A 144,179-nucleotide genomic window follows, 5' to 3' on the forward strand; every position below is an offset into this window, starting at 1 on the left:
AATTGAACACGTTATTTGCAATAAGCTAGGGTATTGTCTAGACTGTTTATCTTTGTCTTCTCTCTCTATACAAAGTGTACGACATTTGAAACGATCGCAGATAGCCATCAGACCTGTTTACTGTCCTTTATTGTGCACTCTGGAAAAACGTGTAACAGAAGCCGATTAAAAATCTCCTGAGCATCACTGTAACACGTAGTCATAAGCTTATATTAATTCTGTATCCAAACCCGGTTTTTTAATATTGAAAAAAGTATAATATTTTATAAAATCGTACGAACATTACCATGAACAATACGACAATAAGAAGCTGCAAGATTTTGTTGAAAAAACATCTAGAATTGGTTAGCCATACTGGTTATCCCATTGTGAAGAAAAGTTTAACTGATACAACCCACTCTAAGATCAATAGTTAATAATGGTCGATATTATACTGATCTAGAAAAACTCATTTAAGTCTGTCTTATTTGAATAAATAATTTGAATAACTTCGAAGCTTCATTAACATTGTTGTGTCTCTTCCTAGTGACATCAGTTGAGGCAGACATATTTCTTCCCGAACTGTCTTCGTGGTAAGCATCGTTTTCCAATGACGTTCTGAAGAAGGAAAATCTAATAGGTTTAATTGCAAAGTAGAGTCTGACATTTTCAATATTAACAGATACACCAATTTTGATACTTTCTCTGTTGTATGTATTTAATTATCAGACCTGAAAATGCTATTGTGGCGAGTATTGATCCGTTTGATGTCTGTCTGTGTCAGACTCATTACAGAACGAAAAACACACAAGAAAGTTTAAATGTTTCTATACCAGCCATGATATTCGACACAGTCTTTTCTTTCGGTTTAGATTGAAGGGCTGATATCTCCCACGAATAGTATCGTCTTTCAACTAGGGGTTATGTAGACCAATGCCACAAAACAACTGACAATTGTCAAGGACTCACAATTTGATTACCCACAAGATAGATCAGAATAAAGAACAAGTCATTTGTTAACAACTGCCAAAAATAAAAACGTAGAACACCTATGACAAAAATGGACAAGACATGTACTCTATCGGTGTCCTGGAACCTGTCCATGTGTAGGACAGAAGGAGACGCCTGAGGACAACATTTCTTGTGGATTCACCATATTGTAGCCATGAAATGGCCCTGCTTCTAACGTGGGCGCTTGACGATGTACGCTGTTGTATGTAGAACATATTGTGAGGCGTTAATACTGCCTGTAACTTTTTTAAAGGACACGTTACCACAAGCTGCTTTGGAAGTCTGTCTTCCACATGCACCAGTTTGTTGTGTTTTGGACGTTTCAATCAAACATGGTGCTTGTGTGTCTTTTAGCAACATTTCATTTCACTCAGAGATGAATCAGTTGCTTCAGTGCAAGTTCCAACATGCCGTTTAACGCACATTTAAAGTGCGTTTAAAGTACATTTTAGAATGTTCCTATACTTTTGGTTTGTTGTGTAGTCCCATTTGTACAGCACTTTTCACATATCTATGCACGCTCAAAGCGCTTTACCTAGGAGTCTAGAGTCAAAGATAATTGTTGAACAGTGCAAGAACCAGCAATCCGTTTAAAGCACATCCGTTTAAAGCACATATAAAGCACGTTTAAAGTACGTTTAAATGCCCATTAACCACACAAAGAGTTGCATTTAATTTAGGGTATACATTAGCTCACAGCCTTTAAGTTTATATATGACTGTCAACTTTTGGAATGGTCCCATGATTTTTGTTTGTTGTGTTGATGTTATGTCATGTTGACATTATCCTCACTGACAATGACGCAGTCATTGATGAAGATGACATGGCTTTGTCAGGACTTCGTCAGTTTCTCCAAAGTTTCCCCAATGAAAACGGAGATGTTGAAAATGCAGATCACTTCATTGACATCGACAACGATGCACAAACCAGCCCTTCGCTGTCATCGCATAAGATTGTATCTATGGTCACAAGTGCCGACAACGACCCAGACGATTCTAACGATGTGCCAGAACCAACAACTCCCCCTACTGTCAGCCAAATGAGAGCCTATATGGACTCTATGACAAATTATTTCGAGTGTGTTGGAGATGACAAAAACTTGGAGACAATGGTCAGTATGCGTGCGTCTTTCAAGGCACTCTTCAAGCCGACTGGTTAATGGAGATTTCTTCAGCACAAGTGAGTGTCTGAGTTGTGTTTGGTATGTGTAATACTATGTATAATCTATTCAGACATTGCATTGATTGATTGATATGTTAATATTCAAGTTGTTGTGTCTACAAACTGTAATAAAGTCATTTGATACATGTATACGTTCGTATGTTCTTGTCTCAGTATGTCAAAGGGAAGTAACTCTACTGAAGTGGTGTTTGTTTCAGTAGTCCGTACGTTTTACTATCCGAACGTTTTTGATGAAAAACAGAAGTGTCCGGATTAACGCGGCCTGTCTGTACTTCCATTTGTATAACGCTTATCTGAAGCGCTTTACCAAGGAGTCTAGAGTCAAAGATAATTGTTGAACAGGTAGATCTTCAGGAGTTTTTCAAGAAGTATGAGCAAGTTCTATTTCACAGTTGCTGTAACACTGAAAGATCTGCCTTCAAATGTTTTCAGCTGAAATTGGGGAATGTCAATGCTTTGAACTGGACCGGAGACATCTAGCTTGGTGGTACTGTGTCAGGAGCTCACATAGATAATCAGGAGCACTGACACAGGATACACATTTTATGATGGGTGAACAGAGGCTCTTTTAACAAACTCACTTACCTAAGGTTAGACCTTATGTGTATTTTGTGCTTCGTTGTAGGGCAGGGGTTCCTTTCATGAAGCAGCTTTTACTTAGGTCGACCTTAACTCCCATTCTGTAACATTGCACTAATGTTACCTTAGTGACTTGGGTTCACCTTAGTGCTCTGTGAAAGGAACCGCAGATTGTTAAAGATGGCTTGTGTAATACAACAATGGAATACAATCCCATATCAAAGGACGACATACGCGATACAAGAATGGACAGTACACACCCCAGGATACAAGTCAGAACAAAGAACAGACCACAAGATAGAACATAGAAGGGAACGCAAGACAAATGACACCAAAATGGAGATTTCCGCCTCGTGAGTTTAGTGGGATCGCTGGGGCTTATTTAGTGTGGTTTAAGTTTAATGTTTAGGTCTATGTTTATGCATTATGTTGATACATTAACTTAACACTTGTGGCAGGAATCTTGAGATCAGCGAGACGCAACCAACTCTAAAACACCTTAGCACGACATTATCACGAACATGGCTTTATGTATCACTATTTGAAAGAGGTAACACAAGATGATAGCGGAAAAGTAAGCGGGCCCGTCCTATTCGGCTGTGCCTGTCCCAAACACATGCATGGGAATGTAAATATCTCAGTATTAATGTATCTCTGCATCGGGTACAGAAAGCATAAACGTATATCTTGTCATGAGTAAAGGATGCAAGATTTGTAAATAGTGTGAGATAGACAAAAGTTTGAAGGGAAAAGGAAAGTAAACCGACTGATTCGGGTCCTGTCTTGAGCGTCGTTCCGTCTCGTCCGATAAATATTCCGTCATGAAATGTCGCGTTGTCGCATTGTCATGTTTGTAGTAAATACCTCAAAATATACGGTATAGTGATTATTTTAACAAATCGTGGCAAAAATGTCGAGTTGTCGCATTATCGCCGTTTTTTATTAGTTGCTGAGTTTTACATGTTAATAAACATGATCAATAATTGTCAATATTATTGTCAATACCAATATCGTTATAGTTAATTACTGACAGTTTTGATGAGGTTTAATATAAATGAATAGGTACATGTTAGATACTAAACGGGACTAAAATATCAATCGATACAGGTACATGTGCATCGCTTATCTGAGAAATTGATCGATAGATTGTGAATCATGGTATCTCCTCGATTAAATGAATACCTTGCTAATTTATCGAGCTCCTTAAGCGTAGTTTCATTGAAACAGATATCAAGTGAGTGAGTGAGTGAGTCAGTATGGGTTTCTGGCTCTCCGAGGGTATACCGCAGTGAATTCATCGTTTTAATAGTAAGTGAGTTTAGTTTTACGCCGCACTCATCAGGATTCCACCTATACGGCTGTGGTCTGTAAATGATGGAGTATGGACAATCCAGTGATCGACACCACGAGTATCGATAGATAGTCGTTTATTACGACTAGTATGGGTCACTGAAGGTCAGTTTTAACTCGGATCGCCACAGGTCTTATCATTTGGTATATCAGAATGATAACAGTCCACTTGTTCGGCACACATTATTACAGTCAAAGCACTTTGCTAACCTGGCTGTTCGGCCAAATGGACCCACGATTTCTATGTCGTGCTGGAGGGTTAACTCATATTAATATTCTACCTGGTATCCATCCACTGCTGGCTGAAAAAAGGGCACATTTCGAACAAATTAACTTAACCAGAGAGACATCATATACATCGTATTGCATCAGCTGGACCGTCCCCAGAAACTCTCCAGGAGCCAGACTGTCAAACATACTCACCCGAATATTTCACATGAAGTTTTAACACCGCCTTGAACAATAATTCAGCTGTTCAACCTGGCAGCTTGATATTGGAGAAATATCCTAAGCGATGATGGGATTCGAACACATAGTCATGGTTTTCGATCCGCCATGATATTCATTATGTCGCATTGTCGCGCATGTGAAGACTTTCTTCACACAAGTTAGATGAGGCGACAATGTGACAAGGCAACATATTTTGACCTTCAACTTGTCGTTATGTCGGTCGCTCCTTTGATGAATAAAAAATATTATTCAAAGCACAACAATGCGACAAACCGCCACAATGTCGCGTTGCTGCATTGTCGAAGAGTCATTTTGCCCCTTTTTGCTTGTTTTGTGAGGGCGACAATGAGACAATCCTACAAGGTTCCTTCAATGATTCCATGAAGGGGGTTAAACCACAATCAAATAAAGATTTACCTTTGTGTGGTAAGATTGAACAATTTCATTTGGCGATATAATTTGGGGTATCTTAGTGGTTAAAGCGTTCGTCACAACAAAGGCCCTGGTTCGAATCCCCACACAGGTTCAATGTGGGAAGCACAGTTCTGGTGTCCTCCGCCGTGATATTGCTGGACTATTGGTAAAACCGATATTAAACCATACTCACTCACACATTCACACACTCACTTGCACTATTAAGTGGTTCAGAACATTCAACAACCACGACATGATCAAACGGTGTTGGAGTTTCAGACAAATATTGTGAAAGTTAGTTTTTCATATACATACATAGCAGTGTTTTGTTTTCAAAGTGGTGACTGGTGACTAATATGCGCTTGATGAACAGAGTGATTGAATGGATCTGTGTAACGACACGTTCATTTCTTCATCTTGCCTCATATGAAAATATAAATATTTGAAGTGCTGAAAGGTTAGAGATCGCACCTTCTTGTTACGCTTAAACATATTACTGGCACGTCCACTTGTTGCTTATTGGTCGATTATTTACGGTTGGACGCGCAACTCAATTGGTAGCAAGGGGAAATTTGATTCAAGTCACTCTATACCATCGTTGTTTGTCTGGGAACTTTAAGTTTATGACGTATATGAATATCGAAGCTCGTGATTTCTCTTATTACACAAAGACACTGTCTCATTGCTACACGATACTTCTAATCACTGCGTCTAGATCTAGACTGGAAAGGGCTCTCGGTAGTGGAATACACGTATAGTGAAGTAACTTGAACCTCTCCACAACCAAATCCAAATTTAACAGGCAGTCCAGTGAAAGGTAAAATTTGAAAGACAGATGTGTATGTTTGTTGCATAACGTCATGCTCAAAAATATTCCAGCAAAATTACCGTGGCCAGTGAATAACGAATTCTAAGCAAGACAATCACCTGATCGTCATTGTGAGAGAGTCTTTGTTCTTTTGTTTTTTACCGCCACCTTCAGTAATATTCTAGCTCAAGGGCTACGTCTGTAAAGAAAATCCAGACTAGACGGACAATCCAGTGATCAACAACAAGAGCATCGATCTACACATTTGGGATACGGTGACGTGTCCTTGGAGGGATTTCATATTCAAACAAGAACGATAAATCTATTTCTGTGTAATGATAATCGTTACAAACACACCACACAAAGGCACTAGCGCATTCTTGTTCATCGAAAATAACCTGAAGTAAACCTGCCAACGACGATGATGATTTTTAGCATCAAAACACATTTAACGTATTTCCTTCACAGCCCTTCACGTCGTATCTCAAATGTACATATCTAATTTCAGAATCATATATGTCATCTTTTCCGTAAAATGGCAACTGTAATACAAATGTAGTCTAATACGTCCAAGTACATGAACAAATCTGTCACTAAAAATCAAACATTATCTCATAGATTTAATGCATACATTTTCCATAGATCATATTTGTCAGAATGTATTTTTAATGAACAGAACTTCTCTGAAGTAGATAAATCATTTACCATCAGAATTTCCGGAGTTACGTTAGGGTTCGGGATAGTGGGATGGTATATTATGTGCCTTTGTCTACTTATGCATGTTCGTATATGAAACAAAGACAAATGAAACTCAATACCATTATTCCGAACTCTGGTATTTCATTTTTCCCTCATAAACATTACTAATGATTTTTTAATATGATAGGTTCGAAGGTTTATCGAGGGAAAATGAATAACCCATAAAATGTTTGATAGGAAATCTGTTATTGTTGTAATAATTGTATCTGGCTGGAATCGAAAAACCACCTACACAACCTAAGGGTATGTAACGTGAAGACACACACACACATACACACACACACACACACACACACACACACACACAGAGAGAGAGAGAGAGAGAGACAGACAGAGACACACAGACACACACAGACACACAGACACACAGACACAGATATATACATATAATCGTCTACTTCATAGCATGGCTTCTGTACAATTGAATATTCGCAAGGTTTCAATGTAAGTAGTTTCGATCTTTAGCAATATTTTGAAAATAAAGAAATAAAGGGCATATTTAATTAATTATTGTCAAAAATGTAATCACCAATTCATAAGTGACAATAATATCATATAGTGTGATAAATCAAGTCTCCTATTAACCATACATGTCCTGTGAAAGCCAGGGTTAGAACTGATCTTGAGCTACGAATACATATCACGTCATGTTATCCCAGTTGTGTAGATCGATGTCAATGTCGGTCGCTGAATTGTCTTTCCTAGACCCGATTATATTTGGAATATTGCTGAGTGCAAACCAACTAACACACATTAACGCTTTACTGACTGTTGTGTCGATAAAACAATGTCTGGAAGCAAATGAAGGATAAAACGAGCATTAAAGAAGTTCAGTGTGTAATTGTCCCCTTTGAAAGGTGTTTCTGTCATATCATTGGGGACATCTTCAAGAGAGATTTAGAATATTTATAATAAGTACACTTACCGTTATCTTGTAAATATGATTGCCATGACTGGTATGAATTTTCAGATAATCTTTGCATAAATAATTCCATAAAGACTTTAGGATCACCAATCTCCTGATTTGTCCAGGCAAATCCAAATATCATTGGCGACGTTCGGGTAGTCCTTCACGCCAAGGCCCGGGTTCGACTCCCAACATGGCAAACGGACAGACAGACAGACAGTTTACTCAGTAACAGGTTTCTAAAAGTTTTCTTCATATATTTATTCCTGATGCTACAGTATGCTTCACACATGAAATACATGTCATTCATCTTAATGGTCAATTAATAAAAGACCATTAGATTTACAATATAGACAGGACCTTTCATAATAGTTAATATCAGAATATCTACCCCTTTCCACGGCTAGTCTAAACTTGCAACACCTGAATCAACAAATATACTTTTTGATAATGAGGAATCTCATTATTTTTCTACAGTTAAGAGAGATTTAGAATGTTCATAATAAGTACACTTACTGTTATCTTGTAAACATGACTGCCATGACTGGTATGAATTTTCAGATAATCTTTGCATAAATAATTCCATAAAGACTTTAGGATCACCAATCTCCTGATTTGGCCAGGCAAACCAAAAAGCAAATTGGAAAAGAATTTTTTTTTCATTCTAGATGCCCATGTAGTGCGCCCTACATTGTCTAAGGGCAGTTAACATAACATTGTTTAGGCAATCTATAATCATGCATTATGTTACTGCAATGTAAACTGTAGAGGTATTTACCACATTCACCTAAGGTCATAATGTTGCATGTGGACCTTCCAACTTTTAACACATATTTACAAAACTTGATAGGAACAGTTTCAACTGTACAACAATAGTGAGTGAGTGAGTTTAGTTTTACGCCACTTTTAGCAACATTCCAGCCATATCACGGCGGGAGACAACAGGAAATGGGATTCGCACATTGTAACCCATGTGGGGAATCCAACCCGGGGTCTCGGCATAACGAGAGAATACTTTAACCATTAGGCTACCCGACAGCCCCGATGATCTGTATCTGAGACTGGCACATTTAGACAGACGTTTATCCTAATCACAACGCTTGACATCATCATTGCAGGGTCTTTGGTGCCTACTTAGACAAGCATATCATTGTCGGGATTGGCCAGCTCGTCACTAGACCACCATCCTGTCTAACGAGCTGCACACTGCCCTCTCAAGACGCCCTGTCCTCTGAAGGAAACCGGCAATGCTCTTACTAAAGAGTGAAGCAATCTTTATTTGACGACCGTCCAGACACGTAGACGACGGTGATAGTCTGCAATTGCATTACGTTGACCACTTACTCTGAATTATTACGGTTGTAAATTTGGACTGTCAATTGCGTGGCGAATGACGATGGACCTTGGCTCATTAGGCATTCCCTTACACAATGCTGTTTCCTGCTGGTTTAACAGTTGCACATAGTATGACGGATTACCTATAAAAGTGGTAATTCTGAACAGGCTTTAAGCAGTATACATCGTCATTAAATGGGATTATTGCACTTGAACGTAAACTTGTGGACTGTATTTTGAGTTCAAGTACTTGAAGGGTGGTGCATTTACCAAGTTCGTTCAGGTATCTTTTCCGATACAGCCAGGAATCAACACCCCAGAGGGTATCATATTGTCAAAAGCATTCAAACCATAGTTTGAATGTTCATCATTTATTGGAATGCTCTTCAGAAGAAATTTGGAAATGTTCTTGTTTTAGCCCCGGGGGTATATATATGGTGTGTATTTGGAAGAAGAACAGGCCATGCAGTATATAGAAAAAATCAGAAGGGCGAACTCAGTCTTGTCTTAAAGAGACGTTAAAAGAAGATACTTATTGTTACCTCGATACTTGTCAGTACAGCATTAAACAAGGACTGGTTGAGTTTGTTTACAGCACCGTACAGTTGCAATACTGCTGAAACAAATGTCACAAACTAAAATCTGGTTTGACATTAATAATGCACCTTACTTTCCAGCACTGATGTTGGCATAGACATCCCACCTTATTTGTGGTCTGACAGGTTCTCCTGGGGTATCCAATGTAGACTGTGGCATAGCATTCAGTGCGCTAGGGACTATATAAAGAACACCCACACAGACGTACACGCACGGACGCGCAATAGGCTCAAATCTAGCAAGCCACTTAACACCTCATCTCAGAGCAATACAATCGCCCTCGCTTGCCATTGAAATAACGTTATGGTTTATCTTGATTAACAAGAGTGATAAAATATACGCTGCTAACAAAGTAGCAAACACCAAACAAATAAATATGATAGACTTTGACCCTTTGCAGATAGACGTCAAAGCTCAGTATCAACACTATAACTCAATACCATAAATATCGGCTGCCTCTCTTCTCTCTTACAAGCTTTCATCATCGTTCCAACAGTCGCAGAGCATGTTCCGCTGAGGTAGGCTTTGTTTGCCGGTCATGATTATGTCTGTATGATGTCATAGACTTACTTAATATCAGTGTTCCAACATAAATAATACATCCTGCTACTGCGGTCCCAAGTCTTGGGACCCGTGAAGATTCGGGTCAGAATTTGTCTTCAGTAGTCGTGAGGCGACTAACGGAGGATCGGGTGGCCAGGCTCGCTGAACTTGGTTGACACGCCATCGTGTCCCAGTTGCGTAGATCGATGCCCATGTTGTTCATCACTGGAGTGTCTGATCCAGAGTCGATTGTTTACAGACCGCCGTGATATAGCTTGAATACTGCTTTGTGTCAGTCTCTAATTGTCGCCATAACTAATGGTCCTCACACGCTCTTCCAAAGACAAACGTGGCACCGCTACCGCTTTTCTGTAGATGGCAAAGCAAATGGTTTTCTAACCCTATTTATTTCAAGGCGTGATTTTTGTCCTAAACACATGTTTTATAATTTTGGTGGAATTCACGTTATCCACGAACGTTTCGCAGTAACGTTTGGTCAAGACAGCGTTGAAGTGTTTATGCAATTGTAGATAGGAAACATTTCACGAACTAAGTGGATTAAAACAATTAATCTTTGCAAAATGAAACGTTTTCTTGCAGTCAGTATAGATGCGCAGATTCCGGACACATTTCATAAAACATTACATATCACACCTGTTCAAGAATTCCAGGAACTAATGACAGCTGATTCCAAAGACAAACAGTTTTCAAAAGTTGAGAAGATGCAGCTGCGACTCTGTTAGACTTGGACATGTGGGTGTTTTCCTTTGGTACACAGAAATCTGTTGATCTTAATTCGAGTAATTTAACATGTATATTTATACATTACACAGAGGGCATACCAGGATGATCCCTTTACAAATACCTTTCTATAGAAAAAACACTGTGAGCAGGTGTTCAGTCCGGTAAAAGACGTCTAGCTGGAATATGTGTCTTGAAGAACTCATGTAGTCGAGCGATGCAGAAATAGCATTGGCATGTCAAATAGAATTTATGGTTTACAATATAAGCGGCAAAAGCATAAGAAATCATATGAAATCTCCCCTAACATCAGAGTTGCTGGTACCATCCTGACTATATCATGAATGTGTTTTTGTTTCAGCTGTATTGCAGCTATGCGAGGTTGGTTGTAAACAATCGAGATCAAGCATACATTGGTACGACGAAGGAGCATGTGTTCATAAATCACTATGAAATGGTAATGACACCAGGTGTTCGCGAAAAGGTATCCTGACCCACCGGTGGCACTCGTCATAAACATACGCTAGTCATGTGTTCACCCAAAATAATACGAGAAATTTTGGAATAAGTCAAAATTGGGGAGGGGTTGCATCGGACATCTGTTTTGTCACTGATGCATCAAATTTGGATATGTCCTCTACAAGTCTACCACAAAACGTATTGAGAGCTTTACTGAGGACCTGGTTGTTTTAATATCAATCGAACAACTTCTGAGCAAGACTGGTAATGTGATGAAGTACATATTGGATGAAAAGGAGAAACCACATGTTACACAGAACCGAACATACCTGCCTGTATAGATACGGACATTCACGTGGGTGATTCTGGAACCACAGAGCTACATTCATACCGACCCTGACATGGGCGATCCTGGATCAACATAGCTGCATCTATACGGACATTCACGTGGGTGATTCTGGACCTACAGAGCTACATTCATACCGACCCTGACATGGGCGAGTCTGGATCAACATAGCTGCATCTATAGCTATACGGACATTGACGTGGGCGATTCTGGAACTAGAGCTATATCTATACGGACATTGACGTGGGCGATTATGGGACTAAAGAGCTATATCTATATGGACATTGACGTGGGCGATTCTTGAACTAAAGAGCTATATCCACACGGACATTGACGTGGGCGATTCTTGAACTAAAGAGCTATATCCACAGGGACATTGACGTGGGCGATTCTTGAACTAAAGAGCTATATCTACACGGACATTGACGTGGGCGATTCTTGAACTAAAGAGCTATATCCACAGGGACATTGACGTGGGCGATTCTTGAACTAAAGAGCTATATCTACACGGACATTGACGTGGGCGATTCTGGAACTAAAGAGCTATATCCACAGGGACATTGACGTGGGCGATTCTGGAACTAAAGAGCTATATCTACACGGACATTGACGTGGGTGATTCTGGAATTAAAGAGCTATATCCACAGGGACATTGACGTGGGCGATTCTTGAACTAAAGAGCTATATCCACAGGGACATTGACGTGGGCGATTCTTGAACTAAAGAGCTATATCTACACGGACATTGACGTGGGTGATTCTGGAATTAAAGAGCTATATCCACAGGGACATTGACGTGGGCGATTCTGGAACTAAAGAGCTATATCCACAGGGACATTGACGTGGGCGATTCTTGAACTAAAGAGCTATATCTACACGGACATTGACGTGGGCGATTCTGGAACTAAAGAGCTATATCCACAGGGACATTGACGTGGGCGATTCTGGAACTAAAGAGCTATATCTACACGGACATTGACGTGGGTGATTCTGGAATTAAAGAGCTATATCCACAGGGACATTGACGTGGGCGATTCTTGAACTAAAGAGCTATATCCACAGGGACATTGACGTGGGCGATTCTTGAACTAAAGAGCTATATCTACACGGACATTGACGTGGGCGATTCTGGAACTAAAGAGCTATATCCACAGGGACATTGACGTGGGCGATTCTGGAACTAAAGAGCTATATCCACAGGGACATTGACGTGGGCGATTCTTGAACTAAAGAGCTATATCTACACGGACATTGACGTGGGCGATTCTGGAACTAAAGAGCTATATCCACAGGGACATTGACGTGGGCGATTCTGGAACTAAAGAGCTATATCTACACGGACATTGACGTGGGTGATTCTGGAATTAAAGAGCTATATCCACAGGGACATTGACGTGGGCGATTCTTGAACTAAAGAGCTATATCCACAGGGACATTGACGTGGGCGATTCTTGAACTAAAGAGCTATATCTACACGGACATTGACGTGGGTGATTCTGGAATTAAAGAGCTATATCCACAGGGACATTGACGTGGGCGATTCTTGAACTAAAGAGCTATATCCACAGGGACATTGACGTGGGCGATTCTTGAACTAAAGAGCTATATCTACACGGACATTGACGTGGGCGATTCTGGAACTAAAGAGCTATATCCACAGGGACATTGACGTGGGCGATTCTGGAACTAAAGAGCTATATCCACAGGGACATTGACGTGGGTGATTCTGGAATTAAAGAGCTATATCCACAGGGACATTGACGTGGGCGATTCTTGAACTAAAGAGCTATATCTACACGAACATTGACGTGGGTGATTCTGGAATTAAAGAGCTATATCCACAGGGACATTGACGTGGGCGATTCTGGAACTAAAGAGCTATATCCACAGGGACATTGACGTGGGCGATTCTTGAACTAAAGAGCTATATCTACACGGACATTGACGTGGGCGATTCTGGAACTAAAGAGCTATATCCACAGGGACATTGACGTGGGCGATTCTGGAACTAAAGAGCTATATCCACAGGGACATTGACGTGGGTGATTCTGGAATTAAAGAGCTATATCCACAGGGACATTGACGTGGGCGATTCTTGAACTAAAGAGCTATATCTACACGAACATTGACGTGGGTGATTCTGGAATTAAAGAGCTATATCCACAGGGACATTGACGTGGGCGATTCTGGAACTAAAGAGCTATATCCACAGGGACATTGACGTGGGCGATTCTTGAACTAAAGAGCTATATCCACACGGACATTGACGGGTTGACAGCACTCTCTCAGGGCGTTTTTCTTGTCAGCCTCTAACCAGAGATTCTATCACGTCTGCAAAAATTCTGCAGCAAGATTTATCACATGCAAGCGAAGCTCAGTTCATAGCATTCCAGTTCTTGAATTTTTCCATTGGTTCCTACATATGTGACAGCGAGCAACTAGACAAATAGTTACAAGGCGCTATAAACATGAATTATTACTAAAATTTTACATTTATGCTGGCACCCCTCTAAGTACCCCAAGGAGGTCGTGGGTCGTCAAATCCAGCCAGCCGACAACATGAATGGCCACAAAGCCCACTTGACGTCATCAAGCACCAGACGTTTAACGTATATTGTAGCAGAGGTGGTGGTATACGCTAGTTATGTATCCTGTCATTGACATTCGACTCTGAAAATGCAATTTTACATGTGTGAGAACAACAGTTACTGTCCGAAACTCTGGAATATATGCTTTTTCGTACCTCAGTTCAGTTCGAGGAACTGTAATGTCCATATGACATGATTGCCGTTTTCAGTTCTATGATTCTATAATATTTTAATATTTCCAATACATTTTACTTCATTTCTAATGCATTTTAATAGTTTGTTTATTGTATAATTGTTGTAAAGGCCGCCGACGCCGCCGCATGGCAGAAGCACAACCGTACGGAGTCGGCCAGCACACCTTACTTGTCCGACTAGACTGGTTGGTCTCTGGCCTAGGGCATTTAAGTAAATAACTGAGACTGCTTGTTCTCTGGCCTTGGGCATTTAGTCATATAATCGAAACTTGTTCTCTGGCCTTGAGCATGTAATCGAATAATCGAGACCTTCTGTTTTCTGGCCTTTGGGTGTAAGTTATATAATCGAGACTGCTTGTTCTCCGACCTTGGGCATTCAGGTAGGTACTTGAGATTGCTTGTTCCCTGTCCTTGGATATTAGTCACGTAAGCAAGGGCTTAGGTGGATAATCGAGGCTGCTTGTTCTCTGTCCTTGGACATTTAGTCACATAACTTAGATCATTTAGGTGGAAAATCGAGACTGCTTGTTCTCTGACTTTGAACATTTAGGTGGATAAATCAGACTTCTAAAGCTTGTGCTCTGACCTAGGGTATTTTAGTGGACAATCGAGACCTCTTGTTCTATGGTCTTGGCGGTTATATAATTTACATACAGAGGAAATTTGTTTAGACTCTTTTTCTACTCGATGTAATCTCCAACGTATCAGTGTAGCAGACTAATTATCAGGGATATGATACCGTCGACCCGATTTTCTTAATCTAGAAAGGTCATTACGACAAGATACTTGTATATATAACAATATGAGATGACAAAGAAGTGTCAAATTGTAAAAGTTATAGAAAACTTTAAAACACTATTTATAGATAAGCCATTGTGTTACTTGGTTGAACTACTGACATGCTCAAGTACAGCAGAACGATTCAAGGTCACTATTTCACTGATCACCTTACCTGCGTCACATGAGAAGATGAGCTTTGGGCAAATGCCTATCAAATCATTTCTCCTACATTTGGTATTGTTTTAATCAAAGCCAAGGCATGCGTAGAAAAGAACTGAAATGTCAAGATTCAGTTTAACAAGAAGTCATCAATATCCCCCGCAATGCCAAAATACTCTTCATGAATATGTCAATTAGGTATGACTATCTCAAATGGTTTGGCGTGCATTTGGCAGTGAGTGCGTCAGTTTAGGTTTGTGCCACACTCAGAAATATTCCAGCTATATGGTAGCGGTCTGTAAATAGTAGAATATGGACCAGATAATCATGTGATCAACAGCATGAGCATCGATGAACAAAATCGGCATTTGCCAACCAAGTCAGTAACTATATTTCAAAGTGGAAGGAGGGCACTTACAGAAGTTTTGAAAGGCATTTAGAAGCTGCACTAACCGGAATGCATGAGATGTATAATGATTATAAAACTTCTTTTTCTTTTCTTTACACGACGTTTCAGAGCTAATTCTTGATCATTTCTCTGGTGAATGCTGAGCCATTTTCGTAAAGAGTCCAGATATTTCTTCTTGCAAAAACTCCTTTATATCTCCACAAGATCTTTCGCCGTTAAACGGTCTCTTCGGGGCACACTTGCACAAAACAACCTTATCGCTACAGTTATTGTAAATCCTTAAGATCGCGATCTTAGGCTTCGGCTATAATCGCCATCCACTTGAACAACACGATTGCAGGTTAAGATCATTGTAAGTTACAACCAAAGGAGCTAAGATCATTGTAGTCTTTAACAAAATGGCGTTCAATTTAGTGTCAGTTTCAAGCAAATAGTTAGCTTTACGTTTAGAGATTGCTTTTATAATGCATAAGTGCATGTGATTCGCCTTGACACTTCAAGAACACGTAGAATGCAACGTCGATTTAACGTCAGAAATATCGTTATTTGCGGTAGTGAACAACAGCATATGGATTCGATATCATAAAGTACGATTCTCACCCGATTCAGTGTTGGAACACGTATGAATACCATACCTTTTGATAATCCAGGAAATGATAGTAACGAAAGACGACTGCATGGAATGACCAATGACCGTGACCTTGTCAGTAACTCAAGGGCAGCTAATCTTAGTTTTTAGATCGGAGTGGTTTTCCTTGGCATATACTGTCGTTGCCGTAAAATCTGCCATACCCAAATAACAATTTACGTCATGCCGTGATATCGCGAACTCCACATATGTTTCTTTTCGGTCATATTCGTGTCAGTGATTTTTGTCTTAGTTTATCATCTCCAGTTTCTCCAATATAATGTTCACCACATCCCGCACATGTTAAAACATATATAACATTTTTGCTGTGGCAGTTCATGTTGTTGTTGATAGTAAATAGTTTGTCTTCACAAAATGTAAATTTGAAGTCTTCGGTTATGATTCAATAAGTTCCACATCGAGGTGTGTGACATTTATTACACTGGCGGTATTTGTATTTTGTGAATATTTAGATGGACACAGGATTTGTTTTAGATTTTTAGTCTGCCCAGTGCTACGTATAAACAATAGTCTTCATTGGATCACTTTAATACGAAATTGGAAGATTCGTTTCTGTAATGGTCATAATTGTGCAGTTATTAGGGTTGTGAGTACAAACAATTGGAATAATGTCTATATATATCCACCATTGTTTCGAATGTGGACACAAGAAATGTGAGATTACAAGAATTGAAGACACATCTTCAACTACAGGCATATCAACGTGGGGTAGTTGAAACTTCTGTTCACAAAGCAGCAAAAATTCAAAGAGAGACCTTGGAAAACAAAAGAAACACATACAGAGATGGACATTTTTCAATTTGTTTGTTCTTACAACTCATATAACTGTACAATTATGCATATGATTATTAAAGGAGATGTGCATTGACATAGATAATCAGTTGTGGTCATCTGGCATCACACTTCGAAATTGGATTTTCATCGTAGGCTCAAAGAAGGTGTAACTTTCGACAATGTTAGTGTAAAACTGTTTAGCATTTTCTTAAGCAGATTTCTTTGCTCAAACCACAATTTGATGAGTGAGTGCGGTAGATAAACAGTTTATTTAGGTCTTGCCTAGAAGGATCACGTTTGCCCTCTTTGTATCATACCTATTGTGGACAATGAATATCACTTTTGTCTGGAAATGGAAGTTAAGAAATGATATTCTCTCTAAATATTATCACACATATGCATGTGAAGTGAAATAACTCAATTGTTTACGTCAAAGAATACATATGTAGTAAATTGTGTGGCAAAATACCTATGTTTGGCCATGAAAAAATGAAATACATTTCTTTTTCAGCGGACATAGGAACGTGACGTACACTGCCCCATGGCACTCGTTACATCTGAACATGTCCATGTGAGTTTTAGTTTACCATGTGTGATGAAATACACGATTGAGATTTGACAAATCGCGAGCCAACAAAAACTAGCAAATATTCAAGATAACATTTTGCCTATGAGGTTATCAACTATAATTAAACATACGATATTGATGTGAGTGGTGGACTGGTGAGACATGTATGAGTTTATATACGAGTAGATATTTCCCTGAAGCTAAAACGATTTGCCTGTTACCCTCGATTTTGTCGATTATCTGCAGAAAAAGATTCCATTTCGGAAGGTTGGTTAAACAGCACTGAAAATGATGTCATAGCGAATAGTGTTGGGAACTGGTTGAAATCTCACCACTGATGATTGCTTCATTACCAACGAACAGTCATTGAAAAAAGTTGGTTAGCGTCATTTCTCAGATTTTCCTGACCAGGTTGTTCTTGCAGATATGTATAAAAATCAGCACCCTGATACTTTAAAGTGATGACTAACACATCACGAACGTACACTCCCTGGAGTCTTCAAGAAATATTCAGTCATGACTTTTCAGTTAATGAAGTGAGTTTTTTTTAAAGAAATAGGTTTTCAGACCCTGACAACTTTGACGACATGTTCCATCGTCAAGTATTTCAAAGACTGAAACAATTGTTTCGATTTTGAGAAAATTCGATTGATTGGTTGTTTGTCTGGTACACTTCGACCAATCTTCGATTATTACAATCCATAGGGACACCGTTAACAGCAGGAAGAGGAGCTGGGTGTGCAAGGTCACTGTAGTGTTGGTGTTGGTGTTGGTGTTGGTGTTGGTGTTGGTGTTGGTGTTGGTGTTGGTGTTGGTGTTGGTATTGGTGGTGGTGTGTGTGTGTGTGTGTGCGTTTGTGTGTGTGAGCCTGTGTGTGCGTGTGCGTACGCGTATGTGTATGCGCGTGCACGTGCGTGTGTGTGCCCCCTGTGTGATGTAGAGTGAATGAGTGAGTTTATTTTTTAATCTTTTAGCAATATTTCAGGCTGGTGGGGACTACAGAAATGGGCTCCACACATTGCACCCATGTGAAGAATCAAACCCGGGTATTCGGCGTGAGGAGCGAACCCTTTAACCATTAGGCTACCCCGAGCCGCCCCTTGGGTTGTTAAACCTTTACTACGTTTTTAAACCGCGGTGTATGGGTATGGCGCTGACAATCCAAGAGACAATACTGAAGGGATAATGATTCAGTGACATGATTCACAACTTTACAGTACTATTAATACTCACTTTGTACTCGCTTGATAAGGAAAGCACACCTAATTAATGGTGTACTTTACAGTATCATTAATACTTACTTTGTACTCGTTCGATAAGGAAAACACACCTAATTAACGATGTACTTTACAGTACCATTAATATTTTGCACTCGCTCGATGAGGAAGGCATACCTAATTAATGATGTACTTTACAGTACCATCAATACTTTACACTCGCTTGATGAGGAAAACACACCTAATTAATGATGCGCTTTACAGTACTATTACTACATTGTACCCGCTTGATAAGGAAAGCACACCTAATTCATGATGTACTTTGCGTGTCATGATGTGGCACGGCCGCGTTTCACTGCTTTCTTTAGTGGATGTGTCACGTCCGTGATGTTTTGACAATGGGTTTTAGTTGTCCTGTTACTATAGTTACCGCGTCAACGTGAATGATGTGTCTAGGTGTTTTACGATCCTTAGGGCCAGATGATGACAAAGCGTTATCAATAACATCTTTGCAACGTTGTTCACCAGCGCTCACGAACGTTTGTGAAAACATCACTTTAATGTTTTCACGGTATTCTTACGGTAGCCAAATAGATAAAGCGTTCGGTCGTCACGCTGAAGACTCGGGTATTGGGTACAATGCGTGAAACCCATTTCTAGTGACCACCGCCGTGATATTGTTCGAAAAGTGCTAAAAGCGGCGTAAAACCACACTCACTCAACCCTGATTTCTGGAAAAAACAATAACCTGTGCGCGTGGTCACGGCGGCATTGAAATCTATGTCGAAACGTCGCCTTTACAGAATAAAGAATATCCATAAAAAGTGCCCTCATTCTTCATCTCCCAACCTTCTAGAATGTCAATGAAAGGAGCCTTACGTAAAGGTTATTTGCACGTTGCTGACGTCAGAAACGTAGACGGTATTTGTGTTCGTAAAATGCACTGCACTGTACGTTGCATCACCTGAAAGTGTAGCTAGCTCTAGCGTTTCTGAAGCTAAAGTAACAAAATGACTACAAGGATTTCTTAAATGAAATGGTTACGGCCACAAAACAAAGTAATATGACGGACAAAAGATAGTATAGACTTATCTCGCACAAAACTTTATACCACATGTCAAGAACGTAATATAGGCCAAACAAACTAACATGCGATTTAATTAAAATTCGATCTTTCATAGGGATACCTCACACCCTCATGATGAACCGTCTGCAGGAGGTAATGTCGCGTGAAATGTCCACCCATCAGTCAGCCTTCAGGTATTATATATTCTCAACGAGTGAGTAGATAATCCTAAACAGCATATCTAATGTCTGTATCTAAAACTGACGCAAACGGGCAATTACGACTGGATGAAAATGAAATCCGTCTTGTTGAAACTTCACATCCAGGGTTATGTGTTCGCGGTTGTGTAATATGCTATGATTCGCAGTACAGACTTGCATACGACGACAGGCATATAAGACCTGGAAACAGTGATCTTGTGTTCGAATACAGGCGTCCCTTGATATTATAATATACTCTTCAAAATAAAGTAGGGGATAATGAACTTTCAATTTGGATAGGAAGTGTAAACATTAACAATCGCAGTAGCCCAATACACGTGCATGGGGTCCCATTCCTGATTTTGACGGGGTTTTTTTCAAGAAGGTCGAGAAATCACTTAGAACATTAATTTTGACACTCTTCTTGCATCAAACATTTGTTAGTGCTTGTTCCTAGTCCTTTGTTTTAAAATGAAAATCGTATACATGCAAATTACATGCCATACACCAATCATCTTTCAAAAGCGACTACATTCCAAATAACTATGGTTGAAAGGAAGTGCAAATGGTGATGCGCTCTCAGAACATTCAGTAATATCATATCAACATTGATTGACTCCGATAAATTTCCTAATTATTTTTTTAATCGTAAATAAAAAATTGAAGATCCCGGCTTTTTTTTTGAAGAGTATACTTCTTTGTTTGTCAACGCCGTGTTCGTGGTCATTTCACAGCAGCATAGAGAGCTTTACCTGGAATAGTTTTTGTTACGGCCAAAATGTATTTATTTGCAAACATAGGGAAGGTTCTTAACAGAATAACACAATTATATTTTTACATGTGTTCAAATTATTGCGAACATTGTCAATGCGTTCCCCGGCCGAAAACATTCTTCGAAATCCGTCATACAATGTCAAGCGGACTCAATGCATTGACATTGAATAGTGTTTCTTTTTAGTTTAAATTTTACCACAATCAATCATGGTTGTATACTTTCTTTCGCCCGACAGTCTACCTAGGGAAAATCATAAAAGAGCCATGTATGATTGTAGATCTGAGTATTTTGATCCGAAATAGGAGCAATGTCGGTGAAACGAGTGCCCTGGCATGAATCGGTCTAGTCGTCCAGACTGCATGTAACAGTATTAATATGGCGATAAATATACCACGCCGATATTCAGGAACAAATCCCGATCAAAGGATGCGAGGGTCTAGACTGAAACTGATTACCATTTATTTCCAAGCAGATGGGTTTCCAACATCGTTTAAATTCAAAAGAGATGTATTCTCTTTGACGTCGTGCTGACAACGGGTGAAGATTTGCGACAACTGCAAGTGACAGAGTGAAGAACTGCTTGACACAGCTTTGAAATTACACGTTTCACGTCATGTCTACCGTGTTTATGAGAGCGGAGGCGGTAAGGGTAGCCTTGACGTACCTTAGAGTGTTCGCTCGTCACGCCTGAGACCAGGGATTGCTCCCCAAATGGGTGCAATTAAACCAACGCCTATTCTCTGAATATCTAGTTTTGATCAGAGGGGCGTGTATCACTTAGACGTGTTAGACATATGACATATAGGTGTATGTTTAGAACCTACCCTAGTACTATATATAGTGCTGGGTACGGTCTATACGCCTTTATGCCTTTCTAACACTGTTTCTAAGAGATACACGCCCCTGTGGTTTTGATAGTAACAAATGACATTTATATTGAAAATGAGCTCTGTGATGTGTGATCCTGAAGGAAATATCAATGTTTCCTTTAAGGCTTTAACATTGCAGAGTGGGCCACTCGGAAGGGAAAATAATGCCGTGCTCGGACTGTGAGAGAGACTATGCTAACATGTGTCAAACCGATTTCTGGTGACACGATATTGTTGGAATCTTACTAAAAGCGACGTAAAACAAAACTAAAAATTTGTTTATAGTACCACAAATATATTGTAATAATTGCAGATCACTTTACAGAATTTCATTAATCGTAGACCTGTGACGGTAAGGGGTTAGAATACTGATCTTCAGTAACCCATGCTTGTCGTAAGAGGCAACAAACGGGATCGGGTGGCCAGACTCTCTTTTTTGGTTGACACACTTCCTAACCCAGTTGTGTAGATCGATGGTGATGCTGTTGATCAATGGATTGCCTTTACAGACCGCCGCCATATAGTTGGCGTAAAACTCAACTCACTCACTCATTGATCATTAGGTCATTTTTACGAGCAGTGTAAGTTGTTCACTGGTCACGAGGGGGTAGGGTGGCGAAGCATGGGTTGATGATGTATCCCCGATGTATGTTTATGTTCCCTGAGGCCCGAGGGACCATTGAACAACGTACTTATCTTTCCGAACACCTCGATGTTAATTTTAAACAGTTTGAAGCATGGGTATCGCGGATCGCACACTTCAGCCAACCTGTGTGAATAAACGATTCGAATCTTGCATGTTGCTGTTTTACCCACAGGTATTGTCTTAGTAAAGCCGTCGCGATGTAATGCCCCTTCTTGAAATTCACAGGGACTACATTTGAATGTTTTGTCAAAATCTATTCATTGTAATGCGTGACAAATCTTTCCGTAGCCATCGCTAGATTTTGCAGACGACACGAGAAAAATAGATTTAGAGTTATCTCCCTTCCATACATTTGCTTTTGCAAAACATCAGTAATGTCAGGGCATCGTGTGTGATTCATTGTTATTCGAGATTAAGAAGTACTACCACGAAGTACCGAATGGGTTGCCATTGGCAGCGGGGTAGATTGCAATGTACCTCGCTTGTAAGCGGGGTTCTTTGAACATAATCGAAGAGCGCTTAACCAATCAGAAAACGACATTTATGTGTGAGGTAAAATAACAACCCATATCCACACATGCCCCTTCCCGCTCCTCGGCTAAAGGAGACTGTACTGAAGGTGTACTATACAGGCGTTTTGTTTTTGTACACTGGATAAAAGCGTATTTTGGGTTCCTCGGTCATGAAATAAGTGACAATACTCTTACATACATCTCTATTTGTGAAGTTCTTCGTGTGCTGCCATAAGGAGGTACTGAGGTGAATGTCGTCAACATCCTTTCCTTCGGGAAAGCGTGGTTTTGTTACTTGTCGACAAAGCTGCTTTTGTCCCTGTATTCTCTCGCCGAATGCAGCGTTGACAACAAAAAATCTGTTTTTCTACGTTGCAATATTCCAGCAATGTCTCATAAATTCCTGTAACAATTACCAACGACGTTTTCATGACATATTTTACCACCGCTTCGGTGGATAACAGTCAAGTATCGTTTCCAGCAAAGACTGTCGATGTAAATCCGTGACAGATAAGATGGGGGTGTTTACGACTCTCTTGTTGAACGACTTATCACCCAAGGACATGAACGTCGTGGGGACAGAAGCCGGCAAAACGGTCCAATTCGAATTACGATGACCTGGCCAAATGTGTATCGCTTCCACGTTCCTTCTGGTCTCGTTCGGCCGGAGGCTTTACATGAGTATTTTATGGCCTCACACTTAAGTTCCGACCTGGAACAGTTCAGTCTGGCATGACTCCCAGCAATGATAGGAACACACTGGGGGACTGAAATGAATTATCCTTCAGTCCTGATTGGAAATGGGGGCATATGCCCCTACACATTTCACACAGTGAAATGAACAAACACTAGTTGTGGAGGGCAGGATGGGTGAAGGGCACCTAGCACTTCAGACCGGCCCTTCACTAAAACATATGGTGTCTCCTAATTGGCAAGGGCCTTAGTCAAGTGTACTAAAATTCACCTGGTAGGGAATAGGTACCCATTATATAATATTGTCAGTTAAATTCTGGCATCTCAAAGGTGGTTTGGAGTATGTAGGTTTAGTTTTACAACACTTTTAGCAACAATCTATCAAGATGATGGTGGGGACAACAGAAATGGTCTTGGTATACATATAGGGGAAAGCGAAACAGGGTCTCTGGGGTGACTTATGCCACAGTCAGCAGCAATATATGTTATACCAATCTGCAAAATATGACCCTTGTCAGCTGAATATAAGTATATAATTATGGGCACAGCTATTTCTGTATAAAGAATAAGCCATACATTATAAATGACACATTTTATTCATGAAGTAAAATGAGTTAACATGAAATGAGCATGATATATGATCATTACTGATACATCTCTAAACTCTAAACCAGAAAATGTTCATGACAAATATAGTCATACTGTCTATTAAAACAGAAAAGACAAAGAAATTGAAATGTTTATCTAATGTACTGTACAATTTCTTCACAATATTAAAACCTTGTAGTGGAAATATGGACTGAATCTGATATAAAACCAAGTGTTCACTTATCCCCAGACAGCTGAAATCATTCAGAATTGTGAAATTTTAGTATGGACGTCGGGGTCTTGAAGGAATGGGTCCCTGTCTGGGTGGTGTGATTGCAATGTCCAGAAAATCGCCAATTTGAAATTTCTTTGATGCAAGTGTTACTGTGTCATCTGCAGATTTTCTCCCTGAACATGTGGTGCCAATTTCTCGCAGGCGATGTGTTGGGGACCGAGGATCTGGGTAGACGATGGCAAAGTCAAAGAAAGTTCCTTTCCTTCTGGCATCAGGGTTGACCTCCTTCACGAGACTGGTCAGCTCCTTCAGTGTGGCGTCCATCCTGCAACAATGGTGGTTCACATTTCTAGAAGTAGCAATTAGGTCTACAGTCTAGGAGAGTGTGTGTCTGTGAGATGGATACATGTATCTAAATGTGGGTGTGTGTGGCTCACTGTCAGTGTGACTATCCATCTGGGTCAGATGGCTGTGTGTGCCTGTGCCTGTCTGCATGTTCCATTGACATTGACAATCTCACACCTTCCTATCAGAAGATGACGTTCTTAGCTCAGTAAACATTGGAGCGAGACAGATTCTGCATAAATGACTGATATAATTACTAAGTGCATACAATTTAGTTAAAACTACTGATCAGTATTTCAGTGTACCAGATGTGGTGATTGGTTGGTTGTTGTTTTATGCCGCACTCAGCAATATTCCAGCTCTATGGAGGAGGTCTATAAATAATCAAGTCTGGACCAGAAAATCCAGTGATCAACAGCATAACCATCGATCTACATAACTGGGCAGGGGTTAAAAAATCCTGACACCCGGGACAAGTCAGTTTTCATATTGGGCAATCAAATAATGATATCTTACTTGTCCATGGACTACTAGATAACTTCCACTTATGGTTTAAAACTGCAAATAAACTTGGATTTCATATTTGCTCATAATGTGGCTATTACATTTTGCAATAATAATAATGTAGAGTTAACATTCTTTGAAATTTATCACTCTTCAATAAACAGTCCAGTAAATATTAACATCAAACATTGTGTCATAAAATCGGGGCAATTGGACAATTAGTCAGGACAAGTCTTTGAAGGGCATTTAGAAGTGAAATGCATAAGAATGAAGATTTTATGGATATCAACTTCTTTATATGAGAACACAACGTTTCGGAGTTAATGCTTACTCCTTCATCAGGTGATAGAGAATGGGGTACAGAGCTATATTTATATGTACAGGTAAAACAATAACAAAGTAACAAGTGGAATGACTTAACGAAAGCTGGAAGCCAGTATAAACAAGCGCTGATTGGAAACCGACATGTAAACATGTCCATCAACCCTCATGCACTCATGTACATCATCCTTAATCCCCAATCATGTGTTATGTAAACATCATCCACCATTGGCTTCCATCCTTTTCCCCCATCATGTACATCGTCCTTACCCCCCTACCTGTGTTATGTAAACATATCCCATCATCTGTAATGTATTACCATTGGCTTCTATCATTGTTATCATAACTGTCGGTTTCCTATCAGTGCTTGTTTATACTGGCTTCCAGCTTTCGTTAAGTCATTCCACTTGTTACTTTGTTATTGTTTTACCTGTACATATAAATATAGCTCTGTACCCCATTCTCTATCACCTGATGAAGGAGTAAGCATTAACTCCGAAATGTTGTGTTCTCATATAAAGAAGTTGATATCCAAAAAATCTTCATTCTTAGTCAGGACAAGTTACTTTCTTGAAGTCACTTGCCCTGTGGCTTTCAAAAATATTTGAACCCCTGCTGGGATATGACGACATGTGTCAGCCAAGTCAGCAAACCTTACCACCCGATCCCGTCAGTTGCCTCTGACATCAAGCATAGTCGCCTTTTATGGCAAGCACGGGTTGCTGAAGGCCTGTTCTACTGCGGGACCTTCATGGGTCTGCAATCATGGAAGTTCATAGTTACTGATAGGACCACAGGCTTAGCCACAGGCAAACTGTAGGTCAAATGGGTTGTGTAGCATAGAGAAAATTACCAGTCTTCTCACATGGGAGCAAAGCAAGCAAAGGCTGGCTTTCCTCGCTTTGGTTCGAAACGCATTTTTCATGTCAAAATAAAAGATCGCCATCATTAAAGGTATACACCCAGTTCTTCACTGTGTTGTGCTCTCGCATTTCCAACCCCATGTTGAACAATTACTCACATTAACTATGTTGTATTCAACATTTTAAGCTCAACTCATGGTATATCAGACCTTTCTTCACCTCCATTCCCCCTTCCAGCCTCCGGTTCAACAGAGGGAAGGAACAGGAGGGATATTATTCCATATGGAATACTTACAGTTACCTCCCCTGCTTTATTTGCCCATTATGCCAGAAGTGTTTTTATGTAGAATAAATGTTACGAAAATTCTAACAATAGCAACAACAGATAAGACAAACTCCAACAGGTTCATGATAAAATTAAGCAATATGGTATTTCTTTTTAATTTTTGCTTATTTTTGTTCCATCACTTCGTTCAACTGGAAGTTGGCAGGGGTAATGGAGGCAAAGAATGATCTGAGTACTACAAGTGGCGCTTAAAATTTTGAACAAAACATTTAATGTGAGTAATTATTTAACATGGGGTAGGAAATCTGACAGCACAACCAAATAAGGAAATGGGGGTGTACCTTTGATGGTGGCGATATTTTATTTTGACATGATACATATTTTTTGATCGACAGCGAGGAAAGTATGTTGCCAACCTTTGCTCGCTTCGCTTGCATATCAGAAGACTGGTCATATTTTCTATGCTGCGCAACTCCATTTGTGCTACAGTTTGTCTGTGCTTAAGCCTACAATCTAGAAGGTGTGAAATGCCTGTGACATGTTCACATGTGGCTAAATGTGTGTATTTATGGAAAGACTCCACTGGTCTAGCTCTGTGTGAACTTGTCTGTTTGTGTCTCTGCCTGAGTGCCTGTGCATAACTGCATGTTTCATTGCATGCACATCCATGAGTGAAATTACAGGTGGTGACTGACTTGACACCAGCAGTCTTGCACCTTTCTACCAGAAAAAAAGTCCTCAGTTCAAAAGGGTTGAGTGAGTGGGTTCTGCTCCATGCCAGTTTCAGCAATTACCCAGCAATATCATGACAAAGGGCAACAGAAATTGGCTTCACACATTGTAGTGTACCCATGAGGGGAAGCGGACATGGACCTTTAAAGTGGACGCTTTAACCACTAGGCTATCCCACCGCCCCCAACTGTAGTAATAAATCTACAAATTACTGAGTGTATACATGTACAGTTTAGTTTAAAACTGCTATGCACAGTATTTCAGTGTACCAGTGTACGGGGGCAAGTCAAAGCTCATGCAGGCAGTGTGCAAAATAACCACTGTCCCACAAGCTTGAGGCTGGTAAAATTCCATTCAGGCCAGAAAATCTCTAGCCTCTAACCTAACTGGTTTGTGAATTTTTAGGAGTCCACCTGAAAATACATTACTCTCTCTGATTTGTTAAGTTATGATACACTTTAAAATCATGCAAGATGGCCTGATAATAATGCATGTCCTACTGGCACATAATGATCAAACACGTGCCTACATTCAAATTTGGTGCCATTGAACGGTTTTGTGGGGTGGTAACGTTTGGGCATAACTTGCCCAAACAGCTAGCAAAATCTGGAAAATATTTCACACACCTGATGCAGGTCTTAGACACTTAAAACTACAGTGACATCAAAGAGGTCAGAAGGATTGAATAAAATCTCATAAACAAAATTAAAAAACAAAATATTTGGTGTTAATCGTCAATCAAGTCCAATGTGTTCTGAATGCCAAAAAACATCTGGAAACAGAGGCAATGTTTCGTAACTTTTGGGAGAATAAGTATTTTGTTTCAACTGTGTCCGTCTACTTAAGGTTGTTTAAGGCATGTTCTAATATGAACAGGCTAGCTATTCTCGAAACGTTCGTAGCCCTACGAACTTCTTAAGTCCATTCTTAACACATTGGCTACAATCAAAGTTAAGAATTCTTAGGGCTACGAACATTTTGAGAATAAGGGCCCAGGCTAGCTATTCTCGAAACGTTTGTAGCCCTACGAACTTCTTAAGCCCATTCTTAACACATTGGGTACGATCAAAGTTAAGAATTCTTAGGGCTACGAACATTTTGAGAATAAGGGCCCAGGCTAGCTATTCTCGAAACGTTCGTAGCCCTACGAACTTCTTAAGCCCATTCTTAACACATTGGCTATGATCAAAGTTAAGAATTCTTGGGCTATGAACATTTCAAGAATAAGGGCCCAGGCTAGCTCTCTCGAAATGTTTGTTGCACCCTTCGAACTTCTTAAGCCCATTCTTAACACATTGGCTACGATCAAAGTTAAGAATTCTTGGGCTACGAACATTTCGAGAATAAGGGCCCAGGATCATGAGGATAGCTACTCTCGAAACGTCCGTAGCCCTTCCAACTTCTTAAGCCCATTCTTAACACATTGGCTACGATCAAAGTTAGGGCTACGAACATTTCGAGAATAAGGGCAAAGATGTTTATCAAAACCAGGTCTTTGGCATGATGTGTAACTGCTTTAATCATCTGGTTATCCCTACTTCAGCAAACTGGCACTGTAGACAATACCTCCAACTCTAAGAGCAAGCATCCTGCTTTTAATTAACTACAAAATTCTACTTGTGATCTCAAGCTTTCTAAAACAATTCTATTTAGAAATGAGGAACTTTACAATCTGGAACAAGAACTGTTTCTTTAATAATATGCTTGTCACTGGAAATCTGGTACTGGAAGTAAGCTGGTCCCCTGGCTAGCATATCACAAGCTGGTGCATGCTGAGGGAGCCAGGAAACAGTTTAGTACAGGAAGTATAGATGCTACATAGAGAAGTGGTCATCAATATCCATGTGCAATGTAGAAATGTTGTGGTTTTGTTAGTGAATTGTTCGTCTCCTCACTTAGCAATATTTAAGCCATATGGCAGTGGTCTGTTACTAACAGACCAGACAAACCTGTGGGTGATAACATGAGCATCGACCTATACAACTGTTAACTGTTATCTATACAGTCTGACCATCTGATCCCATTAATTGCCTCCAACTAGCGTATGGGTATGGAACTTTGCCCAGTAGGAACTGTGTCCATCACAATTTCTACACAGAAGGAAATTTAACCACAATAATCAATATCCTTTTCAGATATCAAAACAAATTACTCTTTGATTTCTCTCACATATAGAGAAAAAAAGTCTTTCGGTTAAGCAAAAATTTATATCATGGGGAAAGCTCCTCCATGTAAAAGGTTGTGGTGGGCAGAGTTCCAGTGGGTAAAGTTCTCTGATTTGGTCTGTTGAAGAGCAAATCTTGACCAGATCTTCATGGTTACAAGTGACTGAGTTAAGGACGCCAAGATAAGAACTGCTTATACTGCTTGGTAATTCTCTATTGCATGCCTAATTCATTACTGCCTGCCTAACTTATGACAACACAAACATATTTTTGACACACCAGTATTGAAAATGGGTTGAGAAACCTCAATATCACTGAACACAAGTTAAAGGGGCACTGATGCGGAGCAATTTCCGTGGACTGGTGTAAACGTTTGTTATTGTTTTTCTCCCGTGAGTACCCGGATGATATCCCAGAATTCGTGACTGGTTCGTGACCTCTGCTGCGCATTCCGTAAGCGCAACTGATAGTTTAATTATAGACAGATCAACTTAGGTGAAGTCATTTTTACTTCATTACAAATGTATTATGAAAACAAATGAAACACTTTGAAGGTTAATCATCTGCCAGTGGTAGAAATGGTAAAAAACTATTAGGGCGGAAAAATAACGAAGCCAATGTACGTCTCTATATTTTGTCTCATAACACTAATTAGTTTATTGTCATATTTGTATGATTCTGAAAATTAATAAAAGAACACACGACCTGCTTATACTCATAGTAAATTTCTAACATAACAGCAACATTTATACATTGTCAATGTGGATCCTATTTCACACACATACGCGATCTAGTGTGTGTTTTCTGTCATACAGATTCTGCTGAATGCTACAACAAATAAATTAAAACAAATTGCAAATAATGAATGTAAAACAGACTAATTTTATAGCAACAATGTCAGGCTACTACCTTGTTCAGGAATGCATCCATCAATATCCACATAAAAGAAATCGTATTCCATTCATCTGCAGCTGGTAAATAATCATGCTCTGTGTCGCGTGTCTTACAACTGTCTAGTTTGCGAAAAAGTAACACATCGTTTCACGTCTTTCGTTGGTGAAAACCAGATAAACCTCTCATTGGTCTCCCAAGATAGCACACCTGGCAACTAATTGTATGATGTCCACTATTCTAAGTAATTTAGTTAACCAATAATGAACAATCAATCAATGAGCGCAAGGGTGGTTAATTCTTTGAAGGGAGGATGTTGTTTTTGCACTCACTCTTTACGACAGGGTGTAGTCATCTACACACACTGCCTTTTGACAAATCCGCTAGGAGATAAAAGTAATTAATCAATCAGTGTGTTATCGGTTAATCCTTTGATCGATGTTTGTTTTTGCAACTCAGCTGATAAACCCTCTTGCATCACTTACATGCACATATTACATAACATACAATACATTTGCAATTACAGACCTTAATTTATAATGTTGAGTATTTACTCCAGACAGGAGAAATGCCACATGGGAACCTTTGTTGAGTAACCGAAGTGGTGTTACTACTAATTATATCTGTTATAAATTCGTTAATTGACCATCCAGAGAAGGATGACAAATAACACGTGTAGGTTCAAACGCGAGTTACAGCAAGGAAGATGTAATCTCTGTGTCGCATGCAGCCTGAAAACACTTATGGGCCGAAACTGTTTTGCAGATACCAACGGAATTTCGTTAAATAAGGAATACACACAGGTATTTGCTGTGTACTTGGGTAAATAGGTGAAATAAGGGGTTTTTACGTAAGAAAATTTTCAGATTTCTCTACCAAAGGCAAAGTCATCGTTTTTTGTTTACGAATTCAAATAAATCAACCGTGTGTTTTTGTTATCATAAATAATAAACCATTGTAGCTACCATAGCTACCAAAATTGACGTATGATATTTGCTATCACAGCTGAACCAACACTCAAAACTACCTATATGTAAAGCTTTGCAATCTTCCATACTGAAACAAATGGCTTGCTACGTGCCTGTAGACATCATATTTTCATGTAACATGATCAAATATCGATGTGAAAAACACAGAAATAGGATCAAATTGGATCAGTAACTATACCATCCAAGCATCCGAAAAGAACTACACTGCTGGGATATTTGGTTACGATCAGACAAGGAATACCATGGATATTTTTAAACAAATGGCATATGATGGGCATCCGGCCTCCTGACTGTTTAGGCGAAGAAATTGTGCTAATATGGACAGGAGCCCAGTTCCTTTGTCCGTCACGGTCGAAGGAGCGGGCGCTGACCAATTTGCGGTTTGGTTTCGTAATTAGACCGTTGACGAGAAACATTATTCGCTCCGCATCAGTGCCCCTTTAATGTCTTGATTCTACATAATGACTGCCCATGACTGTGAACATACCATGTGTAGATCTGCAGCTCGTTGGTTGGTGTGTTGCCACGGGAGAATTCACTGAGAGGATGATGCCGTCCAGTGCTGCAGAAGACTCTCAAGAGGAGGGGACATGTCTGGAATGAGAGCATTTCAATTCCTTACATTGGGAACAGGACATTTTGCAATAGTTGTTCAGAATAATTTACAAATGTAGAAAAATCAGGGGACATAAAATATTCTTTGGATACTCCTGAAGCTTTTCCTGTTGAAAAGAGGCAAAAGAATGTCACTAACTTTCCCCCAAAATGATCACACATTGAAACTCAGCTGGGGAGCTGTTAAGAGTCTTGTGCGTATACTGGAAATGACATGTACCATACATTACAGTATGGGTCATACTCATAGATAAACTCAGGTCCTAACTTGCCCCTTAAAATCTGTATCTAAACGGTATGTTCCATAAATTAAATTCTTAACCTGCTTTACCATATTTTTATCATTATTACACTATCCCCTCTGATGTCTTGATGGAATTTCCATACTGAAGTTGACTCCTAAAGACATGTCCATGACTCCATCTCAGAACACAAGGGAGTCATGATTACTCCTGAATTTTCATGTCTAGGGCAAACACTGTATACACACCTCAAATCTACTTAAAGTGAATACTGTATTTATACTGACGTGACAGATAATACACAAACAGTTCACAGACGTGCTGGCTAGTGGCCAGTTATCGCTAACACCTGGCTGTAGTGCTTGAGCAGACTGCTTGATTTTAACTCTAATAGCCTATCGCTATTGTGATGTGCTTGTGTGTGAAATACTACTGAAGTACAAGTCAAGCGGTCGTGCAAGCACTATAGACAGGTGTTGGTGATAACTGGTACATGATGATAACTGGTTGCTAGACGGTAACATAATGACCATGATAACTTCGGTAACAAAGAAAATAGACCCCATGTTACTACATGTTCACAACGACATTAACTTACAACCTTTTGATGGTATTTTAGTCAGCATAAAATAAAAGCATAGACACTGTAACTACCTGTGCAAAATTTCTGAAAACTCAAATTGCTGAATTTCTTAATAGTTTTCTCGCTAGTCCGTAGATCGGTTACACATAACCTGTGGCTGTGCATCCCTGTAGCAGTCAGTAAAATATCTTATTTCTTTGGAGTATGATTGTTGTTTGATAAACTGATTAAAACACAAAAGAATATGGCTCAAATGTATAATTAGTAAAATGCACTTCTCGAAAGACTTGTGATCAACGACGTGGACTTCACAGACTCTTCTATGAAGCCATATTATTGTTCCTATTTTAAACTACTTTATACCTATCATCTCCACAGTTGAACGAAAACTGGACATAATCCACCGTGTGGTGTCAATGCTTACGCCTACAAAATATCGTGGCATGAGATAACTAAAAATAAAGGTACTTTTTCTCGGTCTATCGGTTTCTCTGGCTCTTTGTTGTCCTCCACGACGAGGGATTCAACGGTTGCGTTAGATCTCATGCCTTCGCCAAACCGAAATGCCATATTGTCGAAGGGAAGTAACTCAAATGAAACATTTAGAACACACTCACAGGATCTTTGTTACACGAAGCGAAGGTTAAAATTCAACCAATCGGCGAACTGTGACGTATAGGCCCGATATGTTCCGAAGGTAGCGAGGCGGTGTAAAGCACATTCTCCACCTATGGGAAATGGATATTATGAGATGTAAGTTGCAGTGAATGAAACGATTGATGCTGTGTATGTTTTATGGATCGTTTGTCAAGCAACGCGTGAAATTTTCAGGCAGTTTGCGATACTCACAACTAAGTACTGTTGTCAAATCAAACGTATTGACCACTGACGCGAAAGCAAATTGGTCGTAATTTTCTCGGTGATTCCATGATCGTTACGGGATGCTCTCGCAAGATAAAAATTATTTTGCCTGCTTCGTGTTTTACGCTGCACGAGCAAAATTCCAGCGAAATAGCGATTTGAAACAGAACGCGTTTGGACTAGACCACCTATTCATGCATGATCTAGTGACTGGCGCTCTATATGTGCGTCTGTCAACTCAGTACAGTATGACGACCTGAAGTGCTCAACAATTTCACAGAACGAACCTGGTGGCCTTTTACGAGATCAATGGCTGCTGAAGATCAGTTCCAAACGGGATCTTCACATTTCAATGGTATGATTCGCCTAGCAGATAAAGAATGGAATGCACATATTTCTTATTTACATAAGGGACGGATTGTTTGGAGGTTTGCTCGAGGCATTGTAATATTTCAAATAATTTGATGGGGAAAACATTCCAGACCAGTTTAAATTTAAGGATCGCAAAGGCATGTTTAAAGTAAAGACTAGATCTAGATGCTACTAGATGCCAGTAAAGACTAGATCTAGATAGATAGGGCTTTGAATAATAAGACTTGCACATTTTCCAACGTATGAACTATAAGAATTTAAATGATAATTTCTGAAAATATCCAAACCACATTGTGCATTTAACAGACTGCACGACGTTCAACCACATCTAGACTTGCCCCTTAAAACCACAGGGGCTTGTATTGCTGAACATGATACGTCCTGGGGCCAACAAGCCTACACTGATATCCATACACATACACATATAAAGAAGGTGTATGGATATCAGTGTACGCTTGTTGGACCCAGGACGTATTATTTTCAGCAATACAAGCGCCTGTGCTTAAAACCACATATAACTACATCAGTTGGGTTAGTATGTATTCAGTACAGTTAGCCACTAAAACGTGAGCTCCAGTGGTGGAGTGTAACGAAATACACTGAGACTAAGTTTACTGAGACCAGGGAGAAACTCTCTATATAGGCTCCCTGCTGAGACTGGAGAGCGAGCTTCTTCCGCAAAGACTGCGTCAGGACAATCGGCTATTTTTTGTTGATATTGATACGGATGTCTCAAAGTGATATCTGATATCATATTGAATACAGAGCCCCTACTCTATGTGATGGCATTCAGAATACATACACCCAGCTTCAAAACTTGCAGGAATGACCGGACATGGAGGATCTTATTTCACGGGCGACAGTGTCCCCGATCACCGGTAACATTTCTCGTGGTCATTTTTCGATAAAATAGGTAATTTTCATTGGAAATAATTTGTCTGTGTTTTGTATGCATGGCGGGTCGCATATAATCAGGTACAAACTGTTAAAATATCGCAGTAATTACTCGAGTTGGGCCGTACATGAACGACTAAAAGTTAAAACACCAACACTGATGGCTGGGAGTTGTGGCGTGCTCCTGTAATCTAGCTACTTGGAGGCCTGGTGTGGGGACGGTTTGAGGGCGGGGGTTCTGTCCTCAGGCGTGCTATGTCGATCGGGTGTCCGCACTAAGCCCGGCATCAATATGGTGACATCGGAGGAGTCTGATATCACCAGGTTGTCTAAGGAGGGACGCATCGGCCCAGGGCAGAAATGCAGCAGGCAAAAGTCCCCGTGTCGCGCAGTAGTGGGATCGCACCCGTGAATAGGCGTCTGTGGATAGCCCGTCCAATAAAGTTGGACTCATACCTTTTTGATTTTTATTTTGGACGTACGTTCTTTGAAACATTGAAAACGAACATTTTTATCATGTATATTAAATATACGACATTATTATAAATTTCTTTCAACGTATTTGTAACTATTTTTGTAAGCAGTGAGTATAAACACCGCATGAAATAGACCAAAGCTGTATTTGATCGGGGAAATATATAATATTTTCGAAACAATATTTTAGATGCAGATCTGATCTTTATTACTTAAACGGAACCTTTATATGTGTGTTTGTGCTTCAAATACTGACAAAATGAACTGACTGCTAATTTAAGTATACATAAAATTTGTTTTGACAAATATTGTTCTGGAATATGTCTTTATACGGGATATTTTCGGCATTATGCCCCTAAATTCAAACGCAAAACATGTCTGTTTACACAGAATTGGATGCATTGACTATTTATTTGAATCACCTCGAAATATCAATTAATCACGATCTAAACATTTTGTGTTGTTGATTAGAGCTTTGTTACGTCTTAGCAGAAACCATATATGGTCTCGGATCTTAGTATTTTCCCTGGAAATACTCTCGAGGTCCTCGCTACATTCCTCGAGTTTTCTATCTGTATTGCATGTATTGTTGAATTTTGTAACCTATACCTGCATATAGTTTCCCCACAGTACTTGATGAATCGGTTTTTGAAAGGAAGATTGATTGCTGAGCTATGTAACGTCTGATTAACCAATCAGAAACGACAACTTTCGAAAACTAAGGTAGATTTAATGTATTCAAGGAAACTTAGTTCAAACGTCTTTAGAAAATGGACATGACTTTCGTCTTATGCCACTTTTAGCAATATACCAGCAATATCGCGGCAGGGGACACCAGAAATGTTCTTCGCACATCGTACCCATGTGGGAGTTCGAACCCGTATCTTCGGCGTGACGAACGAACGCTTTAATCACTAGAATACCCCACCGCTCCAGGAAATTAAGGATAAAACACCGAAAAAGGAACTCAACACATAGTTCTACACCACTCTGAGGAATATTCCAGCTATATGGAGGAGGTCTGTAAATAATCAAGTTTGTACAATCCAGTGGTCAAGAGCATGAGCATCGATCTGTTCCTGGGATGCGATGACACGTGTCAGCCATGTCAGCTAGCCTGACCACGCGTTCTCGTTAATCGCCTCTTACGACAATATGGGTTACTGAAACTTGATATCAATTCTAACCCGGAACCTCACGGGTGTCGACACAATGTTTCCGGCATTTTGCGTCTTTTTGATTTTGACATATGTTACAGAACCCTCTCTACATTAAGACTGCCGAATAATTGATGCCGAACTGTTATTATATATCTGAAGATAAGAAGTTAAGATCTTTGACGTTATGCCCAAAATATTGTCAGTCATAGATATTAGAAATGGGGTATTTCGGGCTAGCTTTGATGCAATACACGAGGAAACCTGTAGTAATTGGGTTAATTCAAGGAAGAGTGTTGCATTTATATCAAAACCTATAAGCTCAGCTATAAAGATAGAAAACAAAGAGAAAAAAAATCTTAACACGTTTCAATTTAAGACTGGGAATGAAAGTATTGAATGTTACGATTGAGTGCAAAATCATTACATAGACAAGGCAGCATTTACTGTGATAACCATGGTAGTGAAAACTAAATTTGGTTTGCTGAAATATATGTAATAGACTTCGTGTTGATCACGAAATATCAAGCACATCTGCCTGTTCTATGCGGTGAGGTAGCCTAGCAGTGAAAGTGTTCGCTTGTAATACCGAAGATCCGGGTTCGAGTCTCCACATGGGTACAATGTTTGAAGTCCATTTCTGTGCCTGGAATATTGCTAATAGCGGCGTAAAACCAAACTCACTCACTCAGAATGAAGCTATATTCTTCGTGGTTTTCGTCACTTTATGAAGCAACAAGACTATACTCTAAAACTTCGTGTCCCTCAAATGAGAAGAGCTTAATGCACGTTGGAATATACCTGAGTTAGATATTGTTGGTAGAATATGAAGATATACCCTTTAAAAAAAGAATCTGAGTCTTCAATTTGGATAGGAAGTGTAAACGTTAACAAACGTTTCCAGGACAGACATCTTCAGAACGCACCACCATTTCTCTTTATTACCACCCCTAAACACAACGCATGATATGCACGTGCACATGATATGCAGTAGCCCCATACACGAGCATGGGGTCCCATTTTTTATTTTTACGTTTTTTCCACTTAGAACATGAATTTTGACACTCATATTGCATCAAACATTTGATAGTGTTTGTTTCTAGTAATTGGTTTTAAAATGAAAATCGTATACATGCAAATTACATGCCATTCACCAGTCATCTGTCAAAAGCGACTACATTCCAAGTAACTATGGTTGTAAGGAAGTGCAAATGATGATGCGCTCTCAAAACATTCAATAATATCATATCAACATTGATTGACTCCGATAAATCTCCTAAATATTTTTAATCGTAAATAAATAAAAATGAAGATCCCCTACTTTTTTGGAAGAGAATAGTTTAGAGTTCTTAACGTCTGTTTGCCATTGTTGAATATCTACGTCGATGATACATTGTTTTGTTTCTGACAGAAGGAGTGGTCTATTGCCGAAATCTTGCATGGTCTAAGTGTAGCCAAATCCATACTGAGATGAAATCTGTCTAATTGTTGAAGCCCATGATGTACGGTTTGCACGGTCCAGTCATTGTAATATTATAGTGTCTACTTCAGGACAGCCCAGTCCAAATATTTCTACAGACCAAAAACTATGTAGCCAGGCTATATGTTATTTAATTATTATTATTCAATCTGCAATCCTGATCTTCATCACTACCGCAGAGTACATTGCTTTGTCAGCTACCTTGTTCCTCTTTGTCACTTCCATTAATTACTGTATATGACATTTATGGTCTTTATTGGTCATCCCCCTGTCTGTGTCTGTCATCACATCAACTGTAGAAGGAAGTGCTATTAGTTTCTCTATCTGTCCAGTGTTGAATTTTTGCCTGTCTATAGTTATTAAAAACTATATATATGTATGCTCACATCCATACTGCACGTGAGATGCGAGTGTGGAGACCGGCATTCCGACTGTCTGTGTAGGGACGACCGCGAGCAGGATTGTGCCGCTCGCAGGAAAGGCCCAGGGGTTAAGCTGGAAGTCCGCTCACCTCATTCATGTATACTTGTTTGTCCTGTCTTGTGAAACCAACTGAAGACGTTTGAACACCTACACTATGCCTTCGTCTTCATCAACATATTCATTTGTCTTCGTCAACGTAATGTTCATCTAATACCGAACTAATTCCCAACAACCACATCCCCGTTAACAACTGGTGGAGAATCCGGGTAGAGTAACTTGTTAGCTTACTCCGGATCTTGAAACCTCTCTATGTGCCTACCATTAACATCATGTATCAAGGATGATTCCTCAAGTTCTACGTCAAAACGAAGAGATTGAAAGCGAACATGGCCATGGATCCTCAACACTGCCATCTTGAATGGAGCATCATACAGCAACCACCTAATGGACAACCTACAAGTTAAGGATGGAACAGCAAGATATGACAGACCAAGAAAGTAGTTGCGTCTCTCCCATAGAGAATCTTATCACAGCCATCAGCATGGAGATCGTGTATTCATCCAGAAGCCACCTTATGAACATCTTCAACATTGACATTGTGTACAAGACAGCTCATCAGGACTTACTTGTCTGTGTTGCCTTCAAAGGACTCAGTACAATACGTTTTATGTACTCGTTATTGTTGATACGTGCAACCAGGTATGTTTGATCATAGACCAGTACATTACTACCTTCCTATGTCTATACCATGTTGTATTTCGTGCATGTGAACATTGATTACTTATATAGATACAGAATGAAGTCAGAATAGAAATATTCTTTTGTCCAGATACCCATAACCACATTTTTATCATGTGTCAATATTAAGGCATTAATAGCAAAGCAATATTCAGAATTTTAGAACTTTGAAGTCAGAGTAGGGTTGTTAATAACACTTCTTTATTGGCCATAGCACCCACAATATGTGGGCAAGCTCTGTCGACGACACAGGATTAGCCACCATTGTAGGAGTATTGTTTCTTTTATTGGGCATAGCACCCACACTATATGGGCAAGCTCCGTCACAGACACTGGAAGAGCACCCATCATACTTAAAAGGGCCACAGTACCCACAAGTACCGTCTGAGTCGTGCGGTAAAGTTAGACTCCTGGTTTGAAATTTCTTAATCTGAAATATTTGCTGAGATGTTTAATGCATATTTTTATGACGCTAATTATTATCATTATTTGGTACTGAGCATCACCACAAAGCCAGACTCCAGATTTGAATATCATGCTCAGACTTTGAAATATTTCTTGAAACTGTCCGAAGTAGCCAATACCAGAATGTGAAATGTACATTGCAATGATCCTATGATTATTTTTCTGGTGTCAGATTGACAAGATGATCACTCTCTTACCGTCGATGCATAGATATACTTGCTGCACGGGATGTCAATGACATCAAGAATCACTTTACAGTGATTATGCACTGATTCGCACTGTTGGTAGTTACAAAGCTTCACTCCCATCAGTTTGGACTCAATATTTAAGCTTGGGGTCCAAGCTTTACGGAACAGAGGGAAGTTGTTATAGTGTCTACTATTTCTACAGACCAAAAACTATGTAGCCAGGCTATATGTTGTTTAGTTATTATTATTCAATCTGCAATCCTGATCTTCATCACTACCGCAGAGTACATTGCTTTGCCAGCTACCTTGTTCCTCTTTGTCACTTCCATTAATTACTGTATATGACATTTATGGTCTTTATTGGTCATCCCCCTTGTCTGTGTCTGTCACCACATCAACTGTAGAAGGAAGTGCTATTAGTTTCTCTATCTGTTCCTCATTGTTGAATCTTTGCCTGTCTATTGTTATTAAAAACTATATACATGTATACTCAGATCCATACTGCACGTGAGATGCGAGAGTGGAGACCGGCATTTCGACTGTCTGCCGCTCGCAGGAAAGGCCCTGGGGTTGAGCTGGAAGTCCGCTCACCTCATTCATGTATACTTGTTTGTCATGTCTTGTGAAACCAACTAAAGAAGTTTGAACAACTAAACTATGCCTTCGTCTTCATCAACATATTCGTTTGTCTTCGTCAACGTAATGTTCATCTAATACCGAACAAATTCCCAACAACCACATCCCCGTTGACAGTAACATCATATAGGTCTGGGACGCCTTTCACGAGGCAGCCTTTACTAAGGTTACCTTTAGCTCCCATTCTTTAACACTGCACTAAGGTTACCTCAGTGACTTACGATCACCTTAGTGTTTCGTGAAAGTAGACCCAGCTTTGGTAGTCGGTAAAAGAAGTTGGTAGTACGTGTTAAGTTCATTACATGTGTGACGAAAACAGTATTTCTTGCACAGTATCCAAGAACGGCAGCACTTTACGCTTTTTAAGTGCATAATTATGTTTTTTGTTTCAGTTGAACTTTTCTATGCGCCAAACATGTTGAAAACTCCAGATTTCACATCCGTATCTCAAAATTTGCAAAACCATTTTGTTGAATGTTTACAGCTTCACTGATTTGCAGCCCACCGCTCATAAAATGTAGTAAATTATCTGACACACTTTCTCCACTTGCTGAGGTTAACTTTTTGCTGTTCGAGTCCATGCTTCTTTGGATGTAAAGGTCTGTCCGAGATATGTAACAAGTTTAATCTGCGATCCTTTATAAAACCATCAAAGGTACGCAGTCTAGACTACCAGTGGTCTGTCATCCATTTTTTTGTGTAAGTCGCGTTGGCTGAGCGGGCTAGGCGACTGACTTTGTGTGCTGGCGATGAGGCGCCTGACTCTGAGGATGCGGGTTCGAATCCCGGATAAGTCCCAACCAAAAATGTACTAGAATTTGTACTTTACTAAGAAAGTTTAATCTCAGATACGACATGTATTGCGTGACCTTGTCCACTATTTGAAACACAAGTAAAACGATCAGAATGAAGATTTTATGGATATCAACTTCTTAATATATGAGAGCACAACGTTTCGGAGTTACTGCTTACTCCTTCATCGGGTGATTGAGAATGGGGTACAGAGCAAAACAATAACAAAGTAACAAGTGGAATGAATTAACGAAAGCTGGAAGCCAGTATAAACAAGCACTGATAGGAAGCCGACAGTTATGATAACAATGATGGAAGCCAATGGTAATACATTACAGATGATAGGATATGTTTACATAACACAGATAGGGGATAAGGACGATGTACATGATTGGGGATAAGGATGGAAGCCAATGGTGATACAGTACGCATGATTGGATGATGTTTACATAACACAGGATTGGGGACATGATTTACATGAGGGTTGATGAGCATGAGTGAGTGAGTGAGTGAGTTTAGTTTTACGCCGCACTCAGCAATATTCCAGCTATATGGCGGCGGTCTGTAAATAATCGAGTCTGGACCAGACAATCCAGTGATCAACAACATGAGCATCGATCTGCGCAATTGGGAACCGATGACATGTGTCAACCAAGTCAGCGAGTCTGACCATCCGATCCCGTTAGTCGCTTGATGAGCATGATTACATGAGGGTTGATGATGTACGAACACAAGTTGATAAGGATGTACACGGGTAGATTGGCTATACATGAATTACATAGATAGAATGTACACGGGTAGATGAGATTAATTTATCAATAAGTCCCAAAACGATCACCTTGAATTCTCCCACTGACAGTTGTAGAATGAATGAGACATACATTTATCACCCAAAACTGTGTTCCCCAGGAGTTATTGTTTGTCTGAGATCAAACGATATTTCCTAGGACAGTAGATATTGCACAGTCCCCTGACAAAGCCATGATGTCATGGACGTGATGACATCACACGCTGTGATATCGCTGCACTGCAAGTCTAATGACAGTACCATGTTCAGTGTCGAACGTTTTTCATGGAAAACTAATTGAGACTGATTTTGTGATGATGAACAGAATCGACGTCGACGTTTTGTGAGATATATAGAGAATCTCACCATAACGTCTTCTGATATCTAACATATCAACACTCGATGATAAACGTAGAAATACCCCCGCAAGCCTAGGATATTTGGAACTTAATCAACTCGTGCTGATATACATGTATTTGATATCAAAAGACACTAGGGTGATTTTCTCTATGTGTCTAACAAACGTCAACCGAAGTATAGACCTCTGGGGCTCTGTTGTTCCTAATCATGTGTAATTCACCAGTGTCATACCACTCACCCCTATGAGATAATCAGCACTGTCATAAATAATACAATCATCACTCAAACGTTCTAGAATTAAAAGTCACTGTGAGTATAATGTCAGAATCATACCAAGATTTAATCTCATAAAGGCATTAATCAAATATACTTAAACGGTCAACTTGGTTCCAATATAATACTCGGAATATTTTGGTGAAACATACAGCACTCCAGTCACAATATTTCTGTAATAACCAAATACTTTCTTATCAAGCAGTATGTAGACAGCATCTTTAATATGTGAGAATATTCTTGTACAACATAAACGTTATTCAACATACACACCAATTCCTCCAGTTTTTAGTCTTTAGTGTGTCCGAGAGAAATGTACTGTACGAGGGGATATAAAAAATCTAATTATCTCCATGAATGTATTGAGAAATTGTTGTAAATTTAAAGGTAACATCAGTGATCCTTATCTGCTTAATGGAGCAGAAACTACTTCAGAATATTCCACCTTGTGCGAGTTGATCCAAAACACGAGTAGCCCCAAGATTGCAGAAACTTGCGTTATGCAATTTCATCAAGTGGCCTGTTGGTTTTCCATGCAATTAGGGGGTCTATTGCACAAGGTCAAGAAATGTTGGGAGAAATATGTCCCTCCGGATGGTGATTATGTAGAGAGGTCTATAATACAATAAATCCAAATAAAGTTTCTTCTCCGAATACGTCTTGGAGATACTTAAAACTTTTTGATATCTCGTCGTAGTCTCGTAAAGAATACTGCCATATTTCACATAACATTACCACCGAGTGTCGTGATAATACATGTTAGTAGTGTTAATCCTCTGGCGTTTGGGAGATTTGCAGTTTCAAGTGAAGACAGTACAGGAGTACAAAAGACCAAAGAAGCGGGACTTGCTGTAGATAGGAGGCAACGAAACAATTTACCACAGGAATGTGTTCCGCAAAATTTACTGATGCCCCAGAAAAGACCACAACATCTAATATGTCGTTGTTTGGTCTCATATTATTGCAGATTCTGAGCAACTCTTGCTGGTTTTGCCTCCCCTCCTTAAAGCCTTCTTACAATATGGAGGTGTTTCTTTCAGTTGTTTCAACAATGAACAAGAGGCAAACAGCATGTCTGAACCAAATCGAATCTTTCCACATTGCTTCAGGGGTACATATAGGCCAGTTTGATACTCTCTGCAGAGATTTTGTGTTGTGGTTGTCACTTTCTCCATCCTGAACTGACGTGCAGGTCAAGTAACGTTTATTATCTTACAGGAAGAAATAACAAGAACAACCTCCACATAAATATCCTAAAACTCCCATGGCCTTTTGGCATTATCACGTAGACGGGTTCAAGGGGCTCAGTCATACGAATTCCTCAAATGTGTCATTAAGTGTCATAATTTCGTGTGTAATTATCTCAATAATACTTTGAAACTTATTTCAGAATGCACCCCTAACAATTACAAACTGAACGTCTACTAAAAAGCTTCTTTTCTTATCCACCAAGAAGCCTGGTCATATACAGCCTCAAAGCCGACGCTTTTAGTTAGCTCAGTCGATGCTTTATTTTCTTCCTGGACATAAAGATGAACCTCTTCCATATGCTTTAGACACAAAGCAGCAAGGTAAGAAATGATCACCTGGCCATACCCCTTCCGCCTATGTTCCTTCATTACATGGAGGAAACCTATATACCCATAATGGTAAGCCAGGGCGTATCCTACCAGGGAACCTTCCCTGTTGTACAGGCAACACGACGGTTGTTTCATGATGAGTTCTTTTACGTATGACTCACTGTGTATACCTTGACTGTAAGGCCAAATTGAACTGACGAGAATGGCTTGTTCGGGAATAAGACTTCTCATACTGAATCCGTTTGGAATAGACCTGCAACATGAAACAAGAAACAAATCCTAGCATACACATCCTGGCTACACAGAAAGAAATAACAATCGCCCGTGTAACGAAGCATCCCACATAAAGAAAAATATGGAAAGAAATGTGATCGTTATCAATTTGGATAATGTTGCTTCCACGTTAAATCTTAATACACATCGCTACTCACAGGATACCTGCCTTACAATGCATTGTAGAAAGGTGACGCAGTTAAAGATATTCTTTGCCTTCTTTTCAGAAATGAAACCCGTCAAATCTCAAACTTGATGAAGCCAACACATAACAAAAGGGTTTTCTGAAGAAACACCATCTCACGGACGAAGGTGTATATTTCTTACTGGCACAATATTATGTGTAGGAGAAACCACAACTACGAGGGTTCACAATGTCTTGTAAACCCGAGCAGGAATGGTTTCCCCAAGTTGTGAACGGTTTTTGTGTAAAATATCTTTTAAAATAATTTATAACATCGATATCACTTGGCCCCGGTGCTTTATAATAGATCTCCATGGGGTACACGGTATCGCGAGTGCGTTGATATCACATGGCCGTAATCTGGCCGATTTTCATGAAAAGTTCGTGCATTCCATGTATTGCACGTGCGTTGCCCGCAGTACCCATTTTGTGAGGAACAAATGGTTCATGCTGACGAACGATCGCATGCTTCACGGTGATTCTCCATAGCCTAGTGGATAAAACCGGAAAGCTAGACTGCAAAGGGTTGAAGGTTCGAAACCAGGTTTCGCCACAATATATTGGAAGTTTCCAATAACGTGATATTTCACGATCAGTGATAGCAAGACAAAGTTATACGCACCGTATACGCAAGCTAGGTTGACGAAAGTGATGCCTTTTATGTTCAGGAAAAAGATCAGATGAAAATTTGTTATAAAATGTTTGAATTGATTAATTTTTTATGTGCTGAAAAGTCTGTTACCACAAAAATGGTGGCAGGTCAAATGAACATGCCTCGTGACTCACCTGAGCTTCAACGTCTTTTCTGTGACTTTCATGTCAAAGTACAATTCCATGTGGAGATTCCTGTGGTGTTTCTGCATGACATCAACAACGACTGGCATTTCGTAAGGATATACACCTGAAGAATGTTTCATGTCAACTTAAACAAAGACAACAGCTGAAACGTGAAGTCTAGCTTGTAGTTTAAGGTTCAACTACCATATCCTTGTGGATGCCTTCATTTTACCTCGAATATCAGACCAAACTCCATGATTCCATTATCTTCGGTTTTTATTATATATGTTACAGACAGAGTGTGTAATCAGTCAGTTCATGAAATGACTGTTTGCACACCTTTGATGATAGCTCGTGGGAGTCTAATTGAAGTTAGTCCAACTCGAGCACTGGTTCCAAACATTGCGGCATATGTACTACACTGAATACCTTAATGATGAGCCGTATTTTTGGAGAACTGCAGAAATCCTTAATACCCACTGGCCCATCTTGAGAGTTATCATCTGCCATCCAGGCAACAAGCATGTCCTTTATGTCGCCACTGGCCCTTTCAACCCTGGCTCTGCGGATGTCTAGACTTACCTTGCACTAGCGTCAAAGTTATCCAAATCTCCTTCATTTCTTCGATTACCTTGGCAGTAAACTCGAAACCGTTGTCAGGTGGGAGGACAAGTGCGCCTATGAGGAAAATGGCAACGCCGCTTCTCCTGCCCAGTTGTTGATGAGAAGGGATGAAGGATGCAGAATTTGCTCAGATGGTCTTGACATACCATAATCCACTTCGAACTACCATGACTCATGGACTGCAAGTCAACGAGGTCAACTTGTCCCCGGGATGCAAATTCACTGGTAAGAATAGATTTGACTACCGCGCCCTTGGTCATCGGTCTCTTTCTCTTTTTGTGGCACTCTTGGCTCATTGATTTTAAAAAGCTCAACTCTGCCACGCAAGATATTGGCATGTTCAATTCTCAGTTGTTTCATCATTCTATCTCGACCCTGTGAACTCATTGTAAAATGAAGCTAATTAGGACGTTTTCATAACTACATATTCTTACCACTTATGAATTTTCTCCGGGGAAGAATAATATTAATCTAAGCAGGATGTTTTCATAACATTACAAAAAACTATTTAAAAAAATATACGAGAAGCAGTATCACCAACGAACCATTTCAGTCAGATAATGTAACTCCCAGGGCCAAATTTCAGTCATTTCATGAAATGACTGATTACTCAGTCTGACAGTAACATATACACAAGTGATTATCTGGGACGTTTGTACCATGCATTTTTCTACATTAAAATAGCGAGACAGGTTAAAACATAAATTACATAAAAGTCATAAAATAACACATTATCACGCAATCTGATTTCACCTCCAAACCCAATTCTTGATGACCAGTCTATGATGTTGGGCATCTGAAGCAGAATCCCCAGCGCGTCACAGTCTGTAGCGTAAACAAGGGTTTCCAAACGCAGGTGGTTGAGGTACTGTAACAAACATGTATTGGGTACCTTGGGTACTTCCTCTTAATGTGTAAAGTTCATCCTACAATAATTTGGACATCATTTATGTTGTCAGCACCCGTCAGAACTGCTGTATGGATTTCGGGTTAGTAAGGTAACAGATGTATTTAATGAATGTTTCAAGACTAGTTAACTGATGTATGGATATCGGGTTAGTAAGGTAACAGATTTATTTAACGAATAAGTAGTTTCAAGACTACTTATGTTAGTTCTGATCCGAGAATGTCACATAGTTAGAACAACAGTGAATTGTCAGGTGTGAATGGAAAACAACAGAAGTACAGTGTATATATCTGTTGTATTTCCCATGTGACGTCATCCTTAAGTGTATATAGCCTCTTTGGGAAACAATTTATTTCTTTGATCCGTGCGGCTTTGTGAGAAAATGCTGTATCAAAGTTACAATAACATGTCTATCTTTAGAGATTCAGGACGGTTTTTGAAACTTAAAGAAACATTCACCTGAAGTTTACTGCTTTATTTCCGTACTGATAAAACGTGTGAAAATGTTTGGGTTACGTCATCGAGAGAAGATATAGGCGTTTTCACACTCGTCTTGAGGACCTATGTCTTTGTGCTCAGATTGGCACATTTGGCCCAGACGTTTTTTCTCTATTAAATTTGAATAGCCCTTTCTCTTCCACCCACCTGAACAAGAAAAAGAGACCAGTGACAATGCCCCATCTGTTCCATAATATTGTATTAGGCTCCGTCCGTCCGTCTGTCTGTCCGTACGTATGTACGTACGAAATGGAATATCTTAAGAACCATTTACTAGATTCTTTTCATATATGATACCTAGGTTCACCATACTCAACACCAGGCTTATTCTAGGGAAGATGCAGTAAGTAAGCACACACTTTTGACACCGATAAATTGTTTGAAACAAATTATTAAATTATTTTTATATGTGTATATAAATCTAATTCAACCATGATCAGATGTATATTAAATATGTACAGGTTGCTTCGTCTTACTATATGATTTTAATCTTTTTCCATGTCCATGTCAAATATATATATATATATATATATATGATGTAGTATTTTGTAGATATAAACGTATTATACATAAACATGTTATAAGTAATATATATAGGGGCATATATATATATATATATATATATATATATATATATATATATATATATATATATATATATATATATATATATATATATATATATATATATATTACTTATAACATGTTTATGTATAATACATTTAAATCTAGAAAATACTACATCAAACTATAAAATACGTGCTGTAACTGAATTAGGTGTGAGTGGCAATATGGCCAATTATGAAGTGTGATAAAGTTCGTGAGGCATGGCTGTTTTGTTTTAGGCATTACTGTGAAGATTCAGTAAATCCAATTTACTGAATTGCATTTTACGTCAACAAAAGACGTAAAATGTAAGAAGAATACGTTTAATGACAAACATGTCCGAACAAGTAATGATTATCATCACCTTGACATATCATCACACTAGCAAGTTTTTGTGACAGTCAACAACTGTGACAACAAAGCGTGGTAATACACTTGGTCGAGCTAGTAAATACATATTTGGCGATCATGTTAAACATCATACAAACAATGTTATCTCAACAAACGACTATACAGGTCACTTGCATTTACCTTAGCTGAAACGGTATTGGCACGAACAACCAATGCTCTGTAATCTGGCCAGCGGTCCACTATGAAGTCATAGTCAGTTATCACCGATCGCAGTTTTGAAAGTATTTCACCTCGAATCTGTCGAACAAGGCAATACTGATCATGGAAATAAACAATATCTGCAATATGTAGAACCTGTATTGAACTCAATGTAATAACAAGTTTTATGAGAAATATCACCGTTTAATAGCCAATATTGACGATGATGAGAAAACTTGATCCATCCCATGCAACGATGGAAATCAATACATTCAACCATCACGTGTTCATTGGAAAGAATCATCACAAGGGATACAGTATGGCGGTTCCACATCTTGCAAAACATTATCAGTGAAAGTTCATATAGTAGTGGTGGCAGCAGAGGACCTTGCAGCAGAATATGACTCTCCCGAAGAAGCATGGAATATGACCGGTTTCATATGGAATGTCACCGCTACGTTAATTTTCAGTTGTTGTATCCTTTAGTCATCTTCAAAGACAGGACATAATTTGGAAGATGCAGCGTGGGTGCTGTGGTAGTTGACACACATGACAGACCCATATGTGTACTCCGAATCTGTCATGAGCGCCGCTATAACTCGAACAAAATCTTATTTTCCCATGTCTAAATACATGTAATACGATTATAAAAACGGAGCTGATTTGATGCGCATGCTTCCACTCCAATCTTAGCCAGAACCGTCTTTAATAGATTTGGTGATCAGTTGTTGGATGATAACATGTAAACAAGATCCGAAGATCCTTGTGTTATTGTAAGATAACGCCTTGCTCTCATAGTCCTATTGGCAAGTTTTACCATTCAACAGCATAGTGAGTGAGTGAGTTTAGTTTTACGCCGCACTCAGCAATATTCCAGCTATATGGCACCGTACAACAGTATAATGTATCTCAGGTTACAATGCGTTATCAACAGCAACGTATTCTCTGTTGACATAGAGGAGGTGTATGCTATTGTGTTTCGTGTTTTCCGGACATAATGAGATGGAGATGACAGTTGAATATGTGACATCTCTATATATATCAACATTGTAAATGTTGGATTTTAAGTATTAGTAATACTCTTAGAAAAGAGAAAACAGAAACTTGACATGCTGTTTTGGAGCGTATTTGCCGAGTGCATATAGTTGATTCAAACATGACATCATTACTCAATTACAGTAAACTTTACAAATTTCCAAAAGATTATCATGAAAGCGTTTGGTTAAACCACAGAGGGCTACTAAAGCCATTTGTCAGAGAAAAATGTCCAAGAAGAAAGGAGATGCCGAATGATATGTTGAGGAATGTTTTCATACTCTTGCTGAAGTGCTGAGTGCAGTTCGTGTAGTGTCGGAATGCGGTGGCACGATCATCGATCAAGAGTGCCCCATAGATGTGCAATGGGGGACAAATCAGCTTATCGAGCGAGAGTCAATGGTACCACCTGAACGTTATTTTGCTAGAGGAAACCCTGGCAAATACGTGTAACGAGAAGTCGAGCATTGTCATGCTGGAAAGATCCACCGTTTACGTTGAAGGAGGGATCGACTTCACGTTCAATGCCCCCGCTATGTGCACAACAGCTGTTCGGCCATTATATTGGATACCTGCCCACACCATGACACTTCCACCTCCGAATCTAACTACCTGTTGTACACAGTTATTGGCGTCCGACGTCTGTATACACGCGACTGTCCATCAGCACGCCTGAGAAAATCTGGAAACAAATTTGTCCAGTATCTTGCTCACGAACATCTCACTCGTTGTCAGCAGCATTGTAGACGTTCAGCCCGGTGAACTTTCGGTTGTTGTGGATGTTGCGATCGTGGGGAGCGAACAAAAACGTCTCAAACGGATGTAGCTATCCTGCGCGACGGTGGATTCTCAAAGTCGACCAGACCTGGGTATTTTCATTAACACCGCCAATGTTCTTGTATTGGGTCTATGGTCCAGGATGGAGATAGTGAGTCTGGACACGCCGAAGTGCCTTACCACCTCATGTTGCGATGCGTTGTGTTATTGCGCTTCTGTCAGTCTTCTGTCATCTAGAGTGGCTTCACGCAAGCATTGCATGTGGAGTAAAGCATTTTAGCGATTCACTACAAACGTGAGTGTAACGTTTATTTTGGAAGAGTATATAAAAATTAAACGTTTGCGTCGGTGAGGATTTTACTCGTGATTTACTCACATGATTTGCCTTTGGGATGTTTTGTAGAGATCTTGATAGAGAAGGGAGCTGTTCGTTGTTCAGGTAGATAGCCATCGCTAATATGTTTAAATGAGGCTCTCAGATGTTACAATATTCATCGTTATTTTATTCATACATATTCACACCTAGCAGAATAGACAATGTATGAAGATGAAGCAGGCAATATACCATGCTGACGTGTAAAGTCATCTTGCGAATATTATGTGCATATTGATCATCCAAAGAATACGAAATGCTGAGATATTCATTTTTCCATTTGGCATTTATGAAACATCCTTATTCATTCGAGACCAACATTGGACCATATGAAAGAGTTTTGTATACATTTCGCACATAGCACATAGTTCACATGCACAAAATGCATTATGGTATTGACATAAGAAGGTAGTAATGTACTGGCCAATGATCATACATATCTCGATGCACTTATCTATCAGGAACAACACATTGTATATCCTGAATTGAGTCCATTTAAGAACATACAGGTAAGTAAGTCCTGATGAGCTGTTTTGTACACAATGTCCATCTTGAAGATGTCTGTGAGGTGGTTTCTGTATGAATACACGATCTCCATGTTGTTGTGATAAGATCTCTAGCAGAGACACATGTCCTTGCTTGGTCTGTGGTATCTCGCTGTTTCATCCTTGACTGGTAGGTTGTCCATTACGTGGTTGCTGTATAATGGCGTTGACGATGCATGTGCTTGCAATCTCTACATGTAGACGTAGAACTTGGGGAATCATCCTTTATACATATTGTTAATGGTAGGGATAAAGAGTGTTTTCAAGATCGGAAGTAAGTCAAAGAGTTACTCCAGCCGGATGCTGACACCAGGTGTCAACGTGTGGTGTGGTCGACTGGGGAATAAGCTCTTAATTAAAACGAACAGTACGTTGACAAAGAGGAACAGGGTGGTTGACAAGGCAATGTTCAGTATAGTTTAATAGAATAGCCACGGGAATATTGAATACAAGCCGTCACTTTTACAACTTATTCCACTTCCATGGCACGGCAGATTACGGAATGGTAATATACTGTGTCAAAAAAGAAACTTCACATTCTTTCTTCAGGGCACTATAAAAGAAGAAGAGATAGTTAAATTATTATTATTTCATTGCTGAGATCTGTGTGATGTACTCGATTAGTTCCATCAGTCCCATTAGGCTACACAGCTGTTCCAAAATATGGGTATACAGAATGCCAAGTATCAAGAATAAAAATTCGAAATTACTCACTTCAATACTGTGCATGGCCGCCCCGCGCATTCACCACTGCCGAACACCGCCTCCTCATCGACTGCCTGATGCTTGTGAACACGTGGTTGGGGATTCTGCGCCATTGCTCTTGCAAGGCAGCGCCAAGTTCCTGCAAATTCTGCAGTTGGTTCCTAAGATCACGAAGCTTTCTCCAATGTGCATCCCAAACGTGCTCTATTGGATTAAGGTCAGGGGACCCCGATGGCCAGTCTATGACGTTGATTCCAGCGTTTTGAAGGAAATTTCGTGTCAACATCGCGGTATGCGGCTGAGCATTATCATGCTGGAACTGTAGACCTGGGCCATGAACCGCCATGAAAGGCACGAGTTCAGGGGTGAGCGCCTGGTCGCGGTAAGCAGTAGCTGTGAGGTTTCCACCCGATGACCAGAAGTCGTTAACGGTTGTTTTCACATACAGAAAGCACCCCACACCATGCAACTTACGCCCTCGAATCTGTCGACTTCCTGCACACAAGATTGGGCATACCGTTCGCGACGTCGTCTCCAGACTCTATGCCGCCGCCCGCGAATTCATCGCTAAAGACAACTCGATTCCAGTCTCTCTGGCGCCATCGGAGGTGACGTTGGACCCACAGCAAACGTTGACGTTGATCAAACGGCGTCGACATTGGGTTTGAGTGGGTTTTGCTAACGTTTTTCTAGAGTCGAAAGACAGGAATCCCATTTCGGACACACAGATATACCATCAGAGAAAAATATTCATTATTTTCAAAATTACATTTTGTAAAGTTTCTTTTTTGAAAATATCATCATTGCATGTAGAAAGCTACAGCCGTTTTGAGATATAAGTGAATGTCTCTATTTCCTCCAGAATTTAAGTGGGAAAATTTGCGATGTCCCTGAAGTTAGTCAGATCAAGTACATGACGTGTGTGCATAAATACAAATGTGATTCCAAGTCACACAAGATGTGTATGTAAATATTCGATATCACATATGTACACAAATGACAACAGCAAATGTAAAGAGGGGATATCTAATACATTTTTTCAGATGGAGGACATATTTACAGAGTAATAATGAGATAGTTTCACCAGGAATTGGGATTATAATTCCAGATAATATGTATGCTGAACATCAAACTAGTGCAATCATATCATTTTCATCTAAAACGTTAATTTGAACATGCTTTCAACATTCAGTTAGTCAGTGAACGTGGAGGAAACCCATTTCGTTCAGTTATACAATACTTACAGAGTAAATGTACATGTCTGTCATGACCAAAAACATGCCTGGCATAGTTGTCACATTCTCGAGATGTAATGGACCTGGAATCCCTCTTGTACAACAACAACAACGGCTGACATTTCGTAAGGATACAAACCTGGGGAATATGCTCTAAACGTAAAGGAAACTCGACATTTCATATCAGTTAATAAATGAGATCCCTTAATGTGTAGTTTAACGACGCAGTGTAAAGAAACGTGTCTCTTCATGACAACTAAAACGTTTGTGGTGAGTGGTTAGTGTTTAGCGCCGTATCCAAATATCCACTTTGATATTTTACCCTTGTCAGTAAATACAAGTTCCATTCCCACAGTCCACAAGAATCCACTATGTACATTGAGGATACGACCGTCCACTATATACAAACGCATATTGATCATGCATCATATGAAAACTAGCAAAAATAAATACATTTGTCCAGACAGTCAAGCATGTACAGGAGTACATTCTTCACCATCCTCTCTGTCAGTCATCCCCTATGCTCTAATCAGAATAACATATCTTACATTTTTAATACGCGAAAATAAGGTTTCAAAGCATTTAAATCTACCTGTATTTTGTAATTAAATGTGGAAGTGAGACTACTATTGATAACACGACATTCATAAACACACTGGCATAAATATCTGCTTTACCAAAATACCAGGGGAGATCAAAAAGCTTTGAGAACTCAATACGTAAGGTTATGAAACGGCTATGGTGCTAGAAGAATTGCAGACACTGATCATACATGACGTGCATGTGAAAGTTTTAACACCTCTCAACAAACTGCTCCTCCTTAACAGTTACAAGTTGACCTTACACTGACAACATCTGAAATGAATGAATTACAAAATAACAATAATGTTAGCAATTAAAAGGAAAGCATGCAAATCCTTATTTACAGATTGATCCAAGGATGGTGGCGAAGTGGTTTGAGGCACTGTCACTGGATCCACAACAATATCTTCACGATTACCAGATCACAGCCCATTTTCGCAGCCGAACCAAACGCCATATTAACAGCCTTCAAATGTATCAAGAAACACCCCAAATGTAAGCAACATATAATCTCTTCTGGCACACTTTCGTGCCTTTAGAATATTGAAAACGTATCTGATAAACGTCGGCTTCTACTTGAAATTGTTGAATTATATAATACACTTGCCTCTGGACAATGCGACATCGTAAATTGTTGGTTACCACGTCGTGTTGGCATTCTGGTAAGACAATGGCCGATTTTGCTTCCAAAGTAGCAGTCAACAAATCTCTGACACCACTTGAGTCAGTACGCGAAGATGTCGCATTGGCCATTCTATGTACACTCCTGAATATTTGCTTAAGATCCTCCGTTTTGTCCCTTGTGATCAGGGAATCGCGGTCAAGCATATTTTGGACGCCTGAAGTTCGCAATCTGATTTTCTTTAGCCTCTGAATGTTGTAGAAAGCACGTTAAAATCAATCTAAACTGCGCATACACCATGCTGACGTGTGCATTGTTCAAAGTAGACAGTTTGGTCACGACGAGGTTATGGTATGGGGAACCCTCACATCTCATGATCGGACACAACTTACCACTGTCAATAATAATGTGACAGGTCTGCGATACTGCAATGCTCTCATGTGCATCCGTTCATTTAAGGAAAGAAGCGTTACTTCACGTTTCAGTATTACATGTATACATATATAGAGTGTGTCGTGCTCTTTAACGTAAGTGGTAGTGTGATAGTCTAGGGTTCGTCACGCCGAAGACGCGGGTTTGATTCCCGGTCATAGGTACAATGTGTGAATCCCATTTCTGGTGTCCCCTGCCATGATGTAACTGGAATATTGCTAAAGGCGACGTACACATGAACTAACTGTTATCAAACAGTATCGTGTATTCTGTAGACATATATGTTGTATGCAATAGTGTCTCTGGACACTGTATGTTTGTTTTTGCTACATGTGTATGATACGAAGGGATGTCAATAAGCTTTGAGCCTTGAGCATTTTTCATACCCAGGTGTCACAGCCTATGGTACGACATTGAACCTTGGGGTGTAGCTGATGTGATATATAAGTTTTGGTATCCTACTCTCAGAAGTTATTGATCAGCTCACATTGACAGAAAGAGACCCCCCTCACGGCAGTGAAAATGAATAAGATTGAGTATAGAGCAGTAATTAAGTTTTTAGTACTTGAAGGAAACTTGGCGAAGAACATTGAAGAAAGGCTTTCAGCAGTTTATGGGAAGTCTTCCCCTTCATCTGCTATCATCAAACGATGGGTCAATGAGTTTAAGCATGGTAGAGAGAGTCTTGAAGATGACCCCCGTCCAGGTCGCCCAACAACAAGCACTAGTCAGGAAAACATTGACAGAGTGTATAGACTTGTGCTTGAAAAATCGTCGAATCACACTCCACGAGTTAGAGGAGACCACAGGCATTTCACACGGATCCATCGAGACAATTCTTCATGAACATCTCGTCATGTCTAAGGTGTGCGCAAGATGTGTGCCAAGAATGCTTACAGATAAAATGAAGCAAACAAGGGTCACCATAAGCAACTTCATGCTAACCAGATACAACAAGAATCCAGAAGATTTTCACTTTAGGCTAGTAACCTGTGATGAAACCTGGATCCACCACTATGATCCTGAGAGCAAACAAGAATCCTTGGAATGGAAACATGTCACTTCTCCCAGGACCAAACCGTTCAAAGCCTCCAGATCAGTGCAGAAGGTAATGGCGACAGTCTTCTGGGATAGCAAAGGCGCCATCCACATAGATTACTTAGCAAAAGGAAGAAAAATGAATGGGGAGTTACTTTAACTTGTTGAGGCAAGTGCGACAGTCAACCAAGGAGAAGCGCCGGGGCAAGATTAGACGTGGTATTCTTCTACATCAAGACAATGCTCCAGTACACACCTCTCGCGTTGCAGCCGCTGCTGTCCAGGAATGAGGGTACGAACTCTTGCCGCACCCCCCCTACTCTCCAGACCTGGCACCAAGTGATTACCATCTGTTCCCAAATCTCAAGAAACACTTGCGTGGTCATAGATTTCAGGATGATAATGAACTTATTGCTGCTACTGAGGCTTCGTTTGAGAACCAAAATGGCGCCTTCCACAGAGATGGCATCAGCGCCTGGCAGAAAAAGATGGAACAAGTGCCTTGACTCACAAGGGGACTATGTTGAAAAATAAATGTGGTTCATACCAATATTTTGTGTTTTTCTATGCAAGGCTCAAAACTTATTGACATCCCCTTGTAACAGGTGAACATGTGACTTCCAACGTTTTATATGTCAACATTGTAAATGTTGTATTTAATTGATAAGTAAACGTAGAAATATATAAACCGAACATCAAACAAACATCTACGATTGCATATTATTTACTCTCATGATTTGCCTTGGATACGATTTATGTTCAAATGGATCATCCAAAAAGTACAAAATGTTGTTTCTCCATTTCGAATTTATGAAACATTACATTTTTAAAAATCTTTTCAAGACCAGCATTGTACTTCGTGAAGAACCTTGAATATATCGAACATAGTGCCAATAAGAAATCAGTACATAGTTAGAGAATATATCAATACACATGTGATGACTGGAAATTCTGTTTATGGCGTATTGATTGCAGTTGACCATTACTGTTATAGCATTTCATTAGGATTCGTAACTATCGTAGCAGCTGTTCAAGGTACTGTCAACGGGTATCTTTATGGTCGACTGGATCATAACTGAGACGAAGTGTACGTTCAATACGCCGGAGATGACGCGGGCATGTAAATGAGTTGAAACTTCTTTAGCTGGTTACACAAGACATAGCAAACAAGTATACATGAAAAAGGTGTGCAGAGTTCCTGCTCAACCGCAGGTGTTTTTAGTCGAGCGGCATTACACAACACGGACAGTCCGAATACCGGACCCAGTCTTTTAAGACCCTTGTGTTTCTATCCACCAACAATAATCTGGATCTGGAACAAACCCCATGCTTATATTTAACTCGACTGACGCAGTATTTCCTTCCAGAATATAAACATGAGCCTCTTCCATTTGCTGTAGACACAAAGCACAAAGGTGGGAAGCAATCACCTTAGCATATCCCTTTCTTCTATGTTCCTTCATGATATGTAGGAAACCCAAATATCCGTGATGGTAAGCCAGGGCGTATCCTACCAGGGACCCTTCCCTGTTGTACAGACAGCAAGACGGTTGTTTCGTGATGAGTTCTCTTACATATGGCTCAGAGTGTATGCCGTCATTGTGAGGCCACATTGAATTGACAAGATGAGCCTGTTCAGGAATAAGACTTCTTATCTTGAATCCATCTGGAACAGGGCTGAAATATATCAAATATCCTCGGTGTGTGTACATAAATACAAACGTGATTCCAATACTTTTCATATGGATATCATTCTTATATGTAGAGTAGCAAACACACTGGTCATATGGATCGCCTTTCATGCAATTTTAGTGACTTAAACACTCATCTAAAGATATCTCACCAGTTCTTCAGCGTCTTTTCTGTGACTTTCATGTCTAAGTGCAAGAACGTTTGATGTTCCCTTTGGTACTTCTGCATGGCATTAACAACAGCTGTCATTTCGTAAGGATGCACACTTGAGGAATATATAGGTAACGAAAACTCGACATTTCATGACAGTTAAACTTGTGTGAACTCGACATTTCATGAATAAAAATTGAAACTAGCATTCTACTACTGCGTACTTTAATGATGCCATGTAAAGAAACGTGTTTCTTGATGATAACTCAAACGTTTGTGGTGAGTGGTTAGTGTGTAACGCCGTGCCTGAATATCCACTTTTATATCTTACCTTTCTTTTCAGAAAATGTCAGATTCCATCCTCACAGTCCACAAGAATCCACTATGTACATGTAGGATCCGACCTTCCGCGTAATACCATTTTTACTAAACGAGTGAATGCTGATTTGGTATCAAACGAACGACACTAAATCTTTCACGAGTTAAATAAATATGGCATGTCATGGACGCGAGTTTAGTATGCTGTTTTACTCTCCAAGATAAATTGATAGAAATTGCCTTCAGTGTGATGATACACGATTTGAAGTGAGTCCAGCAAGACAGACTATTGTGACGGATGTATTACCAGTGTGACGTAAGAGATGTAAATCATTTTGACGTCATACGTCTAGCCGTATTACACTAGTGCAATATAGCCATACACTTGTTACACTGCAATATCTTCCACGGGCGAGTAATTAGAATGAATTTTAATCATGCAGCATCTGAGTATTTAATACGTTTGTGCAGACAGTCAAACATGCCAATGTCTGATCTCAACTGCAAACCCAACTCTCGATGTCCAATCTATCACACGAGGCATTTGAAGCAGAGACTCCAGAGCATCGGAGTCTTTGGCATAAACACTGCTGACCAACTTTAGTTTCGGACACTGAAACCAGCAGACATCTTTTTAAATTGTACGATTTAAACGTCATTTCACTGCAACCTGACATTATACATGTGATAAACATCTACTGATGCCTTTAAGACACATCTCTGATCCTGAAATTTCGATTGGTGTTCTATTTGGCTCAAGCATTTGCAAAATTGAATTCATTTAACACTGTATTCATCTAAATATTCACTTCTTTACCAGCTACATGAAGTGGCAAAACAGAAGACGATTGCATCAAAGGAAATGAACCTGGAAAACATTAATTTCCTGTATGCTACTTTGATTTGAATCCTTCTTTTACAGTACGTTAGACTGTTTATTTCGCCTCATGTGTATTGTACTCTATTGATCTTAAAGTGTGCCGTGTCCCCCAAATGCATCTCTTGTGCATTGTCTCTTTTTGTGTTCCTTCGATTTGATTCCATCGACCATTCAGTGTATCTTAGACTCTTTTGAGTTTATTCGATCTCTCATGTCTTGAGTTCTTGTGATCTCATGATGTTCTGTGTCTCTTGGACATTTATCTTATTCATATTCATGGTCTGATTCAATGGCGTACCACAAAGTATATGGCGCGTATTAAGGACTTTTTGATATTATATTTTTGCGAAAATACTGGCCACGCTTTTTCATTGTTCCTCACATATCCACTGGATAGGACTTATAACTTTGATCATTGAATGTACTCATTCATTCGTACCAGATCAGTCACACTGGTTTACCTTGACTGTAAGAGGATTGACACGAACAACCAGTGCTCTGTAATCTGGCCAGCGGTCCACAATGAACTCATAGTCAGTTATTACTGGTCGCAGTTTTGACAGTATTTCACCTCGAATCTATTGTCAAGGAAACTAAGCATAAACGTCAATAGATTAACATAACGTACAGACATCTTACACGTAAAACAATACGTATACATTCGCTATATTGCAGACAATGTATACAGCTGATCAGCTGGTTTCATTTCAAACAAATGTTTTGTTTCAAACAAATGTATAATTTCTGCAGAAACAACAGTCATTTCGGTTTAGATATATCGAAAATATTGTTAGAAAAGTCGTCCCTTTTCATGGTTCTTGGTAGAAAACATAAATTTGAGAAAATTGATCTCCTATACAAACATTCTCAGCACTGTAATGGCCATACATTATATGTAGGTATACATATAGTAGGTATAAACAGGAGAAACACAAATGCCAATATTGTGACCAGTCTTGAGGCATACAGTTCTCACGACAAAACTGATTAGCAGATCATCTGTATATTTTGCTGATCCACCACAAATCGTTGACATACAAAGTAAAACTATTATTACAATTCGCCATAAAACATCATGTGTTTCCACCTGGACAATAATATAGTGGGTGATAAATTTAAAGTACTTGGTAAAATGCTCAAGCTCCTACATTGCACACAGATCACAAACATGCTCTTGTTTGCAGAAACAATGAATAATAGTGTCAGTAAATATTTCAAACGAATATTTAAGCTTTGAAATTTGTGTAGCGGCGGAAATAATATCTTGATGCTTTCCATGTGGAAGTGAGACTGCTATTGATAATATGACATGGATACTCTGGTATCAATATGTGATTTACGAAAGTACGAGGGAGGTCAAAAAGCTTTGAGAGCTCACTACATATAGGTAATACTATGAAACAGCTATGCCTCCAGTAGAATTGCAGACAGTGATCATTCATGAAGTGCCGATGAAAGCATCAATACCTCGCAACAAACAGTATTAATATCGTAATAACTGGAGGGTAGAAAACGCAGTACTTAGATCCATGGTGTGTCTAGCATCACCCATTCTCTGGACATGAAGTAGGAGTTATCATTGGTGCCAGGTCTTCTATTGTTGCTGCGTCCATCCACGCTTGAAGACAGTTTATACTGTGTGGAATATGACATCCAGCTGACGTCATACAGCTTATGTTTGGTTTGATGACTGTTGGTACTTTGTAGTATGTGTCACCCTGCTGATGTTGTACGTCGTGCATCATACATCTTGTATTTAAAGGACAATATATAGCGTAAGAAGCCCTACATTGATCACACGCCTACGATATTATGAATGCGTGGTGTATGGTCGACGTGACTGATTTACCAGAGAATTACACTGGTAATACCTCGACGAAATGATGAAGGTATGGGCATGGTTGAGTTCAGACTTCTTAAGTTGCTTACACAATTACACCAGACATGACAAACAAGTATACATGAATGAAATGAGCCGACTTCCAGCTCAACCCCAGGGCCTCTCCTGCGAGCGGCATAATCCTGCTGGCCGTCGTCCCTACACAGACAGTCGGAATACCGGACTTCACACCCCGTAAAGATGTGAGCATATATATATATATATATATATATATATATATATATATATATATATATATATATATATATATATATATATATATATATATATATATATATATAAAATTAATTAAGTAAACGTTATAATAAAATATTAAATATTGAAATATTTACTGACACTATTATTCATATATAATAGTGAATATTGAAACATTTACTGACGTTATTATTCACATATATTATTCAAATTTCAACCCAATGGACAGGCAAGGATTGAACGATGGACAGATAGAGTAACAACAGCATTTCCTTCTACAGATGATGTGATGACATAAAAAGACATAAAGAGTCATATAGAGTAATTAATGGAAGTGACAGAGAGGAACAAGGTAGCTGACAAGACACGGCATGCTGTGGTAGTGATAAAAAATTAAGAATGCAGAATAACAAATAAGTCTCATATGGCTTCGTTACATAGTTTGGGTTTTTTATAAATATTTGAACGATGGCTGTCCTGAAGTAGACACTATAACAATATTGTTATCAATGCTCTACTCCCATGAGCTGCTATCCGAGTGTTTTTGCAGGGTTGATAATAGTCGAGGGAGCTAATGGCTCTCAGGAAGATCCCAAATGCGTGTACGTTTAACTAAGATGTTCAGATGCCGTATTCAGCATTCTTTTATAATCATGCATATTAATCCACACACTCAAAATGATATGCCATTAGATGTTTGGAAAGAGGTGTTTAACGCCCCTTCTATTTGTATAATGATATACAATTAATTGCAAAGGAAAATATGGTAAATGCATCAAGCTACATTGATGAGAGAAATTTTGACACTCTCGGTATAAACATAGCAAAAGTATACCCTGTCTTAACTAGCCTCAGAAAGATAATGGCAATACACCGAGTGAGATCAGTGATGGATAATGAAACATTTAGTGCTACGTGCAGTATCACTCATTCTCTGGACATGAAGCAGGTGTTATCACTGGTATGAGATCTTCTATGGTGCCATGCTTGAAGACACTTTATGAATGACTTGGCTATAACTACTATACCAACGCCGAGACTCAGGCATCATCACCATCATCATCATCATCATCAACATCATCAGGTAAGTGGTCCCGTACCCCCAGTCCTTACATTGCACTGTATACTGTGAATATGACACCCAGTGTACGTCGTACATCTTGTATTTAAAGGATAATAAACCTTAAGAAACCGTACACTGATCACACGCCTACGATATTGATACCTATGTTTTATTCACATGATTTGTCTTCGGGATGTTTTGTAGAGTTGCTAATAACCGAGGAAGCTGCTGGGTTCTCAGGAAGATCGCCATTGCGTGTAGGTTTAACTGAGATGTTCAGATGAAATATTAATCATTTTATTATAATTTCCCACATTCACCCACACACTCACAGTGATATGCCATTATATCATGTTTAACGCCTTTGTTATGTGTAAACTGTTATGCAATGGTCATGATATTAATAACATAATATCGCTCTTCCGTCTGATATGTCCTTTTGTGTTTCCGTCGTCATGCTTAAACTTCACGTAAAGCTGGCATGTTGTGTATATTGATTGTGGTAGGTGGGATAAACGTAAAGCTGCAAGCGCTGATGTTAAATATAAAGATATATAACAAACCAGTTTCCGTGATGTTGATTAAGAACAATCATTCACATTAAATATGCAGCGGGACACATACACATTAAAGTGGCGCATTATCCGATGCACATATAGCACGAATTATATGAAATGCCAGCAGAAACAGCGAAAACAAACATACAAACAAACGGGAAACAATGAGCAGTCTCTGCATTTACCTCGGTATGGGTATTGTTATAAATGGAGTAAATCCACACTCGCGCTTGTGTAGTGACACGTATGAATTCAGTACCTACGACAAAATCTAACTCTTGTTCAAACAGATATGGGTCTGGCAATCAGCATGACTTCATGGCAGAAGCAGGAATTTCGTGATCGGTCTGGACCAGGTACACACAGAGAATAAGCTGTATTCAACAGAGACGACATCTTTTCAAGTAGATCAATATTTATTCCGAGAAAAAGGCTGATGAGTCATTTCATAACCATCGGCGTAGGATATTATCCTTTTAGTATCTTACTAAGCTATATTCAAGTGAGTCCAACACTGCATATAACTGTGTCTACGTTCCTCTCAAGAACAAGAAACAGAAGTCTCCTCTTGTCCCGTCTCTGGGACTGTGAGTCAATCCCCTTTCTCTGCTGATGGCATTGAGCTGGAAAGTATATCTCCATCACGCCTTCTTTCTTCTCCCCTTGGCAATTAGTGATGCCACAACATTTGGCAACATTTGAAAAAAAAACTGAATTGCAGTATAACAAGAATGTAATCAATTAAAAGTAAATATAAGGCATACAAATCCTTATTTACAAATGGATCCAAAGATGGTGGCGCAGTGGTTTGAGGTACTGTCACTGGATATCTTCTCGAGTACCAGATCACAGCCCAGTTTTCACAGCCGAAGCAAACGTCAGTCTTAAAATATATTAACAAATACCCCAAATGTAAACAATAATCCTTTCTTTTAACTGATATTATTGAATCATATAATAAACTATCATCTTGACAATGCGTAAATTGTTGGCAACCAAGTCAGGTTGGGATTCTGGTAAGACAAAGGCCGATTTTGCTTCTAAAGCGGCACTCAACAAATCTGTGATACCACTTGGACTGTCAGTCCAGATATGGAGAAGTCACTACGTCACGATGTCGCATTTGTGATTCTACATGCACTCCTGAGTATTTGCTCAAAGGTGAAGATCCTCCGTTTTGTGTCCCTTGTGATGAGAAAATCAAGGTCAAGCACTTTTTTGACACCTGAAGTTTACAGACCTGAGATTGAAAATTAAATAATGGTCGAGATTGTTCTCTAGCCTCTGAATGTCAACGTTAATGTCAACCTAAACTGCGCATACACCATGCTGACGTGTGCATTGTTCAACGTAGACAGTTTGATGACGACGTGGTTATGGTATGGGGAGTCCTCTCATCTCATGGTCGGACACAACTTATCACTGTCAATAATAATGTGACAGGTCTGCGATACTGTAATGCAATCATTGGTTCCCAGGTACATCCGTTCATTCAAGGACAGAAGCATAACTTCACGTTTCAGTATTACATGTATACATATATAGAGTGTGTCGTGCTCTTCAACGTAAGTGGCAGTGTGGTAACCTTGGGGTTTAAAGCGTTCGCTCGTCATGCCGATGACGCGGGTTCGATTCCGACTCATGAGTACAATGTGAGAATCGCATTTCTGGTGTCCCCGCCATGATGTTGCTGGAATATTGCTACAGCCGGCGTAAAACTATACTCACACATTTCCCTTAAAAAAACATGAACTAAGTGTTATCAAACAGTGACACATACCAGTTATAGTGTCTCTGGACACTGTCTGTGTGTTTTTGATTCATGTGTATGATAACACGTTAACATGTGACTTCCAGCGTTGCATATGTCAGCATTGTATATGTTGGATTTAACATAAGTAAACGTAGAAATATATAAACAGAACATTAAACACACATCTACAATTGCATCTAAATACATTATTAAATCTAATGATTTGCCTTGGATACGTTTTATGTGCAAATTGATCATCCAAAAAGTACAAAATGTTGCATTTATGAAACATCACAATTCTTATTAATCTCTTCGAGACCAGCATTGTACTCTGTGAGAGAACTTTGTATATATCGAACATAGTGCCAATAAGAAATCAGTACATGGTTACAGTCAATTTAAACATTTGTATGTAAACGCCTGTCAAGATTGGAAATTGTGTAATGGTTGTTTTTGGTCTGGTTGTTATAGTATTGCATTACGATTCGTAACTATTGTAGTATCTGTTCAAGCTATTGACAGTCACCACTTGTGATTAAATCTTCTTCTCAGACCCTTGTGTTTCGATCCACCAACAATAATCTGGATCTGGAACAAACCCGACGCTTTTACTTAACGCGATTGACGCAGTATTTCCTTTCAGAACATAAAGATGAACTTCTTCCATTTGCTGTAGACATAAAGCGGCAATGTGGGAAGCGATCACCTTGGCATATCCCTTCCTTCTATGTTCCTTCATGACATGTAGGAAACCCAAATATCCGTAGTGGTAAGCCAGGGCGTATCCTACCAGGGAACCTTCCCTGTTGTACAGGCAACACGACGGTTGTTTCATGATGAGTTCTTCTACGTATGGCTCAGAGTGTATACCGTCATTGTGAGGCCACATTGAATTGACAAGATGAGCCTGTTCAGGAATAAGACTTCTTATCTTGAATCCATCTGGAACAGGGCTGAAACATGAAACAAGTTAGGAAATATAGTTTATAGAATAGCCACAGAATATTGAACGAATACAAACGTTACATTTACATAGTATTTGACGTACGTGGCAAGGCAGATTACGGAATGGTAATATATCAAATATCCTAGTTGCGTGGAGAAAGTAAAAACTTTCCTTGAGAATATACGTCGAAAGATTTGTAATATCTCTGATGTTAGTCAGATCAAATACATGATGTTCGTATGCATACAGATACAAATATGATTCCAAGTAACACAATATGTATACGTAAGTAATATATATCACATATGTCCACAAATATGTCCAGAAATGACAACTATTGCTGCACAGAAGATGTAAAGAGAAGATGGTTTACTTCATTTCCAGATGAAAAAGATATTTACAGAATAATTATGAGGCCCTCTCCCAAGTAGCTGGGATTATAAATCCAGATAATATTTGTGCTGAGCACCAAAATAGTGCAACATTGTCATCTAAAAGTTTGCCTTGAACATTATTTTCAACATCGAGTTTGGCACTGAGGGTAGAAAAGAACTCATTTTGCTCAGTTATATAATACTCGAGGTGTAAAAGTATATGTCTGGCATGATCAACACCATGCCTGCATATTTGGATCATTCTCGCGATGTAATCGGTCTAGAAGCTATCTTAAGATTGTACTCGATGCAATATCTAACATGAGGGCAAGCTATTGCCAATTTCCAGCCTATATGCAGCTCAAGTTGTACGTAGCAGGTAACCATTTATCATGTGGTTATCTTTCTTGGACGTAACAGGAAATACTTAATACACGAATGTCCTTCCTGTATGTAGAGAAACACACTGGTCATATGGATCTGCTGTTATGTAATATTAGCTAATTATACACTCATCTAAAGATATCTCACCAGTTCCTCAGCGTCTTTTCTGTGACTTTCATGTCTGAGTGCAAGAACATTTGATGTTTCCTTTGCTGTTTCTGCGTGGCACTAACAACGGCTGGCATTTCGTAAGGTTGAACACCTGAGGAATATGTAACGAAATAGGTAACGAAAAATCAACATTTCATGACAATTAAAGCATGTATTCTAGTAGTGTGGAGTTTAACGACGCCATGTAAGGAAACGTGCCTCTTCATGACAACTAAAACGTTTGTGGTGAGTGGTTAGTGTTTAATGCCGTACCTCAAAATCCACTTTATATTTATTCGTTTTAGTAAATATCGGGCTCCAGTCTACAAGAATCCACTGTACAAATGGATCTTAATCATACACCATCTGAATAGAACGGCAATATTGAATACGTTTGTCCAGACAGTCATGGATTACACGTTACAACAAGAATATTGTTACAAGTGGCATCAGTCTTAACTCACCCAGATACATTCTGTCTGATCTCACCTGCAAACCCAACTCTTGATGCCCAGTCTATCACAAGATGCATTTGAAGCAGAGACTCCAGAGCTTCAGAGTCTTTGGCATAAACACTGCTGACCACATCCAGATGTTTTGGAAACTGAAACAAGCAGGCATCTTTTTAAAGATACGCTTTAAACGTCATTTTACTGTAAACTGACATTATATACATAATGAACACCAACTGAGGCCTTGCAGAAACATCTGATCCTGAATTTTCAGTTGGTGTTCTGTTTGGAGCAAGCACTTGCAAAATGAAATCGTTTAACACCGCACTCATCTAAATTTTCACTTCTTTCCCAGTTACAGAAAGAGCCAAAAACACAGTAAGAACCCGAAAAATACATTAGAACTGGATCTTGAATGTCTTTATTTCCGTTATGTCACTTTGACTGGATTGATTTGTTCAGTGTAGTTTCGATTGTGTCGAGTTAATTGTGAACCCTACTCTAAATCTCAGAATATCCCGTATCTACAAACGTATTTCCTTTACAATGCCCTATTTTTGTGCTCGATTTGATTCCTTCGATCATTCAGTGTACTCTAGACTCGTAGGATCTTATTTGGTCCCGTGTGTAGTAACTCCTTTTGATTTTAGATTGTTTTGTGCTTCCTGGATGTTTCTTGCACAAGTGTACTACTTGAATATACCATTGAATATATTCACTACAAGATACGATGTATGAGACCCGTGGCATTGGTTTACCTTGGCTGTAACAGGATTGACACGAACAACCAGTGCTCTGTAATCTGGCCAGCGGTCCACTATGAAGTCATAGTCAGTTATCACCGATCGCAGTTTCGAAAGTATTTCACCTCGAATCTGTTGTTCATAAACGTTATTTGATTAACATAACTTGCAGACATCTTAAACGTAAAACAATACATATAAATTGTAAATGTAGAAATACATAATGTACACAACAGATCATCCGGTTTCGTTTCAAACAGATGTTTGATTTCTACAGAAACAACCGTCATGTTAGATCGCTTCAGTTATTTGGAAGGACATGACGCCTCTTCAGTGCATTAAAGAGCATTAATATGATCATTAAAATTTTGTTTTTACCGTAGAAAATACATTATTATTTTTGGATACATACAGAATTTTCAGGTCATAAAAAATAGGACATTTAAACACAAAGTACATTCCATTCGTTATACATCTTTTGCATACTAATATACAATTCCTTCCGGTTTTCATTGCTCATTTTCCCCCAAATATAGTACTTTCATTTGAATTTGAATGTCAATTCAAACATGTATGTAGCTTTTCCGGAATTCCTGTAAAAATACAGGAACATTACCAACAGTCTGGGGTAACCAGACAATGCCATGTGGAGATACAGGGTTTCGAAAGTGAAAAACCAATCGCAGCGACAATTTCTAAGTATAGGAGCATATTGCAAGCTATTTTCGGTAGCTTTTTAATCTATATTTTGTGAATATATGAAGTGGTTACCTACCACAAATTTGGAAGAATTGATTTCTGCTCCCATACAAACTTTCTCAGAACTTCAGTGATCAGGCAGACAAAAAGTAAGTATAAACAGGACAGATGGACAGAAATACATGCCACTCTTTGACACAATCGGTAGACAAAAGTTGTGAGGACAATACTGATAGGTAGAGCAATTGTACATTCCATCGTCAATCCTTTCTCCACTGACGGAGAGAGTAAAACTGTTATTCTAATTCTCCACGAAACATTCTATGTTTGTACCCGAGAAAGGTAAAGTTCCTACATTGCACACAGATCACAAACATGTTCTTGACGTATTTGCAAAGGCAATGAATAATAGTGGTAATAAATATTTCAAATGAATAAACGAACTGAAGTCTTAATGTTCGCTTTGGGCGCACACCCTTCACAAACAATTGTTCTTGAAGTATATATTTCGAGAGGCAGTGAATAATAGTGGCTGTAAATATTTCTAATGAATCTACGTTGAAGCTTTGAAATTTCGTTTGCAGGAGAAACGATATCATGATTCGTCCAATGTGGAAGTGAGACCACTGTTGATGACACAACAGTCCTGGATACACTGGTATCGATATCTGTTTCACAAAACTAGACGATATGTCTGTGGTCCTCCAGCTTCCTCTTCGCAAGCCTTTCAAACAAATTCAACTGTAAATGTCCATAATCTATTATTTTCAAGTTATCGGGTCTACTCAATTCTTTGAACAAGGAATCTGACATGTTAAAGTTCAGTCCCAGAAACTGTTGTAGATTGGTGCTTCAGCCAAATACGACTCGTTGCTGTGATATCTGATATTGGGGTGTATCAACTCCAGGTGTTCTACTGATACACCCCAAAATGCATGACTGACACGACGACAGGTGTACCAACCAAAACACCATTTTATAAAAGATGTCTTTGAATCTCCCGGTACAAATATAGAACTTCAGTGCAATGTTTACCAGGCCTTCACTATCCTCCGAAACATGATGGCAATACACATGGGGATATCATTGATGGATAACGAAACATCTAGTGCTGTGTGCAGTATCACCCATTCTGTGAACAAGCAGGTGTTGTAATTGGTATCAGATCTTCTATGGTGTTGTGGTGACCCACGCTTGATGACTTTTTATACTGTGTGGAATATGACATCCAGGTTTTAAAGGATAATACACCGTAAGAAAAAGTATATTGATCACACGCCTACAATATTGATACCTATGTTTTACTCACATGATTTGTCTTCGGGATGTTTTGTAGAGTTGCTAATAACCGAGGAAGCTGCTGGGTTCTCAGGACGATCGCCATTGCGTGTAGGTTTAACTGAGATGTTCAGATGCATTGTTCAGCATTTTATTGTAGTCATACATATTCATCCGTACATTCATAATGATATGCCATTAGATGATTGCAACGTAAACTTGAACGCTTTTGTTTGTGTATTGATATACAATAACGGACATATTCAGATGAAAGAGTTATCATTTTATTATAATCAGACACATTCATCCACACACTCATAATGATATGCCATTACATGACTGAAACGAAGTGTATAACGCCGTTTTGTTATGCTTGAAGTGTTGTACAACGGTCAGGATATTAATTACAGATAATGGCCCCACAAACTACATCTGAATTATGATCGGTTATGGCAAGACAAGCGTTCACACTTAAAAAGACACGTGTAACGGTTGTTTTCCAGAAGAGCACAAAAAAGTTAATATCTTTTTAGCAGTCTGTGTAAATATGATGTATCAGCGAGCCTGGTGTGTAGTGATGGGGTCCTCTAAACTAAGAAAACAGGGAAAACTTATTGAGTCAAATCTTTCCTGATGGGGGTAGAGGTGGCTTGTGGTCGTTTCGGGGTCTGTATGACAGACGAGAGTTGGGTTTGCAGGTGAGGTCAGACAGTATGCACGTGAGCGAGTTGAGACAGATGTACTGTTTAATACTATTCTTAGGCGTGATGTGCGTGATGTAACCTGCCCTGACATCATAATGTTAAAAAGAGCATTGTGGATACACATATAAGTGTTAATCAAGTATGGCTTTTTGTTGTTGTCTATGCTTTCAAAACCAAGTTCCACATTTTACAATTGTGAGGACAGTAAGGTCTAGCGTTGTCGTCCTTAAGTATCGCACGACCCGCAAGAGGGTTATTACTATGCTTTGGCATGACAGATTGTCTGGACAAGCATGTCAAACATTGGATTCAGATGATCCAGACCATCTATTGTCACCACACATTTCTTAAAATATAATTACAGCTATTACCAAGTCTCAAATGTTCACACTTTTACTCACGACTAACTATATATAATACATATATATACATATATTCCAGTCATTTCGTGAAATAACTAAGACGATAAGTCATTTCGCGTCAATTTTGTGTAACAACAATTCATATAATTTAGTCATATAATAGTGGACAAGGGTTTGTGAGGTGTGGCTGCTCTGGACACAACAAGTGACAAACAAATAGGCTTATGCCAAAACAGCCATAATTTCATACAAGCAAAATCACTAAATAAAGAACAATCAATGCCAAAACAATAAAACGGACGCGCTGTCAGTGATACTTACAGGGCACATGGGAAGTGAAGTTTCGCAATAGTCAACTCTTTTAACACTTTCCTACCTACCACAATCAATACGCCAAAACACATTATATACTCATCACAGGTGTTGACACACGAGCATTGTATGCAACAGCATCTATTATCATACCGAATTAAATTCCCAATACAACCGCTTAGTCCGGCATAAAACTAAACTCACTCATTCGCTCACTCACTCACTCACTCACCAATGCCATCACGTACATGTATGAGTTTATGTACGAGCTGAGTTTACAAAGTTTTTTCACAAAACAAATCAGATATTGTTTTCGAAAAGATGTCTAAGTATGAGGGTGCTTGGCAAATGCAAGAAGAAGACCAGTGAAATCCTCTATCTTTTGGACGATCAATTAGCACAAAACAGTCGCCATATGGTTTGGCGCCTGTTTCATTTTCGTAGATTTCGTATTCAATTAAGTGTGAATATGTATGAATATAACAGACTGTTGAATATTGTTCCATATCAGAGTCTGACTCATACATATCATCAGTGACTCTCTACCTGAACAACTACCAGCAGTTTTGTCTATTAAAAACTATGCAAAACATCTCGACGGCACGTCACGTGAGTAATTATGCTTTACGTCATCGAAGATGTCAGTTTAATGTTCGGTCTATATATTTCTACGTCTATATTCATTTTCTTTCTTTTTGTCAATTAAATACAACATTAACAGTGTTGATATTTGCAAACCTGCATGTCACATATCCAGCTGTCATCATACACATACAATTACAAAACCAACATTAAGTGTCCATGGAACATGAGGCTCTACTGCACACAACTCGCATGCGTCAACAGAATAAAAAAGTGAAAAAAGGAAAGGAAAGTAAATATAAATATGAATTTATTGCTTTAGTGTAAGAACAAATATATTTCATATAATTATAATGTTAGAAAAGTGAAAATCTACACGTCTATATTGTGTTTCTGGCGCCAATTCTTTATATGGCCTCCAGTGGCAGCAATTACTGCTCGGCACCGTCTCGGAACAGACTGGACAAATCGAAGAAGTCGTTCTTGCGGATTTCTTCGCGACTGGTCCTGCAAAACTATAGCAAGTTGTGGAAGAATCTGAACTGGATTACTGTACACGTCGATCGATGTAATTCCATGGGCGTTCTATTGAGTTTAGAACTGGTGATCGGGAAGGACACGCCAAGACATTGACGTTGGAAATGGTAAGGTAGAGGATCGTGGTGCGTGCCATGTGTGAAGTAGCGTTGTCATGCTGGAACAACTCCCTTTGTCGGTCCATCATTGGAGGGATGTGGCGTGCAAGGATTTCTTAGATGTACCGACTTGCCAAATTCCCCTCAATCATCACTAAATCAGATCTTTGTGTGCACCCCACACGATGACTCTGTATTCACCGAATCGGTCGACCAGTCGAATGCAGTTAGGGGCAAGATGTTCATTTCTCCGACGATAAACACGCTCTCTTCCATCTCGCAGGTGCAGGAAGAAGCGATCGCGATTCATCATTGAACTAGACTCGCCTCCAGTTTCAAAGGTTTCAGTTCCGGGTTTTACGACTCCAACGCAATCGACGGAAGTCTCTCAGAACATAAACGACAACTAGCCGTCTTGGTGGAATGCCCACTTCAGTTTTGTCGGAAATTTGTCACAAGTAAGGGTTGGATTGTGCAGTCTCCAAAGCTGTGACCAGGACGATGACTGAAGTGAGCAGACCGTAGCAGTTATGGGCGTGAGTAGTAAGTCTTGGACATCAGCTTCTCGGGCGATCTAGGACGTAATGTGTCTGCAGGAAACGACAGCCAGATGGTACGTTGAAATGTCGGCCAACTACCGGCTGCGACTCCCCAGCTTCAAACCGCCCTATGGCGATGTTCCAATTGGCGGCTCTAGTGAGAGAGTTGTTTTACGCAGCTTTTAGCAATATTCCAGCGATATCACGGCGGGGGAGACCAGAAAATGAACCTCACACATTGTACCAATGTGGGGAATCGAACCTGGTTCTTCGGCGTGACGAGCGAACGCTTTAACCACTAGGCTACCCCACCACCCCTAGTCCTGTCGTGATGATTTCCTCTTTTCCGGGCAAAAACGAACGACAAAATAAAACACGTTTGCCTTTTTATAGTGATCGATACCGCATGCCTTTCTGCTAGCATGCACGTTCTTTTTCTTTGCATTTTTTTAGGTGACGTTTTGCCGAATAAGTCTTAAAAGGCTTCTATATCAACGGAAAAAGTTGTCGCGTTTCGGCGCTAAAGCTGTTTCCAGTCACACAAGATGATGTTCTGGCAAGAAATATTATACTATAGGAAGCACTTTATCTTTGACTAAGATGTTAACAGTAGAAATTTGCCAGTAAATGATGAAATGGTAACTGAAAAAGCAAAACAGATTGGTGCCAAACTGCAAATTTCTGACTTTGCTTATTCAAGAGGTTCACTCACGCGTTTCAAAGACCGTCACGGTATCAAAAAGAAGACAAGCAGTGCGCATGGTCAAGCTGGCCTAGGAAGCGGTAAATGCAAAGAAAATTGTAAATTGTTACAAACATGTGAACATCATTCCAGATGCAAGCGACCACAACGAAGATAACATGGTTCTGTCAGAAGTGGCAGAAACCCTTCGTGCATATGCTAATAAGACTGAAACCCCGCCCATCACCGTGCGAGTTGTTGAGGAAACTGGTCAGACCCTCTCAAATGAGGACATTTTCTTATTTCACAAGAAAATCAAAGCGATCATAAAGAAGAGGAAGACTGTCCCGATACAGATATCCGAATGATTCGTTTGTTCGAACAATTCAATAAAAAGAACTGTTTGGAAAAACGAGGTCTGAGTGTATTTGTATTTTCTGCCTCTGCTACAGGAGCCCACTATTTTCAAAATCAACTATGCGTCTTTTTTAAAGAGAGTATGATACTGTTTATAACACTAAGTTTGTGTTCCCCGGCAAGGTATAGTTGCAATTTCACTAGTGTTCTGTAGATATCTACACGTTCTACATATATCCTCAACCTCAACGAATAGTTTCTGTATATTTATTGGTGGATCATTCATGTCATATGATCACGTCAGACTTGTGTCCTTCTGGCTGAAATACAGCTGTTGCGACGTTAAATTTTTAAAATATGTGTCCAGGGATAATATGGTAATTACCGACACTTGGCTAATGTTTGATATCATTCAAAGGCGATGCAATTTCAAAATCACCTTTTTCTAAGTGGAACTGTACAGATGTTTTCTCGCATATTAGTTTCTTTATTTGGAATAAAGTCGAAACGGGCCTATCCTACTTGTAAACGTCATTATTTTGTGTCTACCGTTTTTCTTTAGCGGTATGATTATGGGGAGGTAGTTAGATGTGAAGTTTTGCCGCAAAGTGACGTGTAGACATGAGGCGTCATTCTGAAACTGTGCATCGCTTGAATAAGAAACCTGATGTATGCGTGTGATTTTGCCACAACATTTGTGAGTGATTACCCCAAACTTAAACTCACTCACACACTCACTTTTGAACATGAACAAAGTGTTATCAAACAGTATCGTGTACCCTGTAGACATATACGGGTATTCTGTAGACATATACGAATTGTATGCAATAGTGTCTCTGGACACTGTTTGTTTTCGTTACATGTGTATGATAACATGTGACTTCCAGCGTTATATATGTCAACATTGTATATGTTGCATTAAATTAAACGTAGAAATATACAAACCGAACATTAAACCTCCTCCATCTACGATTGCATCTAAATACATTATTAACATTACTGCCTTCGATATGTTGTATGTGCATATTGATCATCCAAAAAGAACAAAATGTTGCTTTCTTTATTTCGAATTTATGAATCATCACAATTCTTTTTAATCTTTTCAAGACCAACACTGTACTTCGTGAACATAGTGCCAATAAGCAATCAGTACATAGAGAATATATCAATATTTGCGTGTGAACACCGGTGATGATTGGATATTGTGTTATGGCATATTGATTATGGTTCGTCATGATATAGTATTTTGAAATCCTTATGAGACCAGAATTGTACTTTGTAAAAGAACTTTGCATATATCGTCCATCGTACCAATAAGAAATCAGTGAAGATTGGCAATTGTGTTATGGTTGTTTTGGTCATAATTATTATAGTATTGCATTACGATTCGTAACTATCGTAGTATCTGTTCAAGCTATTGACAGTCATCACTTGTGATTAAATCCCATCTTCTTCTCAGACCCTTGTGTTTCTATCCACCAACAAGAATCCTTATTTTGTACAAACCCGACGCTTTTACTTAACTCGATTGACGCAGTATTTCCTTTCAGAACATAAATATGAACCTCTTCCATTTGCTGTAGACACAAAGCAGCAATATGGGAAGCGATCACCTTGGCATATCCCCTCCTTCTATGTTCCTTCATGACGTGTAGGAAACCCAAATATCCGTAATGGTAAGCCAGGGCGTATCCTACCAGGGACCTTTCCCTGTTGTACAGGCAACACGACGGTTGTTTGCTGATAAGTTCTTTTACGTATGACTCAGAGTGTATACCGTCATTGTAAGGCCACATTGAATTGACTAGATAAGCCTGTTCAGGAATAAGACTTCTTATCTTGAATCCATCTGGAACAGGGCTGAAACATGAAAGAAGTTAGGAAATATAGTTTATGGAATGGATACTGAACCCATACAAACGTCACTTTTACAACGTATTCGACGTATATAGCAAGGCAGGTTACGGAATGGTAATATATCAAATATCCTCATAGTATGTAGCAAGTAAAAACGTATGGAGATATGGTTTCCTCCAGAATTTCCTCCAGATTATACATCGGAAAATTTGCAAACTACCTGCTGTTAGTCAGATCAAGTACATTATGTTCGTATGTCCATAAATACAAATATGTGTTCCAAGTAACACAAGATGTATACGTAAATATACTTAGGGAAAAAGAAACGATACCACATTATTGAAGCCAATTAATCAAAGATGACAAAATATAAACAGAACATCAATGTTGTAATTTGAAGACAAATAGGTGAGGCATGTGGAACATCAAATTCGTTAAACGAGGTTAGTAACTATGAGAGATAATGGCATAAAACCATATGATATTTATATGTCCTGTATTCGATCACTCCAGTTTTATGAGATAACGCAATATCAGTGACACAGAGACACACATGTGAGTCAATATCGAAAGTGGTCACCTCCGGCATCAATACAGGCTCTAACACGACGTCGAACAGATGAGGTCAGACGTCTGATCACGTGAGGAGTTATCCTGTTCCATTCCTCCCTCAAAGCTTGGATGAGGGTTTGTCTGTTCACTGGGACGACTTGTCTGGCACGAATCTGTCTCCCAAGATGGTCCCACAAATACTCAATGGGTGAAAGATCCGGAAAGCGTGATGGCCATGGCAGGACAACAACGTTGTTAGCGTTCAGAAAGCCTTGAATACGTTGAACTGTGTGACATGGGGCGTTGTCCTGTTGAAAGACGGTTCTTGGATTCTGTTGCAGGAAGGGTAGAACAACTGGCCGAAGGACTTGGTCGATATAACGCTGCCCATTCAAATGCCCATCCACAACAACCAGATCTGTCTTTCTGTCACCACATATCCCTCCCCACACCATAACGCCTTCTCCTACAAACGGCTCAACCTACTGCACGCAGCAACGTGCCGCCCGCTCTCCTCAACGTCGATGCACTCGTTGCCTGCCATCAGGTCTGTTCAGGAGGTATCTGCTCTCGTCTGTAAATAAGACTCTGTCCCATAGACTGCGCTGCCAACCTTGAACGACACGTGCCCATCTCACACGTTGACGTCGGTGTTGACGCTTCAGTGCTACACCACGGTAGGGTCTGTTGGCTCGGATACCATGCTGCAGAAGTCTCCTGGACACAGTCCTCCGGCTGATACGATGACCCAGGGCATCGTATCAGCCAATGCAGTTGCGCAAATGCAGTGTGCGCAGGTACCGATCTTCAGCTGAGTTCGTGACCCTCGGCCTGTCCTATGTCCTGCCTGTCTGTCTGTAACGGGTCATTAGCCTGGTTATTGTAAGTCGGGTACAACCGAAGATTCTTGCAACGTGAGTGTGGGTAGCGCCAAGCGGGATCATGCCAATTGCCCTTTCTCTCTCTACTGTCGATAATCTCGACATGGTCGCAAATGTAATCGCAAAATGTAGATGTCGACAAACATTTTCATGTGCTTTTATACCGAATATAGTCACGTGTATCATGCGTGCACGTGCACTATACTATTGCGAATAAGTTCATTTTTCTGCCTTCTTGCTTTGCACGTGCATCCTTGTTTCATTGCACCAGCCTTGTTGCGTTCGGGTGAATGTTCTTAGCCATAATTTCTCATAATATTCTCGTCCATACACAACTTATGATTTTTATAAGTTTGGTATCGTATGTACACAAATGACAACTATTGCTGCAGATGTAAAGAGAAGACGGTCTAGTTCATTTTTCAGATGAAAAAGATATTTACAGAATAGAAGGTAACCATTTATCGTGTGGTTATCTTTCTTGGACGTAACAGGAAATACGACACGAATGTCCTTCCTGTATGTAGAGAAACACACTGGTTATATGGATCTGCTGTTATGTATTATTAGGTAAATAAACACTCATCTAAAGATATCTCACCAGTTCTTCAACGTCTTTTCTGTACCTTTCATGTCTAAGAGCAAGAACATTTGATGTTTCCTTTGCTGTTTCTGCATGGCATTAACAACGGCTTGCATTTCGTAAGGATGCACACCTAAGGAATATGTAGGTAACGAAAACTCAACATTTCATGACAATTAAAACATGTATTCTAGTAGTGTGTAGTTTAACAACGCCATGTAAGGAAACTTGTCTCTTCATGACAACTAAAACGTTCGTAAATATCGGGCTCCTTTCGCACAGTCTACAAAAATCTCTGTACAAATGGATCTTAATCACGCGCCATCTGAATAGAAGGGCAATATTGAATACGTTTGTCCAGACAGTCATGGATTACACGTTACAAGAAGAATATTGTTACAAGTGGCGTCGGTCTTAACTCACTCAGATGCATTCTATCTGATCTCACCTACAAACCCAACTCTTGATGTGCAGTCTATCACACGAGGCCTTTGAAGCAGAGACTCCAGAGCTTCAGAGTCTTTGGCATAAACACTGCTGACCACATCCAGATGTTTTGGAAACTGAAACCAGCAGGCATCTTTTTAAAGATACGATTTAAACGTCATTTTACAGTAACTTGACATTATATACCTGATAAACCTCTACTGACGCCTTGGATCACCTGATCCTGAAATTTCAGTTGGTGTTCTATTTGGAGCAAGCACTTGCAAAATGAAATCATTTAACACCGCACTCATATAAATTTTCACGTCTTTTCCAGTTACAGACAGAGACAAAAACAGTAAGAACCCGAAGAATACACCGGACATGAATGTTTAAAAACACCAATGTCTTTATATCCTTTATGCTCATATGGATTCATTTGTTCAGTGTATTTTCGATTGTTTCGAGTTAATTGTGTCTCATGTGAACCGTACTCTAGATCTTAGAATATCCCGTATCTCCAAAAGTATTTTCCTTTACAATGCCCTATTGTTGTGTTCGATTTGATTCCTTCGATCATTCAGTGTATTCTAGACTCGTTGGATTTTATTTGGTCCCGTGTGTAGTAACTCCTTTTGATTTTGGATTGTTTTGGGCCTCCTGAATCCTTCTTGCACAAGTGTACTACTTGAATATACCATTGAATATATTCACTACAAGATACGATATACCAGACCAGTGGCATTGGATTACCTTGGCTGTAACAGGATTGATACGAACAACCAGTGCTCTGTAATCTGGCCAGCGGTCCACTATGAAGTCATAGTCAGTTATCACCGATCGCAGTTTCGAAAGTATTTCACCTCGAATCTGTTATTCATAAACGTTATTTGATTAACATAACTTGCAGACATCTTAAACGTAAAACAGTACATATAAATTGTAAATATAGAAACACATAATGTACACAACAGATCATCTGGTTTCGTTTCAAACAGATGTTTGATTTCTATAGAAACAACCATCATGTTAGATCGCTTTAGTTATTTGGGAGGACATGTCGCCTCTTCAGTGCATTAAGAAGCATTAATATGAACATTAAAATTTTGCCGTAGAAAATACATTATTATCTTTGGATACATACAGAATTTTCAGGTCATTAAGAACAGGACATTTAAACACAAAGTACATTCCATTCGTTATACATCTTTTGCATATTTGTATACAGTTCCTTCCGGTTTTCATTGCCTATTTTTTCCCCAAATAAAGTACTTTCATTTGAATTTGAACAGTCTGGGGTAACCAGACAATACCATATGGAGATACAGGGTTTCGAAAGTGAAAAACCAATCGTAGCGACAATGTCTAAGTATAGGAGCATATTGCAAGCTATTTTCGGTAGCTTTTTAATCTACATTTTGTGATTTTATGAAGTGGTTATCTACTGCAAATTTGGGAGAACTGATCTCTGCTCCCATACAAACGTTCTCAGAACTCCACTGATCATACCATAGATATAGATATAGATATAGATATAGATATAGATATAGATATAGATATAGATATATAGATAGATATTGAAAGCATAGATAGATCTTTGAAACAATCGGTAAACAAAAGTTGTGAGGACAATACTGATCAATCCTTTCTCCACTGATGGGTAGAGTAAAACTCTGATTCTAATTCTCCACGAAACATTCTATGTTTGTACCTGAGAAAGGTAAAGTTCCTACATTGCACACAGATCACAAACATGTTTCTGACGTATTTGCAAAGGCAATGAATAATAGTGGTAATAAATATTTCAAATGAATAAACGAACTGAAGTCTTAATGTTCGTTTTGGGTCAAGTTCTTGTGGCGCACACCCTTCATAAACATATGTTCTTGAAGTATATATTTCGAGAGGCAGTGAATAATAGTGGCAATAACTATTTCTAATGAATCTACGTTGAAGCTTTGAAATTTCGTTAGCAGGAGAAACGATATCATGATTCGCTCAATGTGGAAGTGAGACCACTGTTGATGACACAACAGTCCTGGATACACTGGTATCAATATCAGTTTTACAAAACTAGACATGTCTGTGGTCCTCCAGCTTCCTCGTCGCAAGCCTTTCAAACAAATTCAACTGTAAATGTCCATAATCTATTATTTTCAGGTTATCGGGTCTACTCAACTCTTTGAACAAGGAAGCTTACATGCCATAGTTCAATCCCAGAAACTGTTGTAGATTGGTGTTTCAGCCAATATGCGTCTCGTTGCTGTGATATCTGATATTGGGGTGTATCAACTCCAGGTGTTCTACTGATACACCCCAAAGTGCATGACGACAGGTGTACCAACCAAGACACCTTTTTAAAAAAGATGTCTTTGAATCTCCCGGTACAAATATAGAACTTCAGTGCAAAGTACACCAGGCCTTCACTATCCTCAGAAACATAATGGCAATACACTCAGGGATATCATTGATGGATAACGAAACATTTGCAGGTGTTGTCATTGGTATCAGATCTTCTATGGTGCTGTGGCAATCCACGCTTGATGACTTTTTATACTGTGTGGAATATGACATCCAGGTTTTAAAGGATAATACACCGTAAGAAAACGTAGATTGATCACAAGCCCACGATATTGATACCTATGTTTTACTCACATGATTTGTCTTCGGGATGTTTTGTAGAGTTGCTAATAACCGAGGAAGCTGCTGGGTTCTCAGGACGATCGCCATTCCGTGTAGGTTTAACGGACATGTTTAGCATTTATTATAATCAGACACATTCATCCACACACTCATAATGATATGCCATTACATGACTGAAACGAAGTGTATAACGCCGTTTTGTTAAGCTTGAATTGTTATACAACGGTCAGGATATTAATCACAGAAGTTCGCACTTCCCTCTGATATGTCCTTTTGTGCTTTTGTGCTTAAACGTCTCTTACAGCCTGGGTGTTGTGCGTATTGATTGTGGTAGGGAGGAACACAGTAAAGTTGCCAGTGCTGACCTTTGTAATGGCCCCACAAACTACATCTGAATTTGGAATCATGATCGGTTATGGCAAGACATGCGTTCACACTTAAAAAGACACGAGTTACGGTTGTTTTCCAGGAGAGCACAAAAAGGTTAATATCTTTTTAGCAGTCTTTGTAAGTATGATGTATCAGCTAGTCTGGTATGTAGTGATGGGGTCCTTTAAACTAAGAAAACAGGGAAAACCTGTTGAGTCAAATCTTTCCAAATGGGGTAGAGGCGGCTTGTGGTCGTTTCGGGGTCTATATGACAGACGAGAGTTGGGTTTGCAGGTGAGGTCAGACAGTATACATGTGAGCGAGTTGAGACAGATGTACTGTTTAATACTATTCTTAGGCGTGATGTGCGTGATGTAACCTGCCCTGACATCATAATGTTAAAAAGAGCATTGTGGATACACATATAAGTCTTAATCAAGTATTTAGTTGTTGTCTATGCTTTCAAAACCAACCAAATTCCACATATTACAATTGTAATTGTAACATATTTAATTTTATACTCTCATTAAGACAAAACCCAAACTGTGAGAACAGTAAGGTCTAGCGTTGTCGTCCTTAAGTATCGCACGACCCGCAAGAGGGTTATTACTATGCTTTGGCATGACAGCCTGTCTGGACAAACACGTCAAACATTGGATTCAGATGACCCAGACCATCTATTGTCACCACACATTTCTTACAATATAATTACAGCTATTACCAAGTCTCAAATGTTCACACTTTACTCACGACTAACTATATATAATACAGACAGATTGTGGAATGACTAAAATTCCAGTCATTTCGTGAAATAACTAAGACGATCAACCATTTCGCGTCATTTTGTGTAACAACAATTCATGTGATTTAGTCATTTAATGAAATTCCATTTCATCTATATATGGTGGACAAGGGTTTGTGAGGTGTGGCTGCTCTGGACACAGCAAGTGTCAAACAAATAGGCTTATGCCAAAACAGCCATAATTTCACCACTACAAGTAAGCAAGGCAAAATCACTAAATAAAGAACAATCAATACCAAAACAATAGAACGGACGCGCTGTCAGTTATACTTACAGGGCACATGGGAAGTGAAGTTTCGCAATAGTCAACTCTTTTAACACTTTCCTACCTACCACAATCAATACGCCAAAACACATTATATACTCATCACAGGTGTTGACACACGAGCATTGTATGCAACAGCATCTATTATCATACCAAATTAAATTCCCAATACAACCGCTTAGTCCGGCATAAAACTAAACTCACTCATTCGCTCACTCACTCACTTACTCACTCACCAATGCCATCACGTACATGTATGAGTTTATGTACGAGCTGTGTTTACAAAGTTTTTTCACAAAACATATCAGATATTGTTTTCGAAAAGATGTCTAAGTATGAGGGTGCTTGGGAAATGCAAGAAGAAGACCAGTGACATCCTATATCTTTTGGACGATCAATCTGCACAAAACAGTGGCCATATGGTTTGGCGCCTGATTTATTTTCGTAGATTTCGTATTCAATTAAGTGTGAATATGTATGAATATAACAGACTGTTGAATATTGTTCCAAATCAGAGTCTGACTCATACATATCATCTATGACTCTCTACCTGAACAACTACCAGCAGCTTTGTCTATTAAAAACTATGCAAAACATCTCTATGGCAAATCATATGAGTAAATTATGCTTTACGTCATCGAAGGTTTAATGTTCGGTCTATATATTTCTACGTCTATATTCAATTTCTGTCTTTTTGTCATCAGTAACAGTGTTACCTGTATGTCACATATCCAACTGTTATCATACACATACAATTACAAAACCAACATTAAGTGTCCATGGAACATGAGGCTCTACTGCACACAACTCGCATGCGTCAACAGAATAAAAAAGTGAAAAAAGTAAAAAAAAGTAAATATAAATATGAATTTATTGCTTTAGTGTAAGAACAAATATATTACATATAATTATAATGTTAGAAAAGTGAAAATCTACACGTCTATATTGTGTTTCTGGCGCCAATTCCTTATATGGCTTCCAGTGGCAGCAATTACTGCTCGGCACCGTCTCGGAACAGACTGGACAAGTCGAAGAAGTTCTTGCGGATTTCTTCGCGACTCTTCCTGCAAAACTATAGCAAGTTGTGGAAGTATCTGAACTGGATTGCCGTACACGTCGATCGATGTAATTCCATGGGCGTTCTATTGAGTTTAGAACTGGTGATCGGGAAGGACACGCCAAGACATTGACGTTAGAAATGGTAAGTTAGAGGATCGTGATGCGTGCCATGTGTGAAGTAGCGTTGTCATGCTGGAACAACTCCCTTTGTCGGTCCATCATTGGATGGATGTGGCGTGCAAGGATTTCGTAGATGTACCGACTTGCCAAATTCCCCTCAATTATCACTAAATCAGATCTTTGTGTGCACCCCACACGATGACTCTGTATTCACCGAATCGGTCGACCAGTCGAATGCAGTTAGGGGCAAGATGTTCATTTCTCCGACGATAAACACGCTCTCTTCCATCTCGCAGGTGCAGGAAGAAGCGATCGCGATTCATCATTGAACTAGACTCGCCTCCAGTTTCAAAGGTTTCAGTTCCGGGTTTTACGACTCCAACGCAATCGACGGAAGTCTCTCAGAACATAAACGACAACTAGCCGTCTTGGTGGAATGTCCACATCAGTTTTGTCGGAAATTTGTCACAAGTAAGGGTTGGATTGTGCAGTCTCCAAAGCTGCGACCAGGACGATGACTGAAGTGAGCAGACAGTAGCGGTTATGGGCGTGAGTAGTAAGTCTTGGACATCAGCTTCTCGGGCGATCTAGGACGTAATGTGTCTCCAGCAAACGATAGCAATATGGAACATTGAAATGTCGGCCAACTGCCGACTGCGACTCCCCAGCTTCAAACAGTTCCAATTGGCGGCTCTAGTGAGTGAGTTTTGTTTTACGCCGCCTTTAGCAATATTCCAGCGATATCACGGCGGGGGAGACCAGAAAATGAGCCTTACACATTGTACCCATGTGGGGAATCGAACCTGGGTCTTCGGCGTGACGAGCGAACTCTTTAACCCCATGGATACCACACTGCCACTTACGTTAAAGAGACATGTAACACTGGAAGGTGAAGTTACGGGTTCGATTCCCCCTCATGGGTACAATGTGTGAATCGCATTTCTGGTGTCCCTTGCCATGATGCTGCTGGAATATTGCTAAAGGCGGCGTAAAACCATACTCACTCATTCACTTTTGATCATGAACTAAGTGTTATCAAACAGTATCGTGTACTTTGTAGACATATACGAGTTGTATGCAATAGTGTCTCTGGACACTGTATGTTTGTTTCTGTTACATGTGTATGATAACAGGTGAACATGTGACTTCCAGCGTTATATATGTCAACATTGTATATGTTGCATTAAATTAAACGTAGAAATATACAAACCGAACATTAAACAGACATCTAAAGTTGCATGTGAATACATTATTAACTCTAATGAATTGCCTTCGATATGTTGTATGTGCATATTGATCATCCAAAAAGTACAAAATGTTGCCTTCTCCATTTCGAATTTATGAAACATCACAGTTCTTTTTAATCTTCTCAAGACCAACATTGTACTTAGTGAAAGTACTTTGTATATATCGAACATAGTGCCAATAAGCAATCAATACATAGAGAATATATCAATATTTGTGTGTAAAAGCCGGTGATGATTGGATATTGTGTTATGGCATATTGATTATGGTTGGTCATAGCTGACATAGTATGTCGCAGTTATGAAATTCTTATTTCGAATTTATGAATCATCACAATTCTTTTTAATCTTTTCAAGACCAACACTGTACTTCGTGAACATAGTGCCAATAAGCAATCAGTACAGAGAGAATATAACAATATTTGTATGTAAACACCGGTGATGATTGGATATTGTGTTATGGCATATTGATTATGGTTGGTCATAATTGGTATTTTGAAATCCTTATGAGACCAGAATTGTACTTTGTGAAAGAACTTTGCATATATCGTCCATCGTACCAATAAGAAATCAGTGAAGATTGGCAATTGTGTTATGGTTGTTTTGGTCATAATTATTATAGTATTGCATTACGATTCGTAACTATCGCAGTATCTGTTCAAGCTATTGACAGTCATCACTTGTGATTAAATCCCATCTTCTTCTCAGACCCTTGTGTTTCTATCCACCAACAAGAATCCTTATTTTGAACAAACCCGACGCTTTTACTTAACTCGATTGACGCAGTATTTCCTTCCAGAACATAAATATGAACCTCTTCCATTTGCTGTAGACATAAAGCGGCAATGTGGGAAGCGATCACCTTGGCATATCCCTTCTTTCTATGTTCCTTCATGACATGTAGGAAACCCAAATATCCGTAATGGCGAGCCAGGGCGTATCCTACCAGGGAACCTTCCCTGTTGTACAGGCAACACGACGGTTGTTTGCTGATAAGTTCTTTTACGTATGACACAGAGTGTATACCGTCATTGTAAGGCCACATTGAATTGACTAGATAAGCCTGTTCAGGAATAAGACTTCTTATCTTGAATCCATCTGGAACAGGGCTGAAACATGAAAGAAGTTAGGAAATATAGTTTATGGAATGGACACAGGATACTGAACCCATACAAACCGTCACTTTTACAACGTATTCGACGTATATAGCAAGGCAGATTAAGAAATGGTAGTATATCAAATATCTTCATTGTGTGTAGAAAGTAAAATGCATGGAGATAAACTGAAGGGCAAAAGAAACTATACCAAAATATTTTTCAAGAAGATGATATCATTTTGGATTCGCATCATACGTTTTGAAGTGGAAAAAATCGCCCGAACGCAACTGTACTGGGTCAAACAAGGAAAACACGTGCATCATCCCAAATATGGACTTTATTGAAGCTTTTACGTGAAAATCAACATGCACGTGCATCGTGACAAGATGGCGGCAAACGGTATAAAAAGCGTCCATTGGCAAGCCTTACATCAATGTTACACCGATGCACGTAACTGACATGCCGAGGTTAACTGCAGAACAGCGCGAGAGAGCAATTGGAATGATCCAGCTTGGAGCACGTCATGCACACGTTGCAAGAATTTTCAACTGCACCCGTACAGCAATAACCAGGCTGCAAACACGATTACGACAAACAGGCACGACCACGGACAGGCCAAGGAGTGGTAGACCTCGTGTTACTCCAGCCGAAGACCAGTATCTGCGGACCATTCATCTTCGTAATCGTTTCGTGACGGTGACGTCGACGGCAGCAACAGCTCTTCACCATGTTGTCAGCAGAACTGTTTCCCGACGTCTCCGACGACATGGTATTCGAGCCTACAGGCCCTTCCGTGGAATGACCCTGACCCGTCAAGATCGACGTAACCGTCTCCAATGGTCAAGGAGATTACAACATTGGCAGAACCGGAACTGGCAAAGGATACTGTTCACGGACGAGAGAGTTCCAGTTGTATCGAGCTGACGGGAGAATCCGTGTATATCGCCGAAGTGGGGAACGGACGGCGCAATGTTGTATCCAGGAGACGGTACCGTTCGGGGGTGGAAGCGTGATGGTTTGGGGCGGAATATGCAGTGACCACACAACTGACCTTTGTCGTGTTTGAACGAAACCTCAATGCCCAGGGGTACATCGACGACGTGCTTCGCCCTGTTGTCATTCCCTACCTCCAACAGAACCGACGAGTGCTGTTCCAACACGACAACGCACGTCCCCATACAGCCAGGGTTACAAGAGACTTTCTAGCGGCAAACAACGTCAACACCTTGCCGTGGCCTGTCAGATCACCAGACCTGTCGCCCATTGAACACCTTTGGGACCGTTTTGACCGGCGAATAAGGGCCAGACATCCACCTCCATCAAGCAGAGACACCTTAATACAGGCTCTGGAAGAGGAATGGCAAGCCGTACCGAATCACGTCATCAGACGTCTCATCAACTCTGTTCGTCGACGTGTTCAAGCGTGCATTGATGCCAATGGGGGGCACACACGTTATTTACGCTTTAACGAGGACAAATCTTCCCTTTTCTGAAGTGATATTCGGAAAGTTTGAGTTTGAAAGTTGACATTTTACCCCACTGCCATAACTTGTGTTCCTGTCAGTACAGTTTATGTCATTTTGATGTGTAACTTCCAATAAAATGTTGGCAAATAAATTCTCTTTGAATCCCACCTAATGTTTCATGTCAACATAGTTTTATGTGTCGTATTTCATGATTGAAATGTTGGTATAGCTTTTTTTGCCCATCAGTTATGACTTCCTCCAGAATATACGTCGGAAAATTTGCAATGTCTCTGGTGTTAGTCATATCAAGTACAGTATGTTATTATGCACATATGATTCCAAGTAACACAAGATGTCTACGTAAATAGTCTATATCACATATGTACACAAATGACAACTATTGCTGCAGATGAGAATGATGTTAGAATGATCTTCTAAGAGAACATGGTTTACCTCATTTTTCAGATGAAAAAGATATTTACAGGATAATTATGAGGCCCTCTCTAGAGTAGTTGGGATTATATGTGTGCTGAACATCAAAATAGTGCACCATTGACATCAAAAAGTTTAACTTGAACATTACATACAGCATCGAGTTTGCACTGAGGGTAGAAAAGAACTCATTTTGCTCAGTTATATAATACTCGAGGTGTAAAAGTACATGTCTGTCATGATCAACACCATGCCTGCATATTTGGATCATTCCCCTGATGTAATCGGTCTGGAAGCTATCTTAAGATTGTACTGGATGCAATATATAACATGAGGACAAGTTAATGCGAATTTCCAGCGTGCATGCAGCTCAAGTTGTACGTAGCAGGTAACCTTTTATCGTGTGGTTATCTTTCTTGGACGTAACAGGAAATACTTAATACACGGATGTCCGCCTTGTATGTAGTGAAACACACTGGTCATATGGATCTGCCGTTATGTATTATTAGGTAATTAAACACTCATCTAAAGATATCTCACCAGTTCTTCAACGTCTTTTCTGTGACTTTCATGTCTAAGAGCAAGAACATTTGATGCTCCCTTTGCTGTTTCTGCATGGCATTAACAACGGCTTGCATTTCGTAAGGGTGCACACCTGAGGAATATGTACGTAACGAAAACTCAACATTTCATGACAATTAAAACATGTATACTAGTAGTGTGTAGTTTAACGACGCCATGGAAACGTGTCTCTTCATGACAACTAAAACGTTCGTAAATATTAGGTTCCTTTTCGCACATCTTAATGCAAGGGCAATATTGAATACGTTTGTCCAGTCATGGATTACACGTTACAACAAGGATATTGTAAGTTTCATCGGTCTTAACTCACTCAGATGCATTCTGTCTGATCTCACCTACAAACCCAACTCTTGATGTCCAGTCTATCACACGAGGCCTTTGAAGCAGAGACTCCAGAGCTTCAGAGTCTTTGGCATAAACACTGCTGACCACATCCAGATGTTTTGGAAACTGAAACCAGCAGGCATCTTTTCAAAGATACGCTTTAAACGTCATTTTACAGTAACTTGATATTATATACGTGGTAAACATATATTGACGCCTTGGATCACCTGATCCTGAAATTTCAGTTGGTGTTCTATTTGGAGCAAGCACTTGCAAAATGAAATCCTTTAACACCGCGCTCATCTAAATTTTCACTTCTTTGCCAGTTGAAGAATACATCGGACATGAATGTTAAAAAAACACCAATGTCTTCATATCCTTTATGCTCATATGGATTCATTTAATTGATTTAGTTCAGTGTATTTTCGATTATTTTGAGTTTATTGTATCCCAAGTGTACCGCTTACTAGATCTTAGAATGTCCCTTATCCCCAAACGTATTCCCCTTTCTTTACAATTCCCTATTTTTTGTTCGATTTGATTCCTTCGATCATTCAGTGTATTCTAAACACGTTGGAACTTATTTGGTCCCGTGTGTAGTAAGTCCTTTTGATTTTGGATTGTTTTGTGCCTCCTGGATTTTTCTTGCACAAGTGTACAACTTGAATATACCATGGAATATATTCACTACAAGATACGATATACCAGACCAGTGGCATTGGTTTACCTTGGCTGTAACAGGATTGATACGAACAACTAGTGCTCTGTAATCTGGCCAGCGGTCCACGATGAAGTCATAGTCAGTTATCACTGATCGCAGTTTTGAAAGTATCTCACCTCGAATCTGTTAAGTATAAACGTTATTTGATTAACATAACTTGCAGACATCTTAAACGTGAAACAATCCATAATTTATAAATTCGCTATGTCGATGCGCACAATTTAAGCATCTGGTTTCGTTTCAAACAGATGTTTGATTCCTGCAGAAACAGCCGTCATGTTAGATCGCTGTAGTTATTTGGAATTACATGTGCATTAAGGAGCATTGATATGAATATTAAAATGTTGCTTATACAGTAGAAGAATACATTATTATCTTTTAGGTCTCTGGTAAACATACATAGAAGGCAAACCATTCAGGAACTTGCACGTGTGATGTCACATACCTTATTACATCAATTTGGACATATAATATTTTTACACTGTTTCGTGAGAATGGTGCTTCTTTCACACATGACAATATCGGTATCATTTCTACAGGTCATAACAGAATAATATGCAATCTCTGATGGTTTACCGGAGTACTGTTTGGATACATACAGAATTCTCAGGTCATTAAGAATAGGACATTTAAACACAAAGTACATTCCATTCGCTATATACATCTTTTGCATAATAAATTTAATATACATTTCCTTCCGGTTTTCATTGCCTATTTTGTTTCCAAATATTCTACTTTCATTTGAATTTGAATTTGAATGTCAATTTTAAAAAGTACGTGGCGTCCCGGGAATTCCTGTAAAAATGGACGAACATTACCAACAGTCTGGGGTAACCAGACAATGCCATATCGTAGCGACAATGTCTAAGTATAGGAGCATATTGCACGCCTTTTTTGGTGGCTTTTTAACTAGAGTATAAGGTATCTATATATTATGATTTTATGGAGTGGTTATTTACCACTACCGGTTACATTTGAGAAGATTTATCTCTGCTCTAATAGAAACGTTCTCAGAATTTCAGTATAAACAGGACAGAAATACATGCCACTCTTTGAATCAATCAGTAAACAAAAGTTGTGAGGACTATACTGATAAGCAGATCAATTGTACATTCCATCGTCAGTCTCTTCTCCATTGATGGAGAGAGTAAAACTGTGATTCTAATTCTCCACCAAATATTCTATGTTTGTACCTGAGAGTAAAGTTCCTACACTGCACACAGATCACAAACATGTTCTTGACGTATTTGCAGAGGAATGAATGATACTGGTGATAAATATTTCAAATGAATAAACGAACTGAAGTCTTAATGTTCGTTTTGGGTCAAGTTCTTGTGGCACACACCCTTCACAAACATATGTTCTTGAAGTATATATTTCGAGAGTAATAGTGGCAGTAACATTAATGTCTCAAATGAATCTAGTGGCAGTAAAATTAATATTTCAAATATTTCTAAGTTGAAGCTTTGAAATTTCGTTAGCAGGAGAAACGATATCATGATGCGTTCAATGTGGAAGTGCGACCACTGTTGATGACACAACAGTCCTGGATACACTGGTACTAATACATGTATCTGATTTACAAAACTAGTAGATATGTCTGTGGTCCTCCAGCTTCTTCGTCGCAAACCTTTCAAACAAATCCAAATGTAAATGTCCATAATCTATTGTTTCCGGGTTATCGGGTCTCCTCGACTCTTTGAACATGACATGTTATATGAATAATGATATACAATCAATTACAAAGGAAAATATGGTAAATCAGCTACACTGAGTGGAGAACTTTTGACACTCTCACTTCAGTGCAAAAGTATACCCCGTCTTAACTATCCTCAGAAACATAATGGCAGCACACCGAGGGACTTCAGCTATGGTTAACGAAACATTTAGTGCTATGTGCAGTATCACTCATTCTGTGGACATGACGCTGGTGTTATCACTTCTATGGTGCTGTGGCGACCCACGCTTGATGACTTTTTATACTGTGTGGAATATGACATCCAGGTTTTAAAGGATAATACACCGTAAGAAAAAGTACATTGATCACAAGCCTACAATATTGATACCTATGTTTTACTCACATGATTTGTCTTCGGGATGTTTTGTAGAGTTGCTAATAACCGAGGAAGCTGCTGGGTTCTCAGGACGATCGCCATTGTGTGTAGGTATAACGGAGAAGTTCAGCATTCTATTATAATCAAACACATTCATCCACACACTCATAATGATATGCCATTACATGACTGAAACGAAGGGTGTAACGCCGTTTTGTTATGCTTGAATTGTTGTACAACGGTCAGGATATTAATTACGGATGTTCGCACTTCCCTCCGATATGTCCTTTCGTGTTTTCGTCTTCATGCTTAAACTTCACTTACAGCCTGGGTGTTGTGCATATTGATCGTTGTAGGGAGGAATACAGTAAAGTTACCAGTGCTGACCTTTGTAATGGCCCCACAAACTACATCTGAATTTAGAATCATGATCGGTTATGGCAAGACATGCGTTCACACTTAAAAAGACAGGATTAAAGGTTGATTTCCAGAAGAGCAGAAAAAGGTTCATATTTTTGTAGCAGCCTGTGTAAATATGATGTATCAGTTGGCATCAACTTGTTGAGTCAAATCTTTCCTTATGGGGTAGAGGCGGTTTGTGATCGTTGTAGGAGAGAGTCGAGAGCGTTGCGTTGACCCTATTGGCTTGGTCGGGGATTTTTATGTGCACTTTGATCGAAATTTTGTGTGAATTAAATGAATGAAAACGTTCAAGAAGCGTTGTTGATTGGGTTAGGGGTATGTTAGAGTCGCTTTGTTTAATACAGTACCTGTATGTGTAATGGAGTTGTGGGTGAATTTATGGGGGTCTTTTGGGTGATATTATTAGATATTAATACAGTCTGGGAGGGATTAGGTTGTTAGAATTTTTAAAAAATGTCAGTGGAATTTGGAATTTAGTTGGATTCGCTGTTAATGGTAGTGAGTACATGACATGAAAATGTAGTGCAGATCTTCAATGGTGTGACAACGTGAAGGTCAACTTTCAGTAGGTTTGGGTGATTTTTAAATGATGTCGTCAATCAACCATTTCAAGAGGTAACTAGTCGTCAGTACTTAGTGTGACATGATTAATGCTAGAACAACGCTGAGAAGAAAAGTGAGTGATTTAAAATTGACGTTGCACTTGTTGAGAAGAATAGTGAGTGATTTAAAATTGACGTCGTACTGATCAGCCGTAAACCAACCCAATAAGACATTAGCCTGACAGACCACATTGCAATATTTAAAAGCTGAAAGTTTCACTATAATTAATGACTTCTTTTGAAACGATTAGTCATTCATAAATGACTATCTGGATTTAATGTTATAGAGTCTATTTGTTTCAGGGTCGCATTGACAGACGAGAGTAGGGTTTGCAGGTGAGGTCAGTCAGTAAACATGTGATAGAGTTGAGACTGATGTACTGTTTAATTCTATTCTTAGGCGTGATGTGCGTGATGTAACCTGCCCTGACATCATAATGTTAAAAAGAGCATCGTGGATACACATATAAGTGTTAATCAAGTTTGGCCTTTTTGTAGTTGTCTATGCTTTCAAAACCAAATTCCGTATTTTACAGTTGTAATTGTAACATATTTAACTTTATACTCTCATTAAGACAAAACCCAAACTGTGAGAACAGTAAGGTCTAAAGTTGTCGTCCTTAAAGGTCACATGCAACCAAAAATTCAAACATAATTAAATCACAATTGTCACTTATTCATGACATATAATATACATTGCTGCAGCTGCTTGTAAAAAACAACAAATAAACAAAATTATAAGCGAACAATCGTGAAAATAAACCAAGAATAAACCAAGACATAAATTATCTGTGGATGATCTATGATCAGATGCTGAATTAAACTCAATACACCCCAAAGCTTCTCAAATAATCATGGTAGCAAGACTTGACACCCCATTTAATACCATACTTCTCCTCTCTGGTACATTATCCCTCTCCTTCAGCCGTATAGAAGACAATAAATCTGCCTGAACTAACAGTGTTTGATACAACATTTACATAACCGTGTTTATAAAGAAACAAAGAAACTCCCTTCACATCCACAGCCTTGAAGACACCCAACATGCACTCTAACCTAATGTCTACATCCTAGACTCGTACAGCCCTATAAAACGTCACAAAGCACCAACATCAAAGAACAATTAAAACTCTCATTCAAATTTTAAAATGTACATGGGTAAAATAAACTCTATAAATGTCACACTACAAGTGCCACAATTTCATTTATTTCACCTCGAATCTCAAGGGGAGTAAATGCTTCAGTGTTAAAACAGTCAAGGGTCTTTTTTATGATGTTAATTGTCATTTTATCATTGACGTTTTAAATGAAATAGAATTATTTGATACATTTTGAATAAAGGTAAATATAGAAATGGTATTTTAAACATAGTTGTATAAAATAGCAACTGCAATTGTTAGTGGCTGTATCCTCCAGTGGGATTAAAGTATCGTAACATTATTGCCCTCCTGAGATGGTACACAAGTTCCAACACAATCCACGATAAATTTAAGCTTACCAGACTTTTAAAACGTAGTATTGTTGTTGTTTCAGATTTTGGCTAAATGTTTTCGACCATCGCCAGCGGCCGAAGGGGTGGTGTAAATCCAGCTTGGGTCAATGTAGGTAGCAAGGTCCTTTTTATGGTGATTTACCTTCAGTTGTTGGCGTCCTATTGACCGTATTTTTCATACTGTTTTGTCTTTTATAATATAATTTAGATATTTATACTAGTTTTACATTTTGTCTGTGATATTCTAGCTATTATTACGGTCCTTCGGTGAGTCTGAAGTGTGTCCCTCTCAACTGGCCATTCATCTGTAGCCAACATTAAATACTGCATTCGCTCAATATGGTCCCTGTATTTCACGTCCAGCTACCGTCGCATATCGCGTGTGTGTTAACGACAGTTCATAATAGGAATAGAAATTTATAATAGGCGTCTACTATTCTGTTCCCATGATTTGAATATGGTATGAATTATAGAGTTGATAATAACAGAGAAAACTGTTGGACTGTCAAGAAGATTGCCATTACGAGCAGATGAAATATGTCCAGATGAAACAGTCAAGATTCTGTTTCAATGACGCACGTTCAACTGTGAAACACAATACGTTGCAGTTCGGAGACTGAATTGAGATCGGTGTATAAACGCCTCTGTTATGTGCATATTGTTATATAACGGTCGGGAAGTGTACTGCAGAATTTCTCATTTCCCTCTGACATTTCATATGTCGTATTCACAGTAAAACCTCACATATAACCTGGTGTCATGCATATTGGTTGTGATGCAAAGGGTTTAAGATCTGTATTACCAATCAATCGTTCATATTAAATACTCACGGGAACACATCTACACATTATAGTAGCGAATGCTGTCTGACAGCAACTAAATAACTTATATCATTGATAATATGACACATCAGAAAAAAAACAACAAAGCAGTATTCATCAAAACAAACAATGCTACACCCAAACAATACCCAGCCTAACATAGCAGAGCATTTGCTATAAGAAGTCTTGTCCCGAAGGGCTAGTAGGAGTTCCGGGATCGGAGCTCTCTTGCTCATGTCTACGTAATATACTCAAATCGACTGATGCCAACTCCTTTCATTGTGCAGCTGCTACCCTTTGGAACTCTCTGTCTCTTGATCTAAAACTAGTACCAACTCTGCAACTCTTCAAAACAGACTTAAAACACACCTCTTTTGACCTATGTTTCAGGCCTTCAGCAACCCATGCTTGCCATAAAAGGTGACTATGCTTGTCGTAAGAGGCGACTAACGGGATCGGGTGGTCAGACTAGCTGACTTGGTTGACACATGTCATCGGTTCCCCACTGCGCAGATCGATGCTCATGTTGTTGATCACTGGATTGTCTGGTCCAGACTCGATTATTTACAGACCGTCGCCATATAGCTGGAATATTGTTAAGTGCGACGTAAAACTAAACTCACTCACTCGTATGCGGGTTTTAGTGGAAGTGTAGATGTGGGTGGGTTATGTGGCGAGGGGTTATAGTTTCTTGATATATGTGATGAAGGCAGGCATGGAGCAAGCCAATTTGTTCGTAAAAACCCGACAGGTTGGAAAGCCTCATATTTAGATAGTATTGAGGGCTTGCCCATCCGTTTTAGCACAATTACGTGTAAGCTCGGGAAGGGGGTGTTTACTGTGTATAATGTTGTTGGGAGTTAAGGGTTGAACATATTTGGGGTTATCTGTTTCGCGGTAGAGAAATGTGTAGCTGGGGACGCTTGTGATGAAAGTAGGGACATGAGAGTGCCGTGCCTCAATGATTTCGACATATTGTTTTACCCAGGATTGTCGAGGCAGAGAAGTTGTGGCACTTTTTTGCGTGGGATCGTATATACACTGCCAAAACCCGTTGCAGGAAGTTCAAATAAAACCTATAACGTTCCCCTGTTACCTGACATACTTCTCTGTTATTCAGAGTGAGATAAAAACATTGTTAGTGGTAGAGTATCCCGTCCTCAACCTCAATGTTTGTGATTTACGTTTCAAAAGAATGGTCTCTGAAAACAGGTTTTGCTTGATCGTCTCCGAGATGAAAGATCAAAGTCTACACTATGTTAAACGTTTCTCAAGCCGTATATACGATACAACCATAAACCCAAAATCTATCTGTTTCGGTTTTCTTTCCCTTTTCTAATGCTCCAAAATCACTTGATTAAGGCGGACTGCAGTAAACTAGTGTTGACACGTACATTCCAAACCCAGATGCTTCAAATGCCAACAGTTCTGCCATAGTGTAAATATTTCCACATTGTCTATCATGATTTCTCACTGTGGTGAAAAGACACACAAGAGAAGACTGTGACAGTTGTGTCGAAAGGTGCACCAACTGCGCATGGGACCACACATATTTTTTTTCTAAAATTGTCCTGTTTGTAAACAGCAAATGACTATGAACTGAAAAATGGTGAAAAAATACAAACTGGACCAAAGATGGGAACAACAGAAAGTTATGTTTCCAATGCCAGAACATTAAAAGCAGCCTTTCAAGTAACCAAATCATCTGAAAACAGATTCACTTCAACTTATTTCATTTGCCACATCTACTCAAACAGGACAATCACTTCTTGGTACAGCCAGAATCCAATCAGAGGCATTCCCCTGATCATGAACCATCTTTTCAGTTGACATAAAGGTCTCAACAAATCGTTCAAACCAATAGTAAAAAGCCAGATTAATCGAAAACGGTATGAAAATAAAGTTTAATTGTTCAACAAATGTGGATCACTCGAGGACAAAACGTCCGTTCTGAGGTTCATATCTTGTCGCCCAACAAAGAAATGCGGGCTGGATCCCCAATAAATTCCTCCCAAAGGTTATCCGAAGAGCACCATCCACAGGACTAAGGTCTAATATCAAAGATCCTTAAAAGGTTAACAGGCATTTATGTCAAACTGTGTGTTACGACAGACTTAAACCTGAACTTTCTATAGTGGTTCCTTATGCCACCAAGCATTCCCGATAAACCTAATAATATAGCTGATGAGTGTATCCCAAAAAACAATAAGCAATTCCAAATATTCGAAAAAAGGTTCAAACAGCCCAGGAAGGCAAGGAAGAATGATGAACATTATCACCGTCTCCATCCTGTGGTCCATAATTTTAATAACTTCAAAATTTAAACGCTAAGGCATGGCGTACTCTTGAGCAAAATAAATATCAATCCAGGTGAAATTATGTATCAAAGATCACTTCACAAACGCCGATTTCAAAGGTAAGGAATATGAAAATACACAAGGTAAGGGCTCTCAATCTAGCATTAAACATCGCAAAGCCGGGAATCCGATTGATTGATTGATCCATTGATTTATCGACCGATTTCACTAACTAGGTGCGTTAAGAAGCCTATGATGATCGACTTGTTTGGAACATGAAAACCATTAACCTTACATCAGATAACCGATGTGACTTTTGTGCAAACAGAAGTACCATCGAAAATTGTGTTCGTTTATAACCATTCGTTAAAAATGTCATAATTCAAAAACAACACGCAATGGTAGTCTTTTTCGATCTAGGAAAGGCATACGATACCACATAGAAACATAAACATGGTATTTAAAGAAATTTACACTATTTTGGATTGAGGGGCCGTTTGCCTTAATTTGTATCCAAGGTTTTAACCGACAGGCAATTTCAAGTCCACATGGGTTCTACTATGTCTGATCATTACAATGAGGATCAGGGGTCCAACAAGGCAGTATATTGTATGTCACTCTATTTAGTATAAAGATAAACAGTTTATCACAGCTTTTAAACGATTCAATTTAAACGATTATTTGTGGATGATTGTAATGTTTCATATCGTGTCAAAAACGAGCATTCTATTGATAGGCAATCACAATTGTGTTTAAACAAAATCAATAAATTTGAAAATGGAGTTATATATTCAAAATCAAAAACAAATTCTGTCCATTTTTGTCGAAAGTTTAAACTTCACAAGGACCAGAATTGAATTTGGACAGTACTCCTATTACAATTGTAAAAGAGGCCAAGTTCCTGGGTATGATTTTCAATCAACATCTGACCTTTTGGACACATAAAATATGTGGTTTCCAACTCGACGTGGTGAGGGGAGCAGAAGACCCTCCTCTAACTGCACAACGCACTGATATGTTCAGTCTCGATTATGGCCCTATCATCTGTGGTGGAGCCTGCAAAAACCTTAAACTTCTTGATCCTGTACAGAACCAAGGTCCAAAACGTTGTCTTGGATCTTTCAAAACCTCTCCCAATGGTAGTCGTCACGTCGGCGAGCCGTCTTTAAAACATGTCCGTATCAAATTATCTTTACAGCATTATCACAAGGGATAACTATTTTAAACCACGAACTATGAGGGATCTTTTCAGTAATGTCAGTTGTCATTTAATCATTGCACTGTAAAAAGAATTAGATTTGTTAAATGGTTTGTAAATATATACATATTTTTATCATTGGAAGTTTGAATTAGTAATTTAGAAAGTTAGTGGCCGTAGGGGTCAAAGTACCTTTAAATTATTGTCTTCCTGAGGGTACGTAAGTCCTAAAACATTCAGAGTACATTAACTACTGTATTTCTACTGTATTTAATCGTAGCATATGTTTATTTTTAATATGTGGCTAACTATCTAAATTGCTAACAGGCGAAGGGATGGTATAAATTCAGCCATGATCCATGCAGGAAACAAATGTACTGTAAGTCCCCATGGCCCCTAATATAGCGACATATCTTCAGTTGTTGGCGATCTATAGCCTGTTTTTATATTGTATCGTTCTCTGTAGTCTAAGTATTTTCGATTTCATTACTAGTTTAAAATGTATCTGTGTTAGTCTAGTTAGCTCTACTGTCCTTTGTCGACATATATTTTAAATTGATAAGATTGTTTACATCGTTATATGGCTGTAATACTTGCATCGTTACATCGTTATATGGCTGTAATACTTGCGATGCTATGTAAAGTTTTAACTCACTCATTCACATAAAAGTGTATTACAAAGGTATTTTTTAATGACTCCAACCTTGCGTACAATGTGTATTTAATCCTCTTTATGTGGATTTGTGTAATAAATAATATCCACTTGTTCCACTTATATCGATAAGAATTAACCCATTCATTTCTACTGCTGACATTGAGCAAGAAAAGTTATCTCCATTCCTTCTTCTTTCTTCTCCTCCATGGCAATTAGTAAGGACCAAATCGACCTTACTTTGATCACATTAAAGAAGTCAGAAACAAACGAACTTGCAATTTAGACAGAAATTAAATCAATTGAGAATTAATTATTGTACATTCAAAGCTTTATTTACAGATGGGTCCGAGGAAGGTGCCATAGTCATTTCGGGCTCTCTTTCCTGCCCCCAGGCTGTTAAAATCTCTCTTTTATAAACCCACTCTTAAAGGAAATTATTGAATTATATAATCATCTTGCTACTGGCCAATGCGACATCGCCCTCTGTTGGTTACCCAGCCATGTTAGTATTTCGGGTAAGACAATGGCTGATCTTGCCGCTAAGGCAATATATCATAAACTGTTCTTGAACCTTTAGCTGAAGTGGGGAAACTCATTTTGTAAAAGTTTATTTTGAGGTCATTTGTACACATATATGTGTAGCATTTTAACGACACTGGTAATATATATAGAATATGTTCAAGATCTAAATATGCACCCCTTGTCCCATATGTATTTCGCAAACCTTCATAAGAGACCAGAACTTGTTGGCCCAGTGTCTGGTAAAGTGTGTTTTAAGGTAATCCTTGAGCCCTATGGTTTGGAAAAAGATTTCATTCATGTTGTCATTTTCAGTAGTGTTTTAGTTCAATAAGCTTTCCATGCCTTCAATGCATCCCTCCAAAGAGGATTTTCGATTTCAACAATATTATAGAAATAGTCTGAGTATGGATAGTTTTATGGCATTAACAAACGTTTTGATATCAATTATGCGTAAACCCCAATTTTTAATATCATTTGCAAATGATCCGTTCTATTTTTTTCAACTTAATTTTCCCAGATAAATCTGAAAAATATTCTCTCAAGTGAAAATGGAAGCAAAAGAAAGAAAAAGAGCTGATTGAAAAATTCTGACATAATTATTAGATAGATGTATGTCATCATAAAGTAGAGTAAAGTATTGTAAAATTATTGTACACCTGCTCCAAAGTCCCGAAACATTCAAAGTACATTTCCTTTTACCGCATATTTATTCGTAGAATATTCTGATTTTAATTTGCAGCTATATTGTCTACATTCTCCTGTGGCTGACGGAATGGTATAAATCCAGCTCGAGTCCATGCAGGTAGCAAATGTTCTGTAAGCCCCCATGGGTCCTAGTACCATGATCTTGTATAGGTGTTGTATATATCTCTATATATTGTATTGTTCATAATTTATTTTTTATGTTACAGTTATAATTATGATAGTTTTAATCCTCTCTCTGTGGTAATCTAGATATTGCACTGATAATTATACAATGAATCGTATACCTTTTATAGTTAAACATGCGCGAAATATTTCTCATATGACTATAAATCTTAGCTTCCACCCTCACTCAGTCTGTCTTCTACTCAGACCCTTTTGTTCGTACCAGCCAACAAGAATCCTGATCTTGGACAAATCCAATGCTTTTAAATGAAGCGATTGATGCGATATTTCCTTTCATAATATGAGCATGAACCTCTTCCATTTGCTGAAGACACAAAGCAGCAAGGTAGGAAATGATCACCAGTGCATATCCCTTACGTCTATGTTCTTTTATTACATGGAGGAAACCAATATACCCATAATGGTAAGCCAGGGCGTATCCTACCAGGGAACCTTCCGTGTTGTACAGGCAACACGACGGTTGTTTCATGATGAGTTCTTTTACGTATGACTCAGAGTGTATACCGCCATTGTAAGGCCATATTGAATTGACTAGATAAGCCTGTTCAGGAGTAAGACTCCTCATCTTGAATCCGTATGGAACAGACCTGCAAATTGAAACAAAGGACGAAGTATAGTTAACAGATTATCCACTGGAATTTGCAACGAATACTCATTGTCACGTTCAACGTAAATGACACGGCAGATTACTAAATATCTCATACATCACACTGACTTCTTGTATGCAAGTCTTCATGACATCTGTCAAATAGACATCCATCACATATCCTTGTACGTGGCGGGTAAACGCTTCCATAGAGATACCCTTGTATGGGACGTGTGAACACCTCCATAGGTATCTTTGAATGTGGTAGGTAAATACTTTCATAGATACCCTTGTATGTGGCGGGTAAACTCTTTACACATAGATATAATTCTTGTACACTTATCACGTCGATATTCTTCTAGTTTGTGGCGGATAGACACGTATCGCATATACATCCAACATACAACCAACAATTGATCTGAAATAATTACATTGATATCCTCAAAGAGATTGTCTTAGAAATTCAATCCTACACATTTGTAAAACCAACTCATCATGCGAAAGGGGCCGATAGGGTATCCTAGTGTTCAAAGTGTTCCCTCGCCACGCCGAAGACCGGGTTCGATTCCTTATACGGGTAAATGTGAAGCCATTTCTTGTGTCCACCGTCGTGATGTTGCTGGAAAACTGTTAAAGGCGACGTAATACCATACTCAGTCTTCATACCAAAGGCTCTAGAGAAACGGGTGGTGGGGTAGCCTAGTGGTTAAAGCGTTCGCTCGTCTAGCCGAAGACACGGGTTCCACTCCCAACATGGGTACAATGTGTGAGGCCCATTTTCTGGTGTCCCCCGCCGTGATATCGCTGGAATATTGCTAAAAGCGGCATAAAGCCAAACTCACTCACTCACTCACTCACTCTGGAGAAACGCCAACTTACTGGTGAATTCGAGCTATCGTTCTAAACCCTGAAAAGTCAAAATCGTGTTTGCTGCTAAACATATGGCCACATGGTGTTTACACAGTGAACCGAGATCTCATGTGTAATGGTGTGTATCATCAACGTATGTCATACATCTCACATCTCACCTGCGCTTGAGTGTCTTTTCTGTGAGTATCATGTCCAAGTGCAATTCCGCTTGGTAGTGCCTGTTGTATTTCTCCAAGCAATTAACAGCGGCCGAAATTTCGTAAGGATACACACCTGAGGAATAGTCATATTTATGTAACGATTCATGTAACACTACATGAGAATTAAGGAGAATACGAGACTGCAATTCGCTGGGTGAAGGATAAAGTCATCAGAAACATCTACACCAATCTTTATTCAAATATGTTTATTTATGTTTTAATCGCGAAAAACAGTTTCTGTTACCAGAGTTTCGGCCACATGACGTGACCTTTCCTCTCGTGACGCCAAAAGGGTCCGCCATATTGCCAAAGAACATACAAATATACAAGTAATACAAATAGTGTTGTTTCTGTCGTTTTTGTAAATGGCACGATGGGGTATTCCATGTATTCAGCTGCAGGCACATAACGCCGACCTTTCGACCAAACGTCACGATTGCGAGAAAAGAAAGTATGGCGTCCTGTCACCACTTTCATTTTGCCAATTAATAAATGATTATAAAGACAATGAAGAATCAACGAGTTGTTAGAAGAGGATAATCCGTATTATGCGGATGGTCACGCGAATAATGAGAAGACGACTGTATATCTCCTTATCGTTTTATTTTCATATTTGAATCACTTATCAACAAACTCAACTGACAGAATGTAACGTTTTTTACAATGATTCACATAAGTAAATACAATACATTTTTTTCTAAATACACCGTATATCCATGTAGTTATGACACATGTAGCACACAATTAACGCAAGTTATCGGCGGTGGAAAAACTGAGATTCTTCTATCACGGCGGTCGTGGATGAATAGGAAGTGGTCGTCAGAAATCTTTGTTTTGTATTCATCCGAGAAGACCTGGGGTTTTCGTCTGACAGGAAGTGACGACATCACCGCTCTGCTGACTCTGTAGAGGGAGCTCCGGGCACCATGCAACCACGGCTTTAGTCTCATCATTATAACGTCCAACTCGTATGTCGATGAGGCATGCTTTGTAGAGGCACTGCATGGGCTAAGTTTACCTCCACCTTTCTAGCATTTGTCTTGCATACAAAGAGCAAACGACCATTGACTATTGGTTCCAACAAACAAGAAAAGAATAATTGAAATCAACGAAACATTGTTATAAAATTCGGCAAAACTGAATAATATGTCTACATAAATACGATTTGTGACAGTGTAATGATTGTGTTCATCTTTCACCATGGGGACGATGTTGTTGATGCAGTGGATTTGCAGTCGTTTACATTGCATATTCAAGATATCCTGTCTCGTTTTCTCTGTACATTTTCCCACCAACAACCAAGTAACGTCTGCCGCGAGATGTAGGGATGAATTTCTACGACTCTTTCCGTGACCCCAAACTAGGGAACCATGCATTGTCCTGTATGCACGCATGAACACAACGTCTAGCGGATAATGTCAGTCTTCTGAACACATGTCTCGGGATTCTCCCATTCTTCCTGTTGGGCCTGTGTCTGTGGATGGCTGACGCTTGTTGGTTTGTCGTCCAAGGTGGTCCCATAGGCGTTCAATAGGTGACAAGTTGGGAGATCGAACTGGGCAAGGAAACAATGGCACATTCTGGGCATGAAGGAAGTCCATACTGATATGTGCCTTATGAGGTGTGGCACGACGACTGGTCTTAAAACTTCATTGATAGTTCCTAGATTACCATGAATCACAGTAAGACAATTTTCATTTCGCCACACACCCCTCTCCATTCCACCACCATAGTGGTTGGTGTCTTTTTCGCAGCAACGCCATGTACGTTCTCTCTATCTTAGGTATACCCATCGTTCAACAGTTCTCCACCACCTCAGTCTTTGACGACGATGTGCGTTAACGGCATAGCCTTCAGCGGTCGATAGTCTCTGATTTCCATTGTGGAGAAAACGTCTGGCAGCAATCCTTCTGTTGACTTGACGGCCAAGAGCCGTTCGGGCCGATGACGTCACAGTTAAGAAGCGGTTCCTCGCGTGAAGCAGTAGTAAATAACGGTCTTCCTGAGGGGTCGTGACCCTCGGGTGTCCACTTCTAGGCCTGTCGATCTTGCAACATGGAACTGCGTCGCTCCAAAATCCAGCATACCATTAGCTGGTTCACTCTGCTGTGATGTTATCCTTGACATAGATCCTTTCTACCATACGATGTGATAATCGAATACACCATTTTTCTACACATGTTATACCTGAATTCAAATCAAATTTAACATTTTTATACCAATTACATCAACCTCGTGCCATCCCATGCATAGTGTGTGTTGGTTGCGTTCAGACAAATTGTTTCAACCCATTATTTCTGAAAAAAAATATACAAAGGTACGATACAAGATAAAACATAATTTTGGAGACGCTCCTTTCGCGAGTGAGTTAAGCGAGTGAGGGCTAATTTGTTCAATAATTCCACTGTACTTTTTGCAACAAATGATTTCCATCCCCCCTCGCCCTCCAGGTAGGTGTCCTTTAGAATGCCCTTACCCCTATCAAAATGTGCTTTCTTTTTGTTGTTGTTGTTGCTGTTCGTATTCTCTTATAACACGTGAAGTCTTGAAGTGTGAAGTTAAATATAGCCATGTGAAGAAACGCATCTGTTCCTGTTAACTAGAACACCTGTGGTGGGTGGGTAGTGTTCAACACTCAAGATCAATGTCCACTTATAGATCTTATCCTTTTCAACACTCAGCATGTTCCATTTTCGCAGTCCACGAGAATACACTATGTACACATGAACGTTAAGTGAGGACCATCTGCATCTAAGGCTAGTATTTTAAATTTTGTTCGAAAAAGTCAATCCGACCCAAGTATACTAATGAGAATCTTCATAACCACCCTTTGCCACTCGTCCGATATTTTAATAAGGCCACATTATGTCAGTTTTGATCTGATGATTATAATGTTTTGCTTTAAAGAGATTAAACCATGTTGCAGTTACAATTCTAATACACGGAATTTGGTGTGTATTATTATCATAAAAAGGTGGATGGTGCTTGATTAATTCTCATGTGTGTGTAGAGGATTAGCCACGATGTTATTCTCAGCTTTTCTTCCACATCTTTGCTTACAGGTTACAACAAGAATATTGTTAGCATCAGTCTCACCTGACAATCCAATTCTTGATGCCCAGTCTATCACACGCGGCATTTGAAGCAGACTCTCCAGAGCATCAGAGTCTTTGGCATAAACACTGCTGACCATATCCAGATGTTTTCTGAACTGAAATCAGCAGGTGTTTTTTTTTAAAAGTACTGTTAGAGCGACATCTTATAGTGACATTGCATCATATATCTGATGAACATCTACTGATTCCGAGGTGACACATCGGATAAAGACAATTCACTAAGAGTTTTTCTCAGAGGCAATTAGAGAATGAAAGAACGCCGCGTTATCATTCATATCTTGAAAACAGCAATGTCTTCATTTTCTTTGTATTGCTTCGATGTGATTCATGCTCAAAGTGTACTTTAGTGTGTAATTTGGAATATATTTGGTCTCGTCTGTGTTCGTTTTATTTAAATTGTCTACTTCTTATCTAAGTATACATTTTTGAATACTGAATATATTTCTTACAAGAAAGAGACAAGTAGCATTGGTTTACCTTGGCTGTTTCAGGATTGACACGAACAACGAGTGCACTGTAGTCTGGCCAGCGGTCCACAATGAAGTCATAGTCAGTTATCACTGATCGCAGTTTTGAAATTATTTCACCCTGAATCTGTTGTACAGGGGGACAAGTAAAGAAAAGAATAAGCATAAGTGTTACTTTATTAAGATAAAGTGCATCCATGTTAAAGGTAGATGTATGGCGAGAGGCGGGGTTGATGACATTATGACTTTAATGCATGAAAATTCACACTAACGATATAACACATACATTTCTGCTGGTTTCGTTTCAACGAAATGTTTAATCTCTGCAAAAACAGTCGTATTTTTAATCGGTTATGCAACAGTATTATTATTACATCGTTTTCTCAAAGGAGAATTAACATTAAGGAGGAAAACCAGTTTTCTCACATATAATTTTCTTTATAATTGTTGCTTCAAGTGTTGAAGATGTGTATTGTACTTTAGCCATCTGACATACTCAGAATGATGTTACGTACGCATTACATCAGTTTGGACATACAATATTTGTCAGTATGTTATTTCTGAAGATTACTACATGCTTTAAATATGGTGTAAAATATCGGTATCTTTTTCAGGGGTCATAAAAGAAGAAAAAGTAATCCCTGGTGGTTTATCCAAGTACTTTTGTGGTATCTGCAGAATTCCCAACAGTGTTTGCATCATGCAGGCACTGCATGGGCTAAGTTTACCTCCACCTTTCTAGCATTTGTCTTGCATACAAAGAGCAAACGACCATTGACTATTGGTTCCAACAAACAAGAAAAGAATAATTGAAATCAACGAAACATTGTTATAAAATTCGGCAAAACTGAATAATATGTCTACATAAATACGATTTGTGACAGTGTAATGATTGTGTTCATCTTTCACCATGGGGACGATGTTGTTGATGCAGTGGATTTGCAGTCGTTTACATTGCATATTCAAGATATCCTGTCTCGTTTTCTCTGTACATTTTCCCACCAACAACCAAGTAACGTCTGCCGCGAGATGTAGGGATGAATTTCTACGACTCTTTCCGTGACCCCAAACTAGGGAACCATGCATTGTCCTGTATGCACGCATGAACACAACGTCTAGCGGATAATGTCAGTCTTCTGAACACATGTCTCGGGATTCTCCCATTCTTCCTGTTGGGCCTGTGTCTGTGGATGGCTGACGCTTGTTGGTTTGTCGTCCAAGGTGGTCCCATAGGCGTTCAATAGGTGACAAGTTGGGAGATCGAACTGGGCAAGGAAACAATGGCACATTCTGGGCATGAAGGAAGTCCATACTGATATGTGCCTTATGAGGTGTGGCACGACGACTGGTCTTAAAACTTCATTGATAGTTCCTAGATTACCATGAATCACAGTAAGACAATTTTCATTTCGCCACACACCCTTCTCCATTCCACCACCATAGTGGTTGGTGTCTTTTTCGCAGCAACGCCATGTACGTTCTCTCTATCTTAGGTATACCCATCGTTCAACAGTTCTCCACCACCTCAGTCTTTGACGACGATGTGCGTTAACGGCATAGCCTTCAGCGGTCGATAGTCTCTGATTTCCATTGTGGAGAAAACGTCTGGCAGCAATCCTTCTGTTGACTTGACGGCCAAGAGCCGTTCGGGCCGATGACGTCACAGTTAAGAAGCGGTTCCTCGCGTGAAGCAGTAGTAAATAACGGTCTTCCTGAGGGGTCGTGACCCTCGGGTGTCCACTTCTAGGCCTGTCGATCTTGCAACATGGAACTGCGTCGCTCCAAAATCCAGCATACCATTAGCTGGTTCACTCTGCTGTGATGTTATCCTTGACATAGATCCTTTCTACCATACGATGTGATAATCGAATACACCATTTTTCTACACATGTTATACCTGAATTCAAATCAAATTTAACATTTTTATACCAATTACATCAACCTCGTGCCATCCCATGCATAGTGTGTGTTGGTTGCGTTCAGACAAATTGTTTCAACCCATTATTTCTGAAAAAAAATATACAAAGGTACGATACAAGATAAAACATAATTTTGGTGACGCTCCTTTCGCGAGTGAGTTAAGCGAGTGAGGGCTAATTTGTTCAATAATTCCACTGTACTTTTTGCAACAAATGATTTCCATCCCCCCTCGCCCTCCAGGTAGGTGTCCTTTAGAATGCCCTTACCCCTATCAAAATGTGCTTTCTTTTTGTTGTTGTTGTTGCTGTTCGTATTCTCTTATAACACGTGAAGTCTTGAAGTGTGAAGTTAAATATAGCCATGTGAAGAAACGCATCTGTTCCTGTTAACTAGAACACCTGTGGTGGGTGGGTAGTGTTCAACACTCAAGATCAATGTCCACTTATAGATCTTATCCTTTTCAACACTCAGCATGTTCCATTTTCGCAGTCCACGAGAATACACTATGTACACATGAACGTTAAGTGAGGACCATCTGCATCTAAGGCTAGTATTTTAAATTTTGTTCGAAAAAGTCAATCCGACCCAAGTATACTAATGAGAATCTTCATAACCACCCTTTGCCACTCGTCCGATATTTTAATAAGGCCACATTATGTCAGTTTTGATCTGATGATTATAATGTTTTGCTTTAAAGAGATTAAACCATGTTGCAGTTACAATTCTAATACACGGAATTTGGTGTGTATTATTATCATAAAAAGGTGGATGGTGCTTGATTAATTCTCATGTGTGTGTAGAGGATTAGCCACGATGTTATTCTCAGCTTTTCTTCCACATCTTTGCTTACAGGTTACAACAAGAATATTGTTAGCATCAGTCTCACCTGACAATCCAATTCTTGATGCCCAGTCTATCACACGCGGCATTTGAAGCAGACTCTCCAGAGCATCAGAGTCTTTGGCATAAACACTGCTGACCATATCCAGATGTTTTCTGAACTGAAATCAGCAGGTGTTTTTTTTAAAAGTACTGTTAGAGCGACATCTTATAGTGACATTGCATCATATATCTGATGAACATCTTCTGATTCCGAGGTGACACATCGGATAAAGACAATTCACTAAGAGTTTTTCTCAGAGGCAATTAGAGAATGAAAGAACGCCGCGTTATCATTCATATCTTGAAAACAGCAATGTCTTCATTTTCTTTGTGTTGCTTCGATGTGATTCATGCTCAAAGTGTACTTTAGTGTGTAATTTGGAATATATTTGGTCTCGTCTGTGTTCGTTTTATTTAAATTGTCTACTTCTTATCTAAGTATACATTTTTGAATACTGAATATATTTCTTACAAGAAAGAGACAAGTAGCATTGGTTTACCTTGGCTGTTTCAGGATTGACACGAACAACGAGTGCACTGTAGTCTGGCCAGCGGTCCACAATGAAGTCATAGTCAGTTATCACTGATCGCAGTTTTGAAATTATTTCACCCTGAATCTGTTGTACAGGGGGACAAGTAAAGAAAAGAATAAGCATAAGTGTTACTTTATTAAGATAAAGTGCATCCATGTTAAAGGTAGATGTATGGCGAGAGGCGGGGTTGATGACATTATGACTTTAATGCATGAAAATTCACACTAACGATATAACACATACATTTCTGCTGGTTTCGTTTCAACGAAATGTTTAATCTCTGCAAAAACAGTCGTATTTTTAATCGGTTATGCAACAGTATTATTATTACATCGTTTTCTCAAAGGAGAATTAACATTAAGGAGGAAAACCAGTTTTCTCACATATAATTTTCTTTATAATTGTTGCTTCAAGTGTTGAAGATGTGTATTGTACTTTAGCCATCTGACATACTCAGAATGATGTTACGTACGCATTACATCAGTTTGGACATACAATATTTGTCAGTATGTTATTTCTGAAGATTACTACATGCTTTAAATATGGTGTAAAATATCGGTATCTTTTTCAGGGGTCATAAAAGAAGAAAAAGTAATCCCTGGTGGTTTATCCAAGTACTTTTGTGGTATCTGCAGAATTCCCAACAGTGTTTGCATCATGCAGGCACTGCATGGGCTAAGTTTACCTCCACCTTTCTAGCATTTGTCTTGCATACAAAGAGCAAACGACCATTGACTATTGGTTCCAACAAACAAGAAAAGAATAATTGAAATCAACGAAACATTGTTATAAAATTCGGCAAAACTGAATAATATGTCTACATAAATACGATTTGTGACAGTGTAATGATTGTGTTCATCTTTCACCATGGGGACGATGTTGTTGATGCAGTGGATTTGCAGTCGTTTACATTGCATATTCAAGATATCCTGTCTCGTTTTCTCTGTACATTTTCCCACCAACAACCAAGTAACGTCTGCCGCGAGATGTAGGGATGAATTTCTACGACTCTTTCCGTGACCCCAAACTAGGGAACCATGCATTGTCCTGTATGCACGCATGAACACAACGTCTAGCGGATAATGTCAGTCTTCTGAACACATGTCTCGGGATTCTCCCATTCTTCCTGTTGGGCCTGTGTCTGTGGATGGCTGACGCTTGTTGGTTTGTCGTCCAAGGTGGTCCCATAGGCGTTCAATAGGTGACAAGTTGGGAGATCGAACTGGGCAAGGAAACAATGGCACATTCTGGGCATGAAGGAAGTCCATACTGATATGTGCCTTATGAGGTGTGGCACGACGACTGGTCTTAAAACTTCATTGATAGTTCCTAGATTACCATGAATCACAGTAAGACAATTTTCATTTCGCCACACACCCCTCTCCATTCCACCACCATAGTGGTTGGTGTCTTTTTCGCAGCAACGCCATGTACGTTCTCTCTATCTTAGGTATACCCATCGTTCAACAGTTCTCCACCACCTCAGTCTTTGACGACGATGTGCGTTAACGGCATAGCCTTCAGCGGTCGATAGTCTCTGATTTCCATTGTGGAGAAAACGTCTGGCAGCAATCCTTCTGTTGACTTGACGGCCAAGAGCCGTTCGGGCCGATGACGTCACAGTTAAGAAGCGGTTCCTCGCGTGAAGCAGTAGTAAATAACGGTCTTCCTGAGGGGTCGTGACCCTCGGGTGTCCACTTCTAGGCCTGTCGATCTTGCAACATGGAACTGCGTCGCTCCAAAATCCAGCATACCATTAGCTGGTTCACTCTGCTGTGATGTTATCCTTGACATAGATCCTTTCTACCATACGATGTGATAATCGAATACACCATTTTTCTACACATGTTATACCTGAATTCAAATCAAATTTAACATTTTTATACCAATTACATCAACCTCGTGCCATCCCATGCATAGTGTGTGTTGGTTGCGTTCAGACAAATTGTTTCAACCCATTATTTCTGAAAAAAAATATACAAAGGTACGATACAAGATAAAACATAATTTTGGAGACGCTCCTTTCGCGAGTGAGTTAAGCGAGTGAGGGCTAATTTGTTCAATAATTCCACTGTACTTTTTGCAACAAATGATTTCCATCCCCCCTCGCCCTCCAGGTAGGTGTCCTTTAGAATGCCCTTACCCCTATCAAAATGTGCTTTCTTTTTGTTGTTGTTGTTGTTGTTCGTATTCTCTTATAACACGTGAAGTCTTGAAGTGTGAAGTTAAATATAGCCATGTGAAGAAACGCATCTGTTCCTGTTAACTAGAACACCTGTGGTGGGTGGGTAGTGTTCAACACTCAAGATCAATGTCCACTTATAGATCTTATCCTTTTCAACACTCAGCATGTTCCATTTTCGCAGTCCACGAGAATACACTATGTACACATGAACGTTAAGTGAGGACCATCTGCATCTAAGGCTAGTATTTTAAATTTTGTTCGAAAAAGTCAATCCGACCCAAGTATACTAATGAGAATCTTCATAACCACCCTTTGCCACTCGTCCGATATTTTAATAAGGCCACATTATGTCAGTTTTGATCTGATGATTATAATGTTTTGCTTTAAAGAGATTAAACCATGTTGCAGTTACAATTCTAATACACGGAATTTGGTGTGTATTATTATCATAAAAAGGTGGATGGTGCTTGATTAATTCTCATGTGTGTGTAGAGGATTAGCCACGATGTTATTCTCAGCTTTTCTTCCACATCTTTGCTTACAGGTTACAACAAGAATATTGTTAGCATCAGTCTCACCTGACAATCCAATTCTTGATGCCCAGTCTATCACACGCGGCATTTGAAGCAGACTCTCCAGAGCATCAGAGTCTTTGGCATAAACACTGCTGACCATATCCAGATGTTTTCTGAACTGAAATCAGCAGGTGTTTTTTTTAAAAGTACTGTTAGAGCGACATCTTATAGTGACATTGCATCATATATCTGATGAACATCTACTGATTCCGAGGTGACACATCGGATAAAGACAATTCACTAAGAGTTTTTCTCAGAGGCAATTAGAGAATGAAAGAACGCCGCGTTATCATTCATATCTTGAAAACAGCAATGTCTTCATTTTCTTTGTGTTGCTTCGATGTGATTCATGCTCAAAGTGTACTTTAGTGTGTAATTTGGAATATATTTGGTCTCGTCTGTGTTCGTTTTATTTAAATTGTCTACTTCTTATCTAAGTATACATTTTTGAATACTGAATATATTTCTTACAAGAAAGAGACAAGTAGCATTGGTTTACCTTGGCTGTTTCAGGATTGACACGAACAACGAGTGCACTGTAGTCTGGCCAGCGGTCCACAATGAAGTCATAGTCAGTTATCACTGATCGCAGTTTTGAAATTATTTCACCCTGAATCTGTTGTACAGGGGGACAAGTAAAGAAAAGAATAAGCATAAGTGTTACTTTATTAAGATAAAGTGCATCCATGTTAAAGGTAGATGTATGGCGAGAGGCGGGGTTGATGACATTATGACTTTAATGCATGAAAATTCACACTAACGATATAACACATACATTTCTGCTGGTTTCGTTTCAACGAAATGTTTAATCTCTGCAAAAACAGTCGTATTTTTAATCGGTTATGCAACAGTGTTATTATTACATCGTTTTCTCAAAGGAGAATTAACATTAAGGAGGAAAACCAGTTTTCTCACATATAATTTTCTTTATAATTGTTGCTTCAAGTGTTGAAGATGTGTATTGTACTTTAGCCATCTGACATACTCAGAATGATGTTACGTACGCATTACATCAGTTTGGACATACAATATTTGTCAGTATGTTATTTCTGAAGATTACTACATGCTTTAAATATGGTGTAAAATATCGGTATCTTTTTCAGGGGTCATAAAAGAAGAAAAAGTAATCCCTGGTGGTTTATCCAAATACTTTTGTGGTATCTGCAGAATTCCCAACAGTGTTTGCATCATTTTAATTTGCCAGTTGGCCATCAGGCATGCTTCCGCCTGTCGGCTTTAAAACCTACAGGTCCTGAATAAAATCTGCAGGCCAAATTTTGTTAAAGACTGGTGTTGACATACATCTGAGCAAAGGGCTGAAATACCCGGAAGTGAAACTGTTAGTTATCGTAACATGATGGATCATGGATGATTCCTGAACGTTAATGAATTATCGGTAAAATTCCAGATGAAAAACCCCAAGATTCTTTACTGACCCGATTCAATAACAACCAGAACTGAGCCGCCGGGCCGGCGATATTATCGAATGCTTATTCCCAGGTTATGAAGAACATGTAAAGAGAAAGATGTCTTTGCATACACCTCTTTTACATACTGACATACAAGTCCCTTCATTTTCCATTCTCTTTTCCTCATATCGCCCAGCCTCTTTTATATAACATTTGAAAGCCAGTTTTAAAAAGAATATATTTATCGAGCGTTCCTGTAATTCTTTTTAAAATATACTCACATTACCAGCTTTCGGGCACAATAAAAAATGCCACACATTTACGAAAATATGCAAATTTATGCAAATGAAAGGTTTCGAAATGAAGGGTATCTTGTCCACACTGTCTGTGTGCAAGAAGATGTTGCAGGTTATTGTCGGTAGATGTTGTTCATGCTTATCTTATATATTTAACCAGAATATATGGCTGCCATGAAGGTTTATTAGGGTAGCTATCTACCACATTCACCATTAACCACAAGAATCGTCGTAGAGGGCTCAACCCTACGTTATTTTATTTGAACATTCATAATATATTATATTTTTGTTAAATCTCCGGATTTGTGAACCATAAAATAACGTTGCTTGTATTAATTTTATAATTGAAAAGCTTGAAAAAGACGTCAGGGGAACAAGGAACAAGGAACGCATACTTGAATCAAAGTTCTTATACTGGGGATGTCTTGAAGTTAATTGTGTGAGAAAATTCCAAACCAAGATATGCGCAGGAATTTATAACATTGATAGACTTTCTTTGAAAAGTCCATTTGTGTCCATAGCCTTCCATGGTCCAGGCCCTTGTGATACGTTGCCACAACTGATAGCGACCAACAGAGTGGAATGCTTTTTTAATGTACAGTTGCTATGTGAGGTAAAGGTATGGTGTGTAGGTGCAGAGTCCTTTTGAAAAGTAGCCTTGCATTCACGTGGTGTATCGTGCATATTTGTCTAAAGTAATATTCCATTTTTTGCGGAGTATTCAACACAAGAGGCCCAGAGATTTTGAAACATACCGTTGTCCAAAATATGACCGAGGAATGGCATAAAATCAGGCCAACCACATGTCACCAGATATATCAAGGTCTGTGCCTTTTAATTTCAAGTGGTCAGTCGCTTCATTGGTCACTTTCACTTATAGCTGGTTTCGTTAATAATTCATCAACATCATCATAGGGTGCAGCGGACATATTATCATTAGTATCAAAGTTTACATGGGGATCACCACTCAACTGAAAAGACTCTTTTAACACATGAAAACCATTGTTGTTTTGAAATATATTCTGACGTTGTTCGAGGACCTCTATATGTTTCCAATGCTGTATTTTCTGCAGCATGTTTATATACATTTCGTTCCGTACATTGCATAACTCTATAATCATTTGTATGACATTTTCTAAACATTGTCGTGACTTTACGGGCGTCCGGTAAGCAATATTTCAGTCTGTAGATAAACGAGTTTTTTAGGGTCACATCGTGCATTTATATAATCTCTTTCATACGGGGCAGTGGGATAGCGTAATGGATACAGCGTCCGCTTGTCACGCCAAGGCAAGTGTTCGATTCCCCATGGGTACAATGTGTGAAGCCTTTAGTCCATTCAGATTGTCATCCGTGCACAGGGTCTTGTAACACTAAAACTGACCATCAAGGTACATGTATATACTGTCACTGTATACCTTTATGTAGTACTAAGACCCCGTCAGTGACGGTATATACCTTGATTGCAATTTTTAGCATCACAAGCCTTTGTGGTGTTGAGAACAGTGATGGATTACGAAACATTTAGTGCTATGTGTAGCATCACCCATTCTGTGGACATGCAGAATGCGTTATCATTGGTATCAGATCGTCTGTTGTTGCTGTGTCGATCCACGCTTGACAGGATGACAGATGTATCTAGGAGAGAGCTTTTGACTTTTGACTCCCGTCATAAATATAAAAAGTGCAAAGGTATACCTAGTCTTGAAAATCATCAGAAACATAATGGCCATACATCAAGGGATATCGGTGATAGATAACGCAACCCTCAGTGCCACGTGTAGTATGTTTTATTCTGTGGACATGCAGAATGAGTTATCATTCGTTACAGATGATCTGATACCGATGATAACCCTTCGTGCAGTAGCGATCCACGCTTGATGACAGGTGTGTGACATGTGAGTTCCAGCTGAGGTCGGTGATAGATAACGCAACCCTCAGTGCCACGTGTAGTATGTTTTATTCTGTGGACATGCAGAATGAGTTATCATTGGTTACAGAAGATCTGATACCGATGATAACCCTTCGTGCTGTGGCGATCCACGCTTGATGACAGGTGTGTGGTATGTGAGTTCCAGCTGAGGCCGTACATTTTGCACTTGAAGGATAATTCAACTTAGTAAACTGCACATAGAACAGATACTTTTACACACGTTTTACTCACATGATTTGTCTTCGGGATGTTTTGTAGAGTTGCTAATAACCGAGGAAGCTGCTGGGTTCTCAGGATGATCGCCATTGCGTGTAGGTTTAACTGAGATGTTCAGATGCATTGTTCAGCATTTTATTGTAGTCATACATATTCATCCGTACATTCATAATGATATGCCATTAGATGATTGCAACGTAAACTTGAACGCCTTTGTTTGTGTATTGATATACAATTAATTACAGATTTTCGCACTTCCCCCTGATCTGTCCTTTAGTGTTTTCGTATTCACGCTTAAACCTCACTTATAACCTGAATGTTATGCCAATTGGCAGTGGTTGCTGGGGTAACCGTGAATCTGCAAGCGCTGACCTGTAACAGAACACAGCAAACTAATTTCGATTGAGAACAATCGTCCACATTAAAAAGGCAGCGGAACAAGTACACATGACAGTGGCACATTATCCGTTGCATGTATAGCAAGACTGATATAAAATGCTAGCAGAAACAACAAATAAACACAAAATATACAATGGACTCACGACAGCATTTCCTCAGCGTAACATAGTATTTGATGTTTCAAGCGATGCATAGAAGTCCGCCGTGATGTTGTCGGCCATGTACGGAAGCGTATTAGGGCCACGGTGAAAAATGTTTTTGGTGTCACTATCTCCTGTGTAGGACATACTATCTCCTACGCAGGACTTAGTATCTACTACGTAGGACATACTATCTGCCACGTAGTACTTAATATATCCTTTCAACCGTTCGGATAATGAAGTGTGGTTGTCAAATTGAGAAATGTGGAATATGCAGGACGTTAGATAGTAGAAATGCATATTTATGACACTAACGCAGTGTTACTACACAGTGTTATTGTGTGTGTGTGTGTGTGTGTGTGTGTGTGTGTGTGTGTGTGTGTGTGCAGTTATGGGTATTGTCTCTCACTCTCTCTCACACATATGCGCACACACAGAGGAGGGTGTAAATATATAGGGGGTTTCTGATATATGAAATTCTCGTTATGACACGTCCTCCGAAAGTTTTGCTTGTCTTCATATGAGGCTGGGTTGGATCAGATATAACGCTCGTTTGCGGTTGGTTTGTTCGGAATTGTTTACAAGTTGACTTGACTCGGGTGGAAAAGTGTTGAATGCGGCGTAAAGCAATACAGAATTAAAAAAGACAAAAGGTTGTCATTATAGTTGTTTGTATAAGTATAAGCATGTACGTATGCCACCGATAGACACGTCTGTGCAGGCAGATTATGACAATGACCTCTGAAATATCCGGCGCATAATAGAAAACTGTAACATGGTTACAAAGAAGGTGAATTTCTCCACCAACTTGGAAACAGCTGCAACCCTTATGCAGATTAATTGCATGAAGATAACTCATCATTTTACCGAGTTTAATCATTTGTGCAATAATCTTGACAACGTTACGAAATTGTTGTATTATTCATCAGTTCATGTGTAAACAGTACCTTTCAACATTATGTAATATTTTGCAAAATCTCGTTTAAAACAGTTGACTGAAGTATGAGGCTACATTTACTCCATTGAGCCTAAACTTTTGATGGGTGGTATAGTTGAACACAAGAGTCTAATGGTGAAGGAAACAGTAGACACTTAGAGTAAATGAAACATATGGTAGTAGATTCCAATGGTAAATAAGATACCTAGCTGTAGACTCTAAACGTAAATGAAACACACGGCTGTAAACTCTAAAACAGTGACTGAGACAGTAAAAAAAGAAATGGTTTCCGTGTCTGGGGGAACTAAGTTGACCATTTCAGATTAATGTATATGAACATATATCGAGCACCTCCAGCAGTCCTACGTAGGAGATAATAAAGTACTACGTAGGCGATAATAAGCCCTACGTAGGAGATAGTAAGTCCTACGTAGGCGATAATAAGTCCTATGTAGGAGATATGAAGTCTTACGTAGGACTTACTATCTCCTTACTATCTCCTTACTAGCTCCTGCGTAGGCGATAATGAGACTAAAAATATTCACCGTGGCCCTAATACGCTTCCATAGCCACGGGTATTCCTAAAGGAGATGTAAAGCCACACTCACGCTTGCGTAGTGAATTAAACACGTTTAATTGTTTGACCACCAATGAAGTCGAGTCGTGAAGATACGGGTTTGAGTTGATCTTCAGTGACCCAGGCTTACAGCGTGAGGCAACCAACGGGATCGGGTAGTCAGACTCTGATCAGTCCTTCCGTTGTTGTTTCAACTTGTATCAAATAGTCATGTACAATTTACAGGGGGTGGTACATGTATTGATCACTGAAGAAATTGACAAAAGAAATAATCAGATATTACATATATTCAGGACAACAATATTACGACATACATAATATCATCAACTGATTTTGAACATGCAAAAACCCACAATTCAAATCCATCATGGACAAATAAATGGCATTTTACTCTTCCAGAGGAACTGGCATAATTCAATAATATGTTATGACGATGGAAAAGAGATGTAACGACATTTACGGATAGTGTCGCCCATAATCCCCAACTGTTCAAGAATTAGCACGCTTCACTGCTTTGCCCACATTAGACAATAGACATTCACGGACCCATAGTTTAGACGGCATGATCACCTTAGCGATTTATACAACGGCGTGTTCGTTTGTATTGCCACAAGCGCTCTTGAATAGTATGCTGGACGTCAAAACTTACCTTTGTTCTAATACTGAGTAGTAACAATAATCATTTATGGTCCATTATTTTGAAAAGGATATGTTTAGCTGATCCAGAGGTCGCCGTTTGTATACTAAGTATCTAATTGTTTAGCATTTATCTGATCCGTGTATTGTACTGTTTATAGGAAACTGGTAAGACTATTCTGTGTCCGGCTATTGGGTGTGTGAACATTCCCCGGGGCCATCTACAGGGTAAGCTAAATTCAGTAAGCTTCTTGTTTCATGTTTTCATGATTATACCTTTATTGACATCCAAATCTTTATGTTAACATTTGTTTTGGTATCTGCCTCTTTACGTGCTAAGGGTCGATGGGTAGCCAAGGAGGTTAAGCGTTCGCTCGTCCAGGGTTCAATTCCCCACATGGGTACAATTTGTGAAGTCTATTTATGGTGTCCCCCGCCGTGATATTGCTTGGATATTGCTAAAGACAGCGAAACCCCACACAGCCACAGTACGTGATCCTTTTAAGTTTTATGTCTGACACTCCAGTTAATTCAAAACATTTTCATGATAAAAGGGTCATTATTGGCAGCCTGTTTACATGTTGTTGAGATTTTGTAAAGGATTGTTCGTTTCTTCAATAATCAACGACAAGTGGAGGTTTTGTCTCATGTGTGTGAGATATTCTTCATATGATGTTCTGTTAATCATCTGGTTTTGTTCTTTACTGTAACGATTTCCCATACTGGACGTATAGTGTACAAAGGGAATTTGCATAAAGTTTACACAAGACTCAGCATCACTACAATACACAGTAATTACTATTGCAGAATGTGTGCAGATGCAGATAGCTCTTGACGCCGGCACGTTTCCATAAATAATGTTTGAAGCATTTTTGTGGTGACAGAGACAAAAGGGAAACTTATCATTTGGGTTTTATCTATCTTTACGATACGCAAACATTGATCAGTCTTTGTGTGAGAGTTCAACATCTGTGTGGATAGAATAGATCAATAAACGTTGTATGGGTCTTACTTTCGAAAGCATTTTTAAAACAGAACAAATGATGAATGTAGTGCACTTCACATAAATATGAACCGATTTAAGTGTTTTTCTCATTTTTCTGTTATTTTGAGAATTTTCGCAATGTATTCTTTAAAGAAGCTATCAATATGAGGTGGGGAGGTTTGGTGAAAAGTGTATTTTGGTGTAGTAACATTGGTACCGCACCTAGCTATCACTGGGAGTTTTGTCCACATTTTCGTTGCTGAAAGTTTTCTTGGTATCCTCGCAGTAAACATCCCTCCTACCATTTATCAACATGAAGTCGCCGATAAAGTTATCCTCTTTTGACCGTCGTCTTTGTCTCTTAAATCTATTAAGTCAACAGTCTTTATACAGGTGACCCGTGAAGGTCCCGGGGTAGAATAGGCCTTCAGCAACCCATGCTTGCAATAAAAGGTGACTCTGCTTGTCGAGTGAGTTGAGTTTTACGCCACACACAGCAATATGCCAGCTATATGGCGGCAGTCTGTAAATAATCGAGTCTGGACCAGACAATCCAGTGACCAACAACATGTGCATTGATCTGTGCAATTGGGAACCGATGACATGTGTCAACCAAGTCAGCGAGCCTGACCACCCGATCCCGTTAGTCGCCTCTTGCAACAAGAATAGTCACCTTTTATGGCAAGCATGGGTTGCTAAAGGCCTATTCAACCCCGGGACCTTCACGGGTCCATCTGCAACCGGAAGTGATGAGATGCAAGGATACACCTGCAACCTTGAGTCTGCATCAACAACCTGAAGTGACAGGATAGAAGGATACACCTGCAACCTTGAGTCTGCATCAACAACCTGAAGTGACAGGGTGGAAGGATACACCTGCAACTTTGACAGTCTGCATCAACAACCTGAAGTGACGGGGTGGAAGGATACACCTGCAACCTTGAGTCTGCATCAACAACCGGAAGTGACAGGATGGAAGGATACACCTGCAACCTTGAGTCTGCATCAGCAACTTAAGGTGAAAGCATGGAAGGATACATCTAGTGGAGGTATACTGACTTAAAGTCAGTTTTTAACTCGTACAAGCTTAGGAACGAAGATATTCCAGGAACCGTTTCCCCTATTCTAGTCTTCGTACGTTCCGAGAATACATCATGTGCACCAGCCACCAAAGGTTGTTTCACTGCCAGTGTTCGAAAAGTGTCACATCACTTTTTCAGGTACCACTCCATTTTCGATCACAATTCTATCGACCGTTATAGCTACAGGTATGTGTAACATGGAGACGTTCTTGTAATATTTCTAGCAGAATCTATATGTGCCATTAGTTCTTATTTGCATAGTTATACAAATACACTAATGTATAAAATGTAAAGTAATTGTCGATCATTTTTCCAAGGTTGCACCTAATGGTTGTAAAACTGAAACTGTATTATATTACATCCATTAGTGTTTTAAAGACGTGATATGGTTCACTAAATGTCAGAACGATCAATGTTCAGGACCCTTCATAATATACAGTATCCGTGAAAGGAATGCCGGACAAAATAGGTCTCAGTACATATCACTTGCTTGGTTTGTTTATTCTTTAGCGCGTAGCTCAACATTCTAGCTACATGACAGTTGGCGGCTGTAATGGGGTATAAAAGCCAAACATTCTAGCTACATGGCAGTTGGTAGCTATAAAGGGGTATAAAAGCCAAACATTCTAGCTACATGGCAGTTGGTGACTGTAAGGGGTATAAAAACCAAACATTCTAGCTACATGGCAGTTGGCGGCTGTAAAGGGGTATAAAAGCCAAACATTCTAGCTACATGGCAGTTGGCGGCTGTAAAGGGGTAAAAGCCAAATATTCTTTGCATGATCCTAGTTCGACTTGGACAATATGATGAAAATGTTTAAGAATATGATTGTGTTAATTACCTTGTTATCTTGTCTTTGTTAGCCTCACTATATATACTTTGCCACCACTGTATGTTTCATTCCTGTTGACAACAGTGCAAGAATCTGAACCGAAACGTCGCACTATCGTAACAAAGGAGCTGATATCCATAAAGTTTGTCAATCTTGTCCTCCCCAACATATCAATGCCACTCAAAGACGTTTCAGAATAAGGAATTGCATCGGCCAAAAATTCGGTCACCTAAGTGGTACAGGTGTAGTGAGTGAGTGAGTGTGTGAGTGAGTGAGAGAGTGAGTTTAGTTTTACGCCGCACTCAGTAATATTCCAGCTATATGGCGGCAACCTGTAAATAATCTATCATATCATCGCAAATGTATGTTCACTGGTGATTATGAGATTGGTCTGCTTGGCTTTGATTGGTGTACTGTTTATGTCGGAGCTAAAGCAGGGGAAACAAATTCACCCTGCACAATCACTGAGCCGCAACTGTTAACCTCTTTTAATTCCTCCAGTAAGTTGGTTAGGCGGGAATGAGCGCATTTGTTAATGCCAAACTGCATCACGCGCGTCCTTAGCAACAGCATACCGTCTTAAGATATAAACCGTGTTTGCAGTATTTGCATAGAAACGACGCAATCTGGAATTGCAACGTTCCCGTTAGAGTTCAATACTCTCCAGAACGGCATGTCATCACCAAGCAAGAGTTACAATCACAAAAGTCACTCTGTCCGTGCCACAAGCCACACTGACCTTGAGGTGTCACTTCGGTGCAGCTCAAATTACGGACTCACTGACCACAAGACTGTATCCTCTCTCTCTGTTTATAATCAAGCTGGCGATTCTGAGAAAGACAGTGTGTCAAAGCTATCCAAAATAAACTTCCACTTTCTCTCTCCCATCTTCTACTCGCCCTGCCTTGATGCAAGTGTCCCAAAACGTCTCGCTTTCTCAACCGGTCCTGCTGTCCGCCATGACACTTCCAAGCGGCGACAATGACCGAAGAGCTGACTTCCTCCCGAGAGGGGTCAGTATGGAAGATCTCATTCGGAGAATTCAGCGACAGAAATGTTGGAAAATTTTAAGTCACAAATGCCAATTATACCAGGCTAACATTTTGATTGATAACAGCCTCAACATATATTTTTAATGGTTTTAATACAAATCAGTCGTTGGAAAGTAATAGCTGACAGTTATAGAATACTAATCGCTTAGAATCGCGTAAACGCTTTGTACAAGGTATTTATCGTTCCTTGTAGAATCCGTTCCTTGTAAAAACAGTGACAACAGTGTATAAGCTAATAGCGTCAACGTAAAACCAAATTGATACGGCCACAGTTATGGTCATATGTTTGCGGATCAGACGCATTGCCTCAGATAGAGTGCGTAACCTGGATCATAAAGAAGTTGGTTTCGTTCGGGGACATCAAACCAGGCCATGTCGGACAGGAAACACTTTGCTGATGCCCAACTGTGTTCAACATGACGACATACGACCGTCAGCTTGACACACTCAGAAAGGCAGTCGTTGAAGGACTGGACATTGCTGAGGCTTCTCATGTTGAACCCTCCTATCCCCGTGTCGTTGTAGGCCTCGAACTCGCTACTGGGCACGTCACATTCTGAAACAAACACAACAACAAATCAAGCTTTTCAAGCAAATACACTAATGTATAAAATGTAAAGTAATTGTGGATCTTTGGTTACTCGTTAAGAGCAAAATCACTTTCAGGCTGTCTACAAAGGAGTCATCTTGCTCTGGTTCAGTCTCCCTACGTCCAGCTCTCAAGTTCTCAACATCTGCGTAGAGACCACAAATTGTGACAGATCTTCGCAACAAAACCTAAAAACAGACTCTTGGTCAACTGCGCTTTTGAGCAGTGCTAGATTGGACATTGAGCATTATATAAATGAATAACATCATAATTGTTTAAAATTTGTAATAAACGATCTTCTGGTTGTTCCGCTTTGTGACTTATGAGGACATAATTACAGCGAGTGAGTTAAAATTTATGGTCACATCGGTAATATTTCAGCCATACCATGACTAAGTAGGTCATTCGTTAGTGGTAGAGAATGCTGTATTTTGAAAATTAGTCAACAGAGGGGACGTAACATGTTCACAGGGGTGATGATACAGGAACAATGAGCGTTACTTGTCTCTCAAAGAGTTTTGACAAAAAACTTGAACATGTCGTGCTTTCTTTAACTTCGATTAGGGCTTGGATGTAAAGAACAAACTGTTCAGCGTGGAATTTAGCCAATATAGCTCCCTTGATTTGGAAACCGAGTAAGAATGGAATCTAATCCAATACAAACAAACCATCATCTAAATGTGCGAATCGACCCGGGTAGGAGTGAGTGAGTTTAGTTTTACGCCGTTTTTACCAATAGCCCAGCGATATGACCAGAAATGGGCTTCACACTCTGTAAGGGTGAATCGAATCCGGGCCGTCGGCGTGACGAGCGAACGCTTTAACAATCAGACTACCGTACCACCCTCTATACCGTGTAAAATAGCTCCGGAACTATCTACAGTGTTTGAAATTAGCCATCAAATGGATCTTTCGGATAGAGTTGCTGACGTGCTTGTTTGCGTTTCTTCACACGTCGACAGGTAACTACATCGATTCTTCAATTGCTGGGTCCAGACTCGATTATTTTACTTGTCATATAGCCGGCGTTCGACAGCTAACAAAAAGTATTTTCACATTTCTTGCAGCCATATATCTCCACGTACACAAAGCTCCTGTTGCGTGTCATGTGCTCTCAATATGTCGGTTTACCGTTTGAGTTAACTCTCCTCAATACCAAGGGGCGTAACCGAGTGATTGGAAAGTAAAACGGTGTAAACCATATTCATGTTCTTGCTGATGACTCACCTCTCTGACAGTGGAGATGAGACTTGGAATGTAGGTACCCTAGTTGGCAGCGACATCTGCCATCGGTGCATTCCCAGTGAAGTCCGCCTCCACAGTCCTGTACAGAGTCACAGGGAGAGCCGAGGTCTTTGCGAGCTGAAGATGGATTGTTTGGTTACTTGTTGCTGAACGCTAGACTCGACAATGTTCCAATTACAATTGACGAGAGGCGACTAACGGGATCGGGTGGCCAGGCTCGCTCACTTGGTTGACACATGTCATCGGGTCCCAGATGTTCATGTTGTTGATCACTGGATTGTCTTGTCCAGGCTCGATTATTTACAGACCGCCACCATATAGCTGGGATATTGCTGTGTGCGGCATAAAACTAAACTCACTCACTCTTATAAACAACTACATGATCTTACAAGATTTTAATGTCAAACACACTCGTTTCAGCTAATGTTGATATACACGTGTGATAACATCACACACATGTACGGGGTGAATGTGAAGACCATAAACGTGACTACCTCTAATGTCGCAAGTATACTACCGACAGAAAATAAGGGAACCAAGAAATTGAATGTAGATGACTTTGACTGTGACAGGGTCCGTTATCGTGGCGTATCTCTCAAACGCAACATCCAATGACAATGCATGCCCAGCACGTGCTACACGTGCATACAGAAGTTAACTCCTGTAAATGTACTGGAGAAGTCGCAATCACTAATGCAATAGAGATTGACACTTACTGACAGAAATGCCTCCGAGGCAGTATCTCGGTGAAGCAACAAAATGGAGAATTGTGAGGATGATAGAGGGGGGACATCATTATGTGAAGTTGCCCGGCAGATGGGTAAATCAAAAAGTGTAATTTCACGCCTGTGGGATAAGTACCGTCAAACGGGTGGGGTTGCAACGAGACCTGGGCGTGGTAGACCAAAATCAACGACACCACGACATGATCGTCTCATTACATTAATTGTTCTACGCGATAGGTTTAAATCGGCCACTGCCATCAATAGAGAATTCCGCACACTCACTGGAAGACGCATTTCAACCTCAACCGTTAAAAACCGACTCTATCAAGCTCGTCTGACAGCAAGACAGCCTTTTAAGGGTGTCACCCTTTCAGCTCACCATAAGCGCCAAAGATTGGCATGGGCTAGGCAGCATCAGGGACGGGCTATGCGCCACTGGCCTTACACCATGTTCTCTGATGAGTCAAGGTTTTGCCTATGATTCACAGATGGCAGAAAACGTTGTTGGCGTCGGAGCGGGGAGCGATATGCCAGAGCAGCAATTCTTGACCATGATCGATATGGAGGTGTTAGTGTGGGGTGGGATTACACATGACAGACGATGAGATTTGGTCATCATTAACGGAGCCATGACTGATCAGCGATACGTTGACAAAATATTGCGTCCTGTTGTGGCTCCATTGGCTAGAGTTATCGGCCGAAATTTTGTATTCCAAGATGATAATGCCAGACCACATCGGGCCCGAATTGTCTCCGCTTATCTCCGACAAGAAGGTATCCAGACATTGGACTGGCCCTCTAAGTCCCCACACCTGTCCCCAATTGAACATCTCTGGGACGTTCTTGGTCGACGGGTGTACGCCAGGGACCCAGGACCCGCCAACCTGGCCCAGCTTGGTGCAGCTCTCCAAGAGGAATGGCGGGCAATACCACGGGCAACCATCCGGAAATTGATTAACAGCATGCCATCAAGGTGCCGTGAATGTGTTGCCCAACATGGTGGACACACCAGATATTGAACTTGACGCCTAAAATTGATTTCGTGGATATTTAAAGCAGTTTCAAATTCGCTATTATTTCATTAGTTCCCTTATTTCTTGTCGGTAGTATATGTTCAGTGGCAATAAGATCAGGTGACCTTTCAGGCCAGTCCATACGTGTGATGTTGCTAATCTAAACTACCTCATGACCAAGTCTTTCTAGAGCATTATTATCCAAGATGGGCATCATCAGCCATAAAAATGAAGTGTGAGCACCCGCCTGTTGTACTAGAGGACTCATTATAAGTATAGTCCGTTTAGCTAAAAAAACAGACCGATGAATTGCTATGTAACTCGAAAACTAATAAGCATAACATACTCAGTGAAACGCTGATCATAACCAAAACATCATACCAACTCTGTGAGGTTTTTGCAGAAATTTTGTCCTAATAATTAAAAAGTTGCTAAATTATCATTAAAATATTGAAATATTGCAGAGAAAGGAACATCTAGGTGTGGTGTCATCAGGAACTGACCTGAACACCCTTCATTTGAAGTGAGTGAGCTGAATTAATGCTGCCATTGACATCAATACACATCCCTGTTTTGTATTTCCTTCATCCGTGTTCAAGTTTACTCTCCGTCAGTACACTTAAATACGTCAACGTTTAATAATTTCCTTTTGTCGCATATGTGTTATTTTTCTTTTTGGTTTTGAAGTGTGTATATAGCTCTCTGCTACCTAGTTTTTTCATCTGATGACTTTGTATGGCTACACCCAGAGATGGAGTGTTCATCATGCAGATGTTGGCACATCAATAAATGTCGACCCTTTACAGCGGTGAACGGTCCGTCTGTGGCAATTACTGAATCAATATTATTTAAATATTATCAGTAAGTTACCTTTGAGACACAAGTAGGCCCGCCCAGCCTCTACTGGGATGTAAACCTCCTGATACCCACATGGACTCTTGAGGCATCCAAAGTGATTGGGATACTGAAACAAAGGATACCGGACTCAGCGTTGGGAATCAGTGTGCATCAGACAATGAACGTGATCACTGAAGCCACATTATCGATACAACGAACCATACATGAAACAAAATAGCAGTGTGGATGGTATGCCCATTTATCTCCCTTGCGCGAACCTCAATATGTTTAAAATACATTGGTAAGATAAGATAACAAAAATTGTCCGTGGACATTTTGGTTAACACCGTTTGCGATTTCAGCTCTGCAATAATCAAAAACATAATACAGAGTATCACTTAAAAGATGTCACCTTTTAAAATGCAAAATACGTTCTAACATCACAGTCAGAGAAAGGGGAACAAGTCTTATATCTGTCTTGAAAGATCTATCCTGATTTTGTCGATAAATTTGCCTGAACTCATTTTTGGTCAGTATAAATTTCTAATTGAGGAATGTTCTTCTTTTTCGTCCAACCGTGAAGGTCCGGGTTATAATTGATCTTCAGTGACCCATGCTTGTCGTGGGTCACTACACTCACTCACGCACTCTTTCTTTAGCAGGTTCAGTTTTCAGCAGTAGCAGCAGCAGCATCAAAATCATATTCTTCAGCCAGGAAAGTGATGAACATTTTCTAGACATCGACCTTAAGCATACCAAAGCAAGTTCGAAATATTTGGCCAGTTCGACCTTTTCAGAATATCTTCAGCATACATACATGTGTTGCAGAGGGTTGATTTACAAATTCCCTGCAGTCAACACCATAGTGATTGTTAGTTTCACACATTGTTAGTATGAATTGTGCCTCGTCATTGGTATCATCTAAAGCATATGAAATGCTGTATTCACTGGATAATGTCGATCGCCATACATAGGCTTCATCGGTTTGGCCAGTTTTATGTAATTACGTTTGGGTGTTTCAGGGGGTTGGGAGTGCTGAAATATTTTGGCAGAATTTAAGCAACGTGTTACTGATATTTTGACTCAAGAATGGAACTCTAGTTTGCAGTGTAGTAACAGATATGACTCTTATGCTTCTTTCAAATGAACTTACAGCCGGAAGTGTATTTATCACATGGTGACTGTTCCTTATATCGTCGCGACTTGACCAAAGTGCGTATTGGCATGGCTAGATTACAAGTTGAACGTGGGCGATATCATAACGTAATGAAAACACTGTGATTGTTGAAACTGTGTTGCTTAGCCAGGATTGAAGATGAATTCCATTTCTTATGATTTGTCCAGCTTATGAAAGCTTAATATCTAAATACCTACTGTTTGTCTGCACATCCTATAATATCAAATCTAGTTTTATTACCTTAATGACATCTAGTGATACAAACGTTATTATAAAGCTGCACCTTTATGTTCACTATGCAGTACGTCTGAGATGTCAAATGCTGTAAAATGCAAATCTCAATCTGCTGGTTATATCATCTGTATACGGATGATATCATAATATACTAGAGCACCACAACTGTGTAAAGTGTGTAAGTTAGCCATAATTGAACATGTTATGATGCCCAGTGAAGGATTTCTAACGATACCGTTTGCCTGCACATCCTATGATATAAATTTATAAACACAACCGTTATCATTAAGCTACAACATCATGTTTGAGACATCCAGGTTTGTAACATACAGAGTTCAGCCTGCTACTGTAGCATCTGTATATGGGCTGGAGGCCACACATGCTGAATAGACAAATGATTGACAGATAGATACATTGTGATAAAACATATATTATACTGGGAAAAAAATAAAACGCTACAAACAATACAAAATAGAATGTTAGTACAAAACAATATATTGGTGATTGCGGTGATTGTTGCATTCACAACAAAGATGGTAATATTCAATTCACTGCAACTGAGTATCCAGAACAAAAAAGTTCTTTTTGTGACATAACAACAGCTAGAACCAAATAATAAAGTCTTTAGACAATGACTTAAGGATTTTTTGTTGACTCTACTCTTTATTCAAATTATTCAGGATATCATTAACAGGAAATATACAGAACGTCACAACATTTGAAATCAACATAATCTTACCGAACATTTTATCACATCACGGCCTGTGTTGTTACTGAGGAGACAGCATGTTCGTTCGGAGGCCTCCCATAGGAAGTGGTTACATCCCTCCTGATAGGAGCACAAAGCGCAACAGGAAAAGTAATTTGACGTCTTCGTCGTTTTAACAACGTCCTCGGGGTATAGAGAACTACTTCTCTTAATGTCCAACTGTCTACATTTGTTCATGGCAGCTACGTAAACGTCTGTCTCCACCTCTGCATCACTACCGAAGTACACAAGAAGTACGAACAGTAAGGTGCCCTTTGTGATGAAGGTGGGCATTTCTAAAAGAACGTCTGTACAACAGCGTTTTCACCTGCTCTAGACAGTACATGTCCAGTTAAGCATAGTTAACCCTGAGAGCTACAGAAAACATGCGTCCTTGCATAAACGTTCACACACACAACGTTATCTCCGAACAATGTTGTCTGCTTATAGTCTCGGGTTGTCGTTAAAGCCCATCCACCTCAACGCTTCAGCCAGCGTTTGCCTCACCCGCCGTTAAATCGATCATGACTGATAATTGCTTGATTGATCTCTCTTGCGATCCTTGTATTCACTTAAGCTAACCATATTTCTGTTAACACATACTCTCTATAGAAACTGCCACGATATTATATGTAGCTATATACCTGTATTTCTATATACCTCAAAGAAGTGATATTTTCAAACAATTAAAAAAACAAAAAACCACTGTGTCTGATTTTGTCAAGTGTCAGATTTTCAAAAGAGTAATGCACTTAAATGTATAGTAAACATGATCATTAGGTCATTCAACCCCAGAGTTGGAGACTTAATATTTAAATAAAAGATATCCTGTAAAATCGATTAAATGGGTCGGGAAATGCATTTGGGGACTTCATAGTGATCTCACAAACACAGATCGAAGATCAGGAACTATCCAGGGATTGTCTGATCCAAAATCGAGTATTTACAGCCCGTTGTCATGTAGCAGGATTAATGCCTAGTGTGCTGTTAAGCAGGAAACAAAATAGTTCTGTATGATAAAACCAGCGCTTAATCTACATGTATACGTTGGAGTAAAATAGAAGATGCGATATGGTGAAATACCATTAAACACCATTCTGTAACTATTGATTCCTATATGTACATACGACAATTTGTCTTTCATATTCCGGCGATTGTCCTTTGTGGAGATCAAACCGGAATGTATATCAATATGCCTCAGACAAATGGAAGCTCAAATAGTTTTATTGAAAAAATAAATATCAAAACAGTGTTTTATCAAAAACATTCTCGATATATATACACAACGCTCGTTCATAACACAGGAAACATTCACTTCAGTTCATTTTCACAATGTGTGAAGATATATACTTGGAAATTCAAGCAGTGAAACAGCAATTTGGAATCACAGGCTTCCAAATACTGATAAGGAGATCGCTAATGTCTTTCAAAATGCACAAAGGGGTGGTGATGGGAGCATGAAGTTCATGAGGTGTCCATATGAATGAGGGTGTGTAAAGTAAGTTGAACGGTGACAACATGACACGTTGGATGGCCATTCGTGAAAGACACTTTCACTAAAAACATTATTGCAGCGATATAACTGAATACGACACCAATAATGGTCTATAAACAGTGTATCCTTTATGGGAATAGAACTGGGGGTTGTGTCTTTGAGAGCCAACACTGTACCCACTGTGCTACCTCATGTCCTTTGGGTGAAAGTTTGGCTAATGGCAAAAACACAAGGCACAACAGGAATGAAATGAGGCGGATCGTTGTTCGTCCTGTCTCCCTAAAAGATCTCAAATATGGAATACTAGGGATTAGATTTGTCTAATTTCTTGTGGTGAGAATTGTGTGGTCGCTTTCTCCTTTGCCTTCGTCTTTGTTTTCTGTTTCTTCTTGACCTTGAGCTTTGTTTCATCGGTTGTGTTCCAGAATCTGAATCAGTTTTTGATTTCCTAACGTTATGCCTGGAAACACGTTTTTGTTTAACCAGCGACCGTAATGTAGGTGTCCGTTTCTGTGACCGGGGATGTCCATGACTACTTTTGAGATTCTTTGATACCTTTGAAGTCCCCCCCTTCACGTTTTCTAAGTCGCGTCTGTCGTTTTCCTTTTCCTCTTCGTCATCATCATCGTCTTCCATGTCTGTGTCGTCCTCTTGGTCACCTGTCTCAGCCTTCTCGGATTCTGCGTCGTCTTCATAATCTTCATCGCTTTCGTCAAACCTACCAGTCCTATCTTCATTAACCTTGCGGGTAAGCGCCTCCGTTGTGACAGATGAACTACCTAAAGCCCTTTCTGGAGCAGGTGTTGGGTATGACGGAGAGGCTGAATGGCTCGTTGTTACTTGTATTGTGGAGGGAGATTGGATGGCAGAGGTGGATTCATCTGGTCGGTTGGTTCTTTTTGATCCCCCTCTCAAGGGTAGATCCTTTCCTTGTGATATCGAACCTTGTGAGTTACCTCCAACGGTTTTTTGACTCGCTGTTGTTTGTAGTAACGTCTTCGCTGTCGCTGGCGCAATCGAATGGCCGCGAGACGAAGTCTGCGTTGGTGCTGCTTGAGTTGAGGACCTGTAATCAAGTCGAAGTATATATTTAGTTTTGAACGTGTGACAAAAATCGAGATTTCGAAGTGATAAAAAGGCCTGTAAATATTTCTGAATATTTGATCGTGATTCATGAACACAACTGTTTTCATCCTCAGAAATGAACCGTGTCAACAAAGTAAATGTTATCTCTTTGCTTTGGACATCAGCAGTTTAATTGTTTACTTTTATTTGGTTTTAGTCATTCAATCATTTGGTCAATCTTGTGATAGCAGATTGTAACTGTTTTCAACTAAATGGTGTGACCTGACAAAAACCTGTATACTGAATATATATTACATGATAATATATTGATAGAGGCAGAGTACATTGCAGTTGTTAGTTAGTGACAGCAGTTATTATATAAGTATTGAAACAGAACTTCATTTTGACGTTCTGAGCCTTACACATTGACACATTTCAATCTTTCTTTGTGGCCTCAACGAGTGATTGGCTGCGTGAGTGAGTGAGATTACTTTTCCGCCACACGCAGTAATCAAGCTATATGTCGGCGGTCTGTAAATAATCGAACCTGGACCAGACAATCCAGTGATCAACAGCATGCGCATCGATCTGCACAAATGGGAACCGATGACGTGTCAACCAAGTCAGCGACTCTGATTACCCGATCCCATTAGTCGCCTTTTATGACAAACATGGGTAACTTAAGACTGAAGATCAATTGTAACCAGGATCTTCACAGGTCTGGCCTAAGCAATACAGAATGAAGAAACATACTTTTTCCTCTCTCGTGTATCAAGCGTTCTTTATTTCATAAACAAAGGTATTGCGTTGATGGAAGCAAAGTTTGAAACGTCCACTAATAGTCGAATTAGTTGCCAATCGCAAATGATGTTAGTATAAGCAAAGGTTAGTTAGAGATAAGAGATAAGAGTAATGCAAATAAAATGCAATAATATATCTTTCAGTATGTCTTTCATTGTTAGATTCAGTTATAAGAAAGCCTAAGCATGTAGCTGAAATACGGTTCAGAACGTTTTTGCCATTGTTTGATCAAAATCTTTATATGTTATCGTGCCAATCTGCCGTCGCTATAAGTTACAGATTGGTATGTGACTCGCTAGTTCGAATCCGGAACAGACAAACCATCGTTTGAACGTGTACGAATCGACCCGCATAGGAGTGAGTGTAGGTTTACACCGCTTTTAGCAAAATTCCTACAATGTCGGGGCAAGGACGGGGCACCAGACCTTGACACATTTTAGTAATGTGGGAAATCAAACCCAGGTCTTCGACGTGACGAGTGAACTCTTTAACCACTAGGCTACCCCATCGCTCCTAACCCTATTCCTACTCGTAAACGTGAATTCCGCATCAGTTGTGTAGCTTCATAGAACAAGCATAGACGTTACGTTGAAATGCTAAGTTTATATAAAGGTTTAGGTGATATATATTTCAGCAGTGATAGTTGTACACTTACACTGAATATATTTCATACCTAGAATGTGGTTCATTTCTTGGTTACCGTGGTTACCAGACAGCATAAGCGGAATGATAATCCTGCCGGATGTGCCGTCATGTTTGACCATCGTGTCACGAGGGAGTGAGGAGATGACATTGGTTTCACGACTAAACGTCGGGATATTGTTGGTTTCACTAGTTTTATATACATCTACATCAATTTCTGAGACATTTCGTACATTAGTTTTTGTCAAGCTATTCTTTCGTTCTGAGTGATTCTGCCTTTCCGACACTTGGGAAATATTGGTAGAAATCAAAATTGGAAAACTTTGACTTGATTCATTTTTTAAATGTAACATTTCATGCAGTTTGTATTTTTTCACTTTCTGACTTAACTCCTGCATGGATTTCCAAACATCAGTTTCAACAATTCGCGAGTGTCTAATATCAGTTGTATAGCCTTCAGGATTTGAAGGAGTACGAATTTCAAAATAGAAAGTTTTAGTAATAGTGACGTCATGGTTTTTGTGTCTGAAATAAGAGAATAGTTTGATTCAGATATATTAAGAAGTAAAAAAAAACTTCCAACATCGGTTGTTTACAACACAAAATTAATACCAAGATTCTCCGTACATGTATTTTTGGTCATACACTGTTACAATTGCCGCTGGTTACCTTTCTATTTTCTGCCCAGAAACTGCCATTTACATTGATCAGCATTTGTTGTTCGATCCGTAGCTTTGTGTTTAAATTACAGTTGTTATAACGCAATATATGTTCTTTGAATACACTTACATCCCAGCCTCGTCAACACAGCATTCCATGAACTTGTTCATGCACAAGTTTTTCCCGGACTTCAGACTTTTCCTGTACTTCTTCCACTGATGGCGACAATGGTTATATAGTCCCGCCTCAACTTCAAAGACTTGGCCGGCATCTTTTCCTTGACTACAACAGGCAAGCTTCAGGTCCAGTTTTTGCTTGCGTTTTCTTAAAGCTGAAACAATGGGTCAGAATAATTATGTTTGTCAAAAATCAGTGACATAAGTTTGAGTAACATATGCTGAGATATTGTGACTATAAGTGACTACGTTTTCTTTTACGCAATATTCCAGAAAATATTCCAGCAATATTGCGGCGGGAGACACTAGAAATGGGCTTTACACATTGTATCCATGTGGGGAATCGAACCCGGTTTTTGGCTTGACGAGAGGACGCATTAACGACTGAGCTACCCACCGCCCCCCTATTGCGACAATGGCGATTGTGATATTAAATTCTAACCTACTGTGTCTGAACTGGATTGCACCTGTCATGTGATGGAAGGAAAGACTCTTAAGATATTGATGTTATGCTGACGTCTTTCATACATTAAAGCTCTCGAACTCACAGAACTGTTCCATGATCCCAGGGAGTTAACAATATATTCAACATGGCCGCCAATGAAACTGTAATGACTTCTTTCACAACGATAAATATGCCCAAGAGCATTAACTTAGGGTGGGGGTGGGGGGTGGAATCTCGTGTGTTATAAATGACTTATGTTTATTACTCTCAAACCATTGTATGAGTTATCGAGCCGGAACTGCGTGCAAGCAGTGTTTCCAAGACATTTTTCTCCAAAGGAAACGTTCACAAATGACGTCGATAGTTCTATTTTCTTTGTATTTATTTATTTATTTATTTATTTATTTATTTATTTATTTATAATCCGGTTATGAACATCTTTGGTAAAAACAAGTTTTGCAAATACCAGATGCTAGTGCTTATTTTCAGTCGTTCATTCAAGTATTGCTACTTTGCCCTTTACACCAAGTGTGCTCCAGACTGGTTATTCTCTTGCGCTGACTTGGCGATGGGGTAGCCTAGTGGTTAAAGCGATCGCTCGTTACGCCGAGGACCCGGATTCGATTACATGTCTGGTGTGAAACCCATGTCTGTTGTTCCCCGCCGTAATATTGCTGGAATATTGCAAAAGGTGGCTTAAACCCAAACTCACTCACTAACTGTTACGTTCACAGTCCTCCGTCGTGATATAGCGGCAATGTTGCTAAAAGCGGCGTAAAAACAAACTCACTCACTCTTACGTTGATGGCCCTCCGTGATATAGCTGGAATATTGATGAAAGCAGCATTAAGCCAGACTCATTCACTCACTCTTAACCTTTGATATTTACCATGCAGTTCGGCGTCCACAACCGATATCACAGTAACCGAGGGTTTAACGTCGACAGTGTGCCTGCGTGGAACGTCGTCCAAGACGCTGCTGTATATTGATGACTTCGCCGGTTGAGACTCCCTGGTGACTTGAGGCTCTGTAGGTTTTTCAACATGTGGCTTAGCTGTTGGAGTAGCCGTTGTTGTAGACGTTGTTGAAGACGATGACGGCCCGGTTGACATCCTGTAGGACACAGTTTCACGCCCCGTAACTACAACTTCTTCCGTTTTATCATCCACGAAGTAGTCGGTGTTGTGTTGCTGTGGGTTGAGTAAAATGTGCAAAGTGGAGGCAAATGAAGCGACAAAATCCTTTAAATTTTAATAAGTAAATAGCTGCTGAATACAGAATCAATTTCACGACCAATCATTAACCATGGGTCTACCCAACCGCACCCAAAACAGATTCATAAAACGTCGGGGCGGTGGGGTAGCGTAGTGGTTAAAGCGTTCGCCCGTCGCGCCGAAGACCCGGGTTCGATTAACCACATGGGCACAATGTGTGAAACCCATTTTCTTTTTCCCCCGCCTTGGTATTGCGTGTATATTGCTAAAGGCGGTGTAAAACTAAACTCACTCATTCACTTACTCACTCACAAAACATCGTTTTCATGAGGCATGTATAATTACCATTTCTACTTCTTGTATTTCAGACGGGTAGTCCCCGATGTCGTTGACTGGATCCATTTCATCTAGGGAGTAGTCCACGAAGTTTTGTCCACTGACTGACTTGAAAATTGAGTTGTGCCCAAAACAGTGGTATCGAGATTCACCTGTAGATGTAAATACGATATTGAGTATATATTCAGTATTAAGGGTGGTTAATAAGGTTAGAATTGCTCTTCTGCAACCAGTACCTGTCGTAAGTGGCGACTAACGGGGTAGTCTTTGACACGTCATCGTGTCCCAAATGCGTAGACGCATTGTGTTGATCACAGACTTGGTTATTTACAGACTGCCGCCAAGGTTGCTCATGCGACGTAAACTAATTTGTATTCGTTTATTCATTAAGTATTAAAACGGGTGGATTGTTCAGTCTATTAGTGACTGTTTATTAAATAGTGATTACCACTCACAAATTCCACATAAAATCCAAGGACTAATTTCGACATCAGATATTTTGCTACAGAGTGAGTGAGTGAGTGAGTTTAGTTTTACGCCGCACTCAGTAACATTCCAGCTATATGTCTGCAAATAATCGAGTCTGGACCAGATAATCCAGTGATCAACAACGTGAGCATCAGTCTGCGCAATTGGGAACCGATGACATGCGTCAACCAAGTGAGCGAGCCTGACCACCCGATCCCGTTAGTCGCCTCTTACGACAAGCATACTCGCCTTTTATGGCAAGCATTTGTTGCTGAAGGCCTATTCTATCCCGGGACCTTCACGGGTCTTTAGCTACATGGGATAATGTTATGAGAATAAAGAACGTCAACATACCCAGTCTCCAACAACACCTTTCTTCTTTTTCTCTCATGAAGACATCCCGTTTGGTGGTAAAGGGAACGTCGGGGTGTCCATTTCTGCAGAAACGGTCAATTCGACGACGTCGCATGTTGTCAAAACACCGCGTCTTCTTCGTCGTGCTCTGAAAGACCAAACATTCCTCCATGTTGAAGTGAGACAAAGGGACGCTCACGACAGGTGAACAGCCGGGTTAGATTGGTCTTCAAGAACCCAATGCGACTAACGGGATCGGGTGGTCAGGCTTGCTGACTTGGTTGACACATGTCATTGTATTTCATGCCTATGCCTGGATTGCCTGGCCCAGATTACTTACAGACCGCCGCCATATAGATAGAATATTGCCTAGTGTTGCGTTAAACAACAAACAAATATTCCCACAAATATTTTTAGTTGGGTGATGATTTACTTGCATCTCGTGTCGACTTAATTACAAAATGCTAAATACAATTAATAATATTATTTGAATGTGAAAATTATCACTGTTCTCGTTTGATCATCAGTCGTCTTACCACGATCTTGCAACATTCGTGGATATCCAGTTTCCGCTGGTCAAGAGCTAGTTCGGTCCGAGTTAAACTGGTGAGGTTGAGTGCCGTTATCTGCCTTCTCCGTAGAAAAACTTCTCTGGCTAACAACTCAGCGCCGTTGAAATGGAGCGAGATCTGACACAATAAGTCCATTCTCTCTGCACGGCTTAACTGTAGAGGATAATAACAATGCTAAGAATGCTTGTGTCATGTACAGTTGCTTTAGATGATTTTTGTACGTCAAAATGTACTGTAAGACTAACATGTCATATTTTGTTTAAAGGCAACAGCAGTACCATGGATAGATACAAACGTGTGGCTAAAAAATGTATTGATAGATATTGCTAAAATCAGTATTACAGCAATGCCACTGCATGGACACCAGAAATGGGCTTCACACGTTGCATGTATCCATGTGGGAAATCGAACCCAGGTCTTCAGTGTGACGAGCGAACGCTTAAACCAGTAGACTGCCCCTCCGAAACTGATGAATAAAGAAGTTCATCAGATCGTAGTGCAATGGCTTTGTGGAAGGTTCCTTGTCGTTCACTGGAATCCCCGGGCGTAGTTGTAAGCTTACTTTTTTCTGCTGTGTTGGTGTTGGTGTTGGTGTTGGTGTGGTAGTAGTTGCAGTCGTTGTAGTCGTCGCGATCGTCTTTACTGGTCTCGTATGTTTGGTTCTGAAAGCTAAAACACAAACAGATCCACGTGATTTGCTTAAAAAATAAACAGGATTAGAAACAATGACATAACCGACAACAAGTACGTTAACTTGACTCTCTTGATGAGAAATCCCTTACTCTAACGGAGGCAATAGGTGGCATTGTAATGAGTGATGAAAACAGTCACACTTGACTGGAAACAGCTTTGGAAGATACATAACCTTTAATGCACCCTTTGTGGACCTGCGAAGTGCAGTGTTACTTTACGATAATGATGAAGAATTGAAATTAGCTTTTATCAGATACTTCCTCAGGGTGATTGAGGGTTTTGTCCCTTCTGTGACCTACCACGTCGATTCTGTCTTGGGCAAAGTCGCTTTGAGAGGAAGCCAGAAGGTGTGTGATCCATATAGAAAGTCGAACCGTTGCTAATAACTGTTGCGCTAAAAACAGAGGAAGCGATATGTAGAAAAGTGATCTTAATTCTTGAAAGTCCAATCAATCTGAAAATACGTTTACTTTCTCATGCGGAGAAACATTATACGTCATCATTTTCATAGCTCATACTAGTTGTTTATACAGTTTATACAGCAGGTCTAAAGTTTACAGGTGTAAGGTTACGATTTAAAAAAAACCACAATCATGGGTCTATCGCTGGCAAACTTAGAAACATATTCGTGGCAAACCAGGGTTTGAACCCAAGATCATCGGATTCTGTTGTGACGCAATTCTATTATTCTTACTTAATAAGAACACATCCGCACTCTGGCGCGTGCCACGTAACAGGAGGCAGCTCCGTCATGGGTTCTTTCTTGCTGGTGAGCAGGACATTTTGGCAGTCTTTGTATCGGTACAGGTGTGTACTATCGAACTTGAAGTAGCCAGTTCCACATCCACGGGAGGGGTTCTCCTCCTCAAGGGACAAGATAGCTTCGCTGAATGGATAGTCGGGGTCCTGACTCGTGATGTCCACTGAATCACAATGGTTCAATGTTTTCATCAATAAACAAGTTTAGTTCTTTGTCGCTGCTACCAGTATTTAAATATATTTTTTTATATTCTTCATTCCTCCATAGAGTTACAACACGAGAAAAGTTATTAAAAGGTTAAGGTGAGGATGTAATTGTATGGGTAATCACATCGGGAAACAACAGAAATGGGCTTTACACCCAGGGAATTGAACCCGGGTCTTCGGCGTAACGAGGGAACGCTTCATCCACTAGGCTACCCCTCCGCCCTACATTAATCAGAAACTTTTAAAGTGATATAATGGATGGCTTCAAGTAGCGTCGCGTCATTCGAATAAATACTTTGCAACTAACATGACCGTCTTACAAAAAAATCGTCCGGGCATTCCTCGATGATGTACCTGTTTGGTACTGTCACTGATTCGAATGAAAACACTATTCATGGCCGACCTCGCTAATACTCAGCTATTATGACTCACCGACACGTTTGAATTCGTTCGACAAGAACTGACGTCAAAGTATCTATTCAAATAAAATTTCTATGGATAACTTGTTTGGACGTTCGTAGCATTGACAAATATTGTGTGTATGCTATGCTTACATTTATAATTATGTTTTGGCTTGTACCCGAAGCGGGCTCGACCAACGTTCAACCAGAATATGGCTTGTCCTTCACTGACGTCATTAACGCCAAAGGTCAGGCCGGCCGGTATCAAACTCCCTGGGCAGTCGGTGGCGTAAGCTGGAATATAAAGAAGAAATTACACTAGAGAACTTTGAAGGACAAACAAAGGGTTGTGATTTTGTTGCAAATGTCAATTTTAAAATCGACAGAATCAAAAGATTAAAGGTGCCTCATGACTCATGAGTGTTGCAGTCATCTAACCCGGAATCAATCGAAAAGCCTTAATTCGCGCAACGCTTAAGATGAGCGTAAGGAAGAACTGGCTGAGTAAATAAATGTAACTGGGTAAATAAATGTAAAGAGTAAACACCGGATCCGGTTAGCAGTTACACACCTTTCACGTGTTTCGTTTATATCTAACACAAACATTCTCAAAAACCACAAAATAACATGTTAACCGCTGGTCATGTGCAGAGCCAAAACGTGACCGTTGAGCTGTGCCACGAGTAAATTATCAGATAACTGTTAGATAAGTATTTATATAAACATGATATCAAATCTGGTTATACCACTTAAGAGGTGATAAGGCCCCAGTATGAGGCCTGGATTGATAGTTTACACTCGTGGACAGGTTGCTATAACTTGAAGTATATATATATATGTGTGTGTGTGTGTGTGTGTGTGTGCGTGTGTGTGTGAGAGAGAGAGAGGGTGTGTGTGTCTCTCTCTCTCTCTCTCTCTCTCTCTCTGTGATGAATTTAATATTGCTTTGGTGTTTGCGAAATCCTGACGATTACTCTTAAATTAGTTGTTTTTTCTTTATTAAGATATTTTAACATTATTTTGCAGCGAAATCACTTGACTGCAACAAGATATTACACGAATATTTTTAAACGAATTATTGTAGTTGGGTTTTTCTTTATTGAGACATTTAAACATTATTTTGTTGCGAAACCACTTGACTGCAACAAGATATTACACCAACAGTTTTTAAACGAAATATTTTCAGTAAATGGGTTAACAATGTTACCTTAGAAAACATCTTTCAGTGAAAAGGATATTTTCTACAATTATATCAATATGGATTTGAAGAACATAGAGAAAGACAATTTGATTAGAGTAAAATATACACACAAATTCGATAAAAATAGACGAGTTTACTAAGATCTCAAAGTTTGTAGAAAATTGGGAGTCGGAGTGAGTATATTGTGTTTGAATGGCGTTAAACGTCGTTGCTAGAATGGTTCTTTGCAAGAAAGTAAGTAACACTGACATGAGATAAGGTGTCATTGTGGTAAAGAATTGTTTTTGAGTTGTCAGGCAGGAATGGGGCAAACATACATCTGTCTTAAAGTTAGAGAATGGACATAGGAAAATGCCATTTGAACAGAATATAAAAGTGATAAATTGTAGACAAATTCGATAAATATAGTTGACATTACAGCAATAGCAAATTCTCATTTCGGAGTGAGTATAATATATTTGAACGGCGTATAAACGTTAAAGTGAGGTATAGTAGCTTGCACTGTACAATTCCGACAAGTACGCGCGCACGCGCGCACAAACACACAGAGAGACAGGTATGTAGTCTGTCTTACAGTCCCTGAACCACATTATTTCCTCTTTCGCTAATTCCTTTCAGCAATGCGATATCGATAAATAAAGCAATCATAGCCCCCTGAATCCGCTATCTTTCTGGAGCTCGTTTTCAATTTAAGAAGAATCAGTTTTATTTATCAAAATTCATGCATTCCTAGACTAAGCCTTAGTCTAACAAATGTGCAACATCTCACCGTGCACAACGCTAATGAACGTGCACAACGACGTGGACAACGCACCAAACTTAATGAAGGCGTTTCTTAGTGTTGTTAGCTAGATGTGCTATTACTGACATTTATTGCAACACAGCTAATGTCTGTTCTGCCTGATGCGCTAGACACAAAACGTCTGTTTAAATACTACACATTGACTCATTCTGATATACAATGGGTTGCCAATGTCGGAGAGGTAATCGTTCTACTTTGCAAATTACGTAGGCTTCTTACAACATAACCGGACCTCAAGTGACCCCATCGGCCAGGACCCTCCACGTGGATTTGTATGACTAGAGTCATGTCGACACTGTGTCCTGATAATAAGCGTAATGTATGAGAAAGTTGTATTATTTGTAATAGAATAAAGAAATCTGTTCTACAGACATTTTCAAATCACCATAAAATTACTTGCATTAGACACAGCTGGAACCTAATCCGGCCCATGTGTAGATATTGTTACACAGCCTGGTGAACATTTTGTCATAATGATGAATTAATAACAAAGGGAGATATCATTGTTTGCAGTGAGCATCGTATATTTGTTTCAGTTCATGCAACAGATATCTGCAACCGCCATACAGCTACATGCAATCTTACATGGTGTCGTGGTCAAAGCTGCATAACATCACTGGGTGCGTACACAATAAGATTATTGGGTGCGCTGAGGACAAATGAACCCACAACAGAAAGTTAAATGTTTCATGATTCCTTACCTTCCCAGGTGGCCAACAGCCCAAGGATGAACAGTGCTTCAAGGAACAAAGACAGGCGCATAGCAATGCAGGGAAACTGGCCTTGAAAATAACTGTACTTAACTGTAAAGAAAAAGTCACTCCTTAAAGGAGAACTTTGCTGGATGCCTAAAATGCTGAGTAGGTATGTTACTCTGACAGCAATGTCATGGATACTGATTTGACAGGACACCGGGTGAGGGCTTATAAGTGCATGAAATTATACCATGAGTGAACAGGCTGACTGAACATATGTGAACGAAGGTTCATTATCAACATGAGCCATGAGTGATGCGTTTGATACCTCGAATTGCTAACCGAGCTGGTGATTGGTCATTCAGCTCGGTGGACGGCCGTGGGTGTCTAGTGTTACACGCGTGGTGAAGCAGGCCAGGAGGAAAGGGAGGAGGTGGTGATGGGTGGTGGTGGGGGTATGTTTGCGGAAGCTTGTTTGGAAGGACAAGCATACTACGGCTACAAGTGCGCGTTTAGCGGACGTCCGAGAAAGAAAGTTCAAAATTAGTCAATGAATATACCCAAATAGATATCGTTCTTATATTCTTGTAAAAATAATTGCAAAAACAATTAATGTGTATGTGAAAACCTAATGTTGAAAAGAGAAAATATTCTTTATTGTGCATTTTGCACGGGTCATGCAATTTCTACAACTGCAACTGAGATTACAACCAACTTGGTCAACATCACTCATTTTAAAGAATAGAATTTATCTAAATATATTATTAAACGCCTGCATTAAGGTTATTAGTTTTTGTTTTAAAAAGTTCACCTACAACCCCATTATATTCAGAAATTTACAGTCACGATAGGGCAGCAATATTGCCGATGTGATATTAACTCACTCGCTCACTCACTCACTCAGAAATTTACAAGGGTCTAAAATAACCCAGTTATTTGTTCCTGTTATAGTGAATATACATCAAGTTGTGAGTTGTGAGTTGTGAGAAGGCATAAAATTAATATGTAACAAATCTAGTGAACGGAGGTCGCCATATTATATATCTCTTTGCGTGAGTTTACTTATGAAGTAAGCACACTCCTTTAGACGTAGAATGGGGGAAAGCTAAAGAACTAAGGACCCGATCGAGTCAACAAAGTATTTTTAAATTCGAAGTTGAATATATCATTTTTAAAAACTTTTCTACAGGGTGACAGTTACTATTCAACTATCAATTTGTCATTGAGATAATAGCGTGGTCATCACATTACGATAAAACAAATATAAAACCTCATTGGAGATAAATAATGTGTATCAATGAATGACTAATAGATGGTTGAAAGTCCAACTGAACCACGTGTGACGCACGCTTGAAGACAGCAAATGCTTTGCAACAGCACCGAAAGGAAACTGATTAACAGTGGTGTGAGCCGCGCTCCTTGTGGTACACCCATGTCAAAAGCATGCCCCACGTGTCGCAGTCACGCTGCATGCATGCACAACCTATGAAAACACCAAGCCTCCGAGGCAAGCCCTTCAGTGCGCCTGTTATTTTAGACAAAGAACGTCATTTTGCAGTATATCAGAGTGTTTTAATGCCAAAGTCAGAAATGCGTCATAAAAGCTGTCTGTACACCATCACGGTTGGAACAGTCAAACACAGACTTATATCAGGGTACTCAGTCGAAGAAATCCTACAGCTTGGAAGAACTACCAAAATTTGATTTGTCATAATCCAGCTTCAATAATATCTTCAAAACAATTGCCTTGCTCTACACACGAAATAAAATAGTATGGAATGTGCCTTCACAAAATGTAAAACTTCCTCATGGAAGTATATTTTGACTGTAAAATATATAGCCTTTTCGCGAACATAATAGTTTCATTTTATATTCATTTGCATTGGGGTTTTTTCAACGCTATGTTGTATTTCGCTCTCATTAGAATAGTTCCTCCCCTAAAAGTGCTTTTAACATTTTTTTCTTGATTAAGCAACAAAATCGTAACTTTAAAACGGTTACATTTCCTAAATATATGTTTTCAACATACAAGCAGTACAAACTTCATATCTGTAAACGGAAGACGTAATTCAAAATTGACAAATGGTGTTTTGTTTTAACAAAATCTTTAAAGAGCTATCATGTGACACGATTTTCAAGGCCTGTCACGTGATTGCCATGTGAATGCTGCCGTCACATGATAGGAGCACTGCAGAGAACAACTAAAATATACTTGTGTATACAAACTGCATGAGCAACAAAATCCACCGTTTGTCCAGGGAATTCTTCTCGTTTTTTCTTCATTTTCATCACTAACTTTCAGAACTCAATTCACATACTTTTACCGCCATTTTGTCTTCTGTGCCAGTGAAACGTTTCATCGGATAATCGAGACTACTTGTTTTAAGAAATGAACTGAAACTGCTGAAAAAATAGCAAGTAATATTTCTTGTATTTTCTAAAGACAGAGACTTAATAAATCCTCACCCTCATCCAATATATTGTGTCTCAGGTTTTGACCTCAGCTGTCGTTAACACGTGATGGAATATATACTGAAAACCGACCATACTGTTCA

General features: G+C 39.5%; 9 protein-coding genes across 9 annotated transcripts; all 9 read right to left on the reverse strand.

The window, feature by feature from the left end:
- Positions 1 to 24,135: 24,135 nt before the first annotated feature.
- On the reverse strand, positions 24,136 to 33,524 carry LOC137286602 (histone deacetylase complex subunit SAP18-like). The gene is made up of 3 exons (XM_067818550.1): positions 33,386 to 33,524; positions 31,965 to 32,071; positions 24,136 to 24,706 (listed from the first exon to the last, which is right to left on the reverse strand). The coding sequence occupies exons 1-3, from the start codon at positions 33,485 to 33,487 to the stop codon at positions 24,427 to 24,429; spliced, it is 489 nt and encodes a 162-aa protein (XP_067674651.1). The 5' UTR covers positions 33,488 to 33,524; the 3' UTR covers positions 24,136 to 24,426.
- A 7,981-nt stretch (positions 33,525 to 41,505) lies between these two features.
- On the reverse strand, positions 41,506 to 51,081 carry LOC137288245 (glycine N-acyltransferase-like). Its single transcript, XM_067820702.1, has 5 exons — positions 51,004 to 51,081; positions 48,798 to 48,914; positions 47,009 to 47,123; positions 45,641 to 45,755; positions 41,506 to 44,650 (listed from the first exon to the last, which is right to left on the reverse strand). Exons 1-5 carry the CDS (start codon positions 51,076 to 51,078, stop codon positions 44,242 to 44,244), a joined length of 831 nt encoding a protein of 276 aa, XP_067676803.1. The 5' UTR covers positions 51,079 to 51,081; the 3' UTR covers positions 41,506 to 44,241.
- Positions 51,082 to 57,355: 6,274 nt separating this feature from the next.
- LOC137287910 (glycine N-acyltransferase-like protein 3) lies at positions 57,356 to 62,609 on the reverse strand. The gene is made up of 5 exons (XM_067820285.1): positions 62,535 to 62,609; positions 59,661 to 59,777; positions 58,821 to 58,932; positions 58,003 to 58,117; positions 57,356 to 57,836 (listed from the first exon to the last, which is right to left on the reverse strand). The coding sequence occupies exons 1-5, from the start codon at positions 62,607 to 62,609 to the stop codon at positions 57,431 to 57,433; spliced, it is 825 nt and encodes a 274-aa protein (XP_067676386.1). The 3' UTR covers positions 57,356 to 57,430.
- Positions 62,610 to 64,944: 2,335 nt separating this feature from the next.
- On the reverse strand, positions 64,945 to 69,834 carry LOC137286151 (glycine N-acyltransferase-like). The gene is made up of 5 exons (XM_067817827.1): positions 69,725 to 69,834; positions 67,732 to 67,848; positions 67,011 to 67,125; positions 66,519 to 66,633; positions 64,945 to 65,620 (listed from the first exon to the last, which is right to left on the reverse strand). The coding sequence occupies exons 1-5, from the start codon at positions 69,797 to 69,799 to the stop codon at positions 65,203 to 65,205; spliced, it is 840 nt and encodes a 279-aa protein (XP_067673928.1). The 5' UTR covers positions 69,800 to 69,834; the 3' UTR covers positions 64,945 to 65,202.
- Positions 69,835 to 75,293: 5,459 nt separating this feature from the next.
- Positions 75,294 to 80,895, reverse strand: LOC137287911 (glycine N-acyltransferase-like). The gene is made up of 5 exons (XM_067820286.1): positions 80,821 to 80,895; positions 78,919 to 79,035; positions 78,188 to 78,302; positions 77,758 to 77,872; positions 75,294 to 75,726 (listed from the first exon to the last, which is right to left on the reverse strand). Exons 1-5 carry the CDS (start codon positions 80,893 to 80,895, stop codon positions 75,294 to 75,296), a joined length of 855 nt encoding a protein of 284 aa, XP_067676387.1.
- Positions 80,896 to 85,343: 4,448 nt separating this feature from the next.
- LOC137287912 (glycine N-acyltransferase-like protein 3) lies at positions 85,344 to 91,445 on the reverse strand. Its single transcript, XM_067820287.1, has 5 exons — positions 91,371 to 91,445; positions 89,296 to 89,412; positions 88,580 to 88,694; positions 88,203 to 88,317; positions 85,344 to 85,776 (listed from the first exon to the last, which is right to left on the reverse strand). The coding sequence occupies exons 1-5, from the start codon at positions 91,443 to 91,445 to the stop codon at positions 85,344 to 85,346; spliced, it is 855 nt and encodes a 284-aa protein (XP_067676388.1).
- An 8,974-nt stretch (positions 91,446 to 100,419) lies between these two features.
- LOC137286309 (glycine N-acyltransferase-like) lies at positions 100,420 to 115,519 on the reverse strand. Its single transcript, XM_067818086.1, has 5 exons — positions 115,445 to 115,519; positions 112,075 to 112,191; positions 111,579 to 111,693; positions 101,856 to 101,970; positions 100,420 to 100,828 (listed from the first exon to the last, which is right to left on the reverse strand). Exons 1-5 carry the CDS (start codon positions 115,517 to 115,519, stop codon positions 100,420 to 100,422), a joined length of 831 nt encoding a protein of 276 aa, XP_067674187.1.
- Positions 115,520 to 122,180: 6,661 nt separating this feature from the next.
- LOC137287648 (uncharacterized) lies at positions 122,181 to 129,074 on the reverse strand. Its single transcript, XM_067820030.1, has 4 exons — positions 128,630 to 129,074; positions 126,513 to 126,606; positions 123,887 to 124,021; positions 122,181 to 122,626 (listed from the first exon to the last, which is right to left on the reverse strand). The coding sequence occupies exons 1-4, from the start codon at positions 128,930 to 128,932 to the stop codon at positions 122,364 to 122,366; spliced, it is 795 nt and encodes a 264-aa protein (XP_067676131.1). The 5' UTR covers positions 128,933 to 129,074; the 3' UTR covers positions 122,181 to 122,363.
- Positions 129,075 to 130,317: 1,243 nt separating this feature from the next.
- LOC137287913 (uncharacterized) lies at positions 130,318 to 141,691 on the reverse strand. Its single transcript, XM_067820288.1, has 13 exons — positions 141,631 to 141,691; positions 139,080 to 139,220; positions 138,254 to 138,482; positions 137,859 to 137,953; positions 137,429 to 137,535; positions 136,831 to 137,019; positions 136,295 to 136,442; positions 135,482 to 135,624; positions 134,812 to 135,112; positions 133,431 to 133,632; positions 132,700 to 133,166; positions 130,689 to 130,924; positions 130,318 to 130,347 (listed from the first exon to the last, which is right to left on the reverse strand). Exons 1-13 carry the CDS (start codon positions 141,689 to 141,691, stop codon positions 130,318 to 130,320), a joined length of 2,349 nt encoding a protein of 782 aa, XP_067676389.1.
- Positions 141,692 to 144,179: the final 2,488 nt, after the last annotated feature.

The sequence above is a fragment of the Haliotis asinina genome, chromosome 6, assembly GCF_037392515.1.
Source record: "Haliotis asinina isolate JCU_RB_2024 chromosome 6, JCU_Hal_asi_v2, whole genome shotgun sequence".
In the NCBI taxonomy this organism is placed as follows: Eukaryota; Metazoa; Mollusca; class Gastropoda; order Lepetellida; family Haliotidae; genus Haliotis; species Haliotis asinina.

Excerpts from the sequence above, each read along its gene's own strand:
- LOC137287911 (XM_067820286.1), bottom strand. The coding sequence starts at position 80,895 with ATGGCGATCGTCCTGAGAACCCAGCAGCTTCCTCGGTTATTAGCAACT. Across the intron at positions 79,036-80,820 it reads ACATCCCGAAGACAAATCAT|ATTCGAGGTGAAATACTTTC; the intron begins GTGAGTAAAACA and ends TATGAATAACAG. Across the intron at positions 77,873-78,187 it reads ATCAAGAGTTGGGTTTGTAG|GTGTGCATCCTTACGAAATG; the intron begins GTGAGATCAGAT and ends CATATTCCTTAG.
- LOC137286602 (XM_067818550.1), bottom strand. The coding sequence starts at position 33,487 with ATGGCATTTCGGTTTGGCGAAGGCATGAGATCTAACGCAACCGTTGAA. Across the intron at positions 32,072-33,385 it reads AACCGATAGACCGAGAAAAA|ACATGTCCCCTCCTCTTGAG; the intron begins GTACCTTTATTT and ends CTCTCATTCCAG. Across the intron at positions 24,707-31,964 it reads GAGCTGCAGATCTACACATG|GATGGACGCCACACTGAAGG; the intron begins GTATGTTCACAG and ends CCATTGTTGCAG.
- LOC137286151 (XM_067817827.1), bottom strand. The coding sequence starts at position 69,799 with ATGGCGATCGTCCTGAGAACCCAGCAGCTTCCTCGGTTATTAGCAACT. Across the intron at positions 66,634-67,010 it reads ATCAAGAGTTGGGTTTGCAG|GTGTTCAACCTTACGAAATG; the intron begins GTGAGATCAGAC and ends CATATTCCTCAG. Across the intron at positions 65,621-66,518 it reads GAAAAGACGCTGAGGAACTG|CCCTGTTCCAGATGGATTCA; the intron begins GTGAGATATCTT and ends TTCATGTTTCAG.
- LOC137286309 (XM_067818086.1), bottom strand. The coding sequence starts at position 115,519 with ATGGCGATCATCCTGAGAACCCAGCAGCTTCCTCGGTTATTAGCAACT. Across the intron at positions 112,192-115,444 it reads ACATCCCGAAGACAAATCAT|ATTCAGGGTGAAATAATTTC; the intron begins GTGAGTAAAACG and ends CCTGTACAACAG. Across the intron at positions 111,694-112,074 it reads TCAATCCTGAAACAGCCAAG|TTCAGAAAACATCTGGATAT; the intron begins GTAAACCAATGC and ends TGCTGATTTCAG.
- LOC137287913 (XM_067820288.1), bottom strand. The coding sequence starts at position 141,691 with ATGCGCCTGTCTTTGTTCCTTGAAGCACTGTTCATCCTTGGGCTGTTG. Across the intron at positions 136,443-136,830 it reads ACGAATGTTGCAAGATCGTG|AGCACGACGAAGAAGACGCG; the intron begins GTAAGACGACTG and ends TTGGTCTTTCAG. Across the intron at positions 133,167-133,430 it reads TGTGTTGACGAGGCTGGGAT|ACACAAAAACCATGACGTCA; the intron begins GTAAGTGTATTC and ends CTCTTATTTCAG.
- LOC137287648 (XM_067820030.1), bottom strand. The coding sequence starts at position 128,932 with ATGCCCACCTTCATCACAAAGGGCACCTTACTGTTCGTACTTCTTGTG. Across the intron at positions 126,607-128,629 it reads GTGATGTGATAAAATGTTCG|TATCCCAATCACTTTGGATG; the intron begins GTAAGATTATGT and ends CCTTTGTTTCAG. Across the intron at positions 122,627-123,886 it reads TCATCTCCACTGTCAGAGAG|AATGTGACGTGCCCAGTAGC; the intron begins GTGAGTCATCAG and ends TGTTTGTTTCAG.
- LOC137287912 (XM_067820287.1), bottom strand. The coding sequence starts at position 91,445 with ATGGCGATCGTCCTGAGAACCCAGCAGCTTCCTCGGTTATTAGCAACT. Across the intron at positions 88,318-88,579 it reads ATCAAGAGTTGGGTTTGTAG|GTGTGCACCCTTACGAAATG; the intron begins GTGAGATCAGAC and ends CATATTCCTCAG. Across the intron at positions 85,777-88,202 it reads GAAAAGACGTTGAAGAACTG|CCCTGTTCCAGATGGATTCA; the intron begins GTGAGATATCTT and ends TTCATGTTTCAG.
- LOC137288245 (XM_067820702.1), bottom strand. The coding sequence starts at position 51,078 with ATGGCTATCTACCTGAACAACGAACAGCTCCCTTCTCTATCAAGATCT. Across the intron at positions 47,124-48,797 it reads CCAATACCGTTTCAGCTAAG|TACCTCAACCACCTGCGTTT; the intron begins GTAAATGCAAGT and ends TGTTTGTTACAG. Across the intron at positions 44,651-45,640 it reads GAAAAGACGTTGAAGCTCAG|GTCTATTCCAAACGGATTCA; the intron begins GTGAGTCACGAG and ends TTCATGTTGCAG.
- LOC137287910 (XM_067820285.1), bottom strand. The coding sequence starts at position 62,609 with ATGGCGATCTTCCTGAGAACCCAGCAGCTTCCTCGGTTATTAGCAACT. Across the intron at positions 59,778-62,534 it reads ACATCCCGAAGACAAATCAT|ATTCGAGGTGAAATACTGTC; the intron begins GTGAATAAAACA and ends CCTTGACAATAG. Across the intron at positions 58,933-59,660 it reads TCAATCCTCTTACAGTCAAG|TGTCCGAAACTAAAGTTGGT; the intron begins GTAAACCAGTGT and ends TGCTGGTTTCAG.